The 126,997-nt window shown below is 40.4% G+C and overlaps 10 protein-coding genes across 13 annotated transcripts; 4 read left to right on the top strand and 6 right to left on the bottom strand.

Moving 5' to 3' along the window:
* Nucleotides 1-3,904: 3,904 nt before the first annotated feature.
* ppm1bb (protein phosphatase, Mg2+/Mn2+ dependent, 1Bb) lies at nt 3,905-21,505 on the bottom strand. 3 transcript variants are annotated; one of them, XR_014593047.1, is made up of 7 exons: nt 21,158-21,505; nt 13,478-14,320; nt 11,967-12,084; nt 11,219-11,330; nt 10,383-10,440; nt 5,352-5,495; nt 3,905-5,218 (listed from the first exon to the last, which is right to left on the bottom strand). XR_014593047.1 is itself a non-coding variant. In XM_083904105.1 (6 exons), the coding sequence occupies exons 2-6, from the start codon at nt 14,306-14,308 to the stop codon at nt 5,189-5,191; spliced, it is 1,149 nt and encodes a 382-aa protein (XP_083760231.1). In that variant the 5' UTR covers nt 14,309-14,320; nt 21,158-21,505; the 3' UTR covers nt 3,905-5,188. The 3 variants fall into 3 exon arrangements, 2 of the variants coding, with proteins under 2 accessions (XP_083760231.1, XP_083760230.1); XM_083904105.1 differs by lacking the exon at nt 5,352-5,495; XM_083904104.1 differs by lacking the exons at nt 3,905-5,218; nt 5,352-5,495 and adding an exon at nt 8,579-8,944.
* A 15,941-nt stretch (nt 21,506-37,446) lies between these two features.
* Nucleotides 37,447-52,630, bottom strand: mta3 (metastasis associated 1 family, member 3). Its single transcript, XM_083903801.1, has 14 exons — nt 52,514-52,630; nt 50,591-50,658; nt 49,444-49,537; nt 45,041-45,167; nt 44,806-44,869; nt 44,239-44,356; nt 43,366-43,468; nt 42,701-42,800; nt 42,080-42,268; nt 40,683-40,757; nt 40,171-40,229; nt 39,909-40,027; nt 39,070-39,227; nt 37,447-37,825 (listed from the first exon to the last, which is right to left on the bottom strand). Exons 1-14 carry the CDS (start codon nt 52,539-52,541, stop codon nt 37,577-37,579), a joined length of 1,551 nt encoding a protein of 516 aa, XP_083759927.1. The 5' UTR covers nt 52,542-52,630; the 3' UTR covers nt 37,447-37,576.
* Nucleotides 52,631-54,345: 1,715 nt separating this feature from the next.
* On the top strand, nt 54,346-57,113 carry kcng3 (potassium voltage-gated channel, subfamily G, member 3; the record flags this gene model as incomplete). The annotated part of the gene is made up of 2 exons (XM_083904140.1): nt 54,346-54,971; nt 56,465-57,113. The coding sequence occupies 2 exons, from the start codon at nt 54,346-54,348 to the stop codon at nt 57,111-57,113; spliced, it is 1,275 nt and encodes a 424-aa protein (XP_083760266.1).
* A 3,782-nt stretch (nt 57,114-60,895) lies between these two features.
* cox7a2l (cytochrome c oxidase subunit 7A2 like) lies at nt 60,896-65,957 on the top strand. The gene is made up of 3 exons (XM_083904038.1): nt 60,896-61,038; nt 63,350-63,484; nt 64,083-65,957. The coding sequence occupies exons 1-3, from the start codon at nt 60,967-60,969 to the stop codon at nt 64,221-64,223; spliced, it is 348 nt and encodes a 115-aa protein (XP_083760164.1). The 5' UTR covers nt 60,896-60,966; the 3' UTR covers nt 64,224-65,957.
* Nucleotides 65,958-73,634: 7,677 nt separating this feature from the next.
* pigf (phosphatidylinositol glycan anchor biosynthesis, class F) lies at nt 73,635-77,895 on the bottom strand (the record flags this gene model as incomplete). Its single annotated transcript, XM_083903913.1, has 5 exons — nt 73,635-73,771; nt 75,693-75,801; nt 75,906-76,022; nt 76,748-76,839; nt 77,668-77,895. 5 exons carry the CDS (start codon nt 77,893-77,895, stop codon nt 73,658-73,660), a joined length of 660 nt encoding a protein of 219 aa, XP_083760039.1. The 3' UTR covers nt 73,635-73,657.
* Nucleotides 77,896-78,361: 466 nt separating this feature from the next.
* On the top strand, nt 78,362-80,322 carry cript (cysteine-rich PDZ-binding protein). The gene is made up of 5 exons (XM_083903917.1): nt 78,362-78,473; nt 78,644-78,709; nt 79,267-79,321; nt 79,455-79,558; nt 79,887-80,322. The coding sequence occupies exons 1-5, from the start codon at nt 78,458-78,460 to the stop codon at nt 79,949-79,951; spliced, it is 306 nt and encodes a 101-aa protein (XP_083760043.1). The 5' UTR covers nt 78,362-78,457; the 3' UTR covers nt 79,952-80,322.
* Nucleotides 80,323-81,643: 1,321 nt separating this feature from the next.
* On the bottom strand, nt 81,644-85,912 carry gch2 (GTP cyclohydrolase 2; the record flags this gene model as incomplete). Its single annotated transcript, XM_083903671.1, has 6 exons — nt 81,644-81,773; nt 83,126-83,210; nt 83,345-83,376; nt 84,025-84,080; nt 84,308-84,417; nt 85,660-85,912. 6 exons carry the CDS (start codon nt 85,910-85,912, stop codon nt 81,644-81,646), a joined length of 666 nt encoding a protein of 221 aa, XP_083759797.1.
* A 1,669-nt stretch (nt 85,913-87,581) lies between these two features.
* Nucleotides 87,582-97,282, top strand: msh2 (mutS homolog 2 (E. coli); the record flags this gene model as incomplete). Its single annotated transcript, XM_083903589.1, has 16 exons — nt 87,582-87,789; nt 88,625-88,773; nt 89,019-89,300; nt 90,480-90,626; nt 90,764-90,913; nt 91,552-91,685; nt 91,785-91,984; nt 92,149-92,258; nt 92,340-92,463; nt 94,378-94,528; nt 94,611-94,708; nt 94,933-95,178; nt 96,076-96,280; nt 96,367-96,614; nt 96,817-96,986; nt 97,106-97,282. 16 exons carry the CDS (start codon nt 87,582-87,584, stop codon nt 97,280-97,282), a joined length of 2,799 nt encoding a protein of 932 aa, XP_083759715.1.
* Nucleotides 97,283-98,134: 852 nt separating this feature from the next.
* fbxo11b (F-box protein 11b) lies at nt 98,135-109,628 on the bottom strand. Of its 2 annotated transcripts, none has more exons than XM_083904218.1 (22): nt 109,334-109,628; nt 107,711-107,874; nt 107,400-107,481; nt 107,000-107,144; nt 106,777-106,906; nt 106,254-106,337; nt 106,004-106,136; nt 105,741-105,847; nt 105,000-105,111; nt 103,513-103,619; nt 103,275-103,412; nt 102,968-103,185; nt 102,607-102,787; nt 102,391-102,513; nt 101,435-101,520; nt 101,241-101,317; nt 101,022-101,165; nt 100,579-100,689; nt 100,375-100,482; nt 100,168-100,276; nt 99,834-99,932; nt 98,135-99,724 (listed from the first exon to the last, which is right to left on the bottom strand). In XM_083904218.1, exons 1-22 carry the CDS (start codon nt 109,419-109,421, stop codon nt 99,595-99,597), a joined length of 2,676 nt encoding a protein of 891 aa, XP_083760344.1. In that variant the 5' UTR covers nt 109,422-109,628; the 3' UTR covers nt 98,135-99,594. The 2 variants fall into 2 exon arrangements, with proteins under 2 accessions (XP_083760344.1, XP_083760345.1); XM_083904219.1 differs by having other exon boundaries at nt 107,000-107,141.
* A 3,344-nt stretch (nt 109,629-112,972) lies between these two features.
* fshr (follicle stimulating hormone receptor) lies at nt 112,973-123,148 on the bottom strand (the record flags this gene model as incomplete). The annotated part of the gene is made up of 15 exons (XM_083903669.1): nt 112,973-112,993; nt 114,214-114,705; nt 114,807-114,998; nt 115,086-115,267; nt 115,477-115,697; nt 115,863-116,048; nt 116,963-117,037; nt 117,120-117,188; nt 118,571-118,651; nt 119,017-119,091; nt 120,361-120,435; nt 120,527-120,601; nt 120,817-120,891; nt 121,521-121,592; nt 122,994-123,148. 15 exons carry the CDS (start codon nt 123,146-123,148, stop codon nt 112,973-112,975), a joined length of 2,046 nt encoding a protein of 681 aa, XP_083759795.1.
* Between the last annotated feature and the right edge of the window lie 3,849 nt (nt 123,149-126,997).

Raw genomic sequence — 126,997 nt, 5'->3', positions numbered from 1 at the left:
ACCAAGAACCCTTGAAAAACACTTTCTTCGGGAAAGGGTTTTTCAGAAGCAAATAGTTCCAGGTAGAACCTCAGCCCTTGTAGAAGAAACCCTTTTGGAACCCTTATTTCTAAGAGTGTAAACACAACCAAAACATCTTTTCAATCAACTGTGAGCTCTTATGTGGTAAAAAAAAAAGTTGCCCTGCATTAACCGATAGATGAGTAAGTTTTCTTGTTCAGGTGATTGTCTCGTCTTTTCCTTCAGCAATTCTTGTTACAGTGCCACCTCAGGCGAGGAGGGGAATATGTTATTCAAGGTTTGGTTCGTTTTCACAAAAGTGCGAAAGCAAACTGAACTGAAGTCTATCAGACTATTAGGTGTGAAAAGAAACGTAATGTCAAGTTATAAGGAAGCTTTTTGTTTGGTTTGTTTTAATGGTTTGGAGTGATTTTGCATGAAAAATTTATTGTGAACTATATCCATATCCAATTGGTGGCCCATGGGCCAAAATGGGCCCACCAGCATCAGTATCTGGCCCGGCAGATGATTTAACAAATCTGATTTTAAATGATTTGCTTGTCTTCATAAAAAAAATGTAAACTTCATATCGGGTTCAGAGCTTTTATTCCAAAAAAAATATGAACTGATTCAAACATATTCTGTTGCTAGAATTGACAGTTAACCTAAACTAAATGGTTTGAAAAATAAAAACATGGGTGTTGTCATGGTGACAGCCAGGTAAAATAACTTCTTGCACGCGCTAGGCTCAGCAAGAAGCAGCAATTCTTGAAATTGAAATGATGCACAATAAATAATAACAGTACGAGTACGTATCTCACAGCGTTTGAACGAGATTAAAACATTATTGTTAGATAAAAATGCAGTAAACGTGGGTTTTTGTTTTAAGACACTTTGCCTGATGAAGATACAATGTTTTGGCCATGGTCATGTTTATATCTGTAAAAACAAATTAAAGTGAGAGAGATTAAAGATGAAGTCAGCACACACACACACACACATTTTAACAGGTCACTATTGTTTAGGCTTAGTGTGGGTGAATCAAAGAGTCCATACCCCAACATCATCAAATTAATTTCACCCCTCCCCAAAAAAGAGAGCATGCACACCATCGCGCCATATCACCGTTATATATTTGGACCGCTCATTCACACTAGTGCACACAATCCTGTGCGTGCCGCAATCCCATAATCCCACTCCAGATTGAGAACACCTTTAAGATACGACGTGATTATGATTAGGGATTATGATCAAATTATGACAGAGTGACAGATTAGACCAGGGGTTGTGTGTGTGTGTGTGTGTGTGGGAGGGAGATATGGTGGCGTCAAAGCAGCCTTTTTTTTTTTTTTTTTTTTAAATGACATACGGATGTGATTCACAGTCGCCCCACATTATGAAAAGGGGCAAAAATATTCGAGAAAATTAAAAAGAAATGCAAAAAATCTGTCCCAGTATGAGCTAAATGTATTTTTTAGGTTGGAGTGTGTAGTGAAATAAATTTGTCAACAGCAGTAAAACATTTTTGTGCACATTTTTTATGAATGTTCATCAATTTACAAAATGCAAAGTGAGTAACAGAAGAAATCATCAAATCGAAATCATCCATTCTTCCAGCTGCACTTGCACACGTACCTGGTTTTCAAACGTCTTGTAGATCACATCTATGGATGTAGACGTCTGTGTCTTCGTGTCACCCCCAGACACATTCCCCAATGTTGACATCAGGGCTCTGTGTAAACCATCACTTCCTCACTTCCTCCATGTTCTTCTTCTCTTCCTCTGTTTGAGGTCGTCCTCCTGCTCCAGAACAAAACACATTTCCACAACCTTCACCTATGTCAGAGTCTGGCTGCTCCTCGCCCAGTTTTAAGCCTCCTACACGGCTATTTCTGTGTCACTTAATGACCGTGCTTCAACCTACAGATGGAAATGATGATCATTAGCACCTGTTTGGTATAATTGGTTAATCATACACCTGTCTATAATTACACAAAATCCTTGACACTGTGCATGTGCACCTGTGAGAAGTGACTTTGGATCGAATGCAAGGGGAGGTCACAACAAATATTGATCGGCTTTTTCCATCAGTTAACTCTCTTTGCAAAGTGATTTTTAAAAAAAATCTCTTTTTAATTTTAATCATTGTACACATTTATGCTCTGGATAAATACTCACCAGGCCACTTTATTAGGTACACCTCTCTCAGTGCTTGTTAGTGCAAACATCCAATTTGTAAATCACATGGTACAGTGCTGTATTAGACCTGCTGTAGTTCAAACTGAGCACCAAAATGTGATTTTTTGAAATGATCTTTCAATGGTTGTTTTATCCAGACTGGCTGAGGCTGAGGATGACAGAAACTGCTGATCTGCAGGGATTTTCAACACAACCATCTCTAGGGGTTTACAAAGAATGGTCTAAGAAAGAGGAAATATCCAATGAGCTGCAGTTCTCAGGGCCAAAAAAATGCCTTGCTGATTCTATGAGAGAAAACAGACTTAACATGATAGAAAGACAGTGACTCAAATGCAGGAGACCATCTCTGAACACTCAACACGTTAAACCTTTTTCATTAATGTCCTAATAAAGTGGCATACTTGGGCTTATAAATAGTATTTCCTCAAACATTAAAGCACTCTTTATTTATTTAAAAAAAACAAAAACAAAAAAAACAGTAAATGTGTGATGTCATATTAATAAGTAAGCAGTAACTTCCTCTTTAGCAACAGTTCAACCTGGGCTTAGAAATGCTCTCTTTTGGATTATGGGACAGCCAGTGACACATTCTACTTAACTTTGAAAAGTGTAAATGTTCTGCAGCCATTCAGGCGAGTAAAACTCAAGAAAGACAGACCTTTAAAGCTGGACAAACAGTTCAATGTAATCCTGAATGACCATCACATATTCCTCTCATTATGATAAACATTGTCCATCCATGGTCAGACCTCGAAATGCAATTTAGATGAGAATTACGAGTGCTAGAGTCCTGACTAATACCAGGAAAGTGGACCACATCACAATGGTCCTCAGATCAAAACATTGGCTACTAAGGATAGAATTCAAAATCAGACTCTTGGTCTTGGAGCAAAATACATCCCAGACTTATTAGTTTCCTATTAAGCATCAGGAGCTCTAAGCTCATCGGGAACAGGTTTTACTATGTTTTACTAACTTACCGTTTTATTTCCTGAGATCTGCTCACACTAAAAACATCCATGTTCACTGCAGCCTTTTCTTTATTGGCAAAAACCCTCATCTCTTTTGACTTTAATGTCTATTTTAATGTTAATGTTGATTTTAATTTTAATGGTGATTTTAATGTCTTTGCTTTTTATTCTGTGATTTTTTTAATGTGTTTTTATGTCGTTGTAAAATACTTTGCCGAGTGCAGGACGCGTTTGAAAACTTTTGCACACCGACTTGGGCAGCACTTTTTTAATTTGCTGCATTTGTCATTTTCCCCTTTCTTTTAAAATATCTGTCTTTTACTTTGTAGATACTTTAGTAAGATGTGTTTTTTGGGGTTTTTAACTATGCAGATTAGGGACATTGTCCGTGCTCATTGTTTTTACATGATGACAAGAGGGATTAATACAAATCTACCTGCAGAAAAGTCTCACAGGGGTCAAACATCATGGAGGCCCAGCAGATGGTCTCTGCGGCTGGAAGGACTCACAATGCTCACTGAAAAAAAAATCAATAAAAAACATGTGGGGACAATGAGCTGAGATTGCTGAAAATTGATACGTTATGTTGTTACCAGGTAACCAAGTCCTGTTTGTTTGTAGATCAACAAAAAGACACAGATGTTGGAATCCTCCATGAAACGGCATCACTTCTCTCATCATCATCATATACGGCATATAAACATGCATGCAGCCACCACTGGGTCCTTGGCAGGTATTTTATTTCATATATAGACGCTTTCTGTAATCAAATGTGAGTGCAATCAAACAACAGCAATACAAACATTATCAATGCAGTCTGAGAACCAGGAACAGGGTTAAAACAGGGAGTTCACTCACTCTACACAGCGAGCAGCTAGTAACCTCATGGACAACATTTAAAAAAAACCAAAAAACTTCCCTCTTGTCAGGACAGTTCGCCGTTGTGTGTACCTCCATATGAAATGGTAAGGAGGAAGGTGGAGAAGCAACCACCCTCCTGCCGTTGAAACCCTCCTACTACGGGAAGTCCAACCAGTGATACAACAGCCTCCACCACCATGAGTCCAACTCGGCCTCGGCTCTTGCGTAAACGAAATAACCTCCCATTTATTTCCCCCCATTATGATTATCATCGTCATCATCCTAATAGTTATCAGCAAAAAGAAAAAAAACAAAAGAAAAAAAAAACATTTCCACTCCTCACATGGCAGGAGCCAATCAGAGGCCAGAGGTCCTTCGGGTTTAATCGGCCTCAACCAATCGCTGTCCATCAGGGTTGACAGGAAAAATCACGTAGCTGTACATGTAGAACCAACGTTCTCATGCAGTGACCTGCAATGGTGGCACATATGTGCACAAGAGGAAGTGGAAGTTGGTGGAGATGTTAATGTTATTGGTGTGTGTGTGTGTGCGCATGTGTGTGTATGTGTATGTCTTGTAGGAGGGGAGAGAAGCAAAGGTGTTAGGCAATTATCAGACACAGGAGAACTAAAGAATGTCCAGGATAAGAAGAATTACAAAGTCTTTATCCTCCCATTTTGTCTTCTCGTGGCCCTCCTCGAAAACACAAGCCCATCACTCACACAAACACACACACACACACTATAGGTCCTTGTGGTCAGGTGTTCATCGTCAACATTCAAGAAAAAGACAACATTCAAGAAAAAAAAAAAAGAAAAAAACACCTCAATGGTAAAAATCACCTCTACCATCACAAATGCTTCAGTTCATAAAATCTCAACATGTCTGAAAAATTATTTTGTTTTTCCTCCAGGTTTAAAGCAGTACACGCACGTGTGTGTTGTCGTCGTCGTCTGTCGTCTTTTGTCCCGTTTCTGCGAACACACACTCATACTCACACATACACACAGCCATCATACGCACTCACACACACACACTCCAAGACACACCACATGTCCTCTTTTGAGTGGAGAAAGACATGGCGCAATGGAGAGACACTCCTCCTCTGGGCGGATGCACTGGTCACCGGGAGGAGATGGGGGTGAGTATCGCCATGACTACCAGGGGTCCTCCAGCTCACCGGCACTCTGGGACAATAAAAACAAAAGAAGCAAACAAGATGGAGAGAGAAGTGTCAACTTTTTGTTGCTGCATATGGCACTGCAAAAAAAAAAAGCATTCAAGATACTGACTCCTGATGCCTTAAATAAGGGGATGTACCTGACTCCCCTCTTTTATGTACTCAAAATGAATGGATAATGGTGAAAGATGGCGAGCTTCCCCTGCTCAGCCTGCATGTTAAAGACGACCACAGCCCAGACCTCTGATGACTCACCTTGCGGAGAATCACGAGGCCAAATCTGACTGAAAAACAGGGGAGAAATGGAGATAACGGAGTCCCTACAAGACTACACACCCTCCCTCACTCAAGTCTCATCACCGCCAGCTCAAGCAGTGCAGCGGCAAGTGTAAACTTTCTCTTATGCGTTTGTTTTTTTACACATAACCTAAGATGTGTTATTTCTCTAAAGGGAGTCAACAGACCAAACGGACAGAGCAGCCAACATGAACTACACAGTCGAGGCGAAAGCTAAAAGTGGAGGGCGAGGAATGCGCTCAAGAGCCGACACAGAAACACGTACAAAACATTACCTAATGAAAAATCCCCCTACAAGTTCTGATGGGATCATCTTGTATCAATTTCCACTCTATTAACTTGTTTTTTTGGCATCATTTTGAAGGCAGAAAGGACTTTTTCCTGACACACAGCACTTAAGGGAACACAAATGTGCAGCCAGTTCGCGCCGAGAGATACTCACACTTGACACAAAGTTGCACCATTAAACCTCCAATCATGTTTTATTTTTTTTCATTTGTCAATTTTAAGTGCGTGGGACCGATTAGGCCCACTTGACCCCATACAAATACAACTCATACATACACGCACGCACGCATAAACAGCGCTATAAGTATAACCTCTCCTCCCTATTGTTAAGTGCTTTAGATATTATAAAAGATAAGAGCAGTGCATGCATTACCAGAGTCACCGGGGACTGGACATTATACTTCCTCGACCTGATGTCAGAGGGACAATAAACACTGTGCTTTCAGCAGTCTGTGTGAATCAAACATCCATAATGGGATTAGAGTTTTATATCGTGTCATTGCGAGCAGTGTCATAACCTGTGGGGACTCAAATATGCTTGATGTGGGCTTTTAAACAAGCTGTGAAACTCATAACACTGCAGTTAATACCAGCATCTGGCAACATGAGCTGTCGGAATATCATTCATTAAAAAAAAAGAAACAAACAAAATGAAAAAAAAAACAGGTACATTACTGTGTCAGCATTAGTTTGAATTGATTATAGGTACAAAATCATCTCACATAAAACACATGAGGAAGCCACAAGAAATCTCATTGTACTTGGTATAACGACAATAAAGATCATTCTGATTCTGTCAAGTGCTAAATGAGGTTTTTAAGGCCTAGACTGAATTTGGTCAACCGTTGTACTGTGTATATAGAATGATATTAGGGACGTGATACGGGTTGGTCAGGTGCAGTATGTTAAACAATTTAGTGGATGGATTCATATATGGATTAACGTTTGTGGTACAGTCCGGGAATTAGTGCCATAATCAGGTGCAATATTTCCCCTGAAGTTAATAAAAGTGTGCCGTTAGAAACAGCTGTCTTACACGTTAATAACATAAGTGTTACCATATAAGCCAAGTGCAAATACAAATTGTTTTGGCAGTGTGATAGCGTGAGTGTGTCACCAGATGAAAGAACATATCATTATCTAAAAAACATATATAATAATTACTTCTGTTAATCTCATACTTTTCAGCTTCAGCTCTGCATGGTTTAATGGAGGTTAGTTTACATCCGTCTGTGCTTTACTAACTTTGTGGTTAGAGCTCGGCTGTGTTTTGAGACTAACAACGTCAGATTTTGCTTTAATATTTCTAAGATGATCCAATACTTGATGTAGATTTGAGAGCATTAGCATATTAAGAGCAACTCTGGTTTTGACTTTCTCAGCGGCCACATTGGAAACAATCCTGGATGAGTTCTTTTAAAACCTCAGTGACAGAAATTTTGCTGGGGGTGGGGGGGAGAAGAAAACAAATACACAGTAAATCCCACATTTGTGTTGTTTATGCTGCTTCAGTGAGGCAACCTAAGTGGAACAAATGGACAAATCAGTGTGAGAACCACAAGTACACCAGGTGTTTTTTTCCAAAACTGTCCCTTTTTACACATGGTTGGAATTGTTTTGAAACTCCAATCCATTTAATCTTTCCAGTGGAACCATCCAGGATCGTCTCCCATAACAATAGAGTGGTTTGAGCTGCTAACGCAGTTTTTACAGCTAATGCTGACAACACTGACACAGATGACAAACGGCTTAAACTACTGTATGTCACACCACGGTATTTTTTTTTAAAGAAAAACGCTTTTTTAATTTAAGAAAGAATATCAACTTTCATCTGGTGACACCAACAACTTAATAGTATCTTGTTATATTTATATTAAACATTTGTTGATTTTTTGACCACTGTGGTTGCCTGGTCACATTTCAACCTCTTTATGCAAGATTGCGGCAATGCACTAGATGAAGTGGAATTAGGGATTAGGTGGTGTGAGAATGATTTAAATCAACTGCCGCTCAATCTACGAATATTCCACTGAGGTTGAATTTCCCAGGGATTTAAACAACCTAAAGCTGAGCATGCTGATAAACCAGTTACTGCTCAAACATCCACTGCCAAAAATGAAACACTGCTGTCGTGGTTACCACTTTCTCCAACCCATGCAGACGCACATACACACGCAGTCATACAGTACATACATATACAGAAAAGAGTGTGTTGTGAGTCTGTAGATGAGACACCGCTGCGGTTCAGCGTGTCCCCTCTCGCCAGTTCTTCCACTGTAAACGGGTTTGGGTTTGGGAGTGATGCTGAGGGAGGGGGGGGGGGGTTGTTCAGGTGGGAAATCAGCCAGAAGCTAACAATGATCACTGTTGGGCGTGTGGAGTGCAGTGTTCATTCGATTGTTTTCTTCACAAGCCATTTTTACACATAATAATAATTTGCCTTGTTTCTTTGCTAATGTAAACATAGGTCTGTGTGGTCAAGATGTAAACGAAGCAAGTTTGGGGAATTCAAGCCAAGGTGGTCAGAAGACAGCGGGGGGAAGGGGGGGGGTCAAGAGAGTCCTTATTAGGTATATGGGTGCGGCTCTGAGACAGAACTTGAATCGACAGAGGGCATCTGTGTTTTCAATGAAATGTTAAAATATTTGTGACAGGCCACGGCAGCTGCGGTTATAGACAATGAAGCCAGAGACACAGCCAATGTGTCAATTCAAGTTCTGTGATGAGGGGGGGGGGGGAGAAGAGAGGTCATAGGGCGTCAGACTAGAGCTCTGGTGTCGGACAGATAGATGAGTGGGTGCGTATGCAGACAGGAAGCTCAGTCAAAGGAGGGATTGGACTCAGGGGTGGGTGCATCTTGGCGAGCCTCTGTCTCTACAGTGGCAGGTGAGGGCGGGGGTGAGGGGGGAGAGGGAGGGAAGGCGGGCTGCTCCTGGCCGTCATTGTTGTCATCGTCTGAAGTCCTCCTTCTCTCCCCTGCTCCCTTGGCGGTGCTCTCCCCCCGCATGTGGTACGTGGCCAGGGAATCCTCCAGCACCGCGCGACACTGCCCCCGGTGGTGGAGGCGGAACTGCCGCAGCGCCTCCAGCAGATGAGCCGCTGTACTGCCACCTCCCTCCTCACTCTCCTCCTCTCCCCCCGCAGAGGCCTGAGGTGACACGCCAGGGGTCAGACTCTGCAGGCACGCTCCATGGTCAAAGACACACATCCAGTACATACATACAGGTAACAATCACATCTACAACACACTGGAATGACAATATCAAAGACATGCTCGCGTCTGTTGGGACAGAACCATGCAAGCACTACCTCTGGCCCTGTGGCCAACAACCCTTTGTGATATTTGCTGTATTGTGTAACAGAGAGGAGGGGTCGGTCAGCACCCACACAGCCCAGAGAAAAGAGCCTGCAAGTCAAGAGTCGACTGACATTAATGTGACAAATGCACTCACGTGCCCTTGTGTATACACACACGATGCCCCAATCACATCCAAACCGTTTGAAAACAGACAAGTGTTTTTTTCCTTCAGAAAATCAACATTTAGAAAGAGTGTGGCCTTCACAGTTACTTCTTTGCAAGGCTGGTTATGTGTTTTTCCTTCAACATGTCTGTGTGAATTTCTTACATTATCTTCAGAGCAAATTCTAAAGATGACATTCGAGGTCAGATTTCTGTATATAGCTGTCAATTTTCACAGGCGTCTTTTGATTCACATTTTATATGAAACCAGAATTTGGAGTATTTAAGATTTTTGAAGTAACACTTTTTGATTTAAGGATTTTGGATTCACTAAACAAGAACATAACCATGAAAGGACAACATTAACTAGTGGCTTAGTCATGACTCAAACACTCATAAGCGAATGTAGATACTCCAGCACATTTCTTGTTCTAATTGCATCATAATCATGAAGTGACTGTGATGCATGCAACGTCTTCAGGATACGTTTAATTTGCTTTGTGGTCACATTAAATCATTCAATTGAGAAAAACATGAACGAAGGCATGCCACAGAGGGATTTTTTGCTCTTAGTGCCAGTGCTTGCATTACTGTTATCAAAGTTTCTCACGTGGCTTTATGTCAGACAATACATTTGACAGTAATTATGACAGCCCATCACTTGCTTCACTAACAAAAAAAAAGTTGCATATTAATTGCAGGCAATAGTTGGAATAGACGTGTTGGTTTACAAATGAAAAGTCATCCCGCAGTTAAATCCTTTAAATCCATCTTCTTTAAATGGTTTACTATAGAGTTTTATCAAGTCCCTGCTGTACATCCAGTTTCAATGATTAACACAAAATTGAAGCCATGACCGCAGAGACCTTTGGTGCTTTTCAACATGAATGCAGTGAACGGAGTTTCACAAAGCTTGCCAAGGTTATTCTGTAAAGTACACCCTGCGCCCTCTTTCAAACTTAAACCTGATTCATTTGCTCTCAGTCAAATACATACACACGTACACACGTACACACACATACACGCACAAAAGAGTGTCCTTGTCTGGGCTGGTGTGTGTTTATGAGGTCATGTTAAGGGTTGGAAGGGTGAAGAGGTGAGGGGGTTTAGAGAAAGATCAACTCACGCCTTCCTCTTCTCTGTGCGGGTTCAGCTTGTTGTATACTGCCTCGATCACACTGCGTCTGCGAACGCACAAACAACGCACAGTTCACTGCTTTGAGGAGAGAACAACTCCTGACACAATATAAACAGTCTCTGTTCACTCTTCGCAAATGTATATTGATTCAGGTTAAAATGGAATCAAGAAAGCAACCAAGTCGATACTTGAGCATCCGCTATAAAAGACCTCCTCTATTCATGAGTACATTAACGTGATTAGATGAGTGTGAGTGTGTGTGTGTGGTGTGTTGCCTGTGAAACATTGCCAGATTGGATTCAACTTAACTTCAACCAAATTCTGAGTGTAAAAAAAGTATTTAGGATGAGTTCTGATAAACTAAGCTATATTTCAATATAAGAACTGTTGGGCTTATTGAATTACATCATTAAATAAATAATACTGTCAACACTGTAGGAATAAGCTCACATATCATTTTTGAGTAATGAAACAAATGCAGATTCCCTGGAGCATACTCCATTACTGTACTGCCATTTCTGCATTTCCTTGCTCTTAAAACACAGCTTGTGAAACTACTGGACACAACCATATTATATAGTTAATATCTGATTTAATTGTTTTTTATTATATTTTAAGTTGTTTTTTTTCCATTTCATATCTGTTGTGTAATCTTAAACCATGTTTAAGTCAATACACTACATATTGTTCTAGTTTTTCAGCCCAAAAGTTTATAAACCATAAGAAGGTTGTGTATATAACCTACAATATTATTAAATTCTAGTTTTATTTAACAGTATGTCAGTACATCATGTGGAAAGTTCAACTCTTAGTAGAGTATTTACTTGCTGGCCAAGCCGCCACCAGGTGGAAGATTGGGGATGTTCTCTGTGGCAATGCTCCTCAGGACTGATACCAGGTCAGGGACTCCAGCCTCCCCACAGTTTCCTAGTAACTCTGCACACAAACAAAGAGGACAAGCAGTTGGTGAGAGGCTGTGCTAACTTAGACAAAGTCGTAGTGTATTATAAATCACCACCTTTGCACTGCCAAATCACAACAGTGGGAGGAAAAGAAAATGTGATTCATATAACAACTGACTGTAGAGACCTGAACCTGACCTATTTCAAATATTTGTGTTTCAATATAGAATGTTTATTTTGTCCTGGTTATGGATTAAAGGAGTAGTTTCAAACTAGCACTGACAGGTACATGTTTAATCCACTCCAGGTTTCAAAAACAGCTTATTACATGCAATAATGACAGTTAAAATCTAACAAGTTGTCTATTTTCACGGATTGCACAGTGTAATGTGACAAAAAATGAAACCATACTCTTCCTACCAAGACTGGGTTTACAGCACAAAGGACGAGTATTATCCCGTTTCAGCTGTTCACCATTGTCTTATTACTGCTGTTTTGAAAATACTAGGTGTTTTCGTAAAGCCACTAATAATGATCAGCTTCCAAAATTTAGTAGTTTTACTTGAGTTTTTATGACTCTAATTTTCTGTAACTGTGGCTGACCGATCCATGTGTGTCACCAGTTGATCATGTTATAGATGTGCGAGGATGTGGGTGTGCGCGTGCTGACCCTCAACGCGAGTCTCCAGGTATTTATCCAAATCCTCCTCTTTCTTCATAGCCTCCTCTGAGATCTTGGGAGCTCCTGGTAAACACACCACCACCACACTCATGTTGTCCCTGCTCCCCTATAGGATGAGACAAGAGACCAAACAAACACAGCTATATCTATGTCGAACACAAAAATGCACTGCATGTACAGAATATCGAATGTTTTCTAATTGGTGGTTGTAGTGGTAAATAATCTTTGACCCAAACTGACCCAACTTAATTACAACTGAACAAAGTAAGACAAATACATCAATCACAAGCATTTGCACATGTGGTGCAGCCCGTAAAAGATAGATTATGTCCCAAATGTTTTCATTTGGTTTACTTTGGTGCAGAAAACACACCTGGCTGTAGTAACAGTTTCACAATTTATCAGACAACAAATTAGCTGGCTGACATTTGTAATGGTCACCTAGGGCCAAGATGGAGCTCTGGCCCTTAAAGTCACCTTTTGTTATTTCCATGTAAAACGTCAATGTGAGCAGAATCTGTCTGTAAGTGTAAAATGTCACATACATCACAGAGGCCAGAGGCAGCAAAGGGGATTTATGACAGTTTGCTGCTGTTCCTTGAGAAAACCCATACGGAAAGTTAAAAATAATCCTGCTGCTGAGCACTTGTTGGTTGAAGACACAAAAAAATATGTGATGCATGGAAGGTAAAAGTTGATGCAGTTTAATGCGGACTGGTGGATGAGTTTGACTCAGGCAAAGTACGAGTCCTGCCTTATCTTGGATCAATAGCTAGAAGGGTCAATGAATGTGATGATATGAAGGCAGTGTTGTATTATTCAACATCTGATGGATATAATCTCTTACTGTGAGGCCAGCGGCATTAAGTTCTGTTAGCCTTAAAATCATGATGTCATTATGCTTTATATTTTATTTATTTATTTATGTATTAAGCAATATACTGCAGTATCTTTAAATAAATGCGTGTCCATTCAAAAACAAAAGGGTAGTATCTGATAGGAATGTAACAATTAATCCATTATTAATCATTAACTAAATTAATCACAAACCATTTTGATAATTGATTAATCATTTGAGTGGCTTTCTTTAATTGTAACAAGGTTGTGAACTTTTCTGCTTTTTAAATATTAACATATAGGAATAGACAGGAACCAGAAATACTGAATATGTTTTGAATATCTAACTTGTGAACAAAACAAGACATTTAAAAATGTCGTCATTGATGATAATCAATGGATAATCAAATAATCAACAGATTCATCACTGATGAAAATAACTGCTAGATTAGAGTATCTGATGAACCTGAACAATCAGGAAATGAACAACGTTCTTTCTACTCCTAGCTACAACACAGATCCGTCTAATATTCCACCCACATTGCATTATTGTTCTTTAGTTTTAGAAGTTGAAAATAAAAATCTATTTAAAAGTGCTGTGCCACAGCTGTTAAATCCATCTAAAAAGCTGTGCAAATCTATGTGGGATAAACAGAGCTTACCTTATGCAGACAGGTGTCCACCACTGAGTTGCACACCTTCTCCAAGTCATCACACACCAGAAGTCGTGAGCGGACAAACTCACACAGCTCTTCGTTGGACATGACGTCCCAGATCCCATCACACGCCAGCACTATGAACTCGTCTCCTTCAACAGTTCGTTCCAACACACACACCTCAGGCTCTGGGCTCACCAGCTGCTCCGTGGGGCCCTTACCATCCACGCATTTGTAGTCGTAGTCCCCCAGGGCCCGAGACACAGCCAGGGAGCCATTTACCCTCTGTATCATGACTGAGCCACCAGCATTCTGGATCCGCTCCTTTTCAAGGGGGTTGCAGGGCTTGTGGTCCTGGGTGGAGAAACCCACCTTGCTGTCTCGACTCAGCACGGCTCGAGAGTCGCCGCAGTTAATGAAGTAGAGGTGAGTCGGGCTGAGCAACACGCACACGGCCGTTGATCCACTGCGGTCCAGGCCCTGCCGCAGGTCAGTGAAGCTGCGCATGTACTCGTCAATGTTCAGGAAGCCAGAGCGGATGCCATCCTTCACGCCCTCCACAGAGCCCTGTCCTGAACCGAAGTCGCCGCTTCCTGACAAGATGTGCTCCAGCAGGTGGCCGGAGCAGTAGGTAGCCACCCGGGAGCCCGCATGGCCATCATAAACGGCAAAGAAGGACCAGTCGGTGAGCCCATGGGGGAGACCCACCACAGCTGTGTGGGCATCCTCCATCTCCACCCGCCAGCCCTGCATGGAGCTCAGGCCATATCGCAGCCCATTGCCCTCACCGTGGGCACTATGTTTTTCCGTCTTCGGCTTATCCAGGAATGCACCCATTGCTGCCTATAGCTGGAGAGGAAGTAAAAGAGAAGCAGGAAACATAAAGTGTGAACCATTATACATCACCAGCAAGGACAAAGAAGCTAATGTAACTCCTCATCATAATCAATACACCCACAGTCAGTGGATTACTTTCCTTCTTTGTCTTGAAAAGACAAATATACATACAAATTTACACATAAACAAATAAATATAAATATGGCAGTATGTATCTAAACAAATTCATACAGATAATACCAAAGAATAAATAATTATAAATGTGTTCATTTATCTTGAAAGTAGAAATGAGAACTCAGGAAGGAACCATTACCTCAGAGCACAGGTAATTTTTCAGTTCAAACAGTAGACCAAAAAAATCTTTCTATTGTCAACAAATATCCTTTGGTTGTTAAATTTCCTTGTAAATAACCTGTTCTGTGTGTCAATATTTCAGGGGGCTGCTTCTTGCTATTATTACACAGTGCTTTTAATTATTTAATGGATGGTGAGAGCCACAGATCCTGACAATAAGACAAAGATAGCAGTGGGGGAACCACAGAGCTGAGGATTATACCACAGCTGTTAAGCTTCTTTGAGCACACACAGATTCTTTCACACAAGGTTACTTACTAATACCATTATTAGACTTGGAAATAGAGTCACTTTACTAAATCAGTCCAACTTAACACCATACACTATGTGATTGTGAACCGAACACAATAAAAGGCTCAATTATTGGTGTTGGATGTAGCCAGGCAGGCAGAAGAAAACACCTCTGCTCTGTTAAGAGACTAAAAACAAGCAGCATATTCAAGGGACTCTGATGTTATTCTTGTGTTGTTTCAGGTGCTAATGAGACAATTGAAATTCACTTTAAAGAGACTAAGTTGAGAGAAAATCCACACATTTGACATGAATTTAAATGAGACCAGACACATATTATTATATTTTTAAAGTTCCTGGTGATTATTCGGCTGATTACAAGGTAGCATCTCCTGGTATTTACTCTCTTTTTTTCCTTTAACTTAAATCTTCCCATCATGCCAATCAGTTCTGACCTAAAATGACAGAATGGATTGCTTGACTTGCTGGAGCTGTAGGCACTGATGAGAACTTAAAATCAATAATAATAATAAAAAAAGATATAAAAATTGAAAGCACCCTCGGCATGTCCTTTTTTTCCCTCCAACATATTGATTTCTCGCCCTACGTTGCCTCCCAAATGAGTGAACACGCGGCATGACAGGCATGTCCCCAAAAAAGGCTGGTACATATGCAAGGAGTGACTACAGCTGGTTTCACAGGAAAGTGTGTGTGCATGTGTGTGTTTGCGAGTGTGTAGTGTCATAGACTATGTCAAGAAAAAGGCGCTCTATAAATACGCCAGGCCAGTTTAGATTTCACGTCCAGGGTGGGGCAGTGGGCCATTGGCATTTCTATTGCTTTTCTGCTATATGATGAATAATTACTCGATTATATAAGTCCCTCCATGAAGCTCTCATGAAAAAGGTAGCCTAAATGTTTATGTATTGTCAGAAAGAGGATTCCCATATGTATGTTAAAGAAAGCAATCTGTTATGTTCACCAGCAGTGATTCTCTCTAAAAATAAAACAAACACACTGCCATTGCCTAGCAACCACCCACCCTGCAGTGCAAATATCCAGGCTAAGCTTCATTCAACTACATCCCCTCTCTGTCTCTCTCTCTCACACACACTCACTCAACCGCCTGGTAAAGGAAAGAGGAGTTGCATCATCCATCCATTTAAGCAGTTGCAGCAGATACTACAACTGACTACTTTCAAACACACAATCAGTGTGTGCACACAAGAGAAGAAGAAAATATCACCACAGAGACATCACACTGAAACCAGGAACTCTCATCTACTTAACCGCCCCTCACAACATCTGCCCTGTACCACTGGAAGAGGGAAGAGGAAGGTCGGGGATTACATAATGCTGAAGAAAGGAACTATAGTGGTAACGATGCCAACAGATAAAGACATGTTAAGAGTTTGAGTGAACCATTTCTAATACGTTAGTCATTAGCTATTGGTTAATGCAAGTATGACTAAGGATAAGGCAAACAAAAAATTTGAAATTTGTCCAAATGATATTTAGGTCATGTTTCTGACTGATTGATAATGTAGTTATCAAATTGTTGTTCAGATTACAGAAAAGTCTAAGACAGTAAATCTCTTGATGATTCATGTAGACTGTAAAACCTGCATCTCAGGTTAGATAATCTTGAGTAGACCAAGTTATAACATGAATAATTCTCAACCTGTTAGTTCGAAATGATTAAAGTTAACCAGAGCAAACAACGATAAAATAGATAGATATCAAGGAAGTATATTTTTTCCCAAATAAAATAAAAAATACAAGGTAAAAAACAATCATCAAAGGCCCCACTATCAGCATTTACTCTGATTTGTTCTTTGTTCAAGTCCATGTGATGGATTTAGTGAGTGATGGCGAAGGGAAACACCTGATACACATGACATGATCATGTGACATTTCCCCATATTTGTGAAAAGCACCACGTGGGATAGTGAATGAGGAGGGCTGCAGAGTATACTATACTACGGGTCACATTTCACAGCCCCATTTGGAGAAGTCTCTGGAATGGAACAGCCCTGTTGAACCATTATGATCTATTAATTCTTGAAATAAAGACTTTAAAGCAGCTGAGCCTGAACTGGAACACAGCCTATGTTATGTAATTGGTCCCTTGAGTAAGGGTGATCACTTCTAAAGCCACACCTTCCTGGTCTATCTCTTGTTACACATTTAAAATATCTAATCCGACACACGAGGCTATTGCTGAAGCTGAATTGTACTTTATAATACCGCAACTCTAACCATGCCTACATTTTTACATTTTCTTTATTAGTGCAGTTCAGATAACATTATTAACCCTCCATTAATTAATTTCCCCTTTGAGCTCCGATCAGCAGCAGAGTGTCTTTGTCCTGATACTACTTTTTCTCATGAAATCCTTTTTTTTAAATCTCTTTTTAAGATGCCAGCAAAAGCATACATGCCGGAAACCAACATACAAGGAGGGGTGCATAGACAAATTGATTTACAAATTAGCTGTTGGAAGTTTTAACCAACTTAGTCTACAAAGGGTTCTAAACAAAAATAACATTTAAGAAACGGTGACATGGATAATGAAATCTTCTATGGATTGATTGATTAAGTGTGTCTTGTGTCTGGAGGCAATCGAGTAGTTTGCAACAAAAAGATCTGTTTTGTCTGAATCGGTGATGCACTGCATTCAAGAACTAAAGTACCTTATTGACAATAAAACAACCATAATATGGGTACTACAACTACTGCCAAGAGTAAATAACATGACTTGAAATTACACGTGTATTATTAATAAGACACAAGAACATAAAGTTAGTGATGGCTACTCTGAATGTTGTAGAGACAAGAATTATGAGTGAATATTTTTTGGTTTGAATCACATAAAATATACAATAGCAATGATAAAAAATAAAATAATTTTCGAAAGAAAAACAAAAAGACAACTTTATACAATATGTGACAGAGTGCAGACCCACCATAATTTGCATCTAGGATGGTGAGATGACTCTGGTTGTCTTGTAAAGAAACCAGAGATCACCTGATCGCTGACAGGGAATGAGTGAAAAACCTCTGTTCACTAATCTGATCTCTTGGATTGTGTTTGTGGAGAAGATGCTATCTCTGGATCTCTGGCTAAAATGACAAACCATGGAAGTCAACTGAACAGTGTGGAACATCCTCCTCCGATTACTCTGTCATTGGTGGATAGCTACCACAAACTGACAGTTGTCAGCAGATATTAATCTGATGTCTTGGCAACTCAAACAGCGCAGATGATTTGGTGAAAAGTCTTTCATATCATATCATTTCTGTGCTCAAAGCAGCAACTAAGGTTGATGTGGTCCTGATAGCGCATGTGCTGCTGTAAGAGATAATATTCACTTCATTTTAAAATATACATAATGATAACAAGATGCAGAGAGAGGCACCTTGTGATGCCTTCAGATCAGTCACTCCAACACCACAACCGTTTTTTTCAGATTAGTCAAGATCTAAAAAAAGCTTGATGACTCTCTCAATCTCACACTGTCTCTGTGTTTTACCGGCTCTCAGTCTTTACACAGCAACCGCCGACTCACATAAGATTATCAGCAGACTAACTCCTCCCATATCTGACTTGCAGAGCACAATCCAAACACCAACTGATGTCATATACTGGTCAACAGTGCAACTTATTGCAATCTGATACAGGTGAGACGGGCGGCTGCCAGACTAAAATTCAACACTGCACAATACAAAGCAGATATGTAAATTACCCACAATATGTCTCTGCAACAGTGTCGAACACTTCAAAAAGGCCTTATCAGGGATCATATAAAATACTTGGCAATAAAAAAAGAAAGGGAGGAACTTCCTTTGTCATGCCACACTCCTGGCCGTCTTCACACGTGAATAGCTCTGCTTTGAATGTAAACTTCTAGCAAACATTGTCTTTACCAGAGAATGAGGAGACATGTAGCAGAAGTCGTCTTTTCATTGCTGGTGCAGGGTCTGCTCAATAATAAGGAAAGCCAGAGCAACATTTTGACAGCCTCAGAGAGACACTCTTGTTTTAACAGAGTCGTGCTCAACTCTCAGATAGTCCAACTGCAAAACACTAGTGGGGATGATATATACTGATCACAATTTTTTAATGCAGTTTGAATCTAAGACGAGCGAAAATGGTTGAAGTCATCAAAACTTTGCTTTAGGTTGTGCCTTAAAAAAACAAAGACATATCGCACACTAACAAGGAACAAGCTTATCCAATACTCAGCACGGGTATCATCAGATGCTGGTTAATATAAAAGTTAAATCACATACAATGCTTAACAGGTGCACTGCACAACTGTTCATTATGAACAAATGTCCGCTACAAATTTTCAAATGAGTTAAAACAATGCTGATTAAGCCTCTCAGCTCTATGAAAACCCGAAATTATCCATATGACACACACTGTCAGTAGTAGTCGTGTTTCATTTTCATGTCTGTGGAGACATTCCCACACTGCAAACAGAGGGACACATTTTACATCACAAAGCAAAGTGAGACGACTGCATACAGTCGGACTACGATGTCCACAGCAGAAGATCCACACTGGAGCCACAAACCCTAAATATCAAAATATTAAGCACAGGCAAGTGCACCACCATCATGCCTCCCTGTCATGACTGGGAGCTGCATGTGTCTGCCATGCTATTGAAGCATTATGTTTTGAAATGGCTGAACATGAGTGGGTAAATGCATCAGCACAAATGTGTTATTAACAGCCACGTTCTTAAGAAAGGATAAAAGACTGTACAGGAATAGTATTGGAAACCAAAAGGTGTGGGTGATCATATGCACTTACACAGACCAATAGGGCTGCATATCTAGAGTAAAGTAAGGAGTTGCCAACCAAGCCCATGTTTATGATCAGGGCCAACCCTGTACATTGTACAGTACACATCTGCCTGGGAACGCCTGGATGAGATTCAGTAAATAAAACAAATAATGATCATGGAGTACAAAACATCTGACACTGCTCTTCCATCTATCAACAGAGCCATGAATCACAAACGTAGAACTGTTCAACAGCTACAGTGGCCTGTATGAGTTAAATATAAAGCAAACAAGGAGAGTTACAGATAAAGCAACTGTTACAATAAATTTCACATTGTTTACTACCTGCAGGGCACCATCCAAAACACAATTGGAGCCCTATATAGGACTGATTCATTTGTACATTTAGGTTGTGACAACTGTCAAGTAAATAAACTAGACAATATTTACATTCAAGAAGCTGAAAAAATAGACAACCACTTTGACTATTAGAAAACACTCAAATTGATTAATTGCCGCATCCCTGAAGTATATGTTGTTATTGTTTTTTATTTACTTTAGGTGAATATAAATATAAAATGTGTATGGTTGAAGTGTTGGGAGGAGCATGGCTGTTGCCGCGGCGAAACAGTACATAGTGAATATAAAAACCAGTCGTATCTGTTGAAACTACATTTCAGGCCAATATGTAATGAAAAAAATGAAGCGTTGCGGTTTTAATAATCGTGTAGGGTTGCTGCATACACAACACGGCACAGTTCAATGGCTAGGCAAGTGGCACAACATGCAGTTTATTGTACCTGTACTCGTGAATAACTGTAGAATTTAATGTGGGCACATAGCTATATGCTGAATTGAATGACACATACGGCGTCGTATAGCCGTGCGCACGTTTATATATAACGTTATATCGTTAGAAGTATAATTAGACTGCCGAGCTAACCGCTGACACTCATATGACAAAGTCCGCTAAGCTCTCATTAGCTAGTTATAGCTACAGTGTAGCATATACCATGCTAGATTAGCTCGCTTGGGACCAGACTAAGCGCTGGAGACTAACGTGTCGCCTGGCTGTTAACACTGGTGTTACTTTAAATGTGTTTCATTCACAATTGACCCGTAAACGCTGGCGGTGGCAGAGTTACTTTAAACCTTAGGGTGAAGGGTCGTGTTTAATTCTGGCACTGTTGTGTCCACGCTAACGTTATTACACACCACCGTTCATGCTGCATTCATCGACTGGCTATTTAGGGGAAACGCGTTTCTGAGTACAAAATACCAAACCACTGACCACACGCTGAACTCCTCTTAACACTGTTCCCTCCACGGAAAGGCCTGCTTCGCTAGTGTGTTGGTGTGAGCTAGCGTCAGCTAACATGCTAACGTTAACTTCACAGTTAGCTGTCGTTGAAACCAGACAGGTTGTCAAACTCGAGCTAATGACGTTAGCGTACATGCTACCATGCTACTTACGTTTTCCTGCTCCTGTGCGAATGTAGATCCAATCTTGATGATCTGCTGGCGTCTGCTTTGGTGTGAAGATATGTCGTTAACCTAGCTATATAGGGAGCTAACGTTAGCCGGATAGCTATGTTATGTTTCCTTATTTGACAAAAATAATCGCGATTGGCCTCAGATGAGCGGCGATAATTCCTTTCTCGGTGGTTCCCTTCTTGGACAGCGTTGATTTTTACGCATGTTTGAAGCCAGTTATGTCTCTCACATTAAATGAAGACAATTACGTTCGTTCCAAAACAAATATGGACACAGAGAATTGGTTAAATTATACAAGACTGGCAAATCTCGTACTTTCTTCCATTGAAAGGCCAGAGCTATCCTTCGACTTTGGGTGCTGAACAAGAGGAGGTGTTATTTTTGGCATATGCCCTGTGATTGGTTACAACGTCCAAGCAAAACGACGGTTGATTGGCTACTTCTGATGTCACTTAGCTCTGCCCCTGTCTAAAACGACATTGCCATTGGTCTATGACCACACTCTTATGATGCGCTGCCTCTGTAGAGTACACTCGTTTCTGTTACAAGCGTGCACCGAATCTATATCGGTTAGGCGGAGTCTGTCCTCAAATATAATTATTTAACATTGTGATGGGAGATATGAAAACCTGACATGACTTCGAAAGGTCAACATATTAATAAGACCAATGTTGACACAGCTGAAATGTATTTACTGCACAATCTCCTTTATATCCTTCGACGTCATCACCTATTGTTAGGTCGTATGTTGCCACAGGCGACCTGAGTGCCCCGCGGTGAAGAACAAGCGCAGCCTCATTCAACTCTCAACCAGCAGAAGCAGAATCAGATGTTTATTTGTGCATACAAGGAATTTGACTTAGATTTCTAGAGACTTTTGTATTTATTCAGAACACATTGTTTATTACGAATTATGTATATGCTCTGCAAACGTCTTCAGCCACTATTAGAGTTGCTGTTTTAGCCATGTAGTATAATGATTTCTCAATCAGTTTATTGGAATGCTTCCAGAAAATATAGGAAACTTGCATCCAGTTTAAAAATAACGGTTTTTTTTATTGTTTGTGTGTAGTAACTAGAATAACAATAGCAATATGCTATTGCCTATTAAAGCTGATGATGAACTAAATGTAGCCATGTACAGGAATCTAGTTCCAGACCAATTTTCCGGATTTCAGTTAGGTTCATTAGGTTAAAGCCCTTGGAGACAAATTGTGTTTTAATAATGTTGGGCTATATAAATAAAAGTGACTTGACTCAATTGTTGAAGTACACTTGGTGATAACTGCTGTGTTGTCTGGGTGTAGTTCACATGTGTTAGTCATCAGTCATCAAAACTAACTAAACTAAACTAAAACCTTACTCTCACCATAACCTAATAGTTTACTGCAGGGGATAAAGTAAATATTAGTGTATAATATATTTTACCCCTGATAAATGGCAGTGTTGCATCAGAAATATGGATCATCCACTGTAGCGGCCGGGAGAGAGGGAGAATCAGGTGTTCAGCATACAGGTAAGAACAAAAGTGGGACAATCTATCACCTGAACATTGACCACTGTTTTACAGTTGTCTGCATGCATCAGGAGAAAGTACAGCATTATCTTGTCACCCGATTGTACCAAGAGAAATGTGATAAGGCCGGGTAATAATTACTCCCACTCTTCTCTACTATCTGCTCAGAGATTCACACATTGATAGTCTACAGTAAAATATTTTGGAGGGAACAATAAGGAAGTTTTGGAAAGTCACTTCGACTGTTTCCATGCAGCTGAGGCAAAACCAATGCTGTAAAAGTGCTATATAGGGATTTATTTTATTAATATATACAAACATCAGTTAATATGTGAGAAGCCGCGACAAACATTTGCATAAACAGATTATAAATGTCTGTCCAGCAAAGACAAGCTCAGAAATAAAATGTAGGCTGTTCTCGTGAACAAGAATAAGGACGGCAGGAGATTAAAGCAACATACTAGAGTGTAAGTGCATGTGTAAAGATGTTTAGTTAGATAGTGTATCAGTGAGTCCTTGTGTGTGTGATGGTAGGCTGGGGAAAGCAGGGCTTATCCGATGTCATTTTGTGTTTCTCCTTCGGGATTAGATGAGTTATTTATGAAAAACTCATCAGATATCAGAACAGCTCCCCAAGGAACCACACAGGTCAGATTATGACCCTAAATACAGAGTGTGTGTGTGTGTGTGTGTGTGTGTGTGTGTGTGTGTGTGTGTGTGTGTGTGTGTGTGTGTGTGTGTGTGTGTGTGTGCGTCTGCGTGTGCGTGTGCGTGTGCGTGTGCGTGTGCGTGTGCGTGTGCGTGTGCGTGTGCGTGTGTGTGTGTGCAGAAGAAGAGAGCCAAAAGGGTGATATTTAATTTTCCAAGATGAGGGATTATCACTGGCTGAATTTGATCATTCAGCTCTGATCTCAGGATGTTCAATCACAGCTTATCCCAAATATTAAACTCTCTGTCTTTTGTCCCCTCTTCCCTTAATCCCTCATACACACACACACACACACACACACACACAGGGTTGCTCGACTCCAACTGCCAAGCTTCTCTTTGAGGAAAGTGACCTTAGCCTGTGCTGTCAGGCTGCTGTGTGTTTGTTCAGCCACCTGCACCTCAGAGGATGGGTGAGGAGGGTGGAGGTTGTGGACACGGCTCAGGGACATGTGTGGGAGGGGCGTCAGCGTCTTATGAAGGCAGCTGAGGAGAGTAAATTAAAAAAAAAAACTGTTGCATCTAATCTGGAGCACCAAGAACAAGTGGCACACGCTCCAAAATTGGATCCCTCGTATTTACATGGATCTGCATGGGCTTAAATACCCCCACCCCCTCCACACAGTACACTTATTGTAGTACTGTAATACTGCCAAAAACTCTGTGATTGTGATGAAGGGGTGGAGGGAGAAGGGGGTGACAGAGGGTCACTCTCGTTTTCAGTCTGGTGATCTGCACCCAAGACATCTGGGTCACATAATTACTGCAATCTTCTGCTTGTTCATTCACAGCTTTACAGGGTTTAGGGTGACACACACACACACACACGCACACACGCAGTATTCACTTATTGACCTCCATTTATTTGAACAGCATTTAACTGCACACACACACATCTGGAAAGAAAGACAGAATTTAAAATGTAAATAAATGAATATAAGTGTGGTTCAATGTATATTGAATAATATGGTTTTATGCTAACAAGACAAATCACATTGAAATAGCAGAGTAGATATTCTCTGTTCAGTTAATGTTAAAGCCATCGGTTCAGTGCAGTAACACCGACCTCTAGCGGCGAAAGCCTGGTTTTACAACTGTTTTGTCGTAACGCCTGGTGATTGACAGGAGCCGGAACAGGATCATCCAGCGACGTTTATTTCAAAAGTAAAATTATTAATAATAATCTTATCTTATAATCATAGTTTAGAAATCACTAAGTATGTAGTGTGTTGTGATTTTTTTGGTATTTTTAGACATTTTTACAGCAATGTGAAAAATGTTGTTAAACTGACAATTTTAACGCCCTCCTTACAACGGGTTTTACGGTAACAAACAAAAAAACAATAAATCCAATGAATTTGCGTTTAAGAGACCTTATAACTGGACTTTGAGCAACTGTATAAAGAGAGTTCTTCTGTTCTTCTTAACAGTATAAAAATGGGAAAAAAGTTGTGTTCAGCACATTGATATCTACTGTGTGTACAATAAATCAGACATTTTTACTGTACAGCTTTAGATACAATTCAGTGTAAATGTCCCATATTCACACTTTAATCGAAAAATGATCAATGGTGTTCCTCATTAATCGCCTGGTGGAATATTTTAGACTTCCAGTATCTTCAAACTCTTTCATCACACTCATCCCTACTACAGTGTCTAGAAATTATGAACATTTTATTTTTGAATACATCTCAAAGTTGAGATTTTTTTGTATGAATATGGCACTTTTAACTTAAAATGTCTCTATTACGAACAACATAAATAAATATGGATAAAAGGAGGTGTGCTGGTGAGATTTTAGAGTCAATAACAGAATTAATAATTTGTTAAAGTTCCCTTTGCACAGCTGCCATTTTGACATGCACCCAGTCACTGAGAAAGCTAAATGGAATTCAGCCATCATTCATTTTATGTTTTACACCTGGCTAAACCATGGCTACTGTACTCAGGGCCCATTGAAGACAAAGGTGTAAAAGCATGCAGTATGCCAGAAAACTGCAGCAGTCAACAAAGATTGTTTACAAATTGTTTCTCACGACTGCACCATCGGTTTGTGAGGTATTCTTACATGCTGTGATGTCTGCCAGTGTCTTACTATTGCTAAGAAAAAAGCTGTTAATCGAACAAACACTTGTGGCTCATGTGTCCACATATTTCTGACTGCTTGTGTGTACACAGAAAGCCCTCCGCATCCCTCGAGGGGCACGAGGCTTAATTTAATGTGTACATACAGCAGAGCAGCATCCTTCTCTGGAGTCATGCCTAGACCTGAAAGACAAACAGCACATCAGGTCCAACCTAAACCCGTGTTTCCGATTGTCACCTCCTTCAAAGCTGCAGCAAGAGGCTATGCTGCAAATTAAAACCCCTTCTTAACAGAACAATAATGTGGCACTGTCAACACAAACACACGCAGTAAAGTACTTAAGAGGCAGGCTGTAAGCTTCCAGGGACATGATTTATATGCGGAGAGCACTTGTCATTCCTCATTACAGTGTCAAATTGCCATATTTTGTGGAGGGTATTTTTTTTTTTCCTGCACAGGCCACAGTGTATATCAGGCCCCATTGATTACACTCCCCCTCACGAGCAACACAAAGACAGACAGTGACAGAAAGATGGAGTAGGAGGCTGGGAGACAGGGCAGGCTGTCAGTATTTGACACCAGAAAATGACTCACTGAGACTGGACGCCATAATCTGGCACTGCGTTGTTGTTTTTTCTTTTTTTTTTATTATTATTATCATTATTGTTCTCAGCATATTCATAATTCAACACAAGACATACAGGAAACACTAACATAAACATTCTGAATGAAAGAGAAGAAATCACACTGACCCACTGGCCAGCGGAGGCTCTCGGCGCCTCAGAGACATGCGGTGGTGATGTCAGTTTTAAAAAACTCTGAACTGAACACACCGGAAGGTCTGGACGGGTCAACCAGCAACGTTTTGAGGCCATCTGGCAATTCTGTCATGAAGCAAGGGAAGGGGGGGAAGAGATAGAGACAAAAAAAGAAGTCTGGAAACAGGAAAAACCTGACTGGCAGCTTGAAATAACGAAAAAGCAATGATGGGAATAGATGTCCTAAGCAAATAGCAAAACGCATATGCTTATTTTTGCCTCAAAACGTTGCCGTTGCATCACAGCCTTGAGTGAAATATGACGGATCCATGCCCTTTTCTGCTGCAAAAGAAGCTTTGCTTTAGTACCCAAGTAAGGGCTAGGTAGATACAGTCGCCCATAGAAATAGGATGAGTAGATTTACAGTGCTGTAATGAGATATACAACTTATTATACACCGGTCGATGAGGGAGGCATAGCAGAATGTTCCATTTCCAAACCTGCAGATTGGTCATGATTAACTGACGGCTTTATACAAGGTTTTTGTCAAATAACATTTGCAGGATGTTGGCCCCAGCTCGTTGATGTAGTCTTTAGGATGAGCATGGAGCACAGGGGGGGGTTTGGATCAGCAGTCATTTCCTTTAAAGGCCGCTGGTTCTGTCAGTGCATTTTTATTTTTTTTAATGTCGGACATTTTTGCTTCCAAAGATCAAAGACCCTTCATGAATGTAAACCGTGCCCCTCCCACCCTAATCCCCGTGCCACCCCTCCCTACCCCCACCCCAGCCCAGCCGCCTCCCAAAATAACTTTATACAAACTGATTAAACTTTACAACAATTCACCAACAACACAAAGGTCACGTCGTTACATTCATCCACCAGAGCTAACAACAGCACGCATCACCTTCCCCCCCCAACATTCTCACCTGTTGTTGGCACTGTCTCTCTCACACACACACACACGCACACATTCACACTCCCAAGGGATTTCAGGCAGCACTTGCAGTCAGGTCAGGTTTTATGCCTCTATTGCATCATGGCTCATCAGTGTCTTTGAGGATTCTTAAATGTGACTTCAGGACTTAAAAGCAGAGGAGGGCAGAATGAGGTGAGATTGTGTTAGTGTGTGTATGCAGTGTGTGTGTGTGTGTGTGTGTGTGAGTGAGTGTAGAGTCCGCAGTGTCAGTGTCCGGTCAGTCGTGGATGACGATGGGGCCTCGCATCCTCAGGCTGGGGTGAGGGTGTGGAGGGGCCAGGACGAGCCCCTGCGGAGGGCCCTGGGAGACCCTGCGTAGGGTGATCTGCTCGCACGGCTGGCGGCAGGCGTGCCTCAGCTGAGAGCGGGAGAGCAGCCGTCTGGCCCTCCTGGGGACGCGGAGACATGAAAGGACATGAGTGCAGGAGAACATACAGCACAACGATGCAAAACCATCAGTGAGTTCTTGACCTTGGATGCAGTGGTTAGTAGTTACACTGGTCAAGTATTTTGTATTTTGGTTCAGTTTTAAAGGTCCAGTGTGTAAGAATGAGTGGCATCAAATGCAAATTGGAACTAAAGCTGTGTTTCCACTAAACGGTCCCAGCTCAGTTTCGTCTCAGCTCTACACGGTTTGGTTGGTTTCCCATAGTACCTTCTCAACGTGGGCGGGGTCATCACAGCACAGCTGCATGAAACTGCCGTGACTACGCAACACAGACAAGCTAGTGACTAGTGACTTGTAAAGCAGTTGTTTTCGATGTACTGAATCATTAGAATCTGTTCATTATAAAGATTTGTTCTGTACTGTGCATAACCGGAGCACAGTCACTGATCTGAAATACAGCGGCAGGATTTCCACAGTGCTAAATGATGAGATTTTAGACATTTGCTTTGCTAAATGTTGAAGATTAACCCACGTTTTCAGGATTGTTAAGTCTTTTTAACTGATCTACAGTTCGGCATTGTTCGCTTGGGCTCAGCTCGCTTGGAATCTCTCCTAAGCAGGTACTAAAAAGAGGTACTATCACTAATGGAAAAGCCAAATAATTGTGCTGTCCCATGCCGAGGCCAGTCGAGTCGCGCTAGTGGAAACACGCCAAAATGGAAGACTCCTCCACTCACACCTCACTTTCCCAAGCATATCATGGAACTACTGATTTGTCAATTTGGGCTGCTGTAGAAACATGGCAATGCAAGAGGGCAACAAGCAAGACCCTTGCAATATAATATTTTATTCATATAAAATGTTTATTTTAAGGCTACAAAAAGCTTTAATACACCGAAACAAACACACATTTTCTGCGAAGAAAAATCCTCCCAAATGTTACATATTGGACCTTTAAGGTACTTTCTGTATTGCTTATAATGATTTATTAACACATAATATATATGCATCCAATCAACCAGTGGAGAATATATCTGCAGTGATCAGACACATAACAAACTTGATTTAAAGTTGTGGCAAGATGGTTTATATCTCACTTTTTTTTCTACTACTTATGGCTTCAGGAACACCTAATTAAAATTAGCCATTAGCATTTACAAGCTTCTCATTAAAAGTGATGCACTCATTTATGTCTTAATTAAATCAAACCAATCATGTACATTAGCCTGGAACTGTTACTGACAGTCATGGACTTTTCTATCACTGATCCCACTGTTTCCAAGGTCAGACATCAATTTCTATTTACCAACATGGTTAACAGTCCTTTAATGCTCAGAAATAACAATAGAAAATTTGCAGATTATTTTTAAAAACACCATATAGATATAAAATAATTCACTAATCTCACAAATTATATAATAATAGTGAGGAAACTCCTTCATCTTCAAGTGGTTTCTGCAAATACAAACGTATGTATGTTCTTCTGTCTGATTTTTTTGAGGGGCTGCATTATTTTCAAGCATTTTATTTATTAGAAAAAGCAAGTTGCTTTAATTAACGACACCAGAGAAGCTCATTAGGAAACGTATCCGAATGCAGCATTTGGCTGATTGAGTTTGTCGCTATAATATTATGGTTAAATCGTTATATTGAACACACAACAGCAGCTGAGCCATGTGGATAATGTTCGTCTGAATATATTATTTATAGACGGCTGACCACAAGCTTAATGCTCTCAGCTTTTCTGGGTAATTATTATTGTGGCCATTAAGTTTGTCTGCACTTTTGTCACATAAATAATTGGCCCAACAGCTGTTTGACAATAATGTCTGCGACTGAATTATTGATAGCTAATCACTTGGCATAACTGTAAATATATATTTTGCTATATGGGCTGAAGGAACATCTTGTTTTGTGTCGTGTTCAGTGATGAGCAACACATGAAAGTGTTCACCTGCAATAACGGACACAATGACGGAGAAACTAATAAAGAGAGCAGGTGAAATGAAGTGATTGAATTTGAGCAGAAAAGTTCAAGTTTAAGGACACCGTTCTGAGGCTCCAGGCCACTGAGGAACTAATTAGACACAATCACTTTTTCTCATTTCAGGAGGATTTCACTGACAGCGTATGAAGTAGAGACGGACGTCTGTGCAGCATTTTCAGGCTTACAAATGGGCTTGGTGGTAATTTTCAGCCCGCAGTGGGGGCTTTGTGCTGTGAGAGGAACGCTTTTTTAGCCGCCATCGCTGCTAAACCGCAAATGGAATCCATTTGAAGACAAATGTAAGACACATAACCAGAATGTATACATGATTATTCATTCGCTCCCTTTAGGCGGTCATTAACAGTCCGGTATATTCCCTCTCATTTTCTTCCTCTGTCACTGCTCTCGCTGCAGCAGCACTGGGGATTTTTCTCGCGAAGAGAGGAAAACACATCAATTCCGTTCAGATCCCTGCTGTTGCCAAAATGAGCGGCGGATTACTTATGGAGACTCTATGTACATTATGTGGCTGCATTCAAGTACAATTTAAGTGTCTGGAAGTGCATGCAATCAATAGATGAGAGATACTTATTATTGCTATGACAACACACACTCTCCTACAAGAACAAATATGTATATATCCTCTTATTTATGTGCTGTAACCTCTTTCACAGGCAATGACTCTATATGTGAAAGTGTGGAAATGGGAAATAAAGATCTAATATATGTATGAGAGAATAATGTTATACATAAAACATGGGGGAAGAACAATAAATAGTACATGACAGACAAAATAAAGGGACAAGTTTGATGACAATAGTACGTTTGACCATTTCCTGGTTGGTTATCTCTCCAAGGGAGATCGAAGAAGCAGCGTTTTACCAACATCATGAGCAGTATGAGAAAATAAGAAAATGGCAGAGGTGCAGTAACTCAGTGACGACAAGAAGTAAACCCCAGTTTAAAATAAAATGTTACAAGTCTATAGCTAGGTGTCAGATGAAAGTCCTCAGAGGTGAATCATCAGGTGGCTCTCACTCGCACTTTCTGTTTCACACATACCTGCAGATATAAAGTACGTCATCATTTTTTTTGTCATTCAACCAATGGCCTTCTTTTGTATCCATTACACTAATTATTTTTTCACAACTATAGAGTTTTACGTGTGAGAAAGTGCATCAATATGTATGAGACGGTGCGTGTAAGAGGGTTGAGATGTTCTCTGAAGCACCCTCTTATACAGCAGTTGTGCATCCAGACACACATCCTTCAAGATAAATACAGCGCATTTTTGCACGTTGTGCTCGTCCTGGCGTATGAATTGGAGACGAAAGAGAGTAGATTAAGCTCCGGTGGCGCATCGTCCAACAAAGCTGTGTGTCTGTTCAGCTGCTCTCCGGTAAAGGACAACAGTAAACATGTGACTCGGCTCTCAAACACAACAAGCTGTCACATTTACATTTCTGTTTGGCTCTTCCTTAGCCATTCTGTTCCCCCAGTGAGTCTTATGCTGAGCACAGTCAAAAAGGAACATTACATCTCCATTACAAGTAAAACACATGCATCCTATATTGCAATTCCTTGTTTTTTCTATATATATAAATATATATATTACAATGACTATTCTTCTTTTGTAACATGTGCTAGTTTGTGCAATATATTTTGTTTTGCTGCAGGCATGTGGACCTTTTGTTTTGGTTGTACGTTTCCCCATCGTCTGTTTTTGTGGATGCCCCAGTCACCCCTGTGTATAAGATTGTGTCTCCCACATTTCGGGCCGTGGTGTCTTATTGTGTTTTATTCACAATCTGTCAGAAATAAAAATGAAGACTGCCTCCAAAAGTTTTTGTGCTCCAGCCCTGGCTTCTTTCACACAACACAATGTGGAGTGTTTGTGACAACACTGGTTACATATGTGGCTGAATCTGAGGTGTTGTGACTAGTGGTTTAGGAAAAGAAAAATGTATTATCTGACTTTGGTTTTTGCAAGTACTGAATAATTTTATATAATAATAATCTTTCTGATTTTAAAGGTGCGCCGATCATTTGAATAATTTGAATAATTTGTGTTTTTCTTTTATCAGCTCTGTCAGCTCAGTCTGTGGTGAAAGTTCAGCCTGTTCCCAGAGACGACATGTTCCCAGGCTGTACATGTGTACAACTTCACTGTCATTATTACAGAAAGATATTGTGTTTGTATTTTATGTATAATGCAACCACATTATGTTTCTAGTGTCCAAAAGTGCAGCTCAGTGTACTGTCATTGCATTTCCATTAGCATTAATATATCGCATTTCCTTGTTTTTTTATGTCTGGCATGATGAGACTCATGTCACGTGTCTCCAAAGTTATTTCAGAATAAGCCTTTTATTGACTTTTATATTATTTTGTATTGTTTTTCATGCTATGATTTAAAGGTGCCATATGTAAGAATGTGGCCAAAAACATTTACTACACATAATTCAAAATACCGAAGTCTTCTAGCTTTCGTTTTCTCCGCCATTGTAGCTCAGACGTAAAAGGCAACCCGTGGTTGCTCGGCAGCTGAGACTCTACTGACTGCAATGAGAGGTAGACGGTGGTAGGTGGCGCCACATGCCCCAACAGGATTTCAGAACATAAACATGATTTGCAGTCCGCAAAATATTTTTTAATGTGAATATTTGGCTGTACTGTTGTTGTTGGTGAGTTCAGTTTGTTATATTGACATTATTCCTGAGTCTCTGTGACATATTAGGAGGATTTTATGGCCAGTTTTATTACATAATGCACCTTTAATTTTCATCTTAGTGTATTTCTTAGTTTGAAGTGACATCTATAATATCTGTGCAGAGACTTCAGAAAATAAACTCTTTGAATCATGTATTAACCTCATGTAAACTCTTTACATACTGTATTTTACTTATTTATAATACAATCCGCAACCGGGTGAATCAGGTACTAACAACATCCTTGGTTGTTTCTAGGCGCAATAAATGCCAGTAAAGAAAAATGAAACTCATGAACCATAACGATTTTTGGAATAAATGTATAAATAAATGGATATACATTGTAAACACTATACATCCTCATACCTAGATGTACAAACTGGATTTTAAATGCTGTCTACAGCATTAAAAATGTATAAATACTTGGCCCAGACTGAAATATCACAGCAATTGTTGGACCATTAGCAAATCATTATTTGTTTACACATCTTCGAGGTCCCCAGAGGGTGAGCCTGACAATCAACACAAAACTTGTCACAAACATTTGTTTCCCAGAGAATGAACTGTGTTAATGTGTTGACTTGTTGTAGATCCCTTGATGCTCTGCGTTCTAACAATCTTATTTTAGTCCCAATTAACAGTTTGAGTTGTTATTTATTTATGCCGTGAGCGCGCCAAGACAAGTGTTTTTGTCTCGTTTTGTCTCGGCTCTCCATCACACACACACACACACACACACACACACACAGAGATTGGCTAGGAGAAAATGAAGCTTTTGATATTCTCTTATTAGCAGCAGTCTTGCAGAGCAGGTCAATTAATATCTTTTATTCTCTTTTAATATCTTTTATTCTCTCTTTGCCGTGGTGTCTTGGTAGTGAGTGATCCACATGAGTGCAGCGGTGGTTAATGTGGTAATGATATGGCTGCTCGACGCTGGCACATCTGCACCAGTTAGCCGCTCTAATTTTAGTCCCGGCAGTGCGAGGGCTGCTGTGGGGCCCAGGCACACCATGGCTTAATAGAAGAACATCGTCCTCTCTCACATACAGACATTGACTCTACATTACTATTACATTACCCTAACATTGACTCATTGTGTGCATTATATTGTTTGTCTATGGCATCACGCCGCACAAGCTTTACTGGCGGTGCATATTTCTGATATCTAAATAATTTATTGGATTAGATTCTGTTAGGTAATGAGTCATAGTCCCATTCCTGCAAAGAGAACTATAGGTGTTATTTGATAACTTGAGGGATTTGCATGAAATTATGTTCATGTCAAAGGCAATTCATGTTGCAGGAAAATCCTCTTTGTTCAAAAGTAGAAAAATAAACAAATCAGGGTTTTTTTCTCCCAAAGAGAAAACTCTTGGTGATGCCTTAACAGCTGGTGTTGTGTTCTGGTGAGAATTCACACTAGGCCAAAAATATTTTCATTTATTTAATGATTTTTGTATCGTGCTGTATCCGTTGTTGTTTCAATATGTGTGTGAACACACATGTTATCCCTATGTTTAACCATAACTAGTTAAAGGTCCTATATTATGCAAAATCAACTTTTTAATCAATTAAATCCTTATATTTGGGACTCCTGGAGGTCCTATCAGTTGGGAAAGTGTGAGAAAATATGACTCACTCATGTGTTTGTGGTCCTCCTCAGTCTAAGTACAGGAGATAAAACATGCAATGTTGACTTCCACGCTCATTAGGACGTCACAAGACGTGGAATTCTCGTAATTGTTGTCTCGTGGAGCTCCGCTTTGTCCGTAAAACACACGAGAGTGCTGACGAGGGCAACAGTATCCGAAAACCGGAAGTCCGCAAAAAGTTCTATTCTTGGCTCCACAGTGCAGCACAGAGTTCTACGCAAACTTCCAGCCTCAGAGGATTTATCTGTCCAGTGGATACATGTTATGTGTGACGGCAATGTGCCTGCTAGAGGCTGCAAATGATCACTTTTCCAAATGCTTGATGCTCCCAGTAGCCTCTGTGGCTGATGTCATTTCCTGTCCCTTAAGTTTCGTTTTACTTTTCTATTTAAAGAGATACTACTAAACCGAGCGTTCTGAACAGGGCTGTTTTGTCAGGGTGATTGAACTGCTGTGGAGCTTCATCCTTATGGTATTTTGACCAAAGCATGTCACAGACATGTTCATTAGGACACCAGGGAACTAGGTTAACTTGGAGAAATAGGATATAATATGGGACCTTTAATGCCTAACCCTAACTTTAATTCAAATATTCATCCTAAACTAAACAGTTCCTCAGAAATAACGCTCTGTTTCATTAGGTTTTGGTCTCCATGAGGACTCCTGACAGGATCAGTGTTTACGCCATAATAGGTCCTAAAGCGGTAACAAATACAAGTACACACACAAACACACAATCAGCCAATCAGAGGTCAGAAAAGGGTCACCTTTGCTTACCTGGTCTCCCGGGTAACGAGGAAGAAGCTATCATCAGGGGCATCGATCCAGTTAGGGCGTCTCTTGCGGATCATCATTCCACCTCGGGTGTTTCCGCTGCTGCTGCTGCGGCCGTTGTGCTGCAGACATAAAATGAAATATTATTGAATCTCCAACAGGCAGTGGTTCAGTCAGAATTAAATTCAGTCTGCTGGAAAAATAAACGAGAGAGAGGGCGAGAGAACAAGACACGTACCAGGAGGGGTCCACCTGTTGTACCTGGGTTCTCTGCAATAACAAAGCCACGGCAGTGAGACAAAAATGCTAAGTATGCATGAGGGAATCTGTCAGTTTTGAAAAGCATTGATTAGTTAATGACTTTTCCTTAATGCGAGTGGTGCAACATGTGACTGTGTTTCAATTTCAGTAGAAATAATGAAGTTACCAATAAAAAACAAAGTGTCAGAATGAAGGTGATTCCAAATTATCCAAATGACCCCCATCTGCTGATTCGTTTTCATTAGAATTAGTTGTCATTCTCTCCAATGAACTAGTTGAGATAAGAAATTGGAAGAAAAGGTTATCAACTCCAGGCAGTACCTCCACTAATTTGACTTTATCAAGCAAACTGGTGACAAGAACATTAGTTATCAACACTGCACAGCCCCCAAGGTTCATTAGCATGAGAAATAGCTTGGATTAAAGAGAGAAGGGGTGATTTTTCCATTTAAATCATTTATTTGAACAGAATTTAAAAACCTTCTCTGTGCAGGAGTAGATTGAGCTATAAGTCAGTGCAAGTTCTTTTTTTCTTTATTTTTATTAATATAAGAAAAGCATATATTTGTGTCTACCTGAGCGCCTTTCTGGCTCAGCCCTGCTGTGGTGATGGTAGCTGCGTTTTCCCAGCATGCCGTGGGGGCCGTGTGGGAGGGAAGAGAGGAGGCGCCGCGGAGGAGGCGTCTGCAGCCCGGGGGTGCGGTGGGAGCGAGGGGCGTGGGCTGCTGGACGGGACTCTGAAAGAGACACCACAGTGGTATTGCATCAACTGTCTCCTACAGAACCATCTGATACATAACTATTAAGTAAAACAGAGAAAAGTTGGACAGATCGTGGTTAAATTGTACCATTTAGGTGTCGTGAATTACCTAGAAATTGCAGGACGCTGGTCAGAGTGCTCCTTTGGGCGGCTCTGGTTTTGGGTAGGTGGGTCCCCTGCCCTTCTGACACCCTTAACATGTCTAAACACACACACACACCCATTTACAAACCATTGCAGTGTTTTTCACACTGTATGAACTCTCTCTAGTCCTTTCACAGAATCATGCAATTAAAACCAATTTTGTGGGAAATCAGTTGAGGATAATGAGCGTCAATGATTGTGTAAATGACCTCGTTCCAAATAAATGTAGACACAGGGATCAATGTTGAGCAAATGACTGAGGTAATAATAGGGTGACTTGCTGCCAGGGACGGCATGACCACAAAAACATCAGCACATGCACACAAACATACTGTAAACACACATACATCAAAATATGAGGGGCGTTATGAAAGCAGGCACTGGATGTCGAGTGCATGCTGGGAGAGGGTTGTGGTTGGCGTTGTGGCTCCTTTTGAGGATGGTGGAGTTGATGGACAGATCACATGGACACATGAAGCACAAGGACTCAGAAGAGATGCTTTCAGGTGTGACTTTATTGGAGGTCTACTCTCACGTTCACACAGTGATGAAATAAAAGAGCAAAAAGAGGTAGAAGACGAGAATATTGCAGCAGTTGGAAGGAAATGGAAGGACAAGGAGGCGAAGTTTGTGGGGCGGCTCTGAGCGGCAAATCCTGGCTGCAGGATTTACAAAAACAGAGGAAGCAACAGGATGGAGGCATGAGAATATTGAATGATGTGAACACAGGAAAGAACAGTTGAGTGATAAAACACCATGGTCCAAGTTCAGGAGATGACTTCGTATGGCCTGGTGTGGGAAATGGGGAGGGTATGGTGGGATGAAGCCAGTAGCAAGAAAACAGCTACTGTAGTTATTACTTGTACCAAAGAAAATTCTTCAGCTTCTTTAAAGTCTCATCTGTCCAAAAGCTTATTTTCAATCCATTCATTTTGTCCAGAACACTCACAAAAACACATGATTAACAGCATGAGGACAAATGTGCACGCAAAAAAGAAAAGAATAATAAAAAAAAAAGTTTAACAAAAGGTAATGGTAAACACAGTGAAGCTATTTACAATAAACATTTGTGGCTGAGACAACATGCCATGACAGCACAGAGTGGGCAACGCCTTTACCCAGAGTGCCGTGCAAAATAGAGCCTCTCTTAGTAAAATACATTTTCTCTACATCTACCTTCAGCAAATATACGGCTCAGACTAGAAGATTAGTTCCTATTACGCTAACCGTTAGGGACAGGAGCAAAGTAAGTCATTATTCTTATTTATCATTACTTTTATGTGTATTATTTCTGTAGAATAGCCTCGTTTAGCCCATAAAACTTTGTGTATGATTTCAACAGTGGATTTCAGCTCACAGTGACTAAGATAACATGACAGACAAAATAATAAAAATAGGTCTATGAATGAAAAGATGATCAAAACTCATAGTAATGAGGACAGACAGTCTTTATTGGAAAATGGGAGGGGAGAATACAAAAACCAAAATAATAATATAACAATAATAATAAAAACAGAAAGGGAGACCAACAGGGGTTTGGGGGCGGAGACAAGCAGAAATGGGGTGTGATGGTGGGGCAGTCAGGGTGAGAATGGATGGTGAGTGTATGCGTGTGTCTGTGTATGATGTGTTTTGTCTGCAGGTGTGTGTATGTGTGTGTCCATGCGGCAGAAGTTAGGAGGAATTGAATGAGCTCTTACACTCTGCCTTTATGGCCCCACAGTTAATGGGGATAAAGGGCCGGCGCGCAGCGCGGCGCAGCTTGATGATGTCACGGCACATGTGCCGGGCCAGCTTGGTGAGGCGAGTGGCTTGCAGCAAGAAGGCCTGCTTGGTCTTCATGGAGGACTTGGGGCTGCCGCTGTTTCGCATCGGCACCATGTGGTTGGACTGACGAGGACCATGACCTCGAGGACGAGACTCCTGGGACGGAAGGAGGGAGAAACGGAGAGAAGGTCACTGAATACAGGTTTTCTGGTGCAGTGTTTTAGGTGCTTTGAAAAAGTGTATCTCCATTTAGTCCATTTAGTCAATATTATTACATTTTTGGGTTTCTTCAAAAGCACAAAAGTTAAACATATACTTGCTCCATATTCCAGTACATTTTATAATGCCTACAGTTAGTTGCATGTCAAAAGACTAATTATTTAATATGTGCAATTAAATTTACATGTTGACGGTTGTACATATTTGCCCATTATATTGCAGCTTTTAAATACATGGTCATAAAAAAATGCATTCATTATTTGAGCAATGCTCAGCTGCCAGTTAAATACTAGTACATGAAAACCTTGAATCTTACTGTGAGAAAAGTAAATTAAATTCAATGTGCTGATTCAACTTTCAACGGTTATGTTAGAAGTTATGATGCTATTTGACTAAATGCACGGACACTTCCTATTTCCAGTAAGCTGTCAACCAAAGATGTTCTAAAATCTGTGTCTGCAGAAGTTACCAAGAGTATTTACCAACAAATTTAACACAAACTGTGCAGTCAGGGATGCAGCAATGCTCTGCTGTTGTCTCCTCATGACACTGAAATTAAAACGCCATTCAGGGATAACTAATAACCCATGACTACAACTGACCGGAAGTAAACTGGCCGTCTTATATATGTTCTCTTCTTATATATGAAGAGAACTTCAGCAGAGATGGGTCTGGCAGAGCTTATCACAAGGCTGTCTGACAAATCTGTATTAAAACTGTCCACTGACTGGATAATATAAAACTGCAGGTGCATACATGTAATTAACATTCGTAATGGCTGTACTTCATTTGTATCAGCATGTTTTTAAGAATTTTGTACATTAAGGCTGTCACTGTAATGACGTGAAAAGTGGCACTTCCATTAAACTGTGAAATAATTCACTGTGCTTTTGTCAAAATGTGTGCACAGAAACATAATGGAAGTTGGTCCAAAAAAAATGTATATATAGAATTTCTTAAAATATTAAATATTTTACACTTCTATTTAACACTGCATTATTATAAACAGAGAAGTGCAAACTGAGTGGCTTTTAGTACCAGACATAGAAGCCCAGTATATGCTGTGGATGGACAGAAATAAACGGGTCATTTTCACACCAGAACACAAGCTCCAACAGTAAATCAGAAGGTGTGTGTGAATAAGGGCTATTAAAAGCTAATATGTTAGATGCTAAACTTACAGTGGTCACTGGAGTCGGGGAGGCCCTCTCCTCTGGGGCTTCTGCTCTGCTTGGCATCTTCAGGCCACCGTATTTCTTCCAGTACATCCAGCAGGATACGCACAGTCGACACTGCATATTTGGAGGACCCCATGAGTACCACTGGGCCGACTGCATGGCTGTTGATGTACAAAATGCATTAATGTTTGTCTGAGGCATCATGGGTAAAAAGAAAAAAAATGGTCTCAAGACACTTTGCGAATTGAACCCTGTCCTCTCCCTTAATTATTTGATCAAAATCAATACACAAAGAGGAGTCACAGAAGATGCTATTGACTGTAGAGATATCGACTGCAGAGAGGAGTACATACAGTGATTAACAAAATGCAACGAACACTGTCCACACAGATACAGTGTATGTGTTGGCAGCATAAATGTATATATTCAGGACTGGGTTAAAATTATGCTTAACAGAGCTGCTTTGTCAAACCCCAACTCCAGTTTTTAACATATTAGTTGTGCAAGAAAGTGTAACGTTGATGTGTTGCAGGTAAAAATGAGTGCTTGATATTTTATGATTCACAGGACTTTACTCAGAGCTTGGATGCAGATAATTCCTTCAATTCTACATTTTCTATTGCTGCGAGGGCTGTAGTCAACTAAACAGCAAACAATTAAACGTATTTAATAATACTGGTTGATGAGTGTTTTCCTGTTTTTCATAATCTCAATCTGAATGTCTCCAAGTTTTATTTTACATACATACTGTAGTAGCACAGTAGGTCCAAACTTTGCCAACAGGAACCAAGCGGTATAAAGCATCCCTATTCTTATAAATAATGACAGATTATCAAACTCACTATAGCAGCTCTCGCAGGCTCTGCCGCCACCTGCTGCATGAAAGGCCCCGGGGCCCGCACCATTCACTGTCGCCATCTTGCCATTGGTCATTGAGATCTGGTTGGGGTTGGGTTTATTACTGTCAGATAAAAAAAGAGAGGTGGAGATTTAAGAAACACAAACAGCTGTAGAGCCACTTTCTGCAGGACCAACAACAATCATTATCATCTTGCAGCCACAATTACAGCAACAATGGTGACTGAATATTAGAAAGTGACTTACTAAGTGGGGATATAAACCTGCTTCAGTTTGCTCTCTGCCTCTGCTGCCTTCAGTCTCTTCTGCTCAGAGACAAACAAAAGTAGGGTGGAGTCATTAATGCAGCAACAAAAGAAATCTACTGTTTGACAACCTTGATAATCAAACAAGCTGAAAATAGGATTGTGCCATTTCCTTTCTGCTGAAATAAGCTGAAATACAAGTAAAAGGAATTTGCTATGAACAGTTATTTTTGTCAGATTAGCACACACCATAACCTACCCTTTTCAACCTGTACACCCACTGATTTATAAACCCATTCTAAGCATTTCCTGAAACAAAATTAACTTCACATATTTCTTACACCAATTTCACACTGTTCTCCTCTACCCAGCATGTAAATAGCTGCATAATTGTTTCTGTGGCTCTCACAGGAAGCAAGGAAGCTTTCTAAACTCAATTTAACTTAGTCAAAGTTAAACAAGAAGTAATCTCAAAATGTCAACATCACAGTTTAAAGAAATAATTATTCTCACCTGTTGCACATATCTGTCTGTGGTCTTCCACATGTAGTAGTACTCTATGATACTGGTCAGTGACTTCCATGGCAGCTTCACAAGAGGAAAGAATAAAGATGTGTAGTGGTGGGGGGTGGGGTGAGGATGTAGACAGAGAGTAAATTAATGATATTAATATCTCATGTTCCTGCCATCTGGGTGCGAAAGCCTTCATATATATTCATGAGGGAGAGAGGCATCGCAACCACAGAGACCGAAAGCTACCAGCTTTGGTTCAGAGTCTCGGATGAAAACACACACATGGACACACGCAGTGATTCACACATTTAATAAGTATTCATGAGCACCTGGTGCCACCACATACACCCATAGCCTACCTTCCTTCTAGAGTCTAGGTAGGTGGTGCGAAGGAAAAGTTCGAAAGAATAAAATTGTTACCCCCTGCAGGCTTAAAAGGTGGCTACTAAAAATTGGCAATTTCATTCCTCACAGAGCAACGGCTGAGGTCAGCGTGGATTCAAACCAATTACAATGGATTTTCATTGTGACAAGTTTTTGCTGTGGGCGAAGGACGAATCACAGTCCAGAGAAACATCTCAAATTGCCATTGCTGCATAAGATTAAGCTGTCAAAGCGAATGCTTAGTAAGTTTCAAAAGGCCACGCATTTTACTAGAATACATCCAAACATGCAACCCCTATCTGCAGCTTTCACAGTGTAATGATTGGCTCAAGTTTATTGTCAATGGCAGACAATGTAAGCTTTTAATGGTCATTTAATTGACAGCTCTGAAGCCAGAGCAGAGATTTGACAACATATTGTTTTATTAAAGTAAAACCTGGTCACTAATTGAAGGAGGTCCTGCTGACTACAGCTGCTCTTCTCCATTAAGAGCGAAACTATCAACAGACACTGCTGTTTAAGCAAAAAAGGCCTCCATTTGAAGAAAAGTCGGAGGAGAATACTGGTGCCCTTTAGGGTCACAAGATACTCAGAAAATCTCTGCATAATAGGTGTTACAGAATTACATATATACAACATGACTACGGTTAACATGACACAAGGTCTTACATCCAGCCGCATTCACAATATTTAAAAAGCAAATTCCCTTATACCTATCACATCACCATAAATGTGTTGGTGCATTTTTGTCAAACTGCCATCTTACAGCAGCAATACTTAATAAGACACAAAGAACTAACACTCTGGACCATGTGTCTGGCACAGCAACCTTTATATTACCTTGCTAGATTTTGACCTAAATGCACTTTTTCATCATCTTAAAACATGTTCCATCAAATCACTTTGGTAAACCAATGGCTGTTTCTTACTCAAGATGACTGATAACCCTCAGATCCTAGCCCATGTGACTGTACAGAAGCCAGAGATAATGGCAGTTATAAAGAAGAACTTACAAAGTCTTGTCGAATGTCATTGAAGTCTTTTCCGTATTTCTCTAGTGCCTCTTCAAACATGGCAGCTTCTGAGGCGCTCCACTCCTCCATCTCATCTCTACAGAGTACTGGGCCTCCCGCTGGAACCAGCACACTCAGTGCACTGGACAGATCGTAATTATGACGATGCAGTGTGTCCATCGCATGGAACTGCAACCAAGAAAGACATCACATTATTATATATCACAGGGATTCTCACTTAAGTACACTCAAGCCTAATGGGAGCAAAGGTAGACAAGCCAGCTGCTTTGATGCCTCGAAAGACCTAAGCACAATAATAGACATTGCCAGATGGGGACACTGATCCAAATGTGGATTGCTGTCATCAGTGGAAAAATGTCACATGTACCACACATTTTTGAGACTGGGACAACATGAAAGCAATGCAAACACGGTCTCAACAAGTTTGTGACTCATTTATAATCTAGTAATTGTGTACTAAAGAAATTCTCAGATGCCTAAAACAAAGAACAAAGCATTGCACACGTTCACATCTAGATGAAGGTTCAGACTTTGAGAAGCCATGATCTAACTGTCGTTCTATTTGAAAATTGCGTGTATTTGAGTTTGTGTCAAACTCACCAGTGTGATATCTCGTGAGGCTGCAGCAGCACTCATGTGTAAGCTTGGCTGTCTGACTGAGCTACTGCAGTCCAGCGCTCTCGCAAAGGTCCCAACCGCCCTGAAGAAAAGAAAAGTATATTGGTGACACTTTTATATAGCTATGAATTACACATGTATACATCTTATACATCTCAGTAGGGTACATTTTTTTCTATTAACAAGTGCTGTACAGAAAAACACGCTCTGGATATGCTTCCAGTGAAGGAAAGAGCAAATACAAACAGGCTGGGATGCATGAAATGAAGTGTCAACTAAAAGATTGAACACAATCTTTGTGTCATTAATTTTTAATAAGATATTGACTTTTTACATATCAAATAGAGTGATACATTCACATATCCTTCAAAGAAGAAGAGTGAAAATAATGAGCTGCACTCACTGTATGAGCCATCTCTAAAAACAGCAAGACTGTCCATTTATTATTTAGCAGTCAGTCTGCATTCCTACTGCATTATCATATACAAACAGAGCAGCGCAATGGAGTTGACAAACAATATTATCCTTTACAGCAGGACGGGTCATAAAGTGTTGATACTAAGAATTATTCCATCTATCTGCAGCTGCAGAATGAACCAGTGATTTAAACAGGGTGTTGTCTGTGTTGGAGGTGAACGACGATTTACCGTGCCACTACTAGGAATTGGTCTATCTGTTTGTTTGAGAGTGGACACTCTGGATCCCATAGCTTCTCTTCTAGCTTCGACAGGTCCCTGTCATCTGCCTCACCTGCAGAACAGAGAGACAACAGCTTTAGACAGAATGACAGCATTGTCACAGGCTGGCAGTGAAAGAAAAGCAATGTTTAATTCCTGGTCATCTGCTTCAAGGTTATGTCATGATTGTAATTGCGATTAAATTGTCTGGAAATTGTTCTCTAGCTGTTTAAAGAAATCGAGTTCCATGGTTGTACTGGACTGAACATGCACTTTAACCAAATCCAAGTTCAATCTGATAACATGTCCATATTCATCTCAAAGTAAGAAAAAGAAAGAAAAAAAACACATTTCTAAACTCAAGCAATAAGGTGGTCAATGTGTAAAACCATTCTTATTAAAATTTGCAGGTATAAACTGCATGAAGCCACTAAAACACCATTACCATTGCCAGTGGTTGTTATGCCATGTAGTGTTCTTTCGACTCCTGCTGCGTCACCTTGTGTGAATTGTGACGTCATGGATGTGTCAGGTACATAATGAGTCAGGGGGGGAAAAAGTGAGGATCACTACACAAATAAATGCTAACAGCTGTGATAACAGCCAAAAGAGAAATGTCCATTGTCTCTTTGCACTCAGTCATGTCAAGTGTGGCCACTCAATACTAAATAACAGCTTATTTTATCGATTTCTATCAGTTCAAAAACAGCTGCAATTTCCTTACAAGACAGTCTACCTTTCTCTGCTGCAACCTTTTGAGACCGGTCACGCAGAAATTAAATTTACAAAACCTGTCACACATCAAATATTGAGTGAATCGGCTTGTGTGCATTTCCCACTGACCCTCTTGTAGCATTTCAGGTACATCTGCCTGAAAGCGAGGTCCCACTCTGATCTCTCCTTTGTCTGCCAGCAGTGTCTTTTGTGTCGGGTCATACACCAGCGAGTAGAAGAACGTATCCTGGGAAAAACATTTACCAAAACAAAGAATCAGCCTCTACATTTCTCGCCGCAGGGTTTTTGCACTGGCTCCAATGTCAAGCACATCTTCGTGACATATACTGTATGACCCTAAACCTTGAATCTCTTTTTAATTCTGCTGGTAAACACAAAAATCCCCGGCTGTTTTAAAACAGAAAATCATCACTGTGAATCTGCATTTTACGTTTAGATTTTTCTACAGCTTAGAAAAGAAAAAAAAAGAAATTAGTCAGTGAAAAGAGAAGAAAAACAATGACTTAATTGTTTACTTATTTGATAATTTGGTGTTGGCTGAACATGGGAATATTTGGACGCAATGATCCTGGGTTTTAAGAAACTCTAGTACTCATGTTTGTCATTTTATAAATAATATTTAACACCAAAACAAATGGTTGGAGCAGTAGCTGATTTTCCCCTCAGTGGACTCACCTCTTTGTCAAGGTATGAAAGAACAGCTTCAGTCTCATTTAGTAATGCAACACTGCACTTGCCCCTGATAGAGATAGAAGACAGAAGACAAGCAACATATAAATCAAGACATTGTTTGCTGTTGTGAATTAGGCATGGATGACTGAATATCCATGAGCACTGTCTGTAGATTATGAGCGGTACAGTGTGTGTGTGTGTGTGCGCACATAAGTGACAGTAAGTGCGTGTACAATACCTGATGTGTGTTGCAGGTAGACTCTCATACTGTCGAGAGAGGAAGAGCTCTCTGTGGCGAAGCTGGTGTTTCTGTTTTTCTGTCAGGTCTGTCTCTGTTGGGTTCTCCTTCTCTTCTTCCAGCTCCTCTGCAAATGCACAAATAGTGACAGCATACAAAATGACTTCCAACAACATACTCCAAAGGACACTGATGCTCTTAAATGGTAGCTATGGAGGCACAGCGAAAAGAAAAAAACGACAAGAAATATGACAGGGGCTAACTCATGACAGATCCATTAATGAGAGATGGTTAAAGTCACAAATGGTTTCAGCCCAATTCTCCCATTTATCTTTCACATCTGAATGACAATGATGCACAGTTGAAAAAACCTCATTCAAGGGCAGAAACAAGACAAGAGGCAGCTAAAGAGAATCTCTTGAGAGCTTGGTGGTTAAAAGCAATTGCTGACATCTATAAAAGACACTATTGACATCTATTAAAGAGGACCATTACTACTAATGTAATTTTAAGAACATTGTTTTTCTACAAATACTGAATTCACTGGTTTTCTGCAGCTGATTCAGCACATATGTAATGTAAGCCATTAACATTTTAAAATTTTGTCGAACTTATTTGTCACAGATGCTTTAAAAAAAAAGCATGCTATGGCGCAGCATTCCCTAACAAAATCAACAACATTATTTTTCATGCTTTAAGTAGCCAGCATACTTATGCATGGCTGAATAGCACTGGAAACTATAATTTATATATAGCTATAATTTTCTAAAACCATCAATCTGACATTCAGGCCGACTTCATGCTGTGACCGTGGGTTGTGCAGAGGTGAGAAAATGTGCACTGTTATCTGCATATTTAAACAATAACAACAACGCCCCCCTGCTCTCCAAGATGGCAAGCTTTCCATCCCATCCTCCACTGAGCACACTCAGACGAGTGTCTTTGTCCGATTTATCAATTCTCAATTAGATGTGTAAGAGTTGAATTCGACTTCTAAATTGTAGTGGTGGTTGTAAGGATTTGGCATGTGCACTTCTCATTACCGTAACTCCTAGACTCCTAGTTTGTGATATGTAGAAAATTCAAAACTATGGACTGGCCATCTGTCCACGGTGTACCCCACTTTTTGTCAGCTAAAAGTGGCACAACACTCCCATGACCCTCATGTGGAGAATAAAGTGGTAGAAGATGGATGGACACCATAAAGCAGAGAAATAAAGCTTTGCACCATATACTATTGACCGCCCAAACACAAGACAAGATTCACCAGTGTGTCACACGTTTGTTACCGTAATTCCTTAACGGTTGAAAAAGTGAAAGTTATCTTCACTTTCAGAAGCACTCACTCACTTAACATTTTTGACAATTCTACAGCCATAAAATCAAAATTCATCCAGACAGCCTGGTCATCACAATAATCATAAGAGGGTTAAAGCAGGAGAAGTCAAAAAGCTTTCAAGGTTTGTTACTAGTGTGTGTAGGTGGGATGTTATGAAGAGCGTAATGTTCGGCTCACAGCTGTTTGTTCCTGAGGTGCAATAATTCATCAACTTGAGACAAAATACAATTCTGCTGACAATGCCACAAAATAACTCCACTCAGAGCACTGGTGTACTAAACAAAGCCATAAATTGTGTTGTCTGAAACTTCATCAATACTATCTCTGCTGACCAGCTGGTATTTATCACTGGTTCCCCACAACTTATTTTCCTTGTTATATTGCAAGCAAAACGCCAAGTTAAACATCATTGGAAATGTATTGAAAGCTTCCTAAACAAAACGTCTGTATGACAACACCACCCACTTTTTGTTCCAGCATAATACAACCAGAAAGACAATCAATTTCACTCTCTCACTCTCATGAATGAGGAATTCAAAATTACTTTTAAAATCCAAGTTTACATTTCAGTTGCACCACAAACAAAACCACTGTCACAGTAGAGCACTAGGGCTGTTATCAACCAAAGAAACTCTTAGACGACGAAAGCCCTGAATTTCGACTAAAAATCGACTAGTCAACTAGTAATATCAGCACAATAACTGTTGAGGAATACAGAGCGAGACTGAGGAGCTCAGCTTCACGACTGACACACACGGCTGACCACGGGACACTGTTGCGGGCAGGTGCATCTGAAGTTATAAAACCAATCAACGATTATTAGACTTAAACATTGAAATATTCTAATAATTCTGATATGTTCATACTCAAAACAGACGGCGCAACCTTAGCTTACCGTTTTTAAATGATACGCCACGATTGTAGTAAAGCTGTGAAAAGCAAACTGTTGCTTGCAAAGTTTGCGTTCCACTTTTTTAACGTCATCTACTTTTGAAAAATGCTGCCACACTGCTGATGTCTATGACATGGATGCGAAACATGGGTGCTCTAAAACACCCCTATTAGCACTTGGTACTTTCCTCCTAATAAAATTCACCATAAAAAAAATTATAATCAAAAATAATTTTGTCGACCAATCACAATTTTGGTCGAGCCAGAATGTGTCGACCAATTAGTCGAGCAGTCGACTTTGACTTTACAGCCCTATAGAGTACACATTACATTTGTATTTGACTCATAAATTAAATGAATAATCAATATTCAAAACTGCATTTTAATTTTCAACTTCTAGACTGCTTATTCTGTGCCTTAATTAAAAGACAAGGCAAACAGAGAAATGCTTTTTCGTTTTCATGTTCGCCGCAAAGTGTTTCATAATTCAAATGAGTTCGCAATACGGACCATAGCAGACCAGACTTCTCTGTTAAATATAGACATGTCAGACATTTCCCTGGTAATTTTCGGAGATTAACCCACGTTTTTAGGATTGTTAAGGTAGTTTTAACTGATCTACAGTTCAGCATTATTGTTTGGCTCGATCCTTGTGTCAGAGTTCTCTGGAGGACAGACTCCGTGTGACACAAACACACACAGCTGCAGCGTCTATGCAGCCGGTCACAGTCAGCGGTGCTGTCCCTAAACACACCAGACTCCTTAGTGAGATTTTAGACGTTTCCTCCGGTAATTGTTGGAGATTAACCAATATTTTTGGGATTGTTACGTTAGTTTTAACTGATCTACAGTCAGTTGTGTAAGACTTTTCTTCCTGTGACGGCACTCACTGGTCAATCAGTCAGTCGGTAGTCTGCCGATAGTACCTGTTCAGCACCATAGATATGGAAAGGGTAGATGTGTCGTCCGCGCTGCTGGCCAATACTGTCGTTGGACACTCCGCCGTAAGACATCTATACTTTTGATATCTATGCTCAGCATGATTGTAAGAACAATGGGAGTGGTCAGTGACGTCACTATCCTGCGCAGTTCCGTATTGCGAACTCATTTGAATTACGAAACACTTTTTGCATGCGAACATGAAAACGAAAAAGCATTTCTCTTTTAATTAAGGCACAGAATAAGCAGTCTAGAAATTGAAAATTAAAATGCAGTTTGGAATATTGATTATTCATTTTATTTATGAGTCAAAAAATGCAGCTACATTTTGAAAATGAAAAAGTATTTCTGTTAATGCATTTTAATTTTCAAATTTGACAATTCAAATTGAATTGTGTTACCTTTTTGCTGGAGGATGTTCTGAAAATTAAATCATAAATGTCATTTTCTTTATCAAATTAATTAAGTCACAGAATGAGCAGTCTTGAATTTGAAAATGAAAATGAATTTTGAAATATTGATTATTCATTTAATTTATGAGTCACAAAATGCAGCTCCATTTTGAAAATGAAAAAGCATTTCTGTTAATGCATTTTAATTTGGATAATGGCACTAATTTGCTTCCATAGTAGTTGTGACCAATTCAGACACATTCTTGAGCTTCCCTAATTGCATCCATGAAGATTTCTCACAATCAGTGCCTATCCAATTGAACAACAATCAGGAGCAATTGTTTTTGAATATACTTGTGATTGAATATCAGCAGCAGAGAAGTTTGCCTGACTATCAAGCAGCAGAAAGCCCACTTTATCTCAGCATGGAAATGTCCATTATTACTTAAAAACTGGGCAATACGTTAAAGAAGAGTCACTTAACTAAACTAAACGTGTGCAATAACCAAAAGACTGTCTCGTCATCAGGCCACTCAATGACAAACACATTGATAGATGTTTTAAGAAAATTCAAAGAAAAAAAACTTCTTAGTCCAAGTCAGTGTGAATAAATTGCCCCAAATCCAGCAAGAGGAAAACAGTAAACCATCACATTAGTGATGATACAAAAAGATAAATGTGCCATTTTTGTTTGTGAAAGGTCAACTGTTAAAACATTAATGTATTGTTATTTGAAGTGAATTCACTTTCACATTTACATACTTGTTTCTTGTAATTACAGTCAAATGAATTAAATTGCCTTTTGTGACAAAAACAGAAAGTCTGAATATATGATGACTCACTTGCATGCTTGTCTGCGAGCTGGATGAGGGTGTGGGAGATGTCTCTCCTTCTGTAGAAACAAACCACCTTGGCCTCCACATTCCCACTGGCCGTCTGACACAAGAGAGAGGAGAGGAAAGAGATTCAGTATGACTGAAAGCGATGGCAACACCTCCCTGCACACATCTCTAATTTCCCAAGAGACCTGGAGTTCTTGTGTGGCTGTCAAGCTTTGCTACTATGACAGGCTGACCAGAACAGTGACAGAACTCATGATGAAATGATTGATTGACAGTCTCACTGTGTAATTAAGAGGACAAGCTTAAAAAGACTCATTATAAAATACTCATTGTGCAATGCCCTGACTGATGGGGAGTGAATGGACATGAAGGTTGAAGAAAACAGCTTCCAACATCAGCTGCTTTGGGGAGGACGTAGACACTGTAACAGCAAATGCAACTTTACAACAGTGTTCTCCTGAAGGTTGTGTGAAGGAGATCCAGCAAAAAAAAATAATCTTATTTCATCTACCACCTTTAAACCCTTCTGAAATTTTTAATCTCCTCTGGCTGTACAGAATACCTTACTCCCAGTTATTTTGGGATATTTTTTCAGGGTGATATTGATGAGAACCAACACTGCATCACTGTATTTATTTCTCTAATGGCATGACGAATATAATAAAGATAAAAACTTTTTTTGACTTGCCTTTTAAGAATGACTTGTTGTTAACTAACACACTGTAACTGATGCACATATGACATAAGTCAAAAGATGTTAACTTATCAAACAGCAGTAAAGAAATATTAGGCCAGGTTGATTTTCAAAACCAGTCTGACCAGGCCAGCAAATAAATATACATCATTTTTCAAATTTACATCAATATTTTTAAGCTATGTGGGCTCCTAAAATGTTAACATTACAAAACAATGTCCACAACTACCTCCTACAAGGTATGTCAAATGATATAAATACGATTTAGAAAAGAAGGAAAAAGTGATGCCTTTTTCAGTTATATTACAAAATAAATAGTCATGGAACGCACACAACAGAGACACACCACAGCAAAGGGGCTTGGGGTGCAAACACAGAGAGGAATCCTTGTTATTCACCCTCAGGCCTAAAAGAAGCATCAACACTCAAAACATGAGAAAAATATGCCAGTACCTTGTTGAGTTCCTCTATCCGGCGGATCAGGTAAGGGTTACTAGAGGAGTTCTCAAAAAAAACATAATCTGCAACACAAAAACACACAGATGACTTCAGTATATCAGATATACATACAGCATCATCATCTTGTATTATGTATCTATGCATTATGTATATGCACTGTACAACGCTCTTCACAAATGTGAAAAATATCATGACTTTTTCATAACAAAGGTTATAGAGAAACTTAATTTACAGTGCACGACTAAATTGACAAATAAACTGTAAGCAAGTACGACTGAGAATATCCAAAAAGCAATATGCATGAATGTTGTCGGGTTTCCACAGTACAGTGGTAACTTAGTCGTGTCAAATAATCAGATGATAGGGATGGAGCAAAGTCATACTACCTGACTTTACATTCGTATTCAACAAAACTGGTGTTAAAATAACTTGGCCTAGGTTTAAGGAGACCGAAATCCAGGCTGGTTCAATTACATCTGCAAGACGTTGTACAGTAACTTTGGGAAACTCTGGTGTGAGGCAAATGCTGCCCAGAATGCTGTCATTACTACATTCCTAACACACAAACAACCAAGTGAAGAGGTAAATACATCAAAGCTGTCAATGTGAACAATGACTGTTCAGTTGCACTGAGTGCATTATGTTACTGTTGACCATCTTCAAATGCAAAAAACGTGCACCCTTAAAGTTATAAAAGGATGGATTACTGCACAGAGAGGTAGAACTTTCCCTTTTGGTGCAAAGGTAACCACACTAGTGCTGAAACCATGAGTTGCTTTACATTAAATATTTTGATTGTTATTCTTTCAGTCATCTTCAATTAGATAGTCAAATGCTGGCAGATAATATCTGCACCTCATTTGTCATGGATGTTGAAAACTAGATATGTTTGATGTTTTGGACTTTAGGTTAAACAAATCCAAGTGGCAATGTGCCAATAAGTTACAGTTGGATGTAGTTGGAGTTTACAGAGAGTACTTGAATGCAGCAGTAGCACTACAACAGAGGTGAACATTTGGTCAACAGACAGATAGGCTAAAACAAAGCTTATTCGCCAGTGTAAATAAAGCCAATTTGAACCACCTGGGCAATATTGCACATTGTTCAAGTGACATGTCAAACAACAATGTCATTGAAGCTTTTTCGCAGTCAAAATAAAGACGTGGTACTCGAGTACGTGTGGATAAGAGGCGTTAGGTTTGAACCCCTCGGCGGAACGACGCCATGAATCGAGACAATAATTTGATGCTAAATTCCAGCAGACTGGTAACAAGCTAGCTAACCACTGAAGGCAACTGGCTCATTAACTGTACATACAGTAAATGAAGGCGGGTATTGCAGCAATACCAAGCATCTATTGTTACCAAGTATATGACAAACTGTGGTAAAATAGTGTAAAATGGGCACATTGACAGCCGTAACGTAATGAGTAAAGCATTTGCTGTCGCTAACGTTAGCTAAATTAGGGCTCGTACTAATGGCTGCATGCCAGAGGAGGCAAATACAAAGGCAGTCTCAGACTGTTCGGGGCAACAATTAAACAACCTTTAAAATCCACGTCCTGTCGAGAAGTCGCACGGCGTGAATGTTTCCATTATTTCTGGTCTAAATATCCGAATTCCAAGGCGCCACAATGGTGTCAGCAACTGAAAAATGTTTACATTTTGTGCTAGCCATTTAGCAAGCTGGCGGCTAGCTGCTGTGGCCACGACAGACGCGAGGCCTGACCCATTTTGGATCCCAAATATTTAGAAATGCTCACCTTTATGCACAAACTTAATGCCCCATGTTGCTGCAGCACAACCGTGCCTCACTATCGAATGCAAACAAGCTCACACAGAGACACAATACCACCGGGGGAGGCAAAACTGGAAGGATTTCAGTTTGATAAAAAACGATCCACATTGACATACATACCTCCGACCCGGTACATGTTGGCCGCCATTTCTGCCCTCCCGGAGTGTTAACGTAAACCATAAACTAACAGAAAAGAATAAATTAATTAAAAAAATATATAAATAAAAAAAATATCTCTTCAATTGGTAAAAGGTGCGATAAAAGTGTGGTCGCCGAGACTCCGAGCGTGCACCCGAGAGGTAGAATTTTGGCAAATCGACCCCCCCTCTCCTGGTACGATTCACGCCTCCCTTTACAATACAGTGAACTCACACAGTCGGATCAACCAGAAAAACCACTGACTGCTGTCGTTAGGAGGCACACACGTGCACGCGCAGCCACGCGCGCGTACACGTGGTGCGCGCGTGTTTATATACAGTATGATTGACCATTGTGTCACGAGCTTAGACACAAGCTTCTCTTGTTAAATTAAATAATTGTGGAAAGTCTTGACTTGAAATACACGTTTAAAATAAAAGTACATTACACAAAGTGTTTCATTCATTCATTTTACCTAACAAAAGGTTGTATCTAAGCTCATTATGCAAGAGAAAGAAAAACAAATAGTGCAATTCATTTTTAACCTCTTCTCTGTTTTCCTCTGGAATCCAGTGGAGGCGTCCGGTTTCCAGTGCCAGAGGCAAGAAAACCAAGTGAACACAGACAAACATGTGAGCTCTGCTCAGGTAATGTGTCACATATGGTTTGCCTTAGGTTGAACAACTTATTTTGACCATTTCTGTTAATTATTTAATTTGTCTAACACAACATGAGACATGCTTTTCTAAATACAGTATATATTGGCAGACACTGTTTTAAAAATCAGGAGCAGCATCTGATGAACCTGCAGAAACTAAATAAATCAAACATACAGCTTTAAGCAAAGATGCATCTATACTTTCACTACTGATTCGTGTTATTGTAACCAGAACTAAGCAACTGCAGTCCTATCACGTGTCTTCCTTAACGGTGTACAAACATGCACCAGGCAAGAAAATGTATTCTCAATCAGTCAATATTTACCCTATCAGGATATTGTTAAAACCAACTATGACGCATTTCACACTAATCTTTCAAACGTTCTATCCTAAATTCAGCATCTGTGTCTGTGATCGGTGTCCATTACATATACTAATTCGAATATTTAATACTAATAATGCTCCAAAAGTCATTAAAGTAGCTATTTGACTCCATTTAGCACTGAATCAGCAACATGATCTAATGCGTGTTCATAATAACCTAATATTATAAAAACCTTATTTCTATAAGACTCGTCTAAGTGCTTTACAAATATGGGGAAATAACACAAGCAAAACAAGACAAAACAAAAATATAAATAAAAATAAAAATAAATAAAAGACTGACATTTTAAAACATTACCATTTTGACTCTATTATCACAATAATCAGGTTTTGGCTAAAATAACAGAGTCCAGTATTCAACATGTGCGCCATCTACTAACTATTTCCGAATTTTGTTTCTTGTTTGTTTATTGAAGAATTCCATGCATTAAGGCATTTTTCTATAATGTTAAATCCACTTTGGAGAGAGAGCACTGTAGTTTCCCTACACGACTTTTTCTCTCAGTGCGTGGGTCCGTGCGCGCGCATGTGACATCACTAGTGGGATTGGCTGACTGGGGTGGAGAATCTCCTCCACTGGCTTCAGAGGGACAAGGAGAGGAGAGGAGTTTCCATCAGCCACGCAGCTCAGAGCAGGACCACTTTCATTTACCGTGAACCACGCCCGGGGAGACCGGGGAGACTGTGACCCCCTACCTCCAAGTGTCCAAACTCCTGTTATGGAGGCAGGCATGGACTGTGAAGAGGAGTTTTAGATCACACTTTGGCGAGATGAAGTTTGGGAAGAGCATCTGCGTGCTCAACGTAGGGGGAACCCGGTACGCCTTCACCCGTGAAGTGATCAAGGATTTCCCTCTCCGGCGCGTCAGTCGCTTGCATGCCTGTGCCTCAGAGAAAGAGGTCCTGGAACTGTGCGACGACTACGACCGGGACCGGAATGAGTTCTTCTTCGACCGCCACGCACAGGCTTTCGTGTTCATCATGCTGTATGTGCGCTCTGGTAAACTCCGGTTTGTCCCTGGAGTGTGTGAACTCTCCTTCTACACAGAGATGCTCTACTGGGGATTGGAGAGCGCGCACTTGGACTCCTGCTGCCAGAAACGCTTGGATGACAGGATGTCCGAGATCGGACTGGACACTTTGTCCGAGGAGGAGTTTGGAGTGTCCGGGGATGATTCCCAGAGCCAGAGTGACTCCGTGCAGCGCAGTGCGCTCACAGGTCGCGCTAAATGGATGGAATGGATGCGCAAGACATTTGAGGAGCCAGACTCTTCAGTTGTGGCGCAGCTATTGGCTTCTGTGTCCGTGATCTTTGTGATTGTTTCTATGTTTATGTTGTGCGCCAGCACCCTGCCGGACTGGGATACAGCCAAGAGAAACACTGTGGAGGAGCACAGGTAGGCGTTATAGTCAGGGGTCAGTTAAATTTAACAAGAACAGAGGAGAATGTTTCATGAGGATATGCATAATGCCTTTAAATGTGCAGGCGCAATGAGTGTGGATAAACAACAAGTGAGACTGTGCTCTGCAACTAGTGCGTAAAGTCAGCTCAACAGGCTAAAAACCCTGTCAAGGATGTGTTCCTGTCTTGATAAAGCACTCCATAAATAAATGAACACACTCATAAAGAATGGGGAATCGCATGTAAGCTCCTGCAGACAGTAGATCAGCAGCCAAACTCTCTGCGCACTATTTATTTATTATCCAGAAGAGAAATGGACGATATTAGGAGATGTCAGTTAGTTTGAAATATATTAAAAATACATGACAGAAAGCATGCAAAATGTGACCTTGTATTTAGTGAAGTCAATACTTGTCAATACATCATAATGACAAGTGGGAAACAGTCTGATCCTCACATGTCAGACAAGTTCCCCATGCAGGAGGCAAATCAATAACTGATCTATATTATCTAAACATGTGTACAGTTGATTATTATAGAAAGCCCTCCTTTGCTTGTCTTCCTCCACAGAATCATATCCTGTCCACTTCACAATTTTGCTTTTATTGGATTGGCCAGTTGACACAACAGTGCACAAATACATCAGATTGTGTAAATGCATAGATTCATTATATTCCAGTTGCTATAATGAGTTGAAAGTAGAAGGAGAGTGGCTGTAAATTCGGTTGAGCAAACAAAAAGGAACGTAACCAGCTGCAGTGATCATATTCTATCTGCTGTTGCACTGCAGTTATTTTAGCTTCATTTCTGGAGGCGCACAGTAAAAAAACAACCTCTGTTTCCACATGATTTTGGCCTGTTCTCAGCCTGTTCTCTGTGTTCTGCCTGAGGCAAACTCTATATAAGGCTTGGTTATGTTCACCCAGGCTGGACATAGTGTTGAGTTTTGGATCTGTTACAGTTGTTAGGTAATCAACAGAAAGTGTAGTTTATGCCTGGGATCAAAATAATTCCTACTTAATTTCATGACAGTAGATAATGCAATTCTCCCAGTTGCTCTATAATTTGGTTTGGTCCAATTGTTCTAATGCAGTTATCTTCAGGCTGTGTGGTGTTTGCATGTCCTGACTGCTTAAATACATGTATCACCTCACTAATTCAGCTCGATTGCCTTAATCAAGGGCATAATCATGTTGCATATGTTACACTCCCTCCTTCAGGGGTTGAGATCCCTCCCTCTGTGCAATTTCCTGGCAATTTTCTCATCGTCAACTTGCCGTGTGTTTGTCATTCTGCCCTGGTTTACTTTTCTGAATTGCATTTGATATCTCCCCCTATTTCCCAACCATTTATTTTGCACCTGCTTTGCTCCCTTCTTCCTCATATATATTGATCACAAGTGTCTCATCATATCGTCTAAATCTCTCTCTAGCTCCTCTGCCATTTCCTGTTTACTGTCAACTCATTTTTCTTCTCTGTCCTCTCTAGGATCGTGGAGGCAGTTTGCATTGGCTGGTTCACAGCAGAGTGCACAGTGCGCTTTCTGGTCGCCAGAGACAAGTGGGACTTCCTCCGCCATCCACTAAACATCATCGATGTGATCGCCATTACCCCCTACTATGTTACCATGGCAATGGCCCGGGCAGGGATGCCCAGTGCTGGGCTTGGGGTTGCTGGGGTGATACTGCGTGTGCTGAGGATGATGCGCGTGTTCTGGCTCATGAAGCTGGCCAGACACTTCCTGGGCCTGCAGACGCTGGGGCTCACGCTCACGCGCTGCTACAGGGAAATGGTCATGTTGATGGTGTTTGTCTGCGTTGCCATGGCAATATACAGTGCTCTGGCCCAGCTGCTGGAGCACGGCTTGGACTTGGGCACGCAGAACCATGATTACGCCAGCATCCCGGCCGCCGCCTGGTGGGTCATCATCTCCATGACGACAGTGGGATACGGAGATGTGTACCCCGTGACAGTTGGAGGACGAGTGCTTGGGGGAATGTGTGTGGTGAGTGGCATTGTGCTCTTGGCACTGCCCATCACATTCATCTACCACAGTTTTGTACAGTGCTACCATGAACTCAAATTCCGTTCTGCCAGACATGCACGCATCCTGTCTACAGAGATTCTACAGAGATAAATTAACACTGACGCTCCCTTCACCTGTGGCTCTGCCGTCATCCGAAAGAAATTCAACAAACCAGTTAATCTGCTGCGCCTAATGTGAATAACGATCAAATTTGATCCCTGCTCTCGTTTCCTGCCCGAGTCCCACGTGGTTTTGTTTGGTTTGATGAGTTCCTGTGTGTTTTCTTTCAGTTGTTGTCGTTAACCTGCACACCTGTCTCCCTAGCCACGCGATTTGAACAGAAGAATAGGAGCACACAAATAATTATTTATTAAACACACAATGGTCCAGTCCATTTTTGACAGTGACTACTGTTTACACTGTATTCCCATGGTTACCACATTGGCAGCGATGGCTGCTCCTGTGTATGCTGCAGTGAGTGTGTGTGTGTGTGTTGGTCTGGCCATCAGCCGTTCACTTTGTCTAAGCTTTGCACCCAGATGGTACAAGTTACACAATATTGATGTGTGACCTAGATGCATTCTGTTAAACCTGGGAAATAAAATGAAAGATTGAGCAAGTGAGTGCCATGTGGAAAAGGAGAAGGGGGGGTTGTACAGGTGGCTTATGTTGTCCGAGTAGCTTAAGCCAGCGAAAATTAAACATGGAAACAGGTCAACAAGGTCTGCAAGGTGAGAGACAAACACATGGACAACAGATATGACAAGGCAGATGGTTTGTGAAATTGTGTGCTCAAAGATTGTGGAACAGGCCTGAGCACAAGATGAATAGCAGCAGTTAAGTATTGCATCTCCATTATGAGACTAATGTTAGGCATTTTATATTTCTTTGTCTCCAAGGCAACCTCTTCCTCCAACATGTCAATCATAATGGTGGTGGATTTGTGTGCACACACAAATAGGCCAGATCCTGCAACCCTTCTTGTTGGCATGCAGCCCTTTTACCCCGTGATTATTATTGGAAGTAAGCTGTCATAAATACCCACCTTAATGAAAACAGACTGTCGTGTGGAGGGGAGGGGAATAAGAACAGCATGGGCTGTCAGATTGTTCTGACATTCATGATTCAGACATGTTTGCGATGGCCTTGGTATGCCAAGATGACGTGATTTGTTGAAGAGACACATGATCCAAACAAACAAGTCAACACCTCTCCCACACAACAGTCTTTCACTGTATCTCCTCTCCTCTTCATCCTGTTACCATCAACCTTCCTCTTTTAACGCACACACAGGTTTGTGCGGCCACTCTTTTTAGGACACAGCATTGACTTCCATTCATGAGGACAGCCAAAACAAAAAGTGTTATCCCTAACATAACCAGTTAATACCTAACCTTAACCAAGCCAACAATTCAAATCTTAGCCCTTATCTTAACCAGTTCCTCAGAAATGAAGTTCTACCTCATTAGGACCAGGTTTTGGTCTCAAATACACAAGAACACACACTGACACATCACACAAACAAAATATAGACAAACATATACTTTGTCTCGCTGTCCTTAAACTTAAGGTCTGCATTTGTTATTTATTTGTAAACTCTGTAGCCTTGTATGGGTTAACAGTGTATTGTATACAGTACATATTTCAATATCCTTGTTGTGTTGTTGATGTGTTTTACGTACAGTTACTACCAGAAACACTGCAGATTAGAGATTCTGAATGACCTAGACTGCAGCACATGATGTTCGACTCATTTGGTTTTTTTCATAAAGTCTCTAAGCCAATGAATTTTGGCCAGACCTGACTGAAAAACCTCCAAACCTTTTCCATCAGTATGTAATTAATTTCATCAATGTATGAGGTTCTGTAACAAAATGACTCTGTAACTCTGAATGTGTTATCACAGAGTACAAACCAAATGCTACTATTTGTGTTATAGGACTGTTTTGACAATGTTGGATTGTTTCTGTATCGTTTATTACAAGGCTAAAATGTTTTTTTTTTTTCATCATTCAGTCTTGACATGATGACACGTAGTTTACATCTCTGAACCTTCAGTGTGAGGAACACCTGAGTCCACTGGGAAAGGCATTCAGTGAAATAGGCTGTACATCTACATAATAAACACTCAGTATTACATTTAACTTAAGAGGAAAGATAAGATGAGAAAACATACACACATGGTCTCAAATTGGGAGCAAACACAGCCACAACACAGTGTTCATTTGAGGCAACTATGGGGCCATCTGCATTTTTAATTTTCTCAAATCATGGGTTGGGGTTTTGTTTTGTATTTATTGAACACATTGAAATGCTCTTATGATGACTTTACCTTTATTATCTCTATATGAGAGATAACCATGTTTGTGGGGATATTCATGTGTAAGTAAGTAAGATCACTCCATTTAAAATACAGAAGATTAATCTTGATAAAAAAAATCTCACCAAATTCTGGGGAATTGTAGTGGAGTGTGAATTGCATCACAACACTCATAAATGTGATGAAGAAGAATGAAAATGAAATTCTTATACGCACATCAAAATTGTACTTGAGTACATATACTCTCAGATGACACCCTCGGTATTGGATTTTTCTTTTATGGCACATTCACAAAGCCAAAAACACATAAATCATATTTTCGAAATGACACTGGCAGAAAGTGCAGTTCAAATACGGGGTTTTATTCCCCCAGATAGTTTTGGTTTAGCTTGCAAATTTAGTACACTAATTAAATTTACTCAGGCAGTGCACTTTTCTTCTACTTTAAACTACTTTGCAGGCTTCTTACCTTCCATCTGGAATTTGTAGCATCTTTTAAAAAGAAGACATATTCCAAACCTATAAAATATACACTGTCTTCTTAAAGTGCATACCAGCAGTTTTCGACAATCTTGGTTTATGAAATATAACAGAAAAGCAATGTTCACTTGAGAACTGTCTCATGTTTCGTATGCCTACAATTTGTCAACTGGTCCAACAAAATGAGATGTCCCTTTTTTAAACATTGCAGATAATAAATGATGTTCAAGTAAGGACTGGATAATTTTGTGGATGTAGAGAACAGCACATGTCTAAACACAAACCAGACCCACATATTTGTAGAATTGTCAAAATATTTGGACTTTGGGATAAGGTAGGTCTTTAAACATTAAGAATCCTGAGCTTTTCCATTTCTTCCTGTATCTTCACCGTTTCTATTGTAGTTCCGAGTGAATGTGGAATCTACCACCTGAAGATTTTTATTTTGTAGAAGCTATTATTTAACAGTGCTTAAGGGAAACCCACCTGGCATCTAATAGCCTCTGACTCCTCATTCCATAGAAAAGATGACTTTCTTTGGTCTGCAGAAAAACAGGACAAAATGTGACTGAATAAATATTTTAACATTTATCATTTGTAACATTGGGCAGTGTTGTGTAATCCACTGCATAATGTATTATTACTGTACCTGTATATTTGTACATCCGATGTTTGCTGAGCCCTCCTGTGGTTTTTCCAACACCTGTGTTTGTTAAATGTAAAATTATATTTAACAAATAAATAAATAAAGGTAAAAAGAGAAATAACAAACATGAACAAATGTGGGTCACAAAACCATTCTTGTTCCTTGGCGAAGCTATACAGGCAACATTCAATCACTGAATTGTAATTATGTATTATAGAACAATATGTCAATTGCATGGGCTAACAGTGAAGATAGGGAATCATTCGACATTAGGCTAGTAACTCTGCTTTACTTTAGATTTTACACAAGTTTATTTGATAACAAAACAAAACAAAACTCACAACTACCATTGATGCGTTTGGCAAACCACGAGCTCGCTGAATTTTAATCAGGCAGTGGGCGGGCCAGCCTATGCTTACGTCACTTTTAGCGGACGTCTATAGCAGGAAGACCCTTGAACGGGTGGTTTCGTTGAAGCTAATCGCGGACGTAATATTTCCCCGTGTTTTGACGATAAAATGTCGTACAGATTCAGCGGCCTCACTCAGAAGCTGACGGGGTCGTCTCCCATGGCCGCATACAGTCCGCAGGTAAGACCGTGGAGCCAAAAAAGACACCGGGACGGCAACTGCAAAGACATGACCTTCATATCACCACATTGGATTATGTGTGTTCAAGGGGCGTTGTAATTCACGTTAAAATACGTGTAAACAAATGCGTAATATGAGTTACAACAAAACACTGCATTATAAAATAGTGCATTATTTAGTGTGTTAATGACCAGCTATTCTGTAAAGTAAAGCAAAGTAAAGTCAACCGTAATCTACCCGAGTTACTTTCGTTTTGTTTTGTAATGTAAACCTGTGGAAGGAAAACACGAAACCAGAGGCTCTGTGTCCTTTCCATTTTTCCCTTTTAAGCCACATTTAATTTCCCCCTTTCCATCAATGCCTTATCACAGAACCTTTATTTAACCTCTATCCTGTGGTTATCCCTGATATGTGGACGTGTCCTCTGTGTGACTTAACTGCCAATTTTAAAATTCAATGACCTGTCAGAGCCTCTGCCAGATGTGACCTTTTGTTATTGGTGGTCTGCCCTTTACACTGCAGCAGTCTCCTTGTTATTTCATGACCGTGTTAGATTGCATGCAAGCTCCTTTGTTGTTCATTTATTCATCGAATACCCCTTTATTCTCCGCATGAGGGTCGCGGGGGGCGCTGGTGCCAATCCCAGCTGACATAGGGCGAAAGGCGGGTACACCCCTGGACAAGTTTCCAGTCCATCACAGGCACACAGACAAACAACCATCCACTCTCACACTTACAGTCAATTTAGAGTGTCCACTTTGCCTAATCCCAAAAACTTAGTATTAATAAATAGTCAGAAGAGGTCACCAGCCACTCTTAGCCAGTGGAGATTTACATTCCATGAATGCAACTTTAAATTATTTCCATCATTGAAGACTATGCTCGTTATTTTCTCACACATTTAGTGTGGAGAAGCCAATATATTTGCTCTCACATTCATGAAGTTGCATTTAGATAGGTGGCTATCTTTGTATATACACACACTTGAGAACAAACATGCTGATATTAAAGTACCCTTCAGTAATTTGATCACATTATCTCACCACCTGTTGCAGTTTTTATTGTCACCTTGTCACCTCGATTATATGAGACAACCATGTGGCACATATGGCACCTGGACCAGTATTAACTGGATTTATCCAGCTCTTCCAGTAATTAACAACTTGTTGGTTAAGAACAACCACAGCCTTATGTGATCTAACTGCTTTGATACAAGAGAGGTTTTTTTTTTTTTCTTCACTAAGTAAAGCAGTAAAAAACACAGCCTGTGGATGTTTGGTTTCAGAATTGTTACACTCCTAGAAACCAGCTTTCCTCAGTTCAGGGTTGGTGCCGTTTTTAAAACTAAACTGTTCTGTAATCATGTGTCTGACTTCATTAAATATACCTCATGGACTGCAAAAATGAAACACAGACAAATGAATATCCAAGCTTTTTAAGACCCTCTTGAGTTTAATAGCTGTCTTGAGTAATGACTCGAACGGCACTGGCACCACACCTCTGTGATCAGATTCAAAATGAAAATTGTGCCCTTTCAGTCTTTTCCTATTCAAGAATAAACGACTGCCAGTGCCCTTGTGTTTTCATATGTCAGATTTAATTTCCCTGCTCCCACACACAAAATAATGGGTCTCCACTCTCCAGCATTGTAATTTTCAAAATGATGGTGGATGAGATGCTCCCTCTAACTCCGAGAATATTAGGGTGGCAGTGGCACACTTATCACCAATTAACACTGCAGTGTACCGCTGGTTTATTTACTTACAATATTATGAAAAATGAACAGCAGTGCGAAATTTCATTATACGTTTTACACCCAGCTGAAGCAGAGCTAAATGGCTGATATCGCTGTGATCAAAAGACTTTCAGTCTTCTAGTTTGTTAATTATCTCCAGCCAAAGTTGCACTGCTAATGTCTGCAGTTATGGTTCGAGTTTTCACTGAGGAATCATTTTCAAGATGGGATAAACTAAGCAGCAAGGTTGAGCTCAGGAGAGTCTGTGGGTTTTTACTTCTGATCAGTAGCAACATCACATCATTTGTATATTCAGACAAATCGCATTGTTTTTATTATTAACATATGCATCAGCTATACCTATATTGTGTTTTGTTTGTATTTATATATTTAAGATTTAAACTTAAATGTTCATGTTTTGTCTCTTTGCTCTTCCTTTCACAATAATCGTTTGTCCTAATATAATCGTCTGACTTATCTTATAATATTGGCTCAGTTTGTGTCCTTTTATGTCATGCATTTATGAATTTTGAAGGAATTTAGATTATTTGTAACCACTTGTTGGTTTCTGTACAGGGACTGAAGCCTGGTGTGCCGGCAGAGCCCCCAACCATGATCTTTACCACTCCCACTAAGTTGTTATCGGAGGCTGGGCCCACTGTGGATTACTTGAGACCAAATCGGGTTCCTGAGTTACAGAGAGTATTCCAGGTAATGAAAGACACAGACTGAAAATGATGTCTGCATTTTTTCACCACTACCCAAACCCTCTTTATTTTAAGTTTTTCACAGTGATTGAACCTTTTAATTCAAGGAAAGTCATGAGTTTATGGAGTTCAACTGTCAAACTAATCATTCAAAGCTGCGAGGACTTATTGGTGTTAGACTGTGACCGGTATTAATTTCACTCTTAAATGACCCTCTGCATCTTTCCTCACTATTCATTTCAGGAGAGGCAGCTTGGGAAATAATAATCGACTTAGAAGTGTGGCAGTGATCACTCAGTCAAATTGACATCACTATGTTGACTGCTGCAGTTTTTATAGCTGCTAGAACACTTTTTTAATATATATTGAACTATTATGACAGAGTCGAAGGTCTAAACTTTTTGAAGATGTTGATTAAAAAACATGATTTCTTATTACAGCACTGTGAAAAATGTATATTAAAACCACATAGACTAGAAACTAGGTGTGGATAATGATAAAAAAAAATAGTTGTAGAAAATGAAAACTGGACTATCATGTAAAATGTTTCCAGAAAACCCAAATAACCCCCACCTGCCCACTCCTCTTCCATCTCCTCTCAGGTGTCAGATGGTGTTCCCGTTCATCTGAAGCGGGGGCTTCCCGACAGGTTACTGTACCGCACCACCATGGCTCTCACTGTGGGAGGCCTTCTATACTGTTTTGTATCTCTTTACTTGGCATCCCAACCGAAGAAGAACTAATACGACTGCCAGATCAACACGTCTCTTCTACGTCCAACCGACCATCATTCATCGTCTCCTCCTGAGACGTGCAGTCTCATGGGGACTGAGAAGAGAATTAATCACTTTCGAAACACCAGTGATGACCAATAAGGATTTCTGTCTTTGTAAAAAAAATGAAAATGTCTGTTAATAAATTTTAAGGGGAAACAAAAGTCAAAACATGTTGTGAATTCAGTCTTTTTCCATTTTGCTTGTCTGTGTCATTGAAGAGCAGGCTCCTCAGTAGGGAGGCTATTATTTCCAGTCAACGCATGCATGGACACCATGTGTGAAACTCTATAGGGTTGGGAGCTGCCTCATTTCCCTCAGCACTTACTGCTACCAAAATAGAAGCGAACATGTGAAGATTGTTTTCCTGGTATTTATAAAAAAAGAATGTTTTCAACTCTCAGCAGGCTTGTGGTATTGCTGCAATGAACGTGTGTGCAAGAGAGAGAGAGGGGGAGAGACATGATGGAGGCACCCCGTCTGGAACGTAGCTGCTGCTCACTTGGCTTGAATACTGTCTCATACACGATTCATTTGTGTGGGCCCTGGTGTGATGTCAGATGCTTTTGTCAAGTTCAGAGGGAGACATGTTGGTACGCTTGATGTACCCTTTTTACTGAGCGGTTCAAATAGACAATGTAATGCAAGCGAATAATTTAAAAAAACAGAATAACATGTTAATGACAATAACAAGTCAATTCTGTCTTCTGGGACACTTTTGCCTAGTTGGCATTATAGGTTGGTTTATATTACACTGGTCAACACCAAATGTATTGTTTTTTTAGCTGATTAAGGATAATTTTGATGTGAATCCAAAAATTACATTGGTTTTACTCAATCAGGTCAACTATCTGAACAAAGCTACACATTTGTTTTTTTTTACGTTTTTGTTTACATTTACGGGTATTTTTACGTCATATGATGCAACATTTCTTTCAATAAACAAATTCTGAAGATGTTGCATGCGTCAACCTATGACACATTTTTTTTAATATATATTACAAGTGAATGAAATGGCTTCTACAAGAAGGTCTTGCAAAAATAAGCCTGTCATAAAAATGTAATCAAGTTAGACAGAAGATTCAATAAAATTAGCATAAAAACCTGACCTGATAGAGGAAAATGGTTGTCATTTTTGGATTCACCAGTGCAAAAATGGTCGTAATTCAGTTGAAAAGACATACACAAATTTTTTTTGTAACCCAGTGTTATTACAAGACACTTTTCCAATACAACTTTGACCTGTTTTACAGCTCCAGAATCTAAAGAAATTAGCCTTAAGAATGAGACTTTTATGTGTTCCTGAAGCAAGGGCCTAAATTCACAGAAGCAGTTAAATGTTAAACTAAAAATCACCTGTGCTATCAGCCGTGAGATACATTCAAACAATGGGACTCCGTTCACTCTGAACGCGTTACAGTCGTTCACAAACCACAATTTGAGCCCGTTTCCACTTTGATGGCTTGTCAACCATGTCATTGACTGTTACCATGGAAACAGGGTTAAGGAACCTTGCTGGCTAACCATTGCTTTCACTGTAATGGTCGGTCCTGTGTAAAACTAAGACTTGATGTAATGGCTTTCCATCCATTCTTGGCTCTTTTTTTTTTCCCACTCGTGTCAAAAGTCGTCTGTGTCCTAAACTCAGCTTCAACAAAAGAATGATGTTTGAGACTGTAGGCCTTGATGCATCTTTTCATGACTTGGAGCACATAACAATTAGTCGGAAAAAGTCAGTCTGGGCTTTGAGATGCACTATTATACTGTAAGTGCTATTTTCAATTTAATAAAAATGACATTTCAAACTTACCATTTGCATTTTTTGAGGTTTCTGTGTCTCTATGCCATTACGTTAGTTCATTTTCGATCCAATTTTAAACCTATTGTTTAAAATAGGTTTAAGCATATTGGTGAGTTGAGATGAACAGCTGATGGGGACAACTCTCTTGTCTTCAAACCTTTATAAAGGGATGCAACAAGTTAACACAAGAAGACGGTAATTTTGACACTTTTCAAGTTTTAAACATAAGTGTTTTATAATGAACATGGCCTACCATGGCTGTTTTTCTTTAAAGGTGCATTATGTAATAAATCTAAAGCAACTGGCCATAAAATCCTCCTAATATGTCACAGAGACTCAGGAATAATGTTCATATAACAAACTGAACTCACCAACAACAACAGTACAGCCAAAATATTTGCATTAAAAAAAATATTTTGCAGACTGCAAATCATGTTTATGTTTTGAAATCATGTTTTGGCATGTGGCGCCACCTACCGCCGTCTACCAATCATTGCAGTCAGTAGAGTCTCATCTAACGAGCAACCTCTAGTTGCCAGTTGTCAGAAAACGAAACCTAAAAGACCTCGGTATTTTGAATTTGAATGTAGTAACTGTTTTTGGCCACATTCTTACATATGGCACCTTTAACTTTATCAGTTTATTTTCCTGCAGCTGAACGAGTGTTCAGAGACATTTCTGTGACTCTCAGGCTGACCTGTTACTGTACGTTTTCATATCTAGAAAGAGCTTTAAAATGCATGCCAAAGAATGACCTCCCCTGTGGTTGGGAATTACTTTTGTCTGAATATGTTTAAATTTTTTTGAAATTCTCATCAATTTTGAGTTTTATTATTTTAATATCTACGGAAAATTAATTGTATTTTCCATCAGGAGTGCTCTGTGGCCGTAGTTTATCTGTCCCTCTCAAACCAGAAGAAGAGAAAAGGGGTTCTGCTTAGAAAAATCCACACTCTTAAATCTTGTCCAGATTTTACTTTTACTTGTGCTTTACATTTTATAGACTGACTGAGTCTTTCTGGCAGTTTGGGACATATCTGAGTATCTATTCACGTGAAAGCTAAAGTGAATTTCTGGAATTGAAGGTGCAAATGGGGTGTCGAGAACCAATCTCTGAAGTGTCCATTTATTTCAGACATGAAAACCCAGCTCAGTCTTTTATTCTTTTTCACTTCCTCTCCTCACTCACCGGCCTCCCACTGAGGCCTTTCTTAGAAAAATGAATAATTATGATCACACATTACAGTGTCTGGAGAGGCCTCCTTTATCCTGTTTGTGATAAGAAATCACGTGGCAGCTTTTCACAGAGGAATCCTTCAGCATCACCTTAATCTCCGCCCTCTGCCTGCCCTCCGTCCCTCCTGCATCACGACAGCCCACTTGAGCATCCCTCCGCAACAATGGGGCCCTCTGTTGTCGCTGCTCTCCCAGACAGGAGAGACATGACAACCCTCCAATAACATGTTTACCGCTCAATAGCAGAACACTCCAACTGTTAATGAAGAAAACACCTGGGGGAGCGTGAACACAGGAAACTGGGGCAAAGGGAGAGACAAAACACAGGAAGCAAGTGGGGTGTGAGGAGGAGGGGGGAGGGTGGTGAGAGAGTGGAGGATGGGTGTGAAATATAGGAGGAAAACTGAAAATTGAATCCCTTTTTAAAGGACGGAATCCCTCGAGGAAATCGTTTTCCCTGTCGTATTACGAGGCACTGTGTGTGTGTCATCTCCTAACTTGAATAGATTAAAACGACTAACTTCATATTTACACACACCCTATGAACATAACGTTCAAAGAACGTTCCCGTAAGGTTCTCCGAGGGTTCTCTATAGCCGCATGTGGCTCTTCTTCAACGCCTCTGCAGTGGCTCCCTGTAGCTTTGAAATACTTACATTTACCTTTCTTTCTTTTATTATCAAGTCAATCAAGGAGATAAATGAAAGTGGTTTAATATTTCAACCACTAAAATAAGCACCACATCCTACATGTCTACGTCAAATGCGATATTGAAAATGAAGGCATTTGTCAAGAAGACGTACACATTAAGAGTCCTGTTCATGTAATGATGCCAGCAGGTTTTCTCAAGCATGAACTATATAAAATTCAAAAAATGTTTCAATATTTATTATTTCTACTTTTTAGATTTCATAAATGCAAAAAAATTTTTTATATATATATATATAGATAAAGTATATACAGTATATTTTATGGATCAAATAGGTTTTCCCAAATTACATTTATTTGGGTGGAGAAGGGACAAAAATGGCTCTTTTAATACTTAAACCTGTCCTAAAGTTAGTTACAACCAAACCAAGAACTAACGTTTAGGGAACGTTCGCTAAGGGTTAGGTAGGAGCCTATACGGTCCCTAGACTGCCCCGTAGTAATATCCACACAATGTTCCTGTTTGGTTATTTTTTGGTATTTTGGTTTACAACTAAAATAGAAAATTCTCAGAACATTGTACAGATGTTTGGACGTTATTTTAAGTTATTAGGTAACACTTTATATTAAGGAACGCATATTCACCATTAATTAGCTCACCTATCGTTAGCCTAATAGCATAATTGCCTGAGTAATTTTTTGGGGTAATTGTGATATCTACCTAACCTTACCAATGTGCTTGCTAAAAAATGTGTTGTTTCTTGTTTTCCGAGAACATTTAAATATGACTTAGGCAACTATGCTATTAGGCTAATGATATATAAGTAGCATACTAGCCCTTTATTAGTCATTATTAAGCATGTATTAACACCTTATTCTACATGGCTTTGTTCTACCTCTCTTACAACATGAATTAAGATTTTTCCAAAATAAGTGATAATATGTGATTAACCCTGTAAAGCCCAAACCATTAGATAATTGACAGAAAATTATTTGAAACTGGAGCCTTTATTGGTCCTTTTGAACAAACTCTTTTTTGTTTCTTTTTTATTTAAAAATCAATTTCCATATAGGGGTTTTAATTTGTATCATATTTGATACAGCGGGTCACAATGCTCAAAGATTCTTTTTTTTCTTGAATAAAAATACTCAAACCAATCCAACAAATCAAACAAAAACAATGCAGCAATGGAACTGGCAGGGTTGAAGTCTGGAAGACATAACATTTCAGTTAATATTTACTCATTTTGTGGTTCACAACCTTTTTATTTTGAGTGAAGGTAGGCTTGAAAACAGTTGTTCAGACAAAGATGCACTCTGCATTTCTCACAGTACACATGGGCAAAGTGGCCTACGCAGTGCTTTCAACTCTGTTGGGTTTCTCTGTCCGGTTTCCCATAATTTTATACTTCGGGTTTGTCAAGGAAAAAATTGTCACACTGCTCATGTGGGGGGCTCAAAAACGAATGTATCACATATGATACGTTTGGCGTTATAGGGTTAATATTTACTAATAAAGGGCTAGTATGCGACTTATATGCATGTTAGTAAGCACCTGGCTAATGGTGAATATGTGTTCCTTAATATAAAGTGTTATTATATTAGTATATGACATGTCATGCCCACTGTAACAGATTAAGGAATCATTCATTCATTGTCTACCTACACACAGAGAAACAAACAACCAGAAAACCCATACACACACGGGGAAAACATGCAAAAAGAAGCCAGCGGGCAGACCGTCTTGCTGTGAGGCAACAGTGGTAGCCACTACCCCGCCGTGTGGTCCATTAAGGAAACATTCATCCCTTCTACCCTACCACTTGACCACGGATGGACTGGCGTCCACTCGATAACCACATACAAAATAGCTGTACACTAAAGCTGTGTTAATGTAGTTTCAGAAGAAGAAGTGTTTCATTATTCATATCAGATCCATACATTGACATGGTCAGAAAGTGAAACTCTGCAGTTTCACTTCAGTTCCTCGCAGTTGGAAAGTGTTGTATCTGGATGCAGAGTGATAGTGATAACAAATGGAAGGAAAAACTATTCCGACTGTGTGACGGTGTTGTGGAAACATGAATAGAAGGGATTTATTTATTTTATAAATGAGTAAAAAGGGGGGACGTGTTGGAGGCACGACGATAAAAATGAATTTCCTGGGAGCTATTGTAAAACTGACTGTGTTTACATGGACGACAATATTCTGATTTGAACCTGATTGTCTGAATAAGACCATACAAGATTCAGATGTGGAGATTATGTAGATTCTCACATCCTATTGGGTTATCACAGCAGTACATGTAGCTGTGAACAGGATTGAGAAAGAGCAACTCATGTAAACATCATCATGAATAATTTTTCCTTTTCTGAGTACGGTCATTCATTTTTATTATTGGTGACACTGATGGTGCTTGGTGAAATGTTATTCATCTGGTGTTGGTTTCAGGCCACCAGTCCAACCCTGTGGCTTGGTTTCCACTAAATCCTGAATAAGCCACCTGACTCCTCAGGTTGTCACGATCCTTTCTTTTTCTTTTTTTTCTTCTTTTTTTAAACTCACTGCCTTCGTTAGTCTGCTGCTGCTGGTACTGAGGTGACGGTGTATTGGGTGTTAATCAGAAAGTGCTTGTTGAAAAACAGCTGCAAAAATTGGTTGTAGTAAAATTGTGGGTGCAGAAACTACAGAGATGGTAATTTTTTATTTTTTTATTTAAATGCATTTGGATCTGCAGGATTTGCTGTGCTACCTCTGTATTCACTACGGCGTGAGCAATTTTTCCATACTGCACAGACAATGGGTGACATTATCGACCACACGAGAGCAGAGGGCGCTTCTTAATTCAGTGTACTTTTCTTTGTCTGCTCATGCCTCCTCACAGGAATAATGCGGGGACAGAACTGCTTTGTGAATAGCAAACAAATGGCTGTTACAACAGCTTCATAGGGGAGGCTGGGGGAGAAGAATGGGGGGGGGGGGGGGTTGCAGGGAGTGACAAATCACCTTGGTTTACAATGCCCTGCCACAATAGCGCGGGCTGAGAACAAATAATGAATAAATAAAGTTCCAAGATTGAATGAGGGGAACATTGTGTGTAGCAGTAGCGCACGTGTGTGTGTGTGTGTGTGTGTGTGTGTGTGTGTGTGTGTGTGTGTGTGTGTGTGTGTGTGTGTGTGTGTGTGTGTGTGTGTGTGTGTGTGTGTGTGTGTGTGTGTGTGTGTGTGTGTGTGTGTGTGTGTGTGTGTGTGTGTATGCGTGTGTGCGCGTGTGTGCGTGTGTGTGTGGTGTGTGTGTGTTTCACCACAAATGGCCTTGTGCTTGTCTCGCAGATGAATCGACCACAAGTCTGACTGAGCGCACAAACAGCAGCTCCATCTAATTCTCTGTGCACAAAGTGCATCGATAACGTGCATATAAACACTTGCAGGGACAAAATAGAGTCACTTGAAAATCAACAGGCACGACGCTGTGCCGTATGTGTAGTTTTCTTAGATTGTGCTCACGCCCCTACACACAGGCCTGACATGAAATCAGAGTGTGATTTTGCTCAGATCAGGGCAGAATCAGCTCACACACAACCAGAGCCCAAGCTTTTGTCCAGGGCTCCACTCACCACTTACTCTGCTGTTCACATTTAATGACGGATGGAGACAAAGATAGAAAGTCCAGAAAAATTGCATGAAGAACAAAGCTAATGGAAGAACCGGTGTGAGGTCAGATTGAATTCCTGATTGGTGCTGTCAGTCTAGTACTACTTAAAGGGATCCCTGTGTGCACTTTATGGCAATTTCTCCTCTCTCCTCTTTCTCTTTTTCCTTCAGGCTATTTTTCTCAGCTTCTCCCTGGCAACAGCCTTGTGTAAGAGTTCAAATACAAGAACAAAAAAAAAGAAAAAGAAAAGATCTCTCCCTCTGACTATGTGATGAAACTACCAGGAAATCCCCATCATCATACCGATGAGAACATTTTATACAGAAAACGTTAAAAGGCACAACTGAAACGTGTACGTTCCTAAGTACTGTTATGTACACTTGTACATGCAAGTTTCTCTGTGGCTACTGCGCTGTGAGGGAGAAGACGAGCTGTGGGCAGCATGAAAGGAGGAAAATGAATGTCCCTAAAATGAAAGTGAATCAATATGGCTGCCTGAGGACGTGGAAAGCTGGAATGAGAATGAGAGCGGGAGAGGGAGGAGGGTGTTGAAATAGAGTTGGACCAAGATTAATGGCTGGTTAAAAGGGAACAAAATTCATCAGTAGTCCGCTTCAGGTGCAGAGCGTGCAGTGTGTGTGTGTGTGTGTAGTACACTTTGCAGTAAGTTTACACTTTGTATATATAATTGTCTAACTAACTTCACCCACGTCCACGATAAAGTAATACTACTTTGTATTAGTTTGTAAATGAGTGTGACTCAACCTCTCTTCTTTTGTGCCTACACACACACACACACACACAGGTTCACTCAGCTATCCTGTTAAAGCACTCTTATTGACTTCCATTCATTTGTACAACCTTAACAAAACCTTTTCTCGAACCTTAACCCTAACCTTAAACCTGTGTACAATTCACATCCTAGCCCTAAACTTAACCAGCCCTTCAAAAATGAGGTTCTGCCGCACTAGGACCAGATTTTGCTCTCCATGAGGACTACTGGTCCTGACAAGGTCAGTGTTTATGCCAGAACGGTCCTGAAGACAGAACCTTAACCATCACAATTAAATACATAGCCCTTAACCGAAAGCCAAGTCTAAAATTCTAACCCTAAAACCAGGTGTTGTGAGGACCAGACAAAATGTTATTTTTCCCAAAATGTCCCCACAAAGACAAACACACACACACTGATCCAACAGCACCACCTACAGGTTGCAGCGTTTTCAGACTCAGTTTAGATTAGACTGCTCCCGAGGATATTTCAGCTATAAACACTAAAAGGTCCTGTGTGTAAAATTTCTGTGAAATAATTTTCTTTTGGCCAAAATTAGAGCTGCGACTAATGATTATTTGGTCCATAAAATGTTAAAATGTTGATTGGTGTTTCCCAAACGTCTAAATGATGATTTTATCAAATGTCTTGTTTTGTCCACAACCAAATCTTTGCAGTTTTAATAATCCCTTTGAGCAATGAAACGTTCACATTAAAAAGCTGTAAAATCAGAAGGCTTGTTTTATTAAAAAAACTCTAAAACCGAATGATCAATTAATTGTTATTTATAGCCCTATAGTTGATTGTATGAATTATTGCTTCTCATTCAGAAGTAACCTTTTATATTTATATCAGGTCAGTTCTACAGAGGTTGCCATTTTGGACCACCACATTTTTACAACAGCCCACAGTGGACAAACTAAATATCTACTTTATACAGTATGTTCTCCAACACACTTAAAGGGAAGAATAAAGTGACGGATTTTCAACTGCAACATTCAACTTCATCAATAAATATTGCTAAATTTTACACACTGTACCTTCACCTCTTAAATTAATAATAAAAATTCAGACTGTAACATAATTAATGTTTTATTCATTCAGCCTTCATGTGTACAAAACAATCATGTCCCAGTCTGTGTTGCTACAAAACCATCGTTCCCCCCGAGCTGCAAACCAAATGTTCCCAATAAATACGAAATAAAAGTTACAGCAAAGACATGAGAAATACAGTCGTGGTCACATTCAAACACACAACGCCACACTCCTGCACCTAAACATGTCAGCTCTTGTCACTTGCACTTATATGTGAGGTGTTTGCGGTGATAGTGGATCCACGCTGGAGCGACGACGAGCCCGGTCAGGAAGCCAATCAAGGCGCCCAGACTGCAGGAAACAGGCCAAACCTACAAAAGCGCAGAGGATGAGTGAGTCTGTTCAGTCACTGCACTTATAGATAAAGAGGGGGAAGAAAAATACAGCTATAGTCTGTTGTCAGTTAGAGTTATGCTCCAATTATTAAACTCCACTTCTCATTTGCATTTTCCTCCAGTCATTGCACAGTGAAGTGCCTTTGCAATTAGTATTTTAATCTTTTTCTTTTTTGACATGAAAAGATATTGGTTTAATTAAATAAAAATAAATACTGAATGGCTGAACACTGTGACAGGGCTTTGCCGAGTGCTACTGTACAGGCAGACAACTCCTTTCACTGGAAATCATTTACAGGAATACTCCCTAATACTTCTGAACACATTTAGCATTTATTCACTGACAGACAGAAGATCATCTATCATGTCAAAACCCATACACATGAATACCAAAAGTGAGGTCATTTTGACTAGTAAAAACTTAACTGCAGATATCTGAAATTTGTTTTGACTGGTAATAGTAATTCCAGATTGTCAAACCATCTGCTTTTTATCTCGGCCACAATGCTCCAATGACGAGTCACCCACAGCTGCACTCTTCATACTTCACACTGAATCATGACAACAGTGAGTCTTCTTTTTGCTCTTTCTTTTGTCAAATAATTATGGGATTGAAATAGAATGGAGCAGGTAATTCATGTCATTTTAAAAATATATTTGAGATTGCTGCATTCAAATATCTAAAGACTAGTGTTATGTGTTTGTTGAGTAGTGGACACTCTTTAAATCCATATTTCTATTCAAGGCTTGATGACGTCATCTGTTTTACTGTCTCGTGTGTATTTGTCACGAATGGATCGCAAATCCTAACTGCCGTTTCTAGCGTGCTCCAAAGTCGAAGCTCTTTTAGCACGAATGCATGAAGGAACCAATTGAGACAGGACAACAATTCCCATGACCCCATGCTTCTTCCCATATTACAAATTACATACTGTGTGTTTATGTCCCGAAAAAATGATACAAAGACGCACAAAAGAGCCCTGAGCTGGAGCCCTGGGCGAGAGGGGCCAATTACCACATCATAAACTCTGACTCAGGTTGTGCTTGGGCTTCTTTTTATCCTGTCAAATAGACAGTTGATGTAGATATGTTTGTTTTTAAATTTAAAACAATTTATTAAACGACAATAGCTGCGATGTGCAGGTCAACTGTTGCAGCGTGCTGCTGAAGCTGTATCGCACTTCAAAAAAACAAGAAATCAATCCTGGCATGAAAATTCTGAAAACCTGGCAGGCCAAGATGGGCTCAGGCTACCCCCTAGTGCCAGGGTCAGGACCGGCCCAACAGTCCTACAGTATACATTTTGTTCATCAGAAGTATGTAGAGTGTGCTCATGTAACGGAGTTAAGTAGTGTGATTCCACTTGCCATATAAGAAAAACTCATCTCACAACAAGGAAACTTGTTTGTCCTATGGCAATTAAATGCAGCACCCCTGTAGATTAGGGTCGTGCAACCTGGGGGGTAACAGCAGTCGGACCTTGCTGTTTCCCTGGTAGGTGCATGAGCTATGAGCCCCGCTATTGTTTCATATTAATTACTTTTATTTTAATACTAAGTGGTGATTTAAGTTGTAAATTGTTTAAGCATAAAGCTCCCAAACGTTCGAACATGCCCTTTTTCATAAAAAGTTGACGGTGTTTTCTCTTATTCTTGTTTACGAAATAGCTAGTGCTACACATTGTTAGCTAACCTGCACTTTCCTTTCATTTAACATTTTTCTGGCATGTATGTGTGTGTGTGAGAGGAGCCGGGACTGACTGTACAATTTATATCTCTGCCAGGTACGCTTTGTTACGCACATATTACCTCAAATAAACGGCAAGACTGCCAACCTGGTCTGCTTAGTCTGTTAAACTACATAACGCAATGATAAAGTACAACGCCGCTACACTCACCTGCCATGGCCTATCCCAGTCCAGAGGTATAGGGAAGGCTCCCACCCAGGCTCCTACCACTGTGCAGGCAACTGTAATCTGTAGACAAGTGTCCCACACTGACATAGCTCTGAAGATGAAGACAGAGCAAACCAAGATCGGTAAAAATTCAATTCAGAATACACAAGATGAACATGAAACTAAAGCCAAAAATATGAAGATTTTTTAGCTTACCCATGTCGACTGAAAACTCGTATCCAGGCCTGAATGTTGGGGCCAAGGACGCAGAGACACCTTAATGTGGTTAGAGAGGTCAGGAGCACAGCAAGGGAGAATGTCTCCAAGGCAGACCTGGGAAATTAAAACATATATTAGAGGCTCATATAACACCAATTATATCTTTCTTTTTCTCGAAAGAGTTTGGAAGAGTCACAATCTCTCAATAGGGCAAAGAAAGGACAGAACTCATTAGATCATAATGATTGTTGTATAAAATGCAATGCAATCAATACAAGAAAAAGAATATTAAGCCTGTCAAGTTAGTTTGGAAGTTGTGTCTTCAAAACAAAAGGCACAATTTCTCCTCAACAGCATTCTACTTTTCTTTTCCTCTGCACAACATCGGTTTAGTTCAGAGCTTCAGAACAACAACTATCATGAACAATGATCAATGACATAGGACAACAGAACAGTCCCATTTTAAGTTTATAAGAATTGTCAACAAACAAAAGCAATGAAACAAACAATAACACCAGTGCAATCAAGTATTCAAGAATTGTGCAAATTGATATTGCTTGACTGCACATGGTTCAATATAAAAGGAAGGAAGGAAGAGGGATTAATTTATTCACGGGTGGATGATCACAACCAGGCAGGATGGACTGACTGGTCTGTCGTGGATTTGTGTGAGCAAAAACTGCTGAATGCCAATTATTTTACTGCATTCATTTTTTCCAATTTGCACATCATACACTTTTTGTTTTCTGTAGGTGAAAAAAAAGCCTGCCATAAAAAGCGATTCAACAAAATGTTAACCGACTATATAAAAGATATGTAAAATAAAACCATGTACTCACTCGATCAGCGGAGCTCCATAAAGAACCACCAGGGTGTGGAAGAACAGGCACGACAGGAAGAAGTACAGGCAGGAACGAAACAATCGCGACAGCTGCAGAGAGAGATGGGGACAGGAAGTTCACAGAAATCAACAAAGATCTACCAACTCAACTATAAAAATTACATAAGAATGTAAGGGATTTTTGACAATATGTTTAAAGAACACCTGGAAAAATTAAGTTCTTGAATTTTTGTGTCAGTATATAGGGCAGACTTATAGGGCCTCAAAACTATGGCGATTATTAATCAATTACTAAAGAGATGTTTAATTTTAATATCCACATCTTCTGCGGCCAACTAAAAACATATCTCTTTCAACTCTACAATGAATAAAACAACAACAAAAAACTTTGCACTTAGTTGTACATCGCACTTATTAGTAGCATAGCATTTTATAGTTTGGCATATTTGAAGCACTAACTTACTTCTAGCTCGTTTGTACTCAATTGTTGAAATGTATTATTATTATTTGTATATTACTTATTGTAAGTCGCTTTTCTAAAGGGTTAGGAATCTCTCCATCATAGAGTGTGTTTACATGCACATTGAAAAAGGATTACTGGCAATACATGTCTCGAAGAAATCAGATTATTGACAAAAACCTGGGTGTGTTAAACAGGTTTTTCAAAAACTGATAACGGGAATAAACCTGTAATGATATCGGTTTATTCCATAAACATGAGCACTTGAATAACCAGATAACAACAAAACCCAATAATAATAATTTTTTAGTGTGCATGTAAACGCACTCATAGTTTGACAAACAAGGGGCCCGACAACAACATCTTGCACAAGTCCCCCAAAAAGCTAGAAACGGCCCTGATTATGACAACAAATAATCCAACAGTCGATATTCAGCTCAAACCAACAGTGTCCTCACCTTGTATCCCAGTGTGTGCCTCTTGGTGGGCGGCGTGACTCCGAGCAGCCAGAAGACGGCGACACTCACCACCGTCACCGCAATGGACACAGAGTAGAGCCACAGCAGGTGAGTTCCGTACACGGAGAAACCCTGCACGAACACGGCAGGCAGGACGGTAGCCATGAACACTGAAGCCGCAAGAATGGCGTGCGTGGACGCCATGGCTCTGATCTCATGGTCCCACATGACTGCGACCGCACTTACCTGCGATTAAACTAATAAGAAATTCGACACACGGCTTGGTAAATGTTAATTTAACCGCAGGTATGAGGAATGGGTTGAGTGCATGGACTGAGCGTTTCCACTTCCGTAAACATGAAACTACATTGACTTCCGCTTGGACTTCATATTAAAAGTCCAATGTTGACCCCCATTAGATAGATAGATTGGACAATAATAATAAAAATATATATATATATTAACTATGAAACGCAGTATCACAAAAAGAGGATACGACATGGGGCCTAATCATACTTGTTGGTAAACTTTTTACCTTTTATTTTGTAGAAATACAATTCAATCCAACCGGAAGTATTATTTTGTAGGTGACTTTGGAACGTCAAGTGATGGACAGCACTGTCAGCCAATGAAATGTGTTAGTCAGTTCCTTTGATCAACCAAGTTGTAGCGGAGGAGGAACGTCCGAGTCACGACCGGAAGTTTACAACAACCACCAAACAAGCTAACGCTTAGCACGCAGTTGTGTTTAGATCCGAGAATCCTCTGTTTTAACAAACAAAGACTCAATATGGTTTGTGAAAAATGTGAGTATGATGCTGTCTCGATGCTCTGTACCCTGACCCTGAAGTTTTATCTAATATTTGCTGTTTGCGAAGACTGGAAGTTGTCTGTATGCTAACGTTATGAGGCTAATGGTACTGGTCTGGTATTTCATTAATACATTTGTTCTGTTTTATCTAAACTTTGCTTTTAGGCGAGAAGAAGCTTGGTAAGGTAATCACACCTGATACTTGGAAGGACGGGGCCCGTAACACAACAGGTAAAGTAAGCAGCCGTTAAGTAATTGTAGTGAAAGAAAGCGAACAGTTCTTGCTTACTTTTTGAGTGGGCCCTTTGTCACATTACAAGTCATAGGTGTAAATAATCAAATGGATGATGGCTGTGTTTGGTTTAGTTTCCGCGTTTATGTTACGTACATGTTGGCTCACTGTCACATTGCTCTGACTTGCATGAACCGAACTAACTTTTGAAAATGCTCTGTAACGTGATCAGTTTTTAGGCATGGCAACAGCTTGTTGTTTTGCTCAGGTGTGCAACAGAGAAATGTCTTTTACATGTTATATGTTATTTATTTGGGTATAACATGCTATTCATCAACATCGACCATAGGTGTGATTGTTTAAAATGAAAGTAAATAAGTGTGATTTCTCATTTTTAATTTTGATTCATACATCTGACTCACTTTATTTATTTTATTCCAAAGTTGAAATAATGTTTTCATGTTATTTCCATGTCTTTTCTTTTAATCATGACCCACTTTAATGTAGTTATATTGATCATAATTTTAATGGGGTTCCATCTGCTTCTTTTTTCCAGAAAGTGGCGGGCGTAAGCTAAATGAAAACAAGCTTTTGACTTCAAAGAAGGCGAGGTGAGGCTTGATATTGTTGTATTAATAAAAATATCAAATTTTCCCAGCATTTATCTTCAAGAAGTCACACACAGTTTTTTTTTAATGTAATGTATAATTTTTATGTTTGTGCAATTCATCTCCCTCTCCTCAGGTTCGATCCTTACAGTAAGTCGGGCTTTTCCATCTGCAGGATCTGCAAGAGCTCAGTTCATCAGTCTGGATCACACTACTGCCAGGGCTGTGCATACAAGAAAGGTATAAACACTCACACTTAACTCCACACCAAGCCAAAATCCTGATGAAGTTCATGTTGCACCATTGTGTTACTACTTTGAATTTGCTTTTTGCCTTTCTTAGACACTGAATGATCATTGAATTTTTTATTTCACTGTCCCACAATCCACTCACCTCCCTGTTGTGGATATTCAGTAATCAATACACTCTTGGGAGCAATTTGAATTCATTGTCATTCATGTTTGTAGAATTTATTCTTTCCCTGTAAATTCAACAATGTTGCATGCACTTAAAAATGATTTTGGAGATAAGTCCGTGTTCCCTATTTACTGGTGTTTTTTATGTGCAGGAATCTGTGCAATGTGTGGAAAGAAAGTGTTGGACACCAAGGACTACAAACAGACGTCTGTGTAACAGCATTCCGAAGAGAACAGTATGACAAGTGATTTAGAGATGTGAGGATGAGACTGGGGTGTTTGTTTGATTGATTCATCATGTTTTCTCTATTTTTCCCTGAAATAGACAGCTATAAATATTTAACATAATTCTTCCCACTTCAGTGATTAAGAGAAATATTTGAAAGTTGTTATTATACCTACTGTAGCTGTTGTTAAATATTGCTACTAGAATGTAATACAGTGACTGTACACAGGGTAGCATTGTTGTCTCAAAATAAGCCACCAGCGATCTTCCATTTTTATCATATGTCAACTTATTTTGTGTATATTGTAAATTAAAAAACTCAGCCTGTAATTTTTTGCTTTTAAAGTGTAATGGATCTCATGTTATATGTTAAGTGTTCCATTTTTGGAGTGAATTAAACCATCTAATGTGAGGACCTGATTTGTGCAGGGTATTTTGTACTCCTGCCTGAAGCCATAAAGGGTATAATTCCATCCTGTTACGCACTACATCGTCCTGTATCCCTGTAATAACTGGTTTACCCAGATGTAATCTTATTTAGAAACTACATGCTGTACTGTCAGGTGTGACCCAACCCCCTCAGTGCTGTCAAAGGTTATAGTGCACTGCACATGTTGTCTGATGACAGACTCCTCCTTTGACATTTAAAGGTCCTGCTCACCCTCAGGCCTTCAAACGCATGTGCGTACGCTTATTTGGATGTTATCGTTACTGATTTCTGCTGTTGCGTCACCTCACAGAACTAATACTAAATTAGCATCAAGCCATACGCATACACACACACACATATATATATATATACGTATATATATATACATATATATATGTATACATTCTCTTGAGCCTCAGCTGGACATCAATATTATTACTGGATATATTTATAATGCTAGCATGTGAAACTAATGTAGGGCTGATGGTAAACATTGAAGTTTGTCAGCATTTAGCTCAATGCAATGTTGTTTTTACAGTATGTACTGGACGGTGATACAGAGCAAGTCTTACTGAATTTTCTCAGTGCAAACACATTAAGTTCTCTTCTGTAATAAGTGCTTAGTATGAATATGAGACACTTAAATAGCCATTCTGTTAAATTCCAAACAAACATTAAACACTGACATGTGAATCTGAGCTGTTTTTCTCTTACACACAAAGGAAAGTTGACAATTTTTATAATTTTCACTTCATAATTTTTATTCAAGCAAATTATAAAGTGGTCACAAATAAACAAAACGTCTTAGTCTTCTATATAGTATACATAGTCGTCGTCTATTGAAATTAAATAAAATGTTAAAAATGTCATATATTACAACAACTTCATAAATGTACGTAGAGTGGAGCCAGTTTGGAAAAGTATTAAAATAAAACATTAAAAATACAGTGAAGAAGCATGAGTCTATATCTCTTTGCAAAAGCACCAAACAGATTTGAAACTTTATAAAAACAATATTGCCTTTTAATACTGTAAAATATCTACCAAAGGCACTGTGGGGCCAATATTTAAAATTTTGTGAAAATGGACAGAAATCTTTCAGGCTTTGGTGTCGTCAGTTGAGCTCCAGTTTTGGCCGAGAACCTGCATCAAAAAGCAGCTGCATCTGGTCTGAGATCTTTTTTAAAGTAAAGTCAGATTGAGAATCAGAACTTTACATGTGCAGCTACATACAGAGACGTGAACATCAGTGGTTAGGTGTACTGTGTAAGGTTCAGGAACTCCTCTCGTGTCTTGGGATCATCGAGGTAAATTCCCAACATGGTGCTTGTTATTGTGCAGCTGTTCATCTTCTGGACACCACGCATTACCATGCACATGTGCCTGTGAACCCACATAAACACAAAGCTCAGATTCTTGGCTTAAAGAAATTTTTTTGACAAATAAATTGCATTTCCCTTAAAAGGTCCAGTGTGTCGCATTTAGAAGGGTTTATTGGCTGAAATGTATTATATGCTATCCATAATTAAGTTTGTATAGGTTTGCTATTGCTAATGGGTTTTCATGTTTACTTCCTTGTGTAAGAAGGATGACATCCTGCGCCTCCATAGTTCTATGCATTTCACATTTTGAACTAAAACCTTACAATTTTAGAGAGTTATATCCTCTCTAGTATGCAAAGGTCACCAACGTTCTATGAAAAGCTTGGGAAGGGGAGGGGTGAGTGGAGGGGGATCTGCAGTCGCACCACGAAGGGCACTTTTCCAAGACACTGGCTTGGCTCGACTGCACATTTGTTTAGGCTTTTCCATGAGCGATACACTCTTAGAAATAGAAGTGCTAAGTAGAACCACATAAGGTTCTTCGGCTTGTCCTCATAGGAGAACCCTTTTTGGCTCCAGGTAGAACCTTTTTATAAAGGTTCCACCAAGACCCTTTTATAACCCTTTATTTAGGAAAGAGGTTTTAAAGGGTTCTCTGGATCAAAATGGTTCTTACTGGAACCATTAGTGTTACCAAGAACCCTTGAAAAACCCTTTCGCAAATGGTTCCAGGTAGAACCTCAGCCCCCGTAGAAGGATCCTTTTGGAGTGTAGTACCTGGTACTTTTAGTACCTGTTCTGACGAGGTTCCAAGCGAGCTGAGCCGAAATTAAAATGTGATGTCGTCAGTCTGCCGGCAACTGAGTGTCAGTTCCAGTGACGAGACAAGAATCAAAGCGAACAATGCCGAACTGTGGCTCAGTTAAAACAACTTGTCTGTGCTCTGGTGTATAAATCAAAGTCACAGCAGTTTCATGCAGATGTGCTCTGATGGCTCCGCCCACATTGACTCAGTACTATAGTAATGGAAAACCATACCAAACCGTGTAGGGTCGAGCCGTGCCGATCTGAGGTGAGGCGTGCTGGAACTGGGTTGTGGGAAAGCGCCATAAATGTCACTAATGCTTTCCCTTTTAGTGGAAAGCGTATAATTAGCATGATATCTTGGCTCTGAGTTGTCATGGTTTGGCACATAAAGTCAATTTACAAGCCCGGGGAAGTGTTGTGAATGAAGATTTATAGATCCTACTACAACAATACACTACTGCTCATACCAAGAAATCTGTAGCAGAGTGAAATTATTTCCAGTAATGCTAATAAAGTCCATGTGATTTATTCATAAAAAGGAAGACAGTGTTGTTATTTTGAATTAAAAGTAGTGTTACAATTGAAGGAGTGCGAGGGTGTACTTACACTGCTTTAATAACCACAGCTACACCTTTTGGCTGCAGCGCATCAGATATTGCCATGGCAATCTGCTTCGTCAGCCGCTCTTGAACTAGAAACAAAATAAATGAGCATAATGTGACTGTGATAGAAGCAGGCGGCGTTCAAATCCAATGATGTGAGGAGAACTGCTTTTACGTAAAAAAAAAAAAAGAGTAGGTTGAGTACAATGTTTTGTTTGCTTACCCTGAAGCCTCCGACTGAAAATCTCCACAATCCTGGAAACCAAACAGAGGATCAATTACAGATCAAATGGAATAATGATTAATCCTTTCCTCCTTGATAAATGCAAACGTCAGTCTGTGATCCCTGGGCTCAGCTCAGGCCAACCAACTGTACAGACCCCTCATCTGTGAATGATTCACACAACTGACTTGCTCTGAATCGTCCCGGTGAGGTTCAACTCGTCTGTCTGAGAGACTCTTGTCACTGTTGTAGCGTTGTGTATTCAGAGAGGTGTGATATTTTAGGGAAGGAGACAGGCTGTGATAATAACTGGTGATTCCCACAGGTCTGGAGGGATTTTCTCAGGGCTCGAGAGAGGAGAGAGCTGAGCCTTGTGTCTGTGAGTGTGGTGTGCTCGATGAGGGGGACTAGACTCTAATCCTCCAGGTCAATGCACTGACATAACAGAAGAACGCAGCCACCCAGCACTAACACTAGAAACATACAATACAAGCACAGTGACAGCAGGGTGTTGGTATTAAACACAGGACGCAAGGGGAAAATGAAAGACATTATATAATAGCTTTTTCAGGGTTGAGACCTGGTTTTAGGGTTAGTGTTAGGCATCTTGTTATGATAGCTAAGGTTAGGGCAAGTCTATGTCTTTGTTTATGGGTGTCCTCACTGAAAACGTGTATTACCTCGCCAGCTTGCTGAGTCCCACCACCTTTTTGTTTGGCACATACCCAATATGAACCTGGAGGGAAATGACAGCCAACGAGAGCAGAAGTTTAACACACAAACACAGAGTGATTGTCATCATCATAGAACATTTATTTATTTATTTATTTACTTTTAAGATCGATTTTAACTTGTTACTTGAAAAACTAGACAGTCCATTTGCAACATCTTGGTTCTAAACACACACAGAAACTACACAGATGGAAAGACACAGTTTAAAAGACACACAATGCTCAGGCTTACCTTGCCAAAAAATGGCACTAGATGATGCTCGCAGAGTGAAAACATATCGATGTCCTTCACGACCACCATCTCATCATGGTCTTCATCAAATATGGCGTTATTTAAGATGTCTGGGGCACAAACACAAACATATACATTCTTTTAGTGGTATTATAACAACATTTTTAAATGCAATACAATGCCTTAGCACCCCAAACTACAGCCTTATATGCAGATACAGTACAAATAGGTTTTATAGCTAACGTATCTTTAGTTTTCTCGTCTAAGAATGAGAAATAGGTTGTGTGAGTTGTGAGAATCAAAAACACCTAGACTGAATGAAGAAGACGCAAAATATAAATAAATAAAAATAGATTGTTTCTAAAGGAGTGCCTTTCTATGGTGGATAATATTGATGCAGTACCCTGTAAGATGCCCTTGCAAAATTGTTCCCATCTCAGTGATAGAAATGAATCACACAATAATGTGTGGAGGTCCATATAGCTGTCATACTCAGCCAGGGCTGGGCTGCTTTTGGCCCCAGGTCACACTCTAGACATGTTTGCCTTAAGCGTACTTGTGGTGCCTGCTCCAGTACTCAGTCAGTCCCCCCCGGCCTGGTGCATTAATTTTATGTACTACTTTGGCTTTCTGGTTTGTGTCTTTGAACAATGGTGACTTGCATGCCCATTAGAGGAAGGCTGCGCATGTTTTCTGCACATGACACGATAATAACAGTCATACTAGAGCAGGAGTCTGGAACCTTTAGTATTAAAAGAGCCATTTGTGTCATCCTCCTCCACCCAAATAGATATATTCTGGAGCCGCAAAACCTAGTCGACCCATAAAATTAAGATGACATCATGTATAAAGATTATGTATGTATGTATATATACGATATATACATGTGTATATATGAGATACTGGACATGACTCACTCCCACAGAAGTCACTTCCTACACCTCACTTCGTTGTGTTTCGGTCAATTATAACAAGTTTTATGAGTAAAAGTTTGAAAAAATAAAATATTTTATTTTATTTAATCCAACACCATATTATCAATTATTATTTGTATTTTAAGTGTATTCATCATTTGACCAAGTGTGTGGTGGGTGAAACAGCAATCCTGGTCCTCGGATACCCCTGTCCTGCAGGTTTTAGATGTTGCCCTGCTCCAACACACCTACTTGAAGTGTTTGGGTCATGATCAGGCTTTTGCAGAGCTTGATGATGATGAGCTGACCATTTGAATCGTGTGTTGGAGCAGAGCAACATCTAAAACGTGAAGGGCAGGGGTATCTGAGGACCAGGATTGGGAAACCACAGGTGTAGCTAATAAAGTGGCCAGTTTATGTCTGTTGCGTAAAACTCACCTTCGATGTTCTCATGGTAGCCCTTGGTGAAGAACTGCATCGCCTTGGCGGCGCGCAGCGGCGTGCGCAGCAGCCCCTGCCGGTCCGTGTCCTCGCCGAGCTCCCGCAGAATGCTGGTGTATGCGGCTTCCAAGGCGGGCAGGCGCGATTTGTCCTCCGCGTCTTTGCGGGACGTCTCGTGCTTGCAGTACACTATGGACGTCCTGCGGTGCTCCACGGTGTCGTTGACGTTTCCGTTGCAGATGCCGTTCATGTTGGTGGTTCAGGATGAGGAGAAGATGAAGATGAAGATGGAGATGGAGATGAGTGAGTGAGATGAGTGAGTGAGTGAGTGAGTGAGGAGGTCGTGGATTGTCCTGCAGGTGTAAATCAGAGTGTGAGTGTGTTCACCTCTGTCCCTGCTGCTCTGCACGTTTATAAAGCCTCCTCCAGCGACCACGTGTGCACGGGTGCCACCTACGTCAAAACAACGAGTTTCGTCAGCAGACTCACACATCAGCTCTCACCACAAACCAAGCCAAACACCAGCAGACGATTTTTTTCCTGCATCTCTCATTAGTTATACTCGTTTTCTTCAACGTTTCTGTTGACTCCTACTTCCTCAGGCTCATGACTTCACGTGGAGCTAGAAAAAAAGGAGAAATCCATACCCACAACAAACAAATAAGAGAAAGTATACAAATGAGCAGGTGTGAGTGGACAATGAAGATATGGCCCAGTAAAAGTGGGTCAAAGGTCACACATGCTTTAACTCTCTCCTTAATTAGCACCAATTCACCTGTCCTCATCATTCACTGCCAAAATTCAGGCCAACACAAGTAAAATTACAAGTTTTAGTACACAAGTAAACAAAAACCTACTCAGTTACAGCAACATGAGAAAATGTAATTCATATACTATCCACCATCGGTAGCTTCATAACCTGAAATTATTTTACTTCTCTTCATTTGTATTTTTGTGTCACACATATTTTCCTAAATCCTAAACTGTCATTTACTCAAAAAGTATTCAGTCATTGCCAAAGGACTCGCTTGTACTGAGAAGGTGCTTGCTTTGGCAGTGAAGTGAAACCATATACTTTTTTGTCAACAGTAACCAACGGATTCGCTCTGATTCATCATCTAATCCCAGGCTTGGAGTGTTTGTGGATTAATGAATTTATTTTAATTAAAGGCTTTTTAAGGCTTAGTGACTACACAAGCTTACATGTTACAGGTGCTTTTGTGTATCAGGACAAATATATGTCTGAGAGACACCACTCTGCTATTGTGTGAGTCTTGAGTAGGATCTTTTGTCCAGGCTGGAGAATAAACATCAAATGTATGAATGAATTCACAGATGTAATGTATTGATTGAAGTTACCATGACTCATCATTTAGATCTGTCACACGATTCCTCTTGCTCTGACAGAACTGAGGACAGATCGGGAAAGTGTCTCTTGAACAAGAGGAGATGAGATATGGACTGTGATATATGAGATTAGTCAGGAAGATTTCCTAGAATCATCACGGTTGCATGTTATCTGAAATATGCGGAAGTGTGTCAAATTCTTGCATGCAGACATGCAGTCACCCTTCATTTGTCTGACCTTAGATGCACTCACCACACAGAAACTATTCATCAAAACATCTATCTATCTATCTATCTATCTATCTATCTATCTATCTATCTATCTATCTATCTATCTATCTATCTATCTATCTATCTATCTATCTATCTATCTATCTGTATATCTATCTGTATATCTGTATATGTGTATATATGTCTGTCTAAGAACAACAGTTATAACAATAACAGCACTTACAAAACAAGGTCAAAGTGTAATAAACTTTATTTTTCGCGACCATGTTTCCATGGAAACGAGCCACACCATCATGTGACGCAGTTTCCTGCTCTTCCAGTCGGTGGCGGGAGATTCCAGCATGGCGGTGCAGCCAAAGCAAAACCTGTCCATGGACAGCGCAGCCGAGAGTGGCTTCTTAAGCTTCTTCTTCTCCATGCCGGAGAAACCAGACACCACTTTCAGGGTATTCGACCGGAACGACTACTACACTGTCCACGGGAAAGACGCCACATTTGCGGCGAAGGAAGTGTTCAAGACGAATGCCGTCATCAAACAGTTGGGCTCAGGTATGCTAGCATGCGAAGCCCAGCTAACCATGTCGCTCGCTGTAGCTTATAAACTGAAGGTGTTGTGCTCGCCTGAATGCTAAACGCTAAGCTAACTACAAATGCATGCAAGACATGTCATTGTCATTTATATCAGTATCGCAAATAAACACTTTACATTTTTCTGCGCTCGAAGAGTTTGGTGCAAGTGAATGTGAGAATGTGCTCAACCAAAACCGACTGTTATTGTTTTATGTACGTGAACATTTGATGTTGTACTAAGTCTGAAAAGTATGGATTTATAATTTCCTCACGTGTTGTACATTGAATTGAACTGTGTTTTACATATTTGTATATGTGGTGGAAATGATTGAGAGTGGGTAAACCGCTATCAAAACATACGTTTTAATAGTCTAATCCTATGGTTCTCAAACTGTGGAACGAGCACCCTCTGTTGGTACTTGTTGGAAAATCAGAAAAACTGTTCTTCTGTGTATATAAACCAGTGTATGTGATTGGAGTGGAGCTGAGGAATTGTGACTGTATTTGAGTGTATAGAAAATAAACTGAAAATAAATTAAATAATAATCCCTTATCTCGTGCTCCATCTTAGACTTATTTGCACTGCTATATTTTAATGTGGGTGATAATTGAGCTCAATATTTTCTCTGGTGGTACTTGGCGTAAAAAGTTTGAAAACCACTGTTCTAATCGGTTGATTTTTAACCTTTGACCCCGGGCTTATGCACCCACATTTTTAACAATTCAATATAGAAAGCTGCATGCGTGATGTATCCTATACTACTTAAAACTTAACATGTTTTCTTTGAATTAAAGTGAATATTTTGGTCTCCAGGGAAGCGCAAGCTGGAGAGTGTCATCCTGAGCAAGCTGAACTTTGAGGCCTTTGTTAAAGACTTGCTACTGGTGAGGCAGTACAGAGTTGAGGTGTACAAGAACCACAGCAAGGGTAGCAAGGACCATGAGTGGAGGATTGAGTTCAAGGTAAAGTATTTACAATCGAGAATCAAGTGTCGGGGTGATTGTTGATACACACTGCTGTAGTATGTAGAAAGTGTTATCCCTCTGTCTTTGTATACAAATCTGTACTTTTACTGCTTACTGTAATCAGTAGATTCTCCACTGTAGGTCCATACTGTCAATTGTGTTATTTAAAATAGCCATTCACCTTTAAAACAATTATTGTCTTAATAACTGTCTTCCATCTTGTCTAATTCTGCCACACTCAGGCCTCTCCAGGAAACCTCACTCAGTTTGAGGAGATTCTGTTCGGTGGGGGAGCTGGAGCAGAGAGCTGTGCAGGAGTTGTAGCCGTGCGCGTCACCACAGCAGGCGACGGACAGCGTGCGGTTGGTGTCGGCTACGTCGACGCGGCGCAGAGGTCAATGGGAGTGTGCGAGTTTCCAGACAATGAGATCTTCTCCAACCTGGAGTCCCTGCTCGTCCAACTCGGCCCCAAAGAGTGTCTCTTGGCTCAGGGTGAAGGCAGCGCTGACAGTAAACTACGACAGGTAAATTCATCAAGGCATCATGTCATTAAAGTAGCAGGAATATAAGGAATGAATAAACATGTTGGGACATTTCATAGCAACTATGAAAGATGTATTTATTCTAGTGCTGAGCGCGTTTACGAGATAGCGGCGTCAACGTTAACTCATGATGCTTTTCCATGACGACTGACGGAGACGGAGGAAAGAGGCGCATGAAGTCATGTTTATGTAACTCCCGATTGTTAAAATGAGTCTCCAAAGTAACGCTAAACTTTAAAAACAGAGGCACACATACGCAGTACACAGGTACGCTTATTTGTAGCGCTGCTCTTTTCGTTTAATAAACAGACCGCTCCAGTTCCACTGTAGGCTTGCTAACCGGCGCTAAAGGAGCTAATGCCGCTAAAGCCGCTAACGGAGCCAACTGGTAAACGGTGCCTGGACTCCGGTATTGCGGCACGTAAGCATGACGTCACGCCCGTCTTTTTCCAGTCAGTCGTCATGGAAACGCGTCATGCATTAACCTAGTGCCCAGCACTAATTTTTTCCTCTGGAACTATTGGAATTACTGTTTTTTGGAGCACCTAATGGATCTCCCACTTCCTGAGCCATAGTAACCTGTTGAACATTTGTTTCCATTCCAACTGTTTCTGAGTTGCCTGAAGATTTAATGGAAGCCATTTAGAATGGTCATAGCTGTCTGTCATATCATATCTGACCATGTTTTGTCAGTTGAAAAATGTGGCTGTGCAAGAATGGTGAGTGCAAAACGAATCACTTCACCATAGCTGTGTGAACAGAGGAGGACATCACATGGGTTTTGAGTGTATAAACTATAAAAGCGTGTCTCTAAAAACCTTCTGGACACACACAGACACACGCAGACAGACAGTGAACTTTTGTTGGGAGATTAGGCAAGGATGGTCTGACCTAAGTGAGAAGGTCAGACCATCTGCTTAGTGAGAACTTATTTTATATTTTGTCAACAATAGTAACCAGTGGATTCATTGTCTTAACCCACACAGGCTTGTTTTGTTACAGCGTCTTAGTGATTACATGAGGGAAAATTTGTAAAACAAACTGAACTAGAACAATCGTTGATGCTTTCACGAAAGTAGCCGTATGGTTTTATTAGTTGTTCTCTTTTACTTTTGTTGAAGTTTCCTCACTGCAGTAATTCTAATCCCTGTATGTGTGTAGGTGGTGGAGCGTGGAGGCCTGCTGGTCTCTGACAGGAAGAGGGCAGAGTTCAGTAGCAAGGACATGGTGCAGGATCTCAACAGGCTGTTGAGATCCAAGAAAGGAGAGACTGCTGCCAGCAACACGCTACCAGAGCTGGACAAACAGGTGAATAAAAGAAAAAGCTTCTTGGCACATATCACCATCCATAACACCTTTTACTGGGTAATGTTTTATATAAGAGGGTTTACATCAAATAAATTACACAACATTTGACCAGAATTCCTTTGTGTTTTCGTTGACAGGTGGCTATGTCATGCTTGGCTGCTGTCGTGCGTTTTCTTGAACTGCTCTCTGACGAATCCAACTTCAACTCCTTCAGCCTGACGACGCTGGACCTGGGTCAGTACATGAGGCTGGACAACGCCGCAGTGAGGGCTCTTAACCTCTTCCAGGTCAGTGAGGGAGGGAGGTTGGGTCCGAACCAGTTACTTGTTGCACGTGAGCTTTCAAAAACTTCAGATCACGAGACGACATGTCGGTGTGGGACGCACAGGCATCATCCTCCCGCTCTGAATGTCTTGTCGTGTTCTTGGCATTACACATCTTCTGAGATTAGTGTCACGCCTCACACTATGTCAGCCTCTTATTTAGAAAATTCAGAATAAATGCATTTACACTTCATTTATTTGGTTAAGACGGTTGATTAAATAGTCTGTATTTATTTAGTTGTGGAAACTAACTAGTAATGGTGTGCAAAATGGGTTAGATATGTAATTATTTTGAGGGTCTCAATTTATTACTTTAACCACCTAAAATACATACAATTACTTAACTGAGGAGATGATGTCGAGAGTAGATCACAATGGAAAAATGTTGTAGTGTGACATCTTTTGTTCAAATGCTCTTGTTTTATTAATTTTAATGTGAAATGGGGAACAACAGATGGGATTTTGCTTTCTTTTAATTGTATGAGTAATTCATGAACTCTGTATGTTTCCTCCTGATAAAAAAAAAAACAACAACAACAAACTGGACAAACTTTGTGAGATATTATATCAAATGTGAAGACCTTTGTACCTGTGTCCTCTAGGCTTCTCCTGATGAGAGCAGCAGAGCACATTCATTGGCAGGTCTGTTGAACAAGTGCCGTACGCCACAGGGTCAGCGACTGGTCAACCAGTGGATCACACAACCGCTCATGGACAAAGCCAAAATAGAGGAGAGGTAACACAGAGATGGGAATAAACTATAGATACAGGCAAAAGCAGTCCAACAACAAATATGTGATATTTCTTCTGTGTGTGTGCACACCTAAACATGCAGGCTGGACCTTGTCGAGAGCTTTGTGTGTGACTCAGAGCTCAGGCACACCTGTCAGGAGGACCTGCTGCGGCGGTTTCCCGACCTTCACCGCCTGGCCAAGAAGTTCCACCGTCACAGTGCAACACTGCAGGACTGTTACCGCGTCTACCAGGCCGTGAGCCAGATACCTGCCCTCATCACAGCTTTAGAGAGCTACTCGGGTACATGCACAACAATTAAACCAGCTAGAATTAGTACAGTGATGGATGTTTTGTATTTGTATAATTGCTCAATTTAACATAAATGCTATCATCCCTGGTCAAATCATACTACGTAGAGTACAATATGTACTCATCAAATTTGTGTGATTGCGGTTCTATTGTAGGCAGCTACCAGGTTCTGTTGGAGGCAGCGTTCATTTCCCCTCTCAGAGACCTGCAGAGCGATTTCATCAAGTATCAGGAAATGATTGATACCACTCTGGACATGAACCAGGTCTGATCTTTAACATTTCTTGATAAAAGGAAGAAGAATGTTGTGTGCTTTGTCCTTACTTTATTATATGTCTCTGTGCAGATTGACCACCATGAGTACCTGGTAAAGGCTTCGTTTGACGCCGTGTTGAGTGAGCTGAGAGAAAAGATGGATGAGCTGGACAAGAGCATGCAGGCAGTGCTGAACAGTGCAGCCAGAGAGCTAGGTGATTATACAAAGCGCACGCTTATGCACGAAAAACACATGGTTCAAATTAAGATTATATCTCCCAAATGTCACTGTTTCTTGCAACAAAGTTTGATACTGTGTTTTAAGGGAGTGACTACACGCGCCTCTGTTTTCTAAGATGTGGTTTGAAATGCCAAAGCAACTCGATTACACAGTGCCTTCGTCATGAGATTCTAAATTTGATGTCATGAATTCTTCTGGTTTCTATGACTGAAGCAGATTAAGTGTTTGCGTGAGAAGAAAGGAGATGGAGAAAACGGTTAGACTGAAATCTTCCAAAGTGTGGGAGCACTTTACAATGCACAAACTTAAAAACTGTGTTTTGCAAAAGCGAAATGTCGTGGCACGTGAGCACCACGGTGATGCACCTGGAAAAAAAACATGCAACATTAGTCTCTCCTGTTTCTCATTTGGTGGGTTAATTTATTCCATATCCAGCTTTACCAGCATGAACAGTTCATTAAACTAACTGAAGCGTTGGGTGGTTAATGACTGTGTATGTTGTGGAAATTCTCTGCTGCTGGTGAAGAATGAAATAGAGACTTCTGCCGGCCGACAAGGTTTTATTTTCTTTGCAAAGAAAAGGTCAGTCAACACACGAGAAGTCGAAGATGAAGAAAGACCCAGAGCATGGCGAGAGCTAAACATTTATACCAAAGGAACACCCCTCTCAAATCCCTTTGTCTGTTGTAGGGGTATGCCCCTCCAGGCCGTGCTTTCACACATTTTTTGTTTATTGCAGGTATCAGAGCCGACCTCTCCCAGAGGTATCCTGCAGGATGTAGTGTTTAGGTGCAAAGTTGAGTCCAGACATCCTAAATTGAATACACAAAGGGACCTGGTATCTTGTGTTAGGAAAGGGGTGTTGGGCAGCTCTCGCTCTGAGACAAAGAAATTGAATTTGCTATTATAGCGTGTGCATGCATGCGCGCGTCTGTCTCTGTTACTTTCCCTCTTTTTTTTAAAAGAACTATGAGTTTTTAAAAACAAATTTACTTGCACATTACAAACAAATACTGTGGACATATTGGTAATTTTTTTTTTTTTTTTTTTATTGTTCTAACAGAGCAGGACACAACACAACAACTGGACACTTCATTTTGTGCACTTAATAAAAGAAAGGAGCCTTTTCCTTTTTGTAGATATGTACATATATGAATGTATATCATACATTGTAGGTTTTTTGTTATTCCAGATTTTTTAATATCATTATTATTTAATATTACTTTTAATAGCTCAGGTATGTTGGAGCAATGACCTGTTGTTTTTACACTTCAGTCTGCACTGTTCAACATGTTAACTCCCGAGTTGCCTGCCAAAATATATATTTTTTTCCATCAATTGTATCATCCAAACGATTGATTTGAAGAGAGACTCTAGTAAAAGATGCAACATAGTGACCACAATAACATTATTACTTCATGCTATGGTGTTTTTTTTGCATCACAAGTCATGCTCGAGTGAAATAAAAACACCCAGTAATGAGAATAGCGTTGATCACTTTTTGTCGCAGCGTCACACTAAGTTTCCACGTATCTCCACTATTTTTATTGTGAAAAAGACTTTATTTAAACGAGACCTATCAAAACTACTACTCGTACATTTTCCCAGGACATTTCTGGGAAGCTCTCTCGGTGGATGTAGAACACAATTTCGATTGTTTGAAAAAGGGCATCAGAAATGTCATCCATGACTATGGGTAATTATATTAGGTGCTATCTGATTTGATGCCTCTTTTCCCAGAAGAGGATCCCATGGTAGACTCAACGGTGGAGGGAATATTTATTGGACCACAGAAAGAGCTCTAGGATATAGTTGTAGCAGGGATTTAAATAATATGGATATAGTTAATGGGAAATAACTTATTGATGCAAATTTTGTTTTCTCTCAGGTCTAGATGCTGGTAAAACGGTGAAGTTGGAGTCAAACGGCGTGCTGGGTTTTTATCTGAGAGTTACCTGCAAGGCAGAGAAAGGTTTGAGGAACAACAAGAAGTTCACCATGCTGGATGTTCAGAAGAACGGTGTGCGTTTTACAAACAGGTGCGTGTCAGTGTGTCACACACACACACACACACGTCATTAAATGTGATTTTTCTGTTAACATCTGCGCTCTTGTCTGCAGTAAACTGAGTTCACTGAACGAGGAGTACATCAAAAGCAGGGCGGAGTACGAGGAGGCCCAGAACGCCATCGTTAAAGAGATCATCACCATTGCTTCAGGTGAAGAATGTCATCATATGCTGCTCATTCTGTCTCACAAGCATGACAATGACTAAACAAACAAAGGATATTACTGTGTTTCAGTGATATGGTCAAGAAGCGCATTGACGCCTTTACAAATGGATTTTTCTACAGATTTGCTTTTGAGTTTGTGGTCAATCGTTTGAGCGGCTGCAATCTCTTCTCTGATTATTTAATTTCAATGGGTTACTCTTGTTCACCAGGCTACGTGGACCCCCTCCAGTCGCTGAGCGGCGTGATAGCGCACCTGGACGCTGTGGCGAGTTTTGCCGTAGCGTCCGTCTCGGCCCCCGTGCCGTACGTCCGGCCTCGCCTCTTGAGCGACGGCTGCAGGCGTGCGGAGCTGCTGCAGGCCAGACATCCCTGCATGGAGAATGACCCAGACACCAGCTTCATACCCAACGACATCAGCTTCACCCAGGGAGAGAAGAACTTCTATATCATAACGGGTAAAAAGAGGCGATGGATTGTATGTCCTGTAAATTAATCGACACTGAGTGGAAGAGGAGTCACGACAGCAACGTAGCACTAGTGAATTGATACTCGTGTGTGTGTATATATATACACTACATTAGATTTGTTGTTTTAGCAATGCTACATTGAGCACACAGTATAATTATCTAACACAACTGTTTTTACTCGGTTTATTAAAAGACATACACGTGTAAGACCAACTTTCAGTCACATCGTTTTAATCATTATGCCAATTTATCACAGAATTAGGTGATTTTTATATAAAAGTGTTTTATAACCAGGTTGATTTTAGTTCAGATTTTATCACAGTCTGTGACTGCTGGCCGGGAGTAGGGTTGTGTGTGAATCTACTATCCATCTACTGTGAAGTAGCAAACAACAAAAAGCATGTTGGAATCAGAATCGGTGATCTTAAATAGCCATTTCTCCTCAACTTAGGTAACTGTTAACCCTCCTAAATGTCCTCTTTACTGCTACTTCTGCACTGATATTTAAGTGTTTGCAGTTGCCACACAGGTTTTTCACATGAAGATCCTCAGCAGTCAATTCCTCAAAACAAAATCTAGAACTAATGTATTTTCAGACCTAAAATGAATCACACTAAACCATAAATGTTCATGCATTAACTAAACTTGCATGGCTCTAAGTGTGCATAAAATTCCATTTGGCATACCCGATTTGTTGTGGGTGTGGTTTGTTTTTCTGAAAGAGCAAAAGTGATAGAAAATGAAGCACCCAAATGAAAACAGTTGGATTGCTCCTTTAATTCAGCTTTCATTATTTGTAAGTGATGGATGTCAGTACTCACGTTCTTCCTATATTTTCTTAATCTGTTTTGTCCGTCACTGATTCTCCTCTCTTCTTGTCTGCAGGACCAAATATGGGCGGCAAGTCCACATTTATCCGGCAGGTGGGTGTGATCGCACTGATGGCTCAGATCGGCTGCTTTGTGCCATGCGAGAAGGCGGAGCTTAGCGTGTTTGACAGCATCCTGGCCAGGGTGGGAGCCGGGGACAGTCAGTTGAAAGGCGTGTCCACGTTCATGTCAGAGATGTTGGAAATCGCCGCCATTCTACGGTACGACGTCCACACACGTACACATGATTACAAAACTCAAGTCATTAAATCCCTGATGTTCATCTTCTTCCGCGTTGTCCCTCCAGCTCGGCCACGGAGACGTCGCTCATCATAATCGACGAGCTCGGCAGAGGCACGTCCACGTACGACGGCTTCGGTCTGGCCTGGGCCATCAGTGAACACATCGCCTCCAAGATCGGCTGCTTCTGCCTGTTTGCCACGCACTTCCACGAGCTGACCGTGCTGGCGGCACAAGAGTCCACAGTCCACAACCTGCATGTCACGGCCCTGACCTCCCATGACACGCTGACCATGCTGTACAGAGTCAAAGCAGGTCGGACGGCACACAGTTGTTACGCGTTTGGTTTGGGAAGCTGGTTTTGAATTGAGCCTGTCAACAGTGAAAGGGTCTTATTAATATTTTTAGTGTTTATTGTGAGATACAAACATTTGACTTGATGATAACTTGATCAAATGTATTACATACGCGTTGGTCGATGAATTTGAGTGTTAAGGCCCTGTTTTTCCGTATTCAGGAGTGTGTGACCAGAGTTTTGGTATTCACGTTGCCGAATTGGCGTCTTTCCCACCGTGGGTGATCGCCGCGGCAAAGGAGAAGGCAGAGGAGCTGGAGGAGTTCCAGGAGCCAGCAGGGGAGTCGCAGGAGGAAGAGCCCGAAGCCAAGAGACGACGAACTGACAAACAAGTAATCCGTTTACAGAGAATACTGTATATTATCATGCATAACCACATTTTATAGACCGTCTTGCCTTTCAAAACAGCTGTAACTAAGTCTTATAATGAAACGTGCTCCTCTTTACTCAGGTGGGAGAAGACCTGATCCAGGACTTCCTGGAGAAAGCCAAGTCACTTCCTGCTGCGAGCATGACCGATGAGGAGGTGAAGGCAGAGCTCAGGAGAATGAAGCAGCAGCTAGTCGCCAAAAACAACACGTACGTCTCAGACATCATTGCTCGCTGTCGTCCTGTAAATACAGCCTGATTCTTTTTTTCATTCATGTTTATTCCATATGCTGTCGAGCACTTAAGTTTGTATAGTTTTTCAATAAAGTCGTCTTCATGTGGAGCTCTGTGTTGATATTTCTTTGAAACCCTGAGTGCTTGTAATCCTTTTGAATGTGCCGTCTCACGTTTTCTGTTAACAAACACCTGATTTTCATGTTTAACTTCATGTACGACACTTGAAACAAATTGTCCCACCATAAACCATAAATGTAGAACTTTTTTTTTTACTTGTGCTGCACCTTATTCTAATGGATCAGATAAAATAGAAATATAATTTTAGCAGTGCCACCAAGATGATATTAAAAGGATTTTCAGGTGTAAGAGATGACAAATGAGTCACTCCAAAGAAGTTGGATTAATTTGTGGCCTCCACATTTGGTGTGGATCTGTGGTTCTAATACACACAAGTCTAAACTTTTACCTTCACTTCAATGTAAATACTTTGTATACTTTGTACCACATGGCAAAGTAGGAGCCATCACTGTCCAGAGTTTCCCCTGCCTTTCACCCTGTGTCAGCTGGGATTGGCTCCAGCTGTCCTGCAACCCTCATGTGGAGGATAAATGTGAGTAAAACACAGATCAGTGTATTTATCTACAGAAGCACACTAGAGTAGACTTAGCTTAAAAGATCATTAGTTAGTTGCCAGTGTCCATTTACTTTTTTTTACATATTTTCACCTCATAAAAACATCCAACAAAGGTCACCCCCATATGTTACTGTTCCTAAGGTCTTTTCCCCCCTCAAAAAGAGCTCCTGTAGTTTGTATATGTTCATCTTTTTCCCCTTAACCTGCAGCTGCAATCATCAAGTGAACACTACTCAGGGAAGTTATTCAAGCGCCACACGTTCTCTCTCTGGCAACATTATGTTGAACATGACCGGGCCTTTATTGGGAAATGCAGGGAGTGGGTTTGATATTACAAGACAGAAAACACCTCTGATCTAATAAAGTTTTATTTTCTTAGAAATGGCCAGTTTCCTGTTTTCTTTTTTTTTGTCTTTCTAAGAAAGTATACCCTTTTTGAATTCCAACTAGCATCTACATAATGGTTATTGAATACTTCACAATATATTAAGTCTAGATGTTATGGTACATGCATACGATTCAGGCTGCATGAGGAGCCACAGTCACCACGATACACAGGGGGGAGGGGAGGCAGAGGGGTTGGGACATTTGGGGGGGACTGCAGATTGACTCATGGTTCCAGTTAAAAAGGAGCTCTGGTGCCTCCTATTGGAACCCTCTCCACAAAACACAGCATCAACACACACACACACACACATTCACTATACACAACATACATTTACACACACGCATACACACCTTTATACAAGTGTGGAGTCCCTCCACCTGCCATTTAAGCTAATGCACTGGAGAGGGTTTGTAGTGTTTAAACGAGATTCTCTTTCACAGAAAGAACTTCACCACTGGGACGTTTTGAGTGTCTGCAGTCTGCCTGTGTGTTTGGGAGAGGGGGAGGGATGCTAACCAAAGGGGGTGGGGGAGAAAAAAAATATAATAATTATAATAATAATATATAATAAAATAAAAGACATTCAAATACAGTCAGCTTTTTTGCTTGAAAATACAAAACTACATGAGAAAGCATTGAAATAAAATCCATTGATCAGAACATATTTTTTTTTCCTTAAAAATAAAAAAGCCCAAGTGCTCCGTCACACGCGCGCGCACACACTCGTTCTCTTTTTCTCCACACACACACACAACAGAGCAACATCCTCCCATCCGTTGCCTAGTTACAACCGTCTGGGCAGCCAATGGGGGTGGCAGCTGCGAGGAAGCATGAAGTCTCTTTGACAGCAGTTCTTGAAGGAGAAATGAGCTGGGAGCTGAGTTTTCACACTGGGGGTCTGATCTTCACATGCTGCCTTGGACAGCCCCTCTGCATAGCCCCTTCTCCTACCGTCTTCTCTCTGCCTACAGACTACAATAAGAAATGCTCAGACGAGGAATCTCTTGTGGCCGTTGTGTCGGGTCTACCCTCAGCTCCACTGCTCCCTCTAGTGGAGTCCGCCCTCTGCTGCAGCGAGTCAGAGTGCAGAGGGCTGGAAGCTGCTTCCTCTGCAGCCTCTTTCCACCTCAGTCCCATCTGAGAGCGCAGCAGTCAGAGTCTCTCTGGGTTCTTATGGCTGCAAGTGGATGTGTGTATGTGACTGTGTTTAAGTGTGTGTCTGGCTGTGTGCAATGTTATGTGTTTTTTTTGTTTGTTTTTTTTGTTGATGTTTTTTTTCTTAATGGGAGAGAGTAACTCGGACAGGATCCTTTCAGTTATGTTGCAGCGTGTTGGACTCAATGGGCGGCGCTGAATCATACAGAGTGTCCGTGTCATGTGTGGGCTCTCCGGCCAGCGTGCACGGGTTGGACAGTGTTCCTGCTCCGCAGTCGCAAAAAAACCTGAGTGGAGCAGAGATTAAGCATTAACAACCATTGAAATAATTCAGTTTAAGTACATTTTTTGTTGTGTCAGATCCCAAAAGTGTCGGTAAGGAAAGCAATGACTCACCTATCGTGCCGTATAAACTCTACATCATGCCCCTGGTGGCATTTCTTGATGCAGTTCACGCAGATGGCGTTCCTATCTGTTGTATTACAGGTGTGACATCTATAGAAACAAAATAGATTCATTAAAAAGGGAAAAACAACTTCATAAATACACTTTATTAAAGGGCAGGGGCTGCATCAAATCATTACTTTCACCAATAATTTATTTATTTATTTGGTGACATCTGGCTGAAAGCTTAATATTTGTCATTTGAGAAAAAATATATATTTCATATGCCATGTCAACATAGAGAATAATTAATACATTATCTGTAGTATAATCCATATCCCTTTACCTGTAGAAGTCGTGCATGGGGTAACTGGTGTAGCTGGAGATCTTGTAGAGACACTGTCCTCTGCTCACTGCCTTCTCAATAGCATCCTGGTTATTGAGAATCTTATTATCTGACAGAAGAAGAGCAGAAAACAAACAAGATGAAGGTGGTTAGAGAGGACTGCAGGACTTTAAAAAAAAACAAAAAAAATACAAAGCAGCTTCTTACCTTTCATGGTGACATTGACTCCAGAGGCCAGGAACAGACCTCCGAAGCGATTGTTGAAGATCTGGTTTCCCTCCAGCGTTGCTGTGGCATGGTTGGTGATTTCAATACCTGGGAACATTAACAAAAAATTCCAACATCAGCGCAAAACAGAAAGAAATTGGGATGTTATTTGTGTTGGTGTAAAAGAAAGGGGGGTGAGCTAACCGGCAGCGAAGCCATCAAATATGCGGTTTTTGCGGAGAATTGGATGGCTGTTGGTGCTGATCAGCACACCGGCCTGAGCGTTCCTGAAGATGTCGTTCTCTTCCAGGAGACCTAAAGAGATTAGGATGGCATAACCAGAATGTTATTACACAGGGAAAAGAACAAGAGAGAGAACGGGGGAGAAGATGCCATGACTTTACAGTCCAATAAAATGCTAAGAGGGTTCATACAACTTTTCCACTGTCAAATTCAAGAACTTTTCATATCAATTTACAGTAGGTGTGAATGGTTGTCTCCAGCTCCCTTGTGACCCTCATGTGGAGGAAACTGGACGGAACAGGTGCAAACCCTGTGCTATGTTGGCGTACTAATTTGGTTTAATTGCATGTCTTGATCGTCTACGGTTTACGTTAGTGAATGCGTTCGAGGAGGCAGTGCAGTACCTCTGCCTCCGTTGAAAATGCATATGCCACCATCTCTGCCATCGTGAATCTTATTTCTCCTCAGCGTGGGGTTGCTGTCCGTCTTGATCCACACTCCAGCCATGGCGTTGTCAAAGATCTCGTTGTCCTCGATGAAGCCCAGACCTGTTACATTAAACGGCAGGATTAGACACAGCACGCGCACAGACGCCACACAAGCTGTAAAAGTCAAGCACAAACCTGAGTTGTAGACTAAAATTCCTCCGTTCTGGCCTCCCCAGATCTTGTTGCGCCTGATCTTTGGATTACTCCCCGTCCTGTCATGGTTCAACAAAATCATTTTAAATCAGTCTCAACAGAGAGGGAACAGGAAAAAAAAGAATGTACTACAGCTTTAGCTCGGTGGATACACTCATGAAAGAGGGTAGATTTACCTTATTTGCACACCAGAGTACATGTGATTGTAGATGTCGTTGTCTTCCAACACACCATGACCATTGTCATAGAAATAAACACCGACCTAATAATAGGACAGAAAGACAAAAGACGATATAATAATACCATTTCTTTAACCGAAAAAGGTGCAGCAGTGACACTAAAGATATACTGTATACTGTACAACCAGTAGTTTTTAGTCATAGTAGTGGTAAATGTAAATACTGGAAAGCCTGGGTGAAATTTACAATCACCTCAGGATTTCTTTGTTGTTACATTATTTATTAAGTAACAAGATATTTGGGGAAATGTGACACTGTGTTTGTGTTTGCAGAAATGGAGTCGCTTAGTTACCAATTATATTCCATATAATATAAGATAATATAAGAGTGGCTGTTTTACCCACAGTGCCCTGCAACTTAGGACCTTTTCAGAGGAAAAAGTAATTACAATATTGCAGCAAAAGAAGTGGTCAAGTTAAATAACAGTAAAGACTGTAACAGCATTAAAATATTAGGGGCAAATTAATTAACAGTCTCTTGTTTAAAATTATTAAACCTGTAGAACAGCAGTAGACCACCCACGTTTCAGAATGTTGTAATTAGTAGCGAGAGGGAGCATTGGAGCTGAGGGTAGACAGATGAGGAATCTCTTGTTTCTGTTGTGTTGGAGCATTTCTTATTTCTTATAAAATAAGCGTACAGTTTTTCTCAAGCCTGCATGGAATGATATTTTGCATTTTTAGATGAAGTTTTATGTTTTGCCTCATTTTTGTTTCAAAGATCTGTTTCAGTAACTGTTCAACCACTTCTCATTCAACTTTTACAACTACATATGCTTGTGCTTGCCACATAATGATTAATTTCCTTCAAATTAACAAAACTCCAGTCATGCTCATTGATTCTTTCTGCCCCAGATCACAATAAAACTCCGCTGGCCTGGGACCCCGGTTTACCTGTTTTCCACTGTGGATGCGGTTCTTGCGGAGGACAGGAGTGCTCCCTGTGGTCACCCACACTCCGGCCAGTGTGTTGCTGTAAACCTCGTTCTCCTCGATCACACCCTGACCTTTCTCATGCTGAAACACAAAGTAGCAGCAGCTAAGAACAACATTTTCTGATTGTGAGTAAAAAAAAAAAACCACACACACGATGTGATGATGTGTATTTACCACATAGATGCCTCCATGCTGTCCATCGTGGATCTTGTTGTGCCGTACAATGGGGCAGCTGTTGGTTCGGATCTGAATTCCCGCCAAGGCGTTACCGTAGATATCATTGCTCTCTATCAAACCTCGCCCATCTCCAAATATGTACACCCCTCCTTGGTTACCGTTGAATATAGCATTTCCCCTAAATAAATGAAAAAGGGGTAACTATAGGTGAAAAGATGCTTGCAATGGTGCAATGAATTATCTTCCATAACTATATTTTTGTTAAGGCATCATTTTTAAATGTTTGATAACGATATACATTTTTTCTACATTGAAGTTAAATTCTGCATTGCAATGTGTGAAGCGTGTGCGGTCTCACCGTATCGTCGGGTCACTGTTGGATGTGATCCACACACCGGCAAAGTTATTAGCGTAGATTTTGTTTTCTATAAACTGTCCCCGCCCCTTCTCGTGGACATAGATGCCTCCCGTTTGGCCGTGATGGATCTCACAGCGCACCACTGTGGGGTTAGCGTAGGCCTTCACCTCAAAGCCTGCTATGCGGTTTCTATGGATGTTACAGTTCTCAAAGTAACCCTGAAACACAAAGAAACATAACAGATTAGAAGGATGGTCCCATGTCTTCTCAAGTTATACACGACATGATATCGCCGACGTGCATTTACCATGCCGTGATCGAAGGTGAACACTCCAACATCTCGTCCATGGTGAATGTGATTACGTCTTATGATGGGATTGCCGTGGTTTTTCACCCAAATTCCTGCTAGCGCGTTGTTGCTGATTTCGTTGTCTTCATAAATGCCCTGGAACAAAAAAAAATGTTCACGTCAGAAACAAAGCCTCCTCGGTGACCACTTTCCGTGTCTATGTTTGTGCACATTACAGAAGGGACGGTATATTTACCTGTGCGTGGTCTGTAATGTACAGGCCTACGTTCTCACAGTCGCTGATGTTGCAGTGTTTGATAGTTGGACATGCTCCCTGTCCACTCACACAGACAGCTGAACCCACTGCACAAGGAGGGGGAAACAGTGAGGGTAACTCTACAGTTGTGCTATAATAGCCCAAAGGTCATTTAAGATTTGTAGATTTCTTCTTTATACTGACATTATACATACACATGAAAAAGTAAGCACCGTTGATTCAATGGTTGTCAGCTGATCGCACCAGCTGCTGCTCAGTGTCATGAAAGACATTTTAGTAGAAATGGCAGCGTGTCACTTTTGATCGGCTGAACGTTTATGACCCATTTAGCTCAGAGAGATTTGACTTTGGGTGGAGCCAAAGACTCCACTGGATGTGGTTTGGTTCCACTGTGGTTCTCCACTGCACTAATGCTCAGTTCAGGGGATCTTGAGGGGAACAGCCCTCCACTTCAAAAAGCCCTCTATAACATATGTCATTTATAAGTATGCGTCACACTCGACTCCAATGGCATTTTTCCACTATACAGTCGTAGCATGGCTCGATGTGGCACAGCTCAGCCACTGATTGGCCAGAACCATGAGTGCGACACAGGAATAAAACCGAACTGTAGATCAGTTAAAGACATACAAATCCTGTGTTACGCGTGTTAATCGCCAACATTTAGCAAGGACATTTCTAAAATCTTGATATTTGACAGGAGTCTGGTTTATTTAGCGACGGAACTGACGAAAGCAGGTGATCGTGAGCTCTATCAGAACCCTTTCTGCCGTATTTTAATTCAGTGACTGTCAGACGGAGTCTGCACTCCTGTCATGCAGGAAGCATTGAACAAATCTTTTTAATGAATAGATCCAGAATAATGAAAAGAACTGCTTTGCTTGTCACTAGTTTGTGTTGCGTACAACACATCGTGCACGCTGAGGAGGTATAGTAATGGAAAACGACCAAAACCATGTAAAGTGGAGCTGTGCAACAACTGTAAAGTGGAAAAATGGAGATGATGTTGGGCCCAGAGCATGAGAAGTAACACTTAACAGATATAATATTTTCACAGATAAGGTAGAGTTGCACACTTTGAACTGCTCTCGAGGTACACAATTAACTGATGCCAGATGCTCAGGTTTAGAGACATTTTATTTTATAGGTTTAATCAAGACAAAGCACAAACTAACAAGCAATGCAAAAGAGAGTTAACACTGTGCAAAACTAGCACAGTGTAAGCGTTGCCTTTACTAAAATCCAAAGCTTCTTGATTTCCAGTCCTGACACCAAATGTCTAATGTTGAGTTTTTCATACTAAATTAACACAGATTATTCAAACAGGATGCACTGTATTACAGAAGGAAACGATATTCAATTCATATACTTGTTAAGCTAATTGTTTTGCCAACAGTGTGCCAAATCATTTCTACAGTGACTGTTATAAGCTGCACACATAATCATATTGTTGTGATGTGTGTTACCTGTGCATGTGGAGCGTATGATGCAGTGGTCGATGTTTGGGCTGCAGTTGACTGTGATCTCCAGACAGTGGTGGGCATTATGGTGCTGCGCTGACTTATCATCAGGATTAAACTGCAATGAGAAATGCACCAACAGGTCAGACAGGCAGAGGTTTACTCGCAACACATCAAGCATCTGTCCACCTGCTAAATCCACACTTGACTCTATATTACAGGTGTATTTTAGTAGTAGGCGAGGCTTTCCATTTTTATGCTATGTACTTAAACAATTCAGTTGGATATTTTCAGTAAAGAAAGCCCGATTTTGTAATGTGTGCCACGTCAATGACACCATAACCACACTCTCCCACTCTAAGCTGATCATTTACTAGTATTACATCCATATATTCAACAATTGATTTATCAAAAGGTCAGTGCTCTACTAGATTTGGAAAATGAATGATAAACAGCTGTTCGTTAACACCATCTCAATTTAAAACATTCTAAATCACACAATCTGGCACTGAAGCCACATTTGATAAAGATGCGTCTCTTCTTTTACCCAAAACCTTCAGATGCATTTTCCAGTTGACCATAAGATTTGGTTTTGTCATCAGCATCATTGTCTCTTTTTGGAAGCTTATTCCCAACTAATTCCAGATAATATAATACACTGAAGCCTTGTGATAGGACTATAATCTAAAATACACAAGCCTGGTTTAAACTTAGTAGAAAGAGCGGAAAGGTGAGGCTTATGTTTACCTTTATGGTCATGTATCCAACATAGGCGTCTTCTGACCCCTCCATGAAGACAAACGTCGAGTCTCTGGTATTCTCTATAACAACCTTGTCAGCTACTTTACCAGGAGCTGAGGAAAGCAGGAAAAAAAAATCCTCAGCACTCTCATACATATGGGCATACACAGCCGAGTGTGCCGTCCAATTTTAAGAGTGACATTGATTGCACCGGGCTGGAGCATCTAGGTTATGTCTCAAGTAGTTTTCAGTGAAAGGAACATGCTCACCTGCACCAATCATGGTAATGGGGGACTCTATATAAATCCACTCATCTGTGTAGATGCCAGAGTGAACGAAGATTAGACCATCAAAGTGGGCCTCTTGGACCCCACCCAGTGCATCTTCAATGGTGTCATAGTACTGCAAGGGAAAGGCACAGACTTTTTCAGGCATAATGTACAAACACTTGAAATTTATCAAAAGGCAGTTTGGGAAAACAAGCATTTAAAAAAATCTTTACAGAAGGTTTCAACTTACCAACATGTTCTCTCTGCCTTTATATCTGCCAGGGTTACTGTAGAAATGCTCTGCAAAGCCTGGTTTTACATGGGCACCTTTGTACTGCAACACAGAATACACCAAGGTCAATATACTGCATGTAGTTGCTGATCTCCTCAAATATTAACCTCATACAAGATGGGTGTAATGTTTTTTTAAAGTTTTCTGGTATATGTTGTATTAAAAATATTGTTTTTGGTAAATTAAATTTTAGGTGTTACACAAAGCACCATTTATTCGTTTTAGGTTTACAATTATTTCCTTTGGAAAGAGTCTTAATTTGACTGGAACTCTTGTCCTTGGTTAGACATTATTATTTTCATGAGTGGATTTTATTACAATCTAAATGTCTTAGCAGAAGACCAAATTGTTAATATTTAGTTCAAAGAAGTAAAAAAGGCAGGAAAAAAATAACCGGGACTAAATCAAGACATTAAAGCATTATAGAGCTTTTTCTTCATGAAAAGATGGTGAGGGAAAAAAACCACACAGTTCAACTCACCAGCTGTTGGAAGCTCTCCTTCCATGGGTTAGGGTGTTCATGCTCCTCAGGGTTGACCTGGTAGAACCGTCCAGGCTCAGGGTGCATCATGGGACGCGTGTACTCAAAGACCTCCATATACAGACGCTTCCTACAACATAAAACGTCACATGCACATACTTTTAGCGGTCTGTCTTTTAATAACATTCCTATTAACTACAGGAAAAGAGCAGTTCCCACTGACCATAGGATGGGGTCATTGGCGAGCTGGCTGAACCTCTTGCAGACACAAGCTGCCTGACAGAGATCCTGTTCCAATAAGTAGGAGAAAATCTTCAAAACTACCTCATCTGGAAGCTTCTGCTGCAGATATTGCTCTGCTGGGGCTGCTAAAAAACACACACAGAGACACACACTTCCAACATAAGCTTTAGGAAAAACATTTCATAAAGCTTATGCAAGGAACAACCTTTCATTCCAAACACATTAAACTTTGGAGTGAGTTTTATTGAACAGATTACAAAATAACAAGATTTACCACGGCACAGGACAGAGGGAAAGAAACCAATAAATGCTCACAAGGTTAAAAAAGAGACAAACACTAAAACTATCTCCTTGCCCAGCTGCAGAGATTTAACACACACCTGGCAGGTCGTGGCTCTTACCGGACACTCGTGCCCGCTTGGCTCGATGGCCAAAGGCCTCTGTTGATGAAGTGGACGTTCCCTGAAAAAGAGGGTGAGTGGATGTTCATTTTATGCCAAGATTAAAACACAAAGCAATAAACTGGGAAATGTAATGCTCTGGCACAAAAATCATTGTTCAAACAGAGAAGGACACAATCAATCAGCAGTACACTTTCACTCTCAATCACCTCGCACACACGGACACATCTGACGACATGCAAACTGTGTTGAAGTGCATGATGAAATTCATTCAAATGTCTCAGCCTCACCTCCATTGGGCTCTTGCTGGGGCAGGCAGAGGCGGTGGCAGAGGCAGCAGCGGTTCTTTTAGGAAGCAGGGTTTTGCGTCGAAGCTGGTAGGGACTGTTCTGAGCTCCTGGACCGGACTCCTCAATAGCCATCTCTGCTGCAGCAGCTGCAGGAGCCTCCTCATCTGTTCACGGGGGTAAACACAATTTCTTATACATTAGCCTCTTATCACCAGTGATGCACAATAATAATATTGCAAATGGGATTTGATGTTGTGGTTGATCAGTGTGATTAGACTCTGCAAAGGTGTGGATAATAATTAAAAGTTGAAAACAAGTCTGAAAATAGCCAGTACATGTTGATAAGAATGAACCACCTTCAGAACAGGGCACTGGCACACACTGCTCTGCAACAACAATAACTCTGGACAGTTATCGGTTATATTTTTGTGGATGATCAGTGTGTAAAAGGGCACGTATGGAATTCAAAAAGATGGAGACTATGCAGTTTAAAAAACAATTACATAGCAATTTCCTCAAGTGGCTGTATCCCCTTTGTTTAATCCAATTAAACAACCACAACTTATGCAGTAATTGAAGCACTGTGTGCAGTGCACTGACACTCTAACTGTATCCCCCTTGCCATTCTAAACACAATAGTGTGTATTCATCTCACATCCAGTATGCACACACTGCGCAGGCTACCAGACAGGGTAGTAGTTGGTATGGCAGACAAAGGTTAGTGATTGATAATGGCAGATGCACCCCCTGCAGCCACATTACAAGCCTTTCATGTGTAGACAACCCCAACTGACATCGGCCTGCGTGCATTTATCTTTAAATCGCACAGGGGCATAATCAGACTAATGTTTAAAGGTGCTGTCAAATTACAGGCCGTAGATGAAGTATCTCGTGCGGCTAATGGCTAAAACTGAAATGCGTAGCTGACAAAACCGCGGTGTAAACAAATCGAGCTACGGCTAACAGGCACCGAGAACAAGGAAAGAGATGTGGGTTAACTCTGTTAACCTGCGCTAGCTTCAAACTACAGTCCCGAGCGCACAAAATGGACCCACTGCAATCGTCCAAAACCCCACCGTGTCGCCAACCACAGCTGATCAGTACAGCCCCTTAAAGCTAGGGCAGATAACAAGCAGTGCCCCCAGTCGCTGCTTATGTTTTTGTTAACGTTACACCCCAACAAAAATGGCAGTCCAAAAACACCGCAGATTTACACCCTCAGAAGCGTTGGTGACAGCTGAGAATGCAACGACCGAACAGTCACGGGAGACCATAAGCCGAGTGTCAAGTCAAAGCCTTTTACCTCCAACGGAGGTAACCTGAATATGAGCTATTGGTGTTAACCGTAGAGCTACATGCGCATTACTTTCGGCGAAGACAACCCCCAACCTCTACCTAACCTGGTAAGCTTGCTAGCGGCGTTCGCTAGCCCCAATCACTCAAGCCAAACAAAGCGCGGCCTGGCCTACGCCACAGAGCAAGAAGCCTCGGTGTTTCCTGCTCAGCTCGCCGCATACAAGTGCAGTGAACAGGCCTGTGAAGTGTGAACGAGGGATATGTGAAGACAATTATCCCCCGACACATCTTCGTCTTAAACCATTAGCTGCTCGTGGCACAGCGTACCTCTCTCTCCGTTGTTCCGTTCGGGTTGCACCGGGCGCGGCCTCGACACTCGCCTGGGTCTCCTGTTGGTGGCTCTGACGGAGTTCATCTGGGGAGTTGGTTGTTGAAAAATAGACTGCTGCCCGCAACCGCCCGCTCCTAAATTTAGCACTCGACCCAATCTACCAACCGAAGGACCTTTTTCCCAGAAGCACCCAAACAACTGCGATCAAAACCCGCTGGTATTTGGGGTGTAATCGCTTTTTTCCTCCGCGGTGTTACAGCTCCCCCCGTACAGCAGATCGTTGCCAGCTTCGTCTCAGTCTGAAGCAGGAGGAGCCATTAACCCACACGGGAAAGAATCGCGAGAAAAAAAAGAGCAGAGTGTCCGTTCGACCAATCACATTGCGTGTTTTATAAGATCTCCCACGAATAACCAATCAGGAGCTTTGTATCAGCGGACTTAACAAACCCCTCTGTTGGGGTCCGGAATCGGTCAAGCGGCGATCAGATCAATGTATGGAGTCGTCTACGACCTCATCAAAAACAATGCGCATTTTTCAGGCGTATGGTTCAGTGTCAGGTTCATTTACGGCTAAAATAACTTGGACTACCAATGCACTATCACACACTTATTTACAAAAACGATAACCCCTGCATTTATCTTTGTTATTATCTAATAATAAGTGATTCTTAGAAATTGGAACCCCACTGAGAATTAAAAAAGTCCCCCTGTCCTTCTAAAGTAGAGAATGCAAGAGTAATACAATAATTACCACCAATAGATAATTTTTAAATGTTTATGCGTCTTTTATATTGATTGGGGCCGTTTAGTCGTTTCATAACACTTGTAATCCCCTCATGTCACATTGTGGTGCTTCTATAAGACTCTATAAGTCTGTCTGTTTGTAGTCAAATGTTTTTGTTGTAGCCCTTTGAGGTCTCTTTGTTTATTCAATTGTGTCTCTTTGTGGTCATTCTGTATGCATTTTATTTCTCTTTGTGTTCCCTTTACATCTATCAATGACCATTATGCCTCTTTGAGGTCCCCTTGCCTTTCCATGTTTTAATTTTATGTCTCTTTTAATATCTTTTTGTGGTATTCCTATTTCTCTTTATGGTCTTCTTTGCGGTCGTTCTGAATGTCTTAGTTATGTCTCTTTGTGTTCCTTCTGCATGTATTGTATTTGCAGCCATGTTTTGTCTCATTGACATCCCTTTGCTTTTCCGTATTATAATGTTTTGTCTCTTTGTAGTCTTTTTGTGACTCTGTGTGATCACGTTGTCTTTGGACTGTCAAACAACAGATATTAACACTAATTCCAAACAGAGGATACAACCGCCTGCTCTGTAATTTGTCCATGCTAATAAGGCATTAATATTTATTATTTCTCATTATATGGTTGAATATGAATAAAATGGCAAATTAGCTTGTAGGGCATCCTGACCCTTTAATATTTTAATAATTATTACAACATAGAATTTATAACAACAGTATAATAACAGCTCATTTTAAAGAGTCTTTTAAAGTTATTTATGCAATTGCGCTTGGGGAATTGATGATGACTAATATCATGAGTCAATAAAAGTATTAATATGAGGGTGTGAGGGAGTGTGGCTTGCATCAATTAAAGTTTACTCGTATTTAAATCTTCTGATTATAGTTGCATCGGAAATGAATTGTGAGGAGGAAATTATTAGCCTTTTGTTTTCATTTATTTATTTGGCCCCATTCAAACTCATATGAGTTGTTTGCAGTTTCCATTCCCTGTGGAAAACAAATAGGTATGTTATTCTTCAGCTCACTCACCATAAAACCTGTTTGATTCAGGGAAAGGATGTTTTTGTTTGAATAAACTAGTTTGGACAAATAGTACAATTGTATGTTATTTGAACACTAGATGGCATTGTTGTCTGCAAACAATCAAACGGTACACTGATGAACTCAAGTATGTGAGGATACAGCAGATCCTTTTACACAGGTTGCTTTACTAAATCGTTTCATGGTTTGCATGCACTTAAAGTCTTTGTGTTTTGCTTTTTTGGAGTATCTGCATGCAACAAGGAGCATTCGGCATCGTACACTGGACAACAGGAGCGATCAATCATACTGTATTATATGTAAAACCAAATTTGGTAGATGGTGCAAGGAATATATTTCTATGATCATCCTAAATATGGGTTGTAAGTAGTTGAAGTAGGTAGAAACATGGGAAGGGAAATGAATATATAACCTATAGCAAACTGTGGATGACACCATTATGTCATGTGTTGCATGTTTTCAGCAGAAAGTCAACAGGAATCCTTTGCTGTTTGTACTGAAAGACCTCTGAATGTCACTAATCATTAAACCTTAGATACCTCAATACTGCTTGTATTAAAAATGTTTCTATATTTTGCAAGGGAAGGACTAGGTGAGAATGTATTCATTAACTTATATAAGATTGGAGCTGCAGAGTGGAGAGACAGTTTTGGTCTTTGAAGTCGGCCTTTCTCAGAAAAAAAAGATTCCATTTCACAGAGATTGATGTAACCTTGAATGGCTGCATTCTGCCATTCCTTTCAGACAAACAGTCTTTCGGTGTTGTCACAAATGTGTCTTTTATGAAGACATTTTTAAGGAGTGAATTCCTCTAATCGTCGACATGGAGAGAAAGGTACATTTTATTGTCAGTGTTGCATAGCCAGTTATTTGACATCAGCTTTTTTGTAACAGTGCTGTTGTTGAGGTGAGCTCTGCTGTTACCTACGTCACATATGACAGTACATTTAATAAAGTGCATGTTGTCTGTTGTTGTATATATATTATGTCTGACTGGGTTGTGCATCAGTAGCATCACCTGGTGGTCAGAGAGCACAAATGCACCCACACATTTCGTGTTGGGATGTAGGAGGCAGTGTATCCATATCAATGAGATTGAGTCCGTCTTGCAGCTGTATCCTTGAAACCCTGGCTTGCTCCTGTGTGTGTGTGTGTGTTCGTGTCTAATATTATTCCTTCTCCTGTAATAAGCAGAACAAGCAGCTGTGAAGTCCCCCCCACAACCAACCACCCACACTGACACTGGCAGTGGAGAGGTTGGTAGGGTCACTTTGTCCTTGAAAGCTTTGGATGTTTCTGAAGGACAGCATTTCTAGATAAAGACTGCTCACTCTCTCTCTCTCTCTCTCTCTCTCTCTCTCTCTCTCTCTCTCTCTCTCTGTGTGTGTGTGTGTGTGTGTGTGTAGTAGTCTGTGAGGACACATTTTGATTCTTTGTGATGACATGCTGACCTTGTGAGGCTGGTCCTCGCAACCTTAAAGGGCATTTAAAGGTTAGGGTTTAGGTTAGGTTAACAGCTAGACATAGGCGTTTAGTTGTGATGGTTGAGGTAAGGGTAACAAGTTAGGAAATGCATTACAGGGTATCTGCAGGTTTCAGCAAGTCAAATTTAAGACTTTTTAAGACCTTTTTAATGCCACCTTGAATTAACTTTAAGACCAAAAACACTATTAATATAGGCGATAGTGGGGAATACCGCCTTATTCCAATTCAATGATACTCATTCAAGTTTGTCTCGATGTTGTTTGTCAGAACATAAAGTGATATTCAGTGCTCTCTGGTTCAATAGTTGTATGTACAAGTGCAGTTAAGCTGCATGTTTCTGACCAAGTATACAACTACACCTCCTTCTCGAAATCCTGTGAGAAAAAGAAAAAAGAATATAACATTAAATAATAAAATTTAAGACCTTTAAGTAATGTATTTAAGACCAGCATATAACATTTTTAATGAATTTAAGACAATTTAAGACCTTAATTTTAGATACATGAATTTAAGACTTTTTAAGGATGCGCGGACATCCTGCATTATGTTGTCATTAATAGAAGTGTACAATAATGTGTGTGTGTGTGTGTGTGTGTGTGTGTGTGTGTGTGTGTGTGTGTGTGTGTGTGTGAGAGTGTGTGAGAGAGAGTTTTTCACCATATAAAATCTCTTCAAGCCAGGGAACCAATATCAAGCGACTTTATTAAATGATGTGAAAAAACTAGAGATACATTTTGTGAAAAATACATTATGTTATTTACAAACAATAAACAATATTACATCACAGTTATTCCATGCCCTTCTTTTAAACATATGGAAAAACTGAAGGGCACACATGAGGCACGAAAGAGCTGCAGCGGATTAAATGTACGAGAAGATTGTTAATCAGTCACCCGCCCCCCCTGAAATAAGTATAATTCAGATTACAATTACACATTACAGAATTCACTTATATCCCTTATATCCAAGATTCTTCTTCAGTTAATCTCGGATGAGAGGTAAGGGTTAGGGTTAATGTGACGATGACTGAGAACCTTTACTGACGCTGCATTTTTGTCTGTGCCTAATGGAGAACAGTTTAGCTGTTGTAGAGTCACAGATGTGTTAAAATATATTGGCAACACAGTTTATACACAGAAATTAAAGAATTATACATTGTTATCAGGATTTTAAAGTGTGAATATCCTTTTCACAACACGTGGGAGAGGACAAGAGGACCTGGCGTTATCTATTATAATCTGTCAGTATCTCTGTATTACTCCACACACATCCTAGGAACTATTGCCCATAGAAAGACCAGTGGGAGACCACGAAAGAGGTGAGGTGATGACATCTGAGACTGGATGCGCAAACTGGCGGATTGCACGCACAGAGCCAGAAACAGGAAGGAGTGAAAGAGACTGATACTGGAAGCTACCATGGTCCCCGACCCTCAAGCATGAGGATGGGACTAGACTAGACTAGATCTCTGTATTTCCCTGGTGAGAGAAATAGCACCCTACTGCTGATATTACAGCAAAAAAAAAAAATTCTGTGGTGCTTTGAAAGATTGTCAGCTTTCTGGTTTCCCATCGCAACTCAATCCAGTCGTCACTGAGTACAGCACCACACCGCTCTTTGGAGAGGTACATGTCGTCAGCTGACAGGACGTACTCTCCGTCCGGTAGATCTGCGCCCGGGTCTTAAAGATGCCGAAGCGAGCTGCAAGGAGGAAGAAGTCCTGTCTGAAGGTGTGGGTAAAGAAGGCGTACAGGAAGGGGTTTGAGCAGGAATTGATCGGGTAGAAGAGGACCAGCAGGAGTTTGGAATCTGAAATGGTGATTAGAGGGAGCTTGAGGGCAGCTGAGATGGCAAAAAAGGAGATGGGAGCCATGCAGACAAAGTCAGTGAAGATGAGAATGGCCATGCGTTGGGCTACGCTGGTGTCAGCATGGGCTGGCACTGATGAGGGGTTGCGAACGGTCAGATAGATGCTGAAGTAACAGCCACACACAATGAAGAAGGCCAGGATGTTGAGGATGAGGAGAGACACAATGTAGACCTGAGCCCCCAGAGACTCCACGTCCATGGGCAGGCAGATACTCACCTGCAGCATACGTGAAAACACAAGGTGTTAATTGATGCAGGTCATCACAAACCGGACATCACAGATGAGTGAAGCAGCGAATGTGTTGTCTAAAAGCTCACCTTGCTGTAGCTACTGACCCCGACCGTGGGCAGCAAAGCAGCCACAAAAGAGAAGATCCAGCCCACTGTCATGACAATACATGCGTGTCTCAGGCGGATTTTGCAGTCCAGCCGCAGAGCATAAGTGATGGTGTGCCAGCGCTCTAGGGTGATCGCTGTTAACGTGAACACAGATAACTCGCTGGCAAACACCTGTCAAACACACAAACATCTTTTCAGTCAAACTGGTACGGTGATGACCTGCTCTTTCATGTGGAGTACATATGTGTGTGTACTCACCGTTAAGAAGCCCGCTGCATTGCAGCCCGGACCGTTCTGCCAGTCAATAGCATGGTTGTAATACTGGCCTCGAGTGAGTATGTCCACAGTTGCTATGACTACCAGGTAGACACCCATGCAGAGGTCAGCAAAGGCCAAGTGGCACATGAGGAAACGGGGAACAGTGAGTTTGGCGCGGCTGCCTGTCAACACAATGGTGGAAACAGAAATGTGAAGAAAAAGAGTACAAACCAGCACAATCATTGGTATTAAATATAAACCAGTTTTAACATTATGTGAAAAACTGCACTTTTGAACTTGCACAAGGGAGGATATTAATGGAGGCACAAAATGTAAACACTCATGTTTAGTTGCATTAAAAGCAGTACTTGAGAATCCGGCATGAACATACCTAACAACACAAGAAGTACTACTCCGTTTCCAAGCAGCGTGAGGATAGAGATGATCCAGATGAGGATCCGTAGGAAGATGGAGGACATGATATCCTCACAGGGGTTAAACTCGTCTGACAGTGGGCTGCAGGTGATGTCTGTGGCGTTGGAGCAGTGATCTCTGTAGAAATAAATGTTTTCCCGAGCCTCGGGGTGCGAGCACAAGGGATTCCACCTCGATCTGACAAATAACGCACACAGAGTGCAGGTAAACAAACGCTCTTCTCTTTTCTCAACTGTATTTTTTAATTAATTTTGCTTTTTTTTCCCACAATGTGGTTAGCAGGCCTCCTATAGTGGTTATCTGTCAAGGAATACTTTAGGAACACTTCTTGACAGCCTGTACCTGTTCTTGTGCACGTTCTTGAAGGCGCAGCAGTGTGACGGGTATGTTAGGTTGGCCTGGTGCAGTTTGGCGAAGAGCTGCAGAGGAGGAAGCTCTTTGAGGTGGAAGGCAGACTCTGCAAACAACGAATGCAGTTTGCCAAAGATGTTGTGTGGCAGGGAGCTGATGGCTGTCTGAGAGACGTCCCTGCAGATAATAACAATGAGGATTTAGCAGAGGAGGACATGAGATATAGGTGCAGCTCATGGGCACTAAATGTAGTTGATTTTGTTTTACTATGGACAACTATGTATGACTTTATTGTTGTCTGTAAATAGCATATTTACACTAGGGATGCTTGATATCACTTTCCTGCCCAATACTGACATCCTAAATTCGTTACTGGGTGGTGTATCCCCTCCTTCCAAATTTACACCTGTCATTTATAAGCATAAAACTTCCAGTAATCCAAGATACTGGCACCTTCAGAAGTTGATATAATAGAGGAGCTTTGGTTTGTAAGAATACTGCTTCACAATAAATGCAAATACAGCAGGAAGATCAAGCCTAATCACATGTGCAATGATTTAATTCCATCTTATTTGTTTTCAAGCATTTTCTAGATCAGTTATATATATTTAAAATAAATAAATTCATACAGGCATGAATAAATGTGCTTTTAAAAAGAAGCCTCACATTAAACTCTGTTTCTGTGTGATATATAAATAATGTTCCATATATTACAGCAAATACAACATGTTGAGTGTATTCGTTGACAGACTCCAGAAGGTTTAAGAAGTGATGCATAATAATGTTTTATGTCGGCAAAAGAAACACTTGAAAACAGCCTGAAAACAGATTTTTGTCTGAACACACTTCAATGGAAAAAGGTGTCATTTTGTTTGAAGAATGAACAGCACTCTTTGGATTTGAAATGACCTGCTCTCGATTTATTTTTACCCCAAATCTGGCACGTTTCTAAGCCTTTTCTTTTCTTTTTTCATTTGAGTCTTCCCACACACCATGTTGTCTCTTGTTTTCTCCTACACCCTGACTTCAATAAGTGATGATGAGGAGGGTGAATCATGCAGACATGAGTTACTGTTAGATGTCATGCTTACAGTACCACCAACCCACTGGATCCCACAAAGGCATTGGTATTGATGTGAGTAAGTTGTTGGTTTCCTTTCAGGAATCTGAGAGAGGAAAAACGAGAAATTAAATGTTTTCCTTTTTGTAAATCCGCTGATTGTCATTGTGTCTCTGCTTGTGACTCACAGTCGGTGCATCTTTGTACCGTTGAAGGCGCCACTCGCCACCTCCTTGATGCCATTTCTGGTGAGCCGTCTGTCATCAGAGGGAGTAGCCAAATTACAGTCATGTGGCTCCAACACAGAACATTTCCAACTGTAAACGTCTCTGAACTATAAATGCTTCTTTTGCTCACAGTAACTAAAGCTGTATGAAATTCATTATGTAAGACTTCCTTTCCTCTTTTTTCCTTTTATGGGTTTTTATCAGTCTGGACTTCAGAAGCTGTGGGAAAACTATATTTCTTTGATGGAGTCAGTGTTTTTAAGCACAGTTTAAAACTATTCCATTACAAATCAAATTACAATATTACAAAGTCCTGAAATCACTTATTCACTATTAGGTTTGGTTACTTCTGATTTATCAAAATTGGCCGATTTGGTCTCAAAGACTGGTTTAATTGTGTCCATAGAAGTAAATTTAATCTTCAAGAAGTTGTCGCTTCCACCTAATTAGAAATAGTCCACTCCACTTTTTGTATAGATATGAAAGTAGTCTGTCACAAGTCTCACATTTAAAGTTTTAGACACAACAGCATCCACAGTGTAATAATACATTTAAGCAAGTAATTATGCAGCAGAGCTTCTCTGTCTCTATTTTGTTTTGTATATTATAATATTCAATTATTTTGACATAGGCAACATGCTGTGGATGTTAACTTCAGCTATTCAATATTATATTCATTAGTTTACTGTAAAAAAAAAAAATAATATGAAGAAATTCAACTGTATTTATCTTTAAGTAAAATCCCTGTTCAACTGTAAAGAACAGCAGATAAAAAAGGAATATTAAGTAGCTTACAACTGCTCAAGGAAAACTTTATGTTCTACATTTGTTGGTGATACAGCTTTATATTTGCCCAGATATTATTATAGAGCACATGTGTCAAACTTAAGGCCCCGGGGCCAGATGTGGTCTTAAAAATCAGTGTTAAAATAGGTCTATGCACCTTTAAGGCACGTGTTGGCCATAACCTACATTTCCCACAATGCATGGCGATTGCGTTACCCGCAAAGCGACCGCACCGCCACTAGATCGCAGTGTATCGTTGTATATGCATCATGCGATGAGTGAAATTGAATAAGTAATAATAATAAATACAGAAAGTTATTTAGCAATATGTTACGGAGAAGTTACTTTATTTTACATTATATTTGGTTTATTAGATACATTTATTCTGTATGTGGCCCTCAGTGAATATTAGCAGTGGTCGTTGCAGTAGTTGCAAACTTTATTAGCGGGGGTATGAGTGTTACAGAAATGTGATGGGGAAAGGAGACGATGAGGAAAAGACAGAGCTCAGACAGCATTTCAGGGAACAGTCATCACTGTACTGCTTACTTGGAGCTGTGTGAGGGTTGTGTGTTTCTAAAAGTAGCAGAAGAAGAAGAAGAAAATAAAAAGGGGAGAGCTCTTACATCTCTGAGATGGTTTGAGTGCAGAGGCCTCTGAAGGCATTGGCGGGGACTCTTGTTATTTGTCTGTTGTCCTGCAGGTCACTAAGCAGCACAAAGATCAGAAACACATGACACTTATGAGTATACACACTGAAGGTGCAAAATATCAGGCATAAATGCTACGATCCCCTTCCAATCAAATTCCCTTCAAAGGATAACATGGCAGAGAGTTGAAAGACGTATTTTAAGGCAGGTTGGTGGAGAGGAACAGATGGTTTACGTCTCTGATATTCTGGCTTGTGCAGAGTGCACAGTGTGTAGGCTTTAACTGCAGTGTTATATATACTGCATCATAGTGTGACTTCTGGGCATATTTCATTCTTTGTGCATACAGGAGTGTATGTGGGATGTGGGAATCATGTGTGGGTGTATGTCTGAGCATACATCTGTGCATGTATGGGACTTACATCAGAAAGTCGTGGGCTGTGGAGAAGATCTTGGTAAAGTCTGGAAAAATGAAGAGTCCAGTGTTGGTGATGGTCCTGTGACGTGCAAATGAACCACCAAATGTTACTATGTTCACACCACGGCCTCATGAACAACAGATAAAAAATATTAGACAATGCAGCATTCATTTTACAGATAAATAAATAAATAAATAAATAATGACGTGAAAAGACTCAGAAGAGACTTCAGAGAGAAGCTTGGCCGCCAGAGAGGAAGATCGGACGTTTAAAGGGCTCCCTGTTCCAAATAAAATGTCTTTTAAAAACATAAGACACATTCAGTCTCATTCAACGGCACGGTCTGTGAAAAAAACCCAACTGGTTTGAAATGAGATAATAATGAGCTGGATTGTCGCCCCCAAAACTGAGTATATATACTTTTGGAAACACCAATAAACAAATGTTTTTCAGAGGAATGTGTTGACAATATCGTGAGTAAATTATAGAGCTGAAACGATTAATCGATGAATAGATTATTAATCGATTACTAAATTAATCGCCAACTATTGTGATAATCGATAATCGGTTTTAAGCTTTTTTCATCAGTAAAACAGGATTTCTGATTGTTTTAGCTTCTTAAATGTGAATATTTTCTTGGTTTCTTTGCTCCACATAACAAAGAAATCATTAAAACTGAATCATTTTGGTTTGTGGACAAAACAAGACATTCGAGAACATCATAATTTCCAGCTTTGACAAACATGATTAATGTTTTTTAACATTTTCTGACATTTTATGGACCAAACGATTCATCGATTATTGGAGAAAATAATCGGCAGATTCATCGATTAAGAAAATAATCGTTAGTTGCAGCTTTAGTAAATTATCCATACAGATATATTGTTTTTTGTTGTTGTCATTTTTATTCAGCCTGAAATGGCCTCACTACAAGTTTTATAAGCGCTGCTTTTACCCCTTTTGTCTTAAGTCAACTGAATGTATGAAATGATGTTGACAATATTTAGCAACATCAGCTACATTTGAGGTGTACATTAAAAATATTATGTTTTTTTTTGCTGAGGTACTTTAAGGAATGCGTTTTCCTCCACTGTACACTGCTCTATTTAAAGTATGTGTCCTAGTTTTTAGAAGAAAAAAAACCAGGACAAACACAGCAGTAATCGTTATGCTAATGTCAGGGGGGCTTTAGCATTACACTATTTTGAGATGCTACAAAAGATACAAACAATGTATTTTTGCGTTGGAAGACTGTCAGAAATAGGCCTGTCACCCCTAACCCAATTTGAACACAAACAGTTACACACAAAAGCACAAGTTACAAAGATTTCTTGGGCGAGAACTCACAGATACTGTAGATTCACAATATTCCCGAATGCATCTGGATGGATGTAACCTAGGTTTTTTGAATTTGTTATGGTCCTGAGGGAAAAATACAGTCACATACAAATCAATAAACATCATTAATTAAATAATACTTACTTAAATCCTAACCCCTGACCTTAATACTTACATCTCAATGAGTTCTGGGAGATTGAAGAAAGCAAAAGCTCCAATATTTTGCAAAGCCATATTTTCAGAGATTAAGCTAAGAGGGAACAACAACATCAAATATTACAAACATCCAGCTGTCAGGTCTTCATTCACACTTATTCTTTTGATATATTTTGTCTGCCACTGTATGGCGGTGTATCTGCTTTCTCACAGTTCGCAGCATTTCATGTCCCACGGCAGAGACTAAACACACCAGCACGCTGTATAAAACATGTTCACGACGTTCACTTTTGCAAACTGTATACTCACATTTCACTGAGCTTAGGGAGGTTGGCGAAAGCAAACGGGTCGATACTCTGCAGAATGTCGTTCCCCAATATGTGGCTTTAAGGTTGTGGGGAGAGGAGGGTGTTATAATAATATACAGTAAATAGTGATACAGATCAGTATCTGTTCTTTAGTCACAAGCAAAACGGGAGACGTGTCATACAAACACACATGGGAAATGTAGTGTTTACAAATGCAGGTCAAAAGATTCAATGATAAAAGAAGACCAGACAGATGCAACGTGTTATAAAACTGCAGAACACTAAGAAATTGGGAAACTAAAGCAATTATACAAGTCAAATTATGAAAAAACTGTAAAGCTGTAAATAGAGTCTCTGACTGCATGCATGCATATAGAATAATATCTAATTTGTAGATAGATAATTGTTCACAATTAAGTATAAGCACGCCCATTTCAGTAATTTGATATATTATTTAAATACGTCAAAGACTGAGGTAATCTGATTATTCTAGCTTTACTAATGCATGTAACATAATTTTCTTCAGAGAAACAACACCAAATGTGTGCACAGAAATGTGCCCATGAGGCCGGGCCATAGTCCCAAACAAGCCCCCCGCACTTTTCCTCTGTCTGCATGATCCGTATCTTAATTGTTTGGACCTGCTCAGTTCATTATGTTCCACATCAAAGTGTAAACATGAGTGACAGACATGCACACACTCACACTCTCCTGAGGAGCTGCAGGCCGGTGAGCGCGCCCCGGGGAATCACCTTGACCTTTGTGTCCTTCACTACCCTGTTGATGGAGAAACGACGACACAGATGTGTGATCACGGCACAGAAATCCTCAGTCACTGGGGGTCAGTGTTGTTGTGTGTCAGGGGTGCGGGTGAGTTAGTTCCTCACATTCTCAACTTTGCATGTTCATTAATCAATGAGAGAAGTGCACAAGAAGGCCAGGACCTCTTATACACGGAATTCGGGGGGTTTAATCTTATTTTGCATTTGGCGATGGGCTCTGAAATGGCCCTTCGTTGCTGCATACTGTTCTTTAGCCCTGACCTTCAAGCAGAACAGAACAGATGGGAACACACACATTGCCAACTGAAAGTCTTTTGGGAATAGTTGCTACTTTTGACATGAAAAATGTCCTTCTCTCTCTCTCTCTCTCTCTGTCTGTATGTCTCTGATTATGCATATCTGCTGTCTGTTCTGTCTAGGTGTATGTTCGTCCAAAAACTCCAGGCTGTCCACATCTTAATGCTGGCCCCCACTGCTACACCCTCCTCCCCTTCCTGGCCTTGAGATTCCTTCAAAATGCTTTAATGGCAAAAACAACAGGTCAGTGTTTACTCCAAGTGGCAGTCGCACGCACTTGCCTCATTCAGCTTTGTGTCACTGTGTCAAAAACACCTATAACCACCTCTGATCACCACATCTTTGGAGGTTAGAGCTACAGTCTATAGCTGCTGGAAGAAGAAAAGTTGAATATGGATTTCTTAATGCATTCACCTGTTGGTACCTTCATATACATTTAGTCAAAAGTTTGGACACATCTTTCCATTTACTTGAATGAGGAAGTGTGTCCAAACTTTTGACTGGCCGTGTATATCACATGGACCCCAATGTTGTCACTCCCACATTTAAGTGAGAGTAAAGAAGTATAATTTGCAGCACATGAGTCCCTCACAGCTTCACAATGTAACAAATGAAATAAAGAACGTGCTTTTGGACCTTGGATCACACAAGCAACTACAAGTTACAATGTCATAGTTTGTAGTGCTTAAATTATTAATCTTAATATGTGCGCGTCACTTCGGCAGAAGCCTGAAAATCCTCAAACGAGCTTAGAAATGAATAAATGCAACAATTAATACATAAAAAAAACCCAGCAAATCAATGTCATTCAACATCAAATTCACAGCAGATTGAAGGCCAAAGTAGCTCATGTTCTTTGGTTGAAGGATGATTCAAACAAAAATTTTTAAGGAAAGTAAGAATTACACCAACACTCCATGCAAACTTCTACTGTTTTTTTCTTTTGCTGTACAGATGCCAAACAGGAGAGGAAGTTGTGACAAAATAATTTACATTTCAACAAGGAGAAAACTGGGCAGCAGCGGCTCAGCAGGTAAACATCTGCAGTGGCAACAACTTTTTTTTTTTTAAATCTAACATTCAGCGTTTGTGTACTCACAGGTGTTGGATCTTGCTGGACATGTTCGAAGGAATCTCTGTGACCTCGACTCCCAGGCGGTAGGCGATTTTCACAGTTTGTTTAGCCAAGCTGGCCTCAGATCCAGCTTTACTGTCCACTGCTGAAGCTATTGCCCCGTTTGCCACCGCGAGCATTATCATTAACTGTGTCGCCCTCATCATCTGAGCAGTTCAGTCAGCTGTAATCTTAACTTTTCACTTTTCTGATCTTCTTGTTTTCCTGTGCATCAACAGGCATGCATGAAGGCTTTGATGGAACACTCATCAAAGCCCAAACTCCACTGATATGAAAGTTTGTCGGTCTATCCACTCTGGGTTCCACCGCCAGGTCGAAGAGAGAAGATGTGAGAGGTGCTGTAGTGCTTCCTGTCATGCAGTGGTTCATGGTGGGGGCGTGTGAAAAGCTTTATGTGTGTATGCGGAGGTAGGAGGTCTCTCTCTCTCTCTATCTCTATCGCTCTGTGTGTGTTCCTGATTTCACAAAATACAAACTCTAGTCTGCCCAAAATCTGTTTCCACTTCCACAAGCGATCACACTTAAAAACACCCACAAGCACATCGTTTCCTCATCTAATCCTAATTTAGCCAAACTGATTTTGTATTATTTTACTAAGAAAACATTCATATTTAACATAGTTTTGCACCTCAACTGTATAAATACTGTAGGTCATGAGTCACCAATAACAACTTGAATACAAACAAAATTACATAAGCATATTTTGTTTGGCATTATTATTAATAAAATAGACACATTTTTTGATACAATAATTTGAACACTGTAAGGATAGTGAATGCATGTTGTGTGTATCAGTAGCTTGCTGGCTATAATGCCTCAGCAGTTGTTATGGGAATTAATATTCATGCTCGAACAATATGCAAAGCAGTATGGATGATTAATGTTACGTACGCTGACTTTTACGACTAATGTTAGCAGGTGAAATGCAGTCATTGACTGTTTTCAGTTCATTAGCCACATCTTCATTTAGCCATTAACTGTGGCTAGAGGCCAAAGAACGTTTATTACACACATTTGGTCTCGGCAACCTTGTGTTGCATTTCAGAGCTCCATATACTCCAGCTTGAAAGTTTGGATTCATTAATAAATCACATAGATATGAGACTTTTCGAGCTGCGTCTCATATTTCCGTTTAAAGATGAACAGAGTTTGAATGCGACAGGCATCATGTTACCTCCCATATTCCCCGGCACGTAGCCATCTAGCAAGGACATTTGGCAATTCATGTGCACATCCTTGCAAAAGAAAGCAAAATCTTTTCCGACCTCTTTGATTTTCTTACATTTTCAGCTCTGTGTATCTTAAGCTTCTCCTCTCCACACGTTTGCTCTTGCACTGTGTTCGAGGTACAGTGGGAATTTAATGTTCAGAGCTATTTGTGATTTATTCCAAAGCAGGAAGAGAAACGCAGCCTTGAGCTCCTGACATGACCACACGCACACGCACACGCACACACACACACACACACACACACACACACACACACACACACACACACACACACACACACACACACACACACACACACACAGCTATTCTTCTTAGGACTTCTTCTGCATTGACTTCCAGCCTTAACAAAGCATTATCCCCAACATTAACCATAACCTGTTGATGCCTAACCCTATCCCTAACCCTAACCAAACCACAACTCAAGTCTTATCTCTAGCTCCTCAGAAATGAAGGCCTGCCTCATTAGGACCAGGTTTGACAAGGTCAGTGTTTATGCCAGAAAAGCTCATAAAGGGGTAACAAATACACACACACACACACACGCTCCCACAGTTCTGCTTACACACAAAGAAAAAATAGAAACACATGGCAAGTAAGTCAGAAAGATAGGGACAAATGCAGGTGCACAGAGGAGTGGAGATGAAGGACGGAGACAGATCCATGGCGTGTGTGTGTGTGTGTGTGTGTGTGTGTGTGTGTGTGTGTGTGTGTGTGTGTGTGTGTGTGTGTGTGTGTGTGTGTGTGTGTGTGTGTTGATAGACGATATGAATGTGTGGATTAATCTGCGAGCGTGATTGTTCTGCACCTGTGAAGGGGAGATGTGTGCAGAATGCAGAATTATCGAGTGGTTTTTGAGTCTGCAGAATACCAATTACAGACGCTCACGTCACGTGTGAGGGCAACGCACCTTTTACTTATCACATATTTCAATCACCAGTAACTAATAATTGTAACTAATGTGATTTACAGGCTGCACAGTGACTCACCTGTTATGTTTGCGTTATACTGGCGTGGATGTCCCATTCTGACGCTAGGGTTGTCTGGTCCTGTGGTGTGAGTGTTGCAACTTCCTGGTGGCTTTTCCTGATGGTCACCTACAGGGAACAGAGCCATCATCATCATCATCATCATCATCATCAAATGTAGGAGGTGAATGCTGATGTAAGAAGGGATAACCTGGCTCTACTTTACCAAAGATGTAGTCCACAAGCTGTTTATCAAACGAGAGGCTGTGTTGAGCAGAAGCAGCACTTTTAGCAATTTCCACCGTCATCTCTTTAATTTTTCATCCAAACACCGCCAAAGTCAGCACTGCAAACACTGGTGCCGTTATTAAGTCAACTGCCAGGTTTTCTATGATAGACAGATGTTACCTTCATTTATAGATTGATGGAAACATAAAACTGTGAATAGGGAGCACCACATCACATTTTAAGTGATTTATTAATCCCTTAGGTGAATTCTTTCTCTGCATTGAACACTATAACACTTGTGATTTGCACTATAATTTGATATTATTCATCGAGTCATTGTCATTATAATCCGTGCAATAATTCTGTGCCACCGAACTTTTGCATGTTTATTTTCTGCTATATTTTATTGTGCTGCCGATTCTGTTTATATTTTGCTATCAATCTTATTTTATTACTAATTCACATTATGGATACATTAAGGCTACATTTCTTGTGACTGGCATCACTGGAGTTAGTTAAACCGAAGGTTGAAGGAAGCAGAGGTTCATGTTAAAAAAGCTGTGATTTTATTGAACAAAAATGCAAGAGAAGGGGAAAAAAACAAGGTCCCAGATAAATTTAAAAAAGTTTAAAATTCAAAGCAAGGACATTTTGCACTCTCTGCCACAGTCTCTTCCCTTCTTATCACCGTCCTTGGTCCACCCTAATTGGACTGGACCATTGTGAAGGTAAAAGTAGAAAATATCTTTAACTACATCCCTTTTCTTGGCAAGTGTGAGTTGGTTTACCTTTATAGTTTTTACTGTACTTCCTGCAATCTTCCTCAGACGTGTCACGTGATGTTGCTCTGGTTTCCGGTGTTATATCCATTATAATTGGGTGAGGCCAAGAAATAAACAGGTTTCATAGGATAATGGAGGCAGAATAATTGTAACAGAATTAATCCCCATTCTACTATTTAAAAGGGGCGAACACCGCACCGCTGGCGGGCGTAAGACCTTCTCGCCGACAGGGGGTCGCACCGTCACTCCAACCTCGATGGTGGTCACAGCAACGTCATGTGACCCGACTGAGGAAGATTGCAGGAAGTGCAGTCGAAACTGTAAAGGTAAACAAACTTACGCCACTCAAGAAAAGGCATTTAGTTAGAGTATAATTATGTGAGCTAGTAAGTATATACTTTGGCAAGTGTCAAAAAATTTCACTAGGAGAATAAACATGATTTGTGTGTAGTAAATAACACACCCCTCTTATCAGCCTCACTCCGAGGTCAGCTAACGCTAACCACACACAGGTGGCTTCACTGAGCCTAATTACGCTACTTAGCATCTTTAGGCTAGGCTACTTAGCTAAACTTCACAGTTGTTGTTTTATTTTAAAATATTTGTCCCTTTGTCACCTGAAAAAGCCAATGCCAAATGGTATTACATTGAAAACAAATAAACAATGCTGTATATTAATATATTGTGATATTAATATAACACAAACAAAATAATTAATTCCAGCAAACGGCAACTGAGGCTAGCGAACTAACTGGCCTTTTCA

This window comes from Microchirus variegatus (genome assembly GCF_963457635.1).
Source record: "Microchirus variegatus genome assembly, chromosome: 17".
NCBI classification, from domain to species: domain Eukaryota; kingdom Metazoa; phylum Chordata; class Actinopteri; order Pleuronectiformes; family Soleidae; genus Microchirus; species Microchirus variegatus.
This window is presented reverse-complemented; position numbering and strand designations above follow the sequence as displayed.

Bases quoted from the DNA above. Each gene is read 5' to 3' on its own strand.
- cript (XM_083903917.1), top strand. The intron at 79,322-79,454 runs GTGAGGCTTGAT...CCCTCTCCTCAG, and splicing joins TTGACTTCAAAGAAGGCGAG to GTTCGATCCTTACAGTAAGT. The intron at 79,559-79,886 runs GTATAAACACTC...TTTTATGTGCAG, and splicing joins GGGCTGTGCATACAAGAAAG to GAATCTGTGCAATGTGTGGA.
- fbxo11b (XM_083904218.1), bottom strand. From the start codon at position 109,421: ATGAACTCCGTCAGAGCCACCAACAGGAGACCCAGGCGAGTGTCGAGG. The intron at 107,875-109,333 runs GTACGCTGTGCC...CCCCGTGAACAG, and splicing joins ACGGAACAACGGAGAGAGAG to ATGAGGAGGCTCCTGCAGCT. The intron at 101,521-102,390 runs GTAAACCGGGGT...TCCTATTATTAG, and splicing joins GCATCCACAGTGGAAAACAG to GTCGGTGTTTATTTCTATGA.
- ppm1bb (XM_083904104.1), bottom strand. From the start codon at position 14,308: ATGGGTGCATTCCTGGATAAGCCGAAGACGGAAAAACATAGTGCCCAC. The intron at 12,085-13,477 runs GTAAGCTCTGTT...CTCATCCTATAG, and splicing joins TGGACACCTGTCTGCATAAG to GGGAGCAGGGACAACATGAG. The intron at 8,945-10,382 runs GTGAGTTGATCT...GTGTCACCTCAG, and splicing joins CGCACAGAGAAGAGGAAGGC to GCCTCTGCGGGGGGAGAGGA.
- mta3 (XM_083903801.1), bottom strand. From the start codon at position 52,541: ATGGCGGCCAACATGTACCGGGTCGGAG. The intron at 42,801-43,365 runs GTAAATCGTCGT...TCTTTTCTTCAG, and splicing joins CAATTCCTAGTAGTGGCACG to GGCGGTTGGGACCTTTGCGA. The intron at 40,758-42,079 runs GTAAGTTCTTCT...CCTCTTGTGAAG, and splicing joins ATGACATTCGACAAGACTTT to CTGCCATGGAAGTCACTGAC.
- cox7a2l (XM_083904038.1), top strand. From the start codon at position 60,967: ATGTCGTACAGATTCAGCGGCCTCACTCAGAAGCTGACGGGGTCGTCT. The intron at 61,039-63,349 runs GTAAGACCGTGG...GTTTCTGTACAG, and splicing joins TGGCCGCATACAGTCCGCAG to GGACTGAAGCCTGGTGTGCC. The intron at 63,485-64,082 runs GTAATGAAAGAC...ATCTCCTCTCAG, and splicing joins AGTTACAGAGAGTATTCCAG to GTGTCAGATGGTGTTCCCGT.